Here is a 144,179-nt window from a genome sequence, read left to right as displayed (position 1 = left end):
TGCACATCATATTTCCAAAGTTTTCAAAATCATGTGCATTAAATCAAATAAACTCTGAACATATTCATGGCCACAGTCAGAATATGTGAAGGATTTACTTTGACTTAATACACATTTTTCCAACAAATTTTCTTAGAAAATCTTTCAAAGTGCATTCATTCACTCATATCATTGGCATCATGAAACCATTGGTTTTCTCATGATTTTCTTAAGAAATTGGCAGTCTTAAGAAATCGATTTCTCAAGAAACTCTAAGAGTTTTCCAAAATCGGCTTTCCCCAAGTCAAGTTTTTCACAGTTTTCCTTGGAAAATATTATTTTCTTAAGAGCTTCAAAGGAGTTTTTCAATATTTCTCCAAGATCAAAAAGCGATTTCCAAGTATTTCAAAGGTAAAATTCTCAGGATTTCAATTCCCAAGTTTCGAATTTCCTTCTCCAATGAGTTTTCCTATAAATTTTCCATCATTTTCCTAAGAAAACTCTCAGAGTCCAAGTTTTCCTAAGAAGTGTTTCCCTTTTCAAAGGTTCACCCTTTTCTCAAGAATCACTTCCATTTTCCCAGGATTTTCAACCATTCATGATTTTCCCACAACTTCATGAACTTTCCCGTGATTTCAAAAACCCTTTTTCACATGAGTTTTATTGAAAAAGTGACTTTCAGCTTTTTCCTGAGAAATTCTTTTCAACTCCAAATATTTTTCAAGCATACATCATGTTTTCCCAAGCTGCATCTTCCAAAATCTCATAGCACATGCCTGAATTCTCTGTGCATTTAGGATAGAACATAACTTTGATAATTTCGCTAAGTCAAGCACAATTTTGGTCCTTGGTTCGATTACCCCTGTTAAAGGCGGTAGGAACGGTCGAACCTCGTACCGACAGGTCGAGCCCCATCCCATGGATTTTCCCGCAATTTTCAAAACGGAGGCAAGTATTCTAAAACAATTTCCAAAATCCGGTCAAGTTTGAATCGCGAAAGCGTTTCCCTCTTTCTCTTCCGCAAGGAAGGGAAGACGGGGAAAAATTTCGCGACGATAACAGGTTTGGCGACCGTGATGGGACCTGTCCTTGTCTGACCTAAATTATGCTTGACTTAGTTTAATTATCAAAATTATGTTCACAAAATGTGAGCTCTTTTACTTTTAATATCATGTGAGCCTAGGAGCCTAGATTCTGACCTAGCTGACATTGATTGCATATAGCTTAGGCATGGTTTGGTAGGACCATATTGAGGAGGAATTTTCATGCTCACATAGACTTAGGTCTAAGTACAACTCTCCTCAATTTAGGATCTGAATGCAAACAATGTATGCTTCTTCAAAGATTTTCAATAGTCTATCTCTCTAGGACTTAGAGCCATCTATTTCTTGCATGTGATCATTTTTTTCAAAACTCCCTTACCTATCATTACCCGGTCTTCACGTTGCTGGGCTCTCTTCCAGAACCCTAGTTCGGGACAGAGCCTCACAACTGGGCCAACTATTTGGGTTAACACCCCCTACCACGTACCGCGGGCCACAGTCCGAAGTATATCGGTAGGCGCTCAAGGATGTTGGAAAACCTTACCTTAGAACCGGAGTTGAAATTCTATGCCACGTACCTCAGATTTCAGTTCCAGTATATCGGCATAACTGGATTGGACGAAGATGATCTGAACTTAGAGTTAGGATTAAGGTCCTACAGCTGTTTTCAAAATTGATGCATTTAGAGTCAGCCTTTTAGGGAATGATGAATGTGCATAAATGTTTATGCAGGATGTGATTGTATGTATGATTTTCTCCATTCTTTATATTTCCCAATGTTTTTTTAACTCATTAGGTCTTTTTCAAAATATCCTTATTTTCCACAAGATCTTTTTCTCAAACCCTGGATGATTTTTCTAAATATCTCATTTCTTCCAAAACTCCAGGCGATTTTACATTCTACCTTTCTACTGGATCTCGAATTTCTAGCTGCATTTTTATCCTGCCTGCAAAATTTTTCAAAATTTCTCACATTTTCCTAAGTCTCATTCTGAGTCTTTCTCTATTTTCAGTTCGATGGCATCCAGTCAAGTCGATCCTATCTTTCCTGAAGGTCACATCTCCTTCGAGGTGCGACAAGGTCGTCTTGAACATCGAGCCCTTAGCACCGGAACTTTCATTCCCCGGTGGTATTATTCCTGGCTAAAGAGCTTTTCCCGAATGTTCCCGGACCATTTGAGCGAGTGCGGATTAGAGCTGGCATCAGCAGTCGGAAAGCAGACCATCAATGGCAACCTAATCCATGCAATGGCGGAGCGATGGAATCCTCGGACGTGTACTTTCTGGTTCCCATGGGGAGAAATGACCGTTTTAATAGATGAATTTTCAGAAATCATGGGGTTGCCAGAACCAGCCGGTCAACCAGGAGACCCATTAGAGCATCAATTCCTTATCAATGTCAAGGGTTTGGACCCCTGAGACTTCTTAGCTCGTATGACAGGCCGCCGATCTTGGCCCCTGATCCAGTTAGAAGGAAATGAATATGTTGACCTACTTGAGTTGTACCGCCAGTACGGGACCTTCATGGAAGTCAGTTCGCTATCAATGACAGCTAAAGAAAGGATTCAAAATGCGATGGTTCTGTGCACTGTAGGATTATCCCTCTTCCCATATGGACAAAACTACATGGACATCAGAATAATCCAGCTTATGAGAAGATGGGGAAGTCGGCAAACCAATCACCTCTCTATAGCCATGGCAGCGCTCGCCTTCCTATATCGAGGTCTGACTCGATTCTCACTTGGAGAATCCATTTTAGTTGAAGGATGCATCTACGCACTTCAGTCCTGGTTTTTCCAACACGTTTCAGCCCGAGCAAGCTCTTTCAGATACAATGGTCAAGAACTCCTTCCAGTGGCGCAGTACCGGTCTATGATCAACAACATTCAAGAGGATGACGTAGTCTGGGACTATTTTGATCGGCAGCTGTCTCCTCCCCGATATACGTACGCTTATGGCAAGCGATTCAAGTTGCTGGGACCTTTCTTCTGCACTTATTACCGACCAGAGAGATGTGTTCGGCAGTTCTCTCAAAGGCAGCAGTACGTTGAAGCCCGCTTGTTATCAGGAGTTATGGCAGAGTTTGATCTCACTTCCGCACAATGGTCCGGAGCATATCATTCTGCCCGCTACAGCTGGGATTCTTTTGTTTCTCTTAAAATCTTTCCTGGTCCTAGAGTGTCTGTCGACTATCGTGAATGGTGGCAAATCGTCTGTCCTCCACCTCTTTGTCAAGATCAATAAAATCTTATTCTTCTCATTTTAATAAAATTCTCTTTCTTCCTATTGTGGTTTGACGACCTCGCCTAGGTAACAAGGCATACTTTTATTGTTTATTTCTCTTGCAAAAAGAATAACAACACAATTGTCGTGATTCTCGCGACGACTCAGTAATGGGATATCTTTTCCAAATTCTCTATCATATTTTCAGCAAATATTTCTTCCAAAAGCTAATTCCTTCATAATCTAATCAGGTCTTTGCCCTGCAGAGAGCATCCATATCATTTGATGGTTGAGACAAGATCAGGCAAACGAACCACGGCATCCCAGTACTCGTCAGCCTCGGAAGAAGAAATGGGTTCCCCTCGATCCGAGAAGAGTCAAGAGCAGCAGCAAGAAGATGACAGCATAGACCCTCAAATGTATGCCATGTTCAGAAAAATGATGAATAAAATGATGAATGAACAGCCCGGGACCAGCTCAGAAAGGGATCCATTTAGAGAAAAGTTCCATGGTCGCAGGAGTAAGAAGGCTCCCAAGAAGCGGATCCAGCCAGAGGAAATCTCAGATGAATCAGACTCCATTGAAGATACAGATGAAGAATATGAGGTGCCTCCGGCATTTCAGAAGCGTGGCCAAAGTAAAAGCCGCAGATCAAAGAGCAGAGATAAAGAAGAGCCTTTGCAAGCGCAGTTTAAAGAAATGGCCCGAGTTGTCAAGGATCTGCAAGTCCGCGACAAGGGCAAGAAAGTCTTCACCAGTGAGGACTTTTATGACGGCTTAGAAGGGGATGATGATCTGGAGAATCCCCCCCGTAAATTCATCAAGTTCGATGGTTCTGGCGACCCAAAAGCACACCTCACCACGTTCTTTGTTGAATGCTCTCGGTTCAAAAGGGATAACCGAGCATTGTTTCTATGCTTCCCCCGCAGCTTGGAAGGAGTTGCAGCCAAGTGGTATGCTGAGCATATCAACCCCATCGAGCTCAAGGAGTTCGATAAAGTTGTGAATCTCTTTATTGAACACTTCTTGTTCAACACAGAAGCGCTGCCTACACTGAGTCATCTCTGCAATTTAAGGCAGAATGAGAATGAAAAAGCACGGGACTTCATTCACAGATGGAGATCAGCCTGTAATAAGATGAGAGATCCTATCTTGGAAAGGCATGCATTGTCCCTAATCCTCAACAATTTTTCGCATCTGTTAACAGGATTGATCTCCATAGCACCATCCAGGACCTTCATTGAGTTGACTGAACGAGCCGAATGGCTCGAACTAAGTGTGGAAAATGGAGTCTATGAAGGCTTTACCTTTTCCAAGAACAACTCCCAAGGTGAGCAAAAAAAGAAAGCTCACTTCACTTATTCTGCCAGCAACAGCAACAAAGGCCAAAATCGATACAAAGGGCAGAAGAAAGATTACTGCTACGGCACAGGCAGTTCGAACAACAAGGATCAGAAAGCAAAGCCTGCTCCTCAGTACAGCAAGCCTCCTCAGCAGGATCAAGGGCCAAAACTGCGTGAGAAGACCAAATATGAAGGATGGAGCTACGACAGAAAGTTTACTCCTCTTGACCAATCACTCGAGGATGTGCTCGAGTACATGCTATCAAAAGAGATGGTTAAGTTGCCCAGATTGGCCGACCCCCCTGTGCTCATGGGGAAATGGAAAGATCAGTTCTGCAAGTTCCACAGGACAGTGGGGCACAACACCGAGAACTGCTTTGTTCTCAAAAACATCGTGCAAGATCTCATTGAAAAAAATCTTTTAGTGGAAGGAGAAGATGGATATTCTCAATCAGCCATTTCCTCCACACACCACAGCAGTAGTGTCGGCACAGCCATTCCTACCGCACGAGCACATCAAGCCGTGTTCTGCGCAAGATCTCCAGGTTCAGCATCAGGTGTCGGTGCTACGACAGGCAGCTCCAGCTTCTAAGAAGATGGACCTAATCTCAGCATTCGGCAAGATGAAAGTCTCTGAAGCGCCTGTAAAGTCAGACCCCAAGTCAAAGGGAACTCCTGATTTCTTCAAGCAAATTATCAAACCCAGGCAGGAGAATTCAAGTCAGAAGCCTCTGACCGCTTTATCCAATGTCTCCATCCTTGACTTGGCCAAGAATTCTAGCAAGCACCAGCAAGTACTGGATGATTTACTCAGGAAAATCAAGGTTAAACCCAGTACCACTCCTGAAGACATGGCACAGATTGTGAACTCCGCCATGACCAATGCACCAATCACCTTTTCGGATGAGGACCTTCCAAAGCCTCATTCCTTTCACAATAATGCTCTTTACATCGTCGTTCGAGTCAGAGGAATGACAGTACCGCATGTGCTGGTCGATGGAGGCAGTAGCCTCAATATTTGCCCTGAGATGACCGCAAAAGCGTTAGGGATCAAAGATGAAGAATATATTCCAGATCCCATCACTATCTATGGATTTGACAACCATGGTCAAACGGCAAAAGGGAAGATATTCCTGGAGGTGTTCATCAACTATTCAGTGCTTTTCCATGTGGTTAACGTACCACCCACCTACAACTTGATGCTCGGAAGGACGTGGATTCATAATGCTAATGCAGTGCCTTCCACCCTCCATCAATGTGTAAAATGGTCAAAAGGTGGAATGATAACCACGGTACTGGGAGAAGACCCAGAAGAAAGGCTCCCGCAGCCCATGATTCCCCGGCCATCATTCAATGCAGATATTCTCAGCATCAGGGAAAGTGAAGAGATCAGTCACGGAGAAAATCGAGAAATACTCCAGGCATCCTCAGAACTATCTCCGCACACAGTAGCCAAGACCCGATGGAAAGGTCCTCAATTCTTCAAGGTTGGAGGCCGAATCGACTACAGCACCATTAAGGATCACCCATTGTTTCCACAATTCATGAAGTCAAGAAAGGGATTTGAGTTACTCCTGAAGCATGGCTATCAACCCTTCAAGGGACTCGACAAGAACGAAGATGGCCGCATCGAGCCAATGATCCAGAAACATCGTCCCCACAGAGCAGGACTAGGGTTTGTCGGCGGAAGCTCGTCAAAGGAGACTGTTTTTGTCAAAGGGGCACAATGAAGACCATTTGTTATTTTCTTTCTATTATTTTCCAAATAAATGTCTCATTTTACCAATGTCATTGATCAATTCAATCAATAAAATTCCAAGTTTCTTTGTTTATCCGGATGTCATCTACTCCCTTTCTGTCTGTCTGTCTCATCATTTTATAATTCAATGCCATTTTATGCATGGTTCTCTTCAAATGATTGCTTGTCTTACTATAGGCCGATTTGTCTGAACCAGATTTCTTCTCCAAAATTTCAGAATGACTTCTCGGACAATCAAGAAGCTCGTTCTCAATCCCAAGGCCTTTCAGAAGTCGACAACAATTCACAAAATCAAAGCAAGCACCGGAAATGATAAGATTGCAAAGCAGTCACATGATTGTGCAGAATACGATCAGTCTCTTCAGGAATTACCAGAGTTCGCCGTTGTTCAGAAGCAAGATGAACCATCTCCACTAGTACAAGATCCAACTGAAGGTGTCAATATCGGTTCAGAGGAAGATCCCAAAATTCTCCAGATCGGAACCAGTCTGAGTCCAGAAGAAAAGAAAAGGCTTACAGATTTTCTCAAGCGGCATGAAGAAGTGCTCGCATAGACATATGAAGACATGCCAGGCTTAGACCCCAAATTAGTCGAACACCGTCTTGTCTTAAAGTCGGATGCTAAGCCAGTCAAGCAGAAGCTGAGAAAAATGGATCCCAGAATAGAACAAGTCAAAGAAGGACTTGAAGATTTGCTCAAAGCAGGATTTATCCGAGCTATTGACTACCCGGATTGGTTAGCCAATATCGTCGTTGTCCCAAAGAAAAATGGCAAAGTGAGGATTTGCATAGACTTCAGAGACCTCAATAAGGCAACTCCAAAGGATGACTATCCACTTCCAAGCATTGATCTTCTAGTCGATAGCACGGCAGGACATGCCATGTTCTCTTTCATGGACGGATATTCCGGCTACAATCAGATTAAGTTGGCCGCCCGCGACCAATCAAAAACTTCCTTTACTACGCCTTGGGGCACTTTCTGCTATACAGTTATGCCTTTTGGGCTCAAGAATGCTGGAGCAACGTATCAACGGGCAATGGCTATCATCTTTCACGATCAGATGCGCAAAATCATGGATGCGTATGTTGATGATATTCTCGTGAAATCTAAAGAGGAAGAAGATCACCTCGAAGCACTTGATCAAGTCTTTAAGAGACTCATTCTTTACAAGTTAAGGCTTAACCCGCAAAAGTGTGTCTTTGGAGTCGAATCAGGCAAACTGTTGGGTTTTCTGGTCAGCAAAAAGGGAATTGAAGTTGACCCAGCCAAAGCAAAGGCTATCATTGATATGCCACCCCCAAAGAATCTCAAAGAACTACGTAGCCTTCAAGGACGTATGCAGTCAATCCGGCGATTCATTTCCAATTTGGCGATGAGATGTGAGCCCTTCAACCACTTACTCAGAAAAGGAGTGAAGTTCGAATGGGGGCCAGAATGCCAGCAATCGTTCGATCGAATGTTATCATCGCAAAATTTTTTTCCTCTCCCTTGCGAGAGAGAAACGAATTTCGCGAGTCAAACTCGACCAAAGTTTTGAAATTGGTTTTAAAAATTACTCGCCTCCGTTTTGAAAATTTGCGGGAAAATTCCGTAGAATGGGATCCGCCTGTCGGTACGAGGTTCAACCGTTCCTGGTGCCTTTACCAGAGATAATTGAACCAAGGATCAATTATGTGCTTTAACTTGACTCAAATATCTAAATGATGCTCTATTTTTCCTAGAATGCACAAAGAATCAGGCTTGTGCTATGGAATTTTAAAAAAATGCAAGTTTGAAAAAAATATGATGTTTGCTTTGGAAAATTGAAATATGCTGGAAAAATGATTGGAAAAGTACTTGAAATTGGGATTCCTGGGAAAATCATTGAAGTTCATTGAAAATCAGAAATTTGCATTGGAAAGTGATTTCTCAGGAAAACTTGAACTTTGGAAAATCGATTTTGAAATTTGGAATTGCTTTTCTGAGAAAATGGATTTGAGAATTCTAAGAAAATCTAAGAAATTCATTGGAAAATGACTTTTGAAATGGAAAATAAATTCTCAGGAAAACTGGAAAATATGAGAAAATCGATTTCTGAAAACTTGGGATTTTGAAATTTGAGAATTTGAAAACATAGGAAAATCTTGATTTGAACTTGGGAAATGCCTTGAAATCTCATTTGAAAATTTGGAATTCTGAGAAAATCCAATCCTGAGAAACTTGGAAATTTTTGGGAAAACTGATTTATCTAAAATTGAAATTGGAAAATGAATTTGACAATAATGCAATTCGAATGATATGAATGAATGAATATGAGTTTAAAAGAGAATTTCAATTGAGGAATTGGAAAATCCTTTTAAAACTTTAAAAATGCAGGCATTTTGAAGTTAGCCTAAGTGTGTAGGCTGAATGTGGCTAATACGAAGATCATAAATCTTGGTTTTCTTCGTATTCTGACTATGGCCATAAAAGCTTGTGCACGTGCCATTCGTGTAAACCATAGTGGATTTGAAATAAATGCACATGAATCATACATTAAATATCGAAATTTGCATAAATTAAACTATATGCAATGCAGCCCTATTCTAAACAGAAAAGTAACTCTTATTCCAAATTATTACATTTGAAATTACATTGAATTGAAAAAAAAAAAATCTAAGTCTTCTTCTTGAATGTTCCTGCAAAACTAGAAAACAAGGTTAGCACAAAAATGTAGGTTATTCTGAATTTATCCGAAAATATGAGAAATTATCGGATATTATTCAGATATAAACCCAAATTCATACCCCCCTTTGATATAAACATAATAAATAATGAATAAATTTAGAAAATAAACTTGAAAATTCGAAATTGAGGTTCAAAATGACCAAAATACCCCTGATGACCTTGAAATCAGGGTTTTATGAAAGAATTTTTTTAAATTTTGGAATTTTGAAAATCAAATGAAATAAATCAAACATAATATGATAAAATATGATGATATGCATGAAATTTTGGAGAATTAGAAATTGAAATTTCGAAATTTAGGTCAAAATGACCAAAATACCCCTGATAACAAGACTATGGCCTTGAAACCAGGGTTTTCTGAAATAAATTTTGCAAAATTGAAAAATATGAAATGCAAATGAGATTAAAATTAACCCTAATATGATTCTACATGCTTATGTACATGATACAAACCCTAAAATGGCGAAAATGTCATAAAATATCAAATTTAACCTGATTTTCGCCTGATTTTCGCTTCTGAATTTAAAGATAAACTAACACATGGAGCAAATGAACTTGGAATTAAACCAAATTTGGCATGAACACCTAAAATAACCCTAAAAACAGAATGGAGCTCGAAAATCTAATTTTTTTTGTACTTTTAAATATGAAAATTCAAATAAAAACCCTAAATTTTATGATTTTTGCCTAAAATATTGATTCTAAAGGGGATTTAGGATATCAAACTTCCATAAAAATTTCCCAAATTTTATGGGATGACAGAAGACAGTAAGGCAAGTATTTTTTCCTTTTACACTTTCTGTTTTTGACCTATGGTCGGAGCTGTACCACTCCGGCAAATCGGATCGGAATCCGGCGACTCTAGTAAATGAAGAAAAAAGACAGGTTTCGGTAGAAAATGTGGTAAAAATGGCAGACAGATGGGAAAATGGCTGAAATTGTGGAAAAATGTCCCTGACAAACATAGGAAGATTTGATATTTTGACACTATTGGGATTCGGGTTACGGTTTGGAAAAGACCACACTGTTATCAGAGACCTAAATCTCTGGAATTTCTGGACATTGGAATCTGTTAGACAGAAAGAGAAAATCCGGGAAAAATAATGAAATAGATCCAAAAATTCCCAAATTTTGGGAAATGACAGGAAATCATGTTAGGAACAACTTTCATGTTGAAAGTTTTTGCAGACGGACTACAGATTTGGAGGAGTAGGTGCATTAAGATCTGTCTATATCCTGACAAAAGAAAATCGAGATTTTCCCAGGGGTCTGAGAAATCCGATTTTTTACAGAGGTCAAAACTGACTGGAAAACCCTCAAAATTTCCAGATCATTAGTAGATTTAATCATGAATCTACTGTGATTTTTGGAGGACGATTTGAATTTCCCATGAGGGTGGTGCCGGAGGTTCTTGTCTGCTAAAGCAGAAATTAGAAGTTCTGGAAATGGGAAATCCCAGTTTGGGATTTGATTGGTTTGAGAGGGTCCCAAAACTCAAATTGAATCAAATTTTCGACAGTAAAACAAAGACATGTAAACCTGGTTACTCTAAAATTTACAAAATTTTTAAATGCAGAAACTCACGTAAAATGATGCATGAACTTTGCACAAACTTGAAACTCTACAGATTCTAAATCAATCTATTAATAAGACTGTAAAATGAATAAATACATGATGAAATTTAGCTAAATGCAATTTTTTTTTAATTTAAAATTGTATAAAGCATAGAAATAAAAATTAAAATCATCATGAAGGGGCTTGACCTATTTTGATGTTGGCTCTCAAAACGAGAGAATACATCCAATAGATAGATGAATCTTATCGTTTTACTTAGCCTAAATACGTGAGATGAAACTACTATCATGTTTCTCAATTTAAGAATTATGAAAAAGCATTCACACACCACCAATTCAAAAAAAAATTTTATTTGATTCTATAGCATCCATAAAAAAATAAAATAAAATAAAGCTTCAAATCAATGGACGACAAAGATGAAGTGTATAGGGGTTTCACTAAGAACAAGGCGATATGAAATAAGGGGACGATGGGCTCACCTTGGAGGGTTCGACTACTACGAATGAAATTGAGACAGCACCGGTGGAAGGTAGTGGAGCTGAACTTGAAAGGGGTGCAAGGTAGGTGCGGGAGTGAGTATGTGTTGGTCGACCAACGAGATTACTCCAAGATGGTTGCTGCTGGACTCAACCGAAGATGGCTGCAAGTTGGACTCGAGATGCCGCCTAGGTTGATTGAAGGATGAAAGCTCAAAGGGGCGCCGGCTAGAAGGAGTTGAAGATGGTGTTGCCAAGAAGGCTGCCTTGCTACAAGGAGGCGTGGCTGGAGGTGTTGCTGGAGTGATAATGGTGCTGCAGCTGGAGATGACCGGAGGTGCTGGGCATGGAGCTTCAAAGAGGTGCTGCTGGCTGCAAGGAAGAAGATGGCTGAACCGTTCTAGTGGTGGCTGCAGCTTTTGTTCGATGGCTGGGCATCCAAGGAGGTGGCTGTAGAGAGGTTGGAAGGCTGCTGTGGCTGTAGCAGCCAAGGAGAGAAGAAGGGAGGTAAAGAGAGAGGATATGAGAGAGAATAGGAGAGAGGCGTGAGATGGGAGAGGAGCCGTAAGTGGCTTCCTTTTCTCTATTTTTCCTTTAACCAAACCCAACTTAGGTCTTTAATCAGCCTCAACTTAGGGTTTTTAGGGGTTAATGAAAAGAGAGGGAAAGAGTGTACGTGAATGGGCTGGAGAAGGGAAAGAAAGGAAGGGAAGGGAAGAAGAAAAGAAAGGGAAGAAGAAGAAAAAGAAAGAAAAGGGAAAAAGAAAGGAAAGAAAGAAAAGGAGGGAAAAAGGAAAAGGGAAAGAAAAAAATGAGAAAATGGAAAGTGGGGCTGGAGGCTTGGGTGACCACCTTGTGGGTCCCACCTCCTTTCTAAAAAAATAAAAATAAAAAAATAAATAAAAATCAATAAAAACAAAAATAAACAAAATAAAAAGAAGCATTTTTTTATATAAAATAGAAAAGTAAATGAATGGGCCATCTCAGAGCGGGTCCAAATTCCACATTTGAAATTCATTTTGACGATTAGAGGGGTAAAATAGTCTTTTTAGAAAGTTTCTAGACGAAATGAGCTATTTTTGGCAGTTTTTTAAACGAGCTTGGATTTTGAAGTTCAATACCCCGTTGCGAAGCAAATCCAGAGTAGAATTTAAAAATGTAATTTTGAAAGAAATCCATATTGTTTTTCTCGAGAAAATGCTTCCAACCGAAACGAGCTATTTTTGGCAGTTTTTGAAACAAGCTCGGATTTTGAAGTTCAATACCCCATTGCGAAGCAAATCCAGTGTAGAATTCAAAAAATTTGAGTTTGAAATAAATCCAGATTATTTTTCTTGAGAAAATATTTCCAAATTTAGACTCCTGGGGGTAAAAATGTTAATTTTGGAAACCAAGGGTTTGAAATTGATTTCTGAAAGTTTTTAAAACTCGATCTGGATTGAAATTTATAAAACTGGAGTTCTGGACTTCGAAAATGGAATGAAATGTGATGAAATGTTATGAAATGCTGAGAAATGATATGAAATGATGAGAAATGACATGAAATGCTATGCGAAATGCTAACTCTGAATGAAGAATTTTGGATGTCAGACCCCGATTGACACTTGTATCAGTTCAAAAAGTGTTAAAATTGATAAAATTTGCAAAAAAATGGTTGAAGAAATGATTTTCGAGCTCTGCCAAGCTAGAGTGACACTAGAAATTAGGGTTTGAGCTAGATTAAACTGAAATGAACTGGATTGAGTTGGGTTTTAGAGTTTTAGAACTCAAATGAACAGACCAGGCACTGACTCAACTGACCTTTCCGACTGAATTTTCAAGAAAAGCTGCCATTTTTAGAGAAATGGTACGGAATGATCACTAGAGTGAAGTGAATTACGAACCTGAACTGGGTTTGAGCTAGAACAAAGGTCAGTAATACTGATATGAACTAAAATCAAAGCTTGAACACTAGCTCAATTGACTGAACTCAGCTCAATTTCAGCTGAAAGAGCTAAAATGGACTAAAATGGGCTCCTAGACACTTGGAAATGGTTTTGAACTGAAACTGGAGCACTTAAACTCCTGGTGAGCTCAAGTTAGACTCTGAGGAACATGACTGACTGAGAATGACTGACTTAGAGACAATTGGCTTGGATTCAAGTGAGAAATGAGCTCATTTTTGAAGAAATGATCCCATTTTGGCAGGAATGGTCAGAAATGAAAATGGTCTGTTCATTGTGAGCTCAGATGAGCTTGAGATGACTGATATTCTAACTGTCTTGAACTGACCAATGAGCTTGGTTGACTCCGACTGACTGGGGTCCGGGATGACCTAGGGGTAAAATGGTAATTTTCCTAATAAAAATGGGTAAAATGGTGATTTTCTGAAACTGACTCGGGGTTTGACTCCTACACTGACCTGACAGGGTTGGCATTGCCTGAGGAGGATTGTTTGAGAATGAGTGAGGAAAATTTGGGGTGTTTACAGATGCCCCTCTTTGCTACTAAGCCGGCTTAAAGACGGGCTTAGTGGCAAAGAAAAACACACCAAATTTGGGCTATAAAAATGCCCCAGTTAGAAGGATCTGACTGGGTATGAAGAGATTAGCCTTGATGAAAATGGTAGATATGAAATGAATAATGAAGAAGAGAAATTTACTTCAAAGAAGTGAGATTCAGGTTTTTTTCCCTTAACCTGGATGGGACATGAAATACCTCGTGTAGAAACGAAGCTCAGGTTTAACCCTTAACCTGACCGGGAAATGAAATACCTCATCAAAATGAGGCTCATGTTTATACCCTTATCCTGATTGGGCAGAAAATGAAATACCTCATCAAAGGAGGCTCAGGTTTATACCCTTATCCTAATTGGGCAGAAAATAAAATACCTCATCAAAGGAGGCTCAGGTTTGTACCCTTATCCTGATTGGGCAGAAAATGAAATACCTCATCAAAGGAGGCTCAGGTTTGTACCCTTATCCTGATTGGGCAGAAAATGAAATACCTCATCAAAGGAGGCTCAGGTTTGTACCCTTATCCTGATTGGGCAGAAAAATGAAATACCTCATCAAAGGAGGATCAGGTTTGTACCCTTATCCTGATTGGGCAGAAAATGAAATACCTCATCAAAGGAGGCTCAGGTTTGTACCCTTATCCTGATTGGGTAGAAAATGAAATACCTCATCAAAGGAGGCTCAGGTTTGTACCCTTATCCTGATTGGGCAGAAAAATGAAATACCTCATCAAAGGAGGCTCAGGTTTGTACCCTTATCCTGATTGGGCAGAAAATGAAATACCTCATCAAAGGAGGCTCAGGTTTGTACCCTTATCCTGATTGGGCAGAAAATGAAATACCTCATCAAAGGAGGCTCAGGTTTATACCCTTAACCTGATTGGGAAGAAAATAAAATACCTCATCAAAGGAGGCTCAGGTTTGTACCCTTATCCTGATTGGGCAGAAAATGAAATACCTCATCAAAGGAGACTCAGGTTTGTACCCTTATCCTGATTGGGAAGAAAAATGAAATACCTCATCAAAGGAGGCTCAGGTTTGTACCCTTATCCTGATTAGGCAGAAAATGAAATACCTCATCAAAGGAGGCTCAGGTTTATACCCTTAACCTGATTGGGAAGAAAATAAAATACCTCATCAAAGGAGGCTCAGGTTTGTACCCTTATCCTGATTGGGCAGAAAATGAAATACCTCATCAAAGAAGGCACAGGTTTGTACCCTTATCCTGATTGGGAAGAAAAATGAAATACCTCATCAAAGGAGGCTCAGGTTTGTACCCTTATCCTGATTGGGAGGAAAAATGAAATACCTCATCAAAGGAGGCTCAGGTTTGTACCCTTATCCTGATTGGGAGGAAAAATGAATAGAATCCTCGAAGGAAGAAACCATGATGGAACCTTCGGATTTCCGCACAATGAATCCGATAGGGGTTTTGCAAAAGGATGAAATTGGGGTCCCTAAAGCTTGAAAAGGGGGTTTGATTTTGGGCGCCTCATTGCTGAGACTAAATAACTTTTGAAATTGGTGACCTTTTTCTGGAATTGGTGGCTTAACCTCAAGCCGAAATTGGACTGTCTATGGTGGGACAGTGGGGACACAGGGAAGTGTGCGAATCTGAGAGCCCATGCGCTCAGATTATACCAACAGAAGGGAAGGAATCTTGAAAACTCCCATTATCAAGTCCTTAAAAGGGATAAAAACTGATGTCGGGATGCGCCAAAGATGAACCTCAAGCTCTCGCTTCACACCAGGATAGCTAGAAAATATTGTCAAAATATTGAAAATTATTGTTGATTCGAAATAATTGAAAGTGATGCACATTGCTTTGAAAATATTCCCTCTTTTCTACCTGAAGTATTATCTCCGATTGGGCTTAACTTCGTAAAATCAAGATTCGAATTCAAATTGCTTGCAATTGGCTTTCTTTCAAGGAAGCTATCAATTTCCCTGATATGAGCAGAAAAGAGAGTATTCTTGATATTGTGAAAGCAATTTGTGAAAGAATATTGATAATAGAATTTCACAAAATTTAAAGAGGATTCTTTGGCAGATTTGGCAGTCTGATATCCTGGAATTCTTTCTCATGACGATCTTTCTGCCTACTATTTTTTTTTTGGCAGAATTAGAGCTCTCTTGGGTTTTTGGAGATTACATCATCCTTCATTTTGGAGATGTCTTGACTTTTCTCTCTCTCTCTTTTTTTTAGAAGGTTACGTCAAAAACTCCTTCATCTCAGAGATGCTCCGATCCTTCTTTTCTCTCAGGGATTATATTGACGGTTATTGGCTCTTTGGTTGGAAATCTCTTGATGATAGCAGAAATTAAATATCCTTTAGGGTTTGTCGGGAGGCCCATCGCAGTCGCCTTCATCTTGACGGTGCTCTGAGCTTTCCTTGGAAGGATCCGTCACAAACTCCGTCATCTTGGAGATGATTCAAATCTTCTTTGGCCCCGGGGGTCTACTCGCCTAATTTGCCTTCATCTTGACGACAGTTGAGAGATCCCTTTTGCAGATATTTAATTGCAGCTTTAGGTGATTGAGGAGATATAGGGATTGAATGGATTTTTCTGTATCACCAAGGATATTTTGACTGCTTTATTTTCCAAGAATGATCTTTAAAAATGTGCCATTGACTGCGATCAATACCGATCACTTATGGCTTTGCAACAACATTGAATTTCCTTTGCTGGCCATATCGAGGATTTATTCTTCATCCTTTTGGTCGGCTAATAGAAAGAATTTGAATTTTGAATCCTTTTTCACGAAAGCTTTGACCTTTCAGAAATAATACTGAAGGTATTCTGAGGTAATGTTTTTGTGCAATAACAATTTTGAAATCAACAAATATTTAATGACAAATTGGCAAGATTTTCTTGAAATCCTTTGTGGAAGCGAGTATTTGAAGCACAACGTAACACATCCATGACAAAAATTTCCTTCTCCTTTTCCCAAAGGAGAAGATTTAGACATTGGAAATAGAAATTACTCCTCTCTCCCTGAAGAGGAGGTGTTTGCAAAACGAACTTTCGAAGAGAAATTAAGCTTTCGTCAAAACTTCCTAACATTAGGCTTCTCTTATGGAAAGGGGGCCGGTAATGATGAGGTCGGTGAATTGGTCATGAAGGAACGAGTCCATCACACTCTCTCTGAAAAGAGGGTCCTTCATGATGAAATGGCCTAGTTTGAAATTGCGGTCACAAGGAAAGCGAGCTTCCGTCGAAGCTCTCCCTGAATTAAGGGTTCCTTGTATGAAATTGGAAATTTGTTTTGCAAACGGTTCACATAGACACGAGTCCCTTCAAACTCTCCCTGAAAAGGGGCTAGGTGAACAAAGGATAGCATGCGAAAAGAACGAGCTCCCTTAAACTCTCCCTGTACAAAGGGTCTCTCGCAAGAGGAAATGATTGGAATTGGTATGAAATTGGAATTTGAAAATTTTGAAATTTTGAAATTTGAAATTGGAAATTGGAAATTTGGAAATTGATATTTGGAAACTGGAAATTGATTGACTCGAAGGTCAAAATTGGTTGACCCAAAAGTCAAAATTGGAAATTTGGAATTTAAAAATTGAAAATTGGAAATTGGGAAATTGATTGACCCGAAGGTCGAAATTGAAAAATTTGGAAATTGATTGGCCCGAAGGTCGAAATTGGAAATTGAGTGACCCGAAGATCGAATTTGAAAATTGGTTGACCCGGAGGTCGAAATTGGAAATTTGGAAATTGGGTGGCTCGAGGGCCGAATTGGTAATTGAAATTTGAACTTTGATGAATGATCAACACAAAGACTGAACCCGAGAGGTTGACTGATACGACCCACCAGTGAGACACTAACACAAGTGCTCAATCTTGAAAGAACACCAGCATGAATACCGGGTTTTGAAAATATGTCAACATAGACATTGGATTTTAAAAATATATCAGTTCGAGCACTGGATTTTGGAAGTGTACCAGTTTGAGCACTGGATTTCAAAATTGTACCAGTTCAAGCACTGAGTTTTGAAAATATACCTTGTTTTTAATTTGAAATTTGAATTTTTAAAAGAGACCTATGCTCTTAAAGTATTTGGGAATTGTAACGAGAATGATTGTCGAGGTCTCAGGATTATCCCTTATCCTGAATGGGTAGCGAACTTGATGCAAATGCATGTCAATGAATGCAGATGTATGCAAATATGAAAATGATATAAATGAATGCACATGCGTGCAAAATGAGAGATTTATTTATCCTGCCTGCATACAGGATATTTGTAGATAAAAACAAAATTTTAAAAATGCCCCAGTATAACTGGGAAAGGAGAATTTAATCACTATTGAACAAAATTTGGAGGAATTACAAAGAATAAGACATGGTTTAAGTATAGAATTTTTTCAAATGCCGAGCATTGATGGGATCTGGTAATTCCACTCCGTCGGCATTTATGAGCTGATATGAATTACGAGGTAATGCCTCTTTGACAACATAGGGACCTTCCCAACTTGGTGACCACTTGCCACCTGGGCGGTGCTTGAGATAAGCCGTTGATCTGAGCACTAGATCATTGACTCGAAATTTTCTTTCAATGACTGATTTTGCATATTGTCTGGCTATCCTTTGACGATATGATTGAGCGTGCTCTGCTGCTCTGAGTCTTCTTTCATCTAGCAAATCAAGTTGTACTAGCCGTTGTTGCTGATACTGATCAAGAGGTAATTCGAGAAGTGATGCAAATTTCAGAGCAGGTTTCTGAACATGTAGAGGCAATACTACTTCGGTTCCGTAGACAAGTTCTGATGGAGTAGCATTAGTTGGAGTTCGAATGGTGGTTCGATACGCCCACAATGCATCATGAATCTTCTCATGCCAGTCACGGCCTGTTTCCAAAGTTCGCTCGAGGATTCGAATCAAAATCTTATTGGTGGCCTCTGCTTGGCCATTTCCTTGAGGATAATAAGGAGCGGAGAAATGATGATGAATTTTGAACTTCAAACAGAAAGTCCTCATTCTCTCATTCTTGAAATGACTGCCATTATCTGACACAATATCATGTGGTATGCCGAAACGACATAGGATATTCTTATGGATGAATGAGACCACATGCCGACCTTCTACTGTGCATAGAGTGACTGCTTCTACCCATTTAGTAAAATATTCTGTTGCAGCAAGAAAATATTTATGGCCATTTGAAGCAGAAGGAGTAATGGGACCAACAACATCAAAGGCCCACATAGAAAATGGCCATGGCGAGACGACAGATTGCAAATATGTCGCTGGCGCATGAATGGAAGGTGCATGCATCTGGCATTGAACACACTTTTTCACAAAACGATAACAATCTTGTTGCATAGTTCTCCAGTAATAACCTGCTCGGATAATTTGTTTGACAAGAGTTTGGTAGCCAACATGACCACCGCAGATACCTTCATGTGCTTCTTGCACAACTTCTTTGGCTTCTTTTTCGTCAAAACATCTGGAATATTCAGAGCTGAATCCACGACGATAAAGGACGTCAGCAAGAATAAAATATCGAGCAGACATGCGCTGAATTGCTCGCTGCTCTCTCTTTGATAATTCGGGAGGAAATTCGCCAGTTTTAATGAAATTCTTGATATCATGATACCAAGGCTTCTTCTTTTGCTCATCCTGGTTTATCTGCTCTACTGGGACGAAAGCGGGTTGATCAAGTCTGCCAATTTCAAATGAGCGACAAGATTCTCCACCCTTGAAAGACATGATGGATCCCAGATTGGCTAAGCTGTCTGCAATTTGATTGAAGTCTCTTTTGACATGGAAAAGCTGGAATTCTTCGAAATTGCTAACAAGAGCTGAGACGATCTTCTGATAAGGAAGTAACTTCTGATCCTTCACTTGCCATTCAGCTAAGACTTGATTGACGACGAGCAAAGAGTCGCCATAAGCATGCACTCTTTTGACATTGAAGTCTTGTAGAATTTTCAGACCTTGTATCAAAGCTTCATACTCGGCCATATTATGAGTGCACTGAAAATCTAATTTGAGAGAAAAGGGGATTATCTCCTTCTCAGGTGTGATCAACAGAATCTCGATTCCTATGCCTGCCATATTCTTGGAACCGTCAAAGAATAAATTCCAAATTGGGGATTGTTGAATATTGCAGATCCGCTCATCGGGGAAATCATCCTCGACTTCAACATCTTCTGCTAGAGGAAAATCTGCTAATTGATCTGCAATTGCTTGGCCCTTGATAGATTGCTGAGAGACATATTCCAAATCGTATTGCATCAATAAAACCTGCCATTTGGCAATCCGTCCACTGAGGAAGGGTTGCTCTAGAATGTACTTGAGAGGATTTAATTTGGATAGGATCTTGACTTCAGATGCCAACAGATAGTGTCTCAATTTCTGACACATCCAAACCAGAGCTAGACATGTCTTCTCTATCTGAGAGTATTTCTTTTCATAATCAATGAAGGTTTTGCTCACATAGTAAATGGCATGCTCTATCAGATTGCCTTCTTCGTATTGTGCCACGAATCCACCACAAGCCACTTGATTAACTGAAATGTATAGCAGTAGGGGTTTCCCTAATTCTGGCGGCTTTAACACAGGAGGATTGAGCAAATATTTCTTGATGCGTTCGAACGATTGCTGACACTCTGGTCCCCATTCGAATTTCACTCCTTTTCTGAGCAAATGATTGAAAGGCTCACATCTCATGGCCAAATTGGATATGAATCACCAAATTGATTGCATACGTCCCTGAAGGCTACGTAATTCTTTCAAATTAGTCGGGGGAGACATGTCAATGATAGCTTTGGCCTTAGCGGGATCAACTTCTATCCCCTTTTTGCTGACTAGAAAGCCTAACAATTTGCCAGATTCGACTTCAAAAATACATTTTTGTGGATTGAGTCTTAGCTTGTAAAGAATGAGCCGCTTGAAAACTTGATTAAGAGTTTCGATGTGATCTTCCTCTTCTTTGGATTTTACCAAAATATCATCGACATAGGCATCCATGATTTTGTGCATCTGATCATGGAAAATGACGGCCATAGCACGCTGATAAGTGGCTCCAGCATTCTTAAGCCCAAATGGCATGACTGTATAACAAAAAGTGCCCCAAGGAGTAGTGAAACATGTCTTGGACTGATCACGAGCGGCCAACTTGATCTGATTATATCCGGAATATCCATCCATAAAAGAGAACATAGCGTGACCTGCTGTGCTATCAATCAAAAGATCAATATTAGGAAGTGGATAATCATCCTTAGGAGTCGCTTTATTGAGATCTCTGAAGTCGATGCAAATTCGAATTTTTCTTGGGAACAACAACAATATTTGCTAGCCAATTTGGATAGTCAATGGTTCGAATGAACCCTGCTTTGAGTAGGTCTTCTAGACCTTCCTTAACTTGTTGTTCCACTCGAGGATCCATCTTTCTCAGTTTCTGCTTAACCGGCTTGACATTTGGTTTTAGGATGAGACGATGTTCAACCAATTTGGTATCTAGACCTGGCATGTCCTCATATGTCCACGCGAACACTTCTTCATGTTGCTTGAGAAAACGGGTGAGCCTTATTTTCTCTTCCGGGCTCAAACTGCTGCCAATCTTGAGAATTTTAGGATCGTCTTCTGATCCAATATTGATATCCTCAGTCGGATCCTGAACTAAGGATGATGGCTCATCTTGTTTCTGAATTGCTGCAAATTCTGGTAATTCTTGAAGAGCTGAATCAAATTCTGCAGGTTCTTCTGACTGCTTTGTAATCTGACTACATTCTGCTCTTATTTTAACCTGATGAATCACTGTTGGCTTTGAAAAGGCCTCTGGATTAAGAACGAGCTTCTTGATAGATTGGGAAGACATTCTGAAAATTGGAGAATAAATCGATTCAGGAAAATCTCCTATCATAAAACAAATTACTTTTGTTAAGAAAATAATTTGAAAGATAAAAGAGAAGAATAATGGCAAATTTTCAAAGATTTGATAACGAGAAGTAAAGAGACAAATGGCATCCAGATAGACAAAGGAAATTTGCAACTTTATTGAAAGATTGAATTGAGGACAATGATTGAAATGAAACGGGATATCATCCTAAATGTGAAAACAAAAGAATAGAAATGAAAGACAAGCAGATGCCCTTAGTGCGTCCCTTTGATAAAGATAGTGCCCTTCTGAGATCTTCTGCCACTAAAGCCCAATTCGGCTCTCTGAGGATAGTGCTGAGGAATTACTGGCTCGAGACGACCATTCCCATTTTTTCCCAGGCCTTGAAAAGGCTGATAACCATGCTTTACTAACAGATCAAATCCCTTTTTGGCCTTCATAAATTGGGAGAACAGTGGATGATCTTTGAATATACTATAGTCAATTCGTCCTCCAATCTTGAAAAACTGTGGGCCTCTCCATCGAGTCATGGCCACTGTATGTGCTGGTTGTTCAGTCGTCTGCAGTATTCCCGAATTTTCTTCAAAGCTGACCTCATCAATGCCCCTAATGCTAGGGATATCAGTAGTGAAAGTGGGCCTAGGAACCATAGGTTGTGCAAGCCTCTTCTCCGGATCCTCGCCCAAGACTGTTGTGATCATTCCACCTTTTGACCACTTGACACACTGATGCAAAGTAGACGGCACCGCGTTCGTGTTGTGAATCCACGGTCGTCCCAACAACAGATTATACGTTGGGGGTACATTGACCACATGAAAGAGGACAAAGTGGACCGAGTAGTCAATGAAAATTTCCAAGAAAATTTTCCCTTTAGCTGTCTGGCTATGATTATCAAACCCGTAGATGGTGATCGGGTCCGGGATATATTCCTCTTCTTTGATGCCCAAAGCTTTGGCTGTCATTTCTGGGCATATATTGAGGCTGCTGCCTCCATCTATCAGCACATGAGGAACAGTCATTCCTCTGGCTCGAATCACAACATACAAAGCGTTGTTGTGAAACACATGCGGCTTAGAAAGATCTTCATCTGAGAAAGTGATTGGAGCATTTGTCATGGCCTGATTGACTATCTGGGCCATGTCTTCAGGAGTTATGCTCGGTTTTACTTTGATTTTCCGCAACAGATCATTCAACACCTGCTGGTGTTTGGTGGAGGCTTGAGCTAAGTCCAAAATTGAGACATTGGATAATACAGTTATCGGTTGTGGTGTGGATGTCTCATTTTTCTCCGGGGCGGGCTTAATAAAGTGTTTGGGGAGCCGTGGCATTCTTTTAGCCACCTCAGGAGATACCCCAGCGGGTTTATCAGATACTTTCATTTTACCAAAAGCTGCAATGAGGTCCATCTTCTGAGCTTTGGACTGAGCCTGCTGCAGCACAAGGACCTGATGTTGGACTTGCATATCCCTTTTAGAGCATGGCCTAATATGCTCCTGCGGCTGAAAAGGCTGTTCAGAGACGACCGCCGTAGAATGATGGGGAAAGGGTTTCTTTAGAATATCCATATTTTCATCTTCGGCACCCTCTACCAGAAGATTCTTGTCGATGAGATCCTGAACAATATTCTTGAGAACGAAGCAGTTCTCAGTATTGTGCCCCACTGTTCTGTGAAATTTACAAAATTGATCTTTGAATTTCCCCATGGGAATAGGGGGATCAACCAACCTAGGCAGTTTGACCATCTCCTTGGTCAACATATACTCGAGCACAGTCTCGAGGGATTGGTCTAGTGGAGTGAATTTCCTGTCATAACTCCACCCTTCATGCTTTACTTTTTCTCGGGGCTTCGGTCCCTGTTCTAATTGAAGTGGCTTATTGAATTGAGGGACTGACTTGCCTTTTTTATCGTTCTTGTTGGAACTTCCTACCCCATAACAGAAATCTTTGTTCTGCCCCTTACGGTGTTTCCAATTATTATTTCTGACAGAATGAGTGAAGTGAGTCTTCTTCTTCTGCTCAGTTTGGCCGTTGTTCTTAGTAAAGGTGAAACCTTCATAGAAACCATTTTTCATACTCAACTCGAGCCATTCGGCTCGCTCTGTCAATTCAATGAATGTCCTTGATGGTGCAGTAGAGATGAGACCTCTTAGAGGCTGTGAGAAGTTACTCAGAATTAGGGACAAAGCATGTCCCTCTGATATGGGGTCCCTCATCTTGTTGCAAGTTGACCTCCATCGGTGGATAAAATCTCTGGCCTTCTCATTTTCTCTCTGTTTAAGGCCGCAAAGATGGCTGAGGGTGGGAAGTGCCTCAGCATTGAAGAAAAATCGCTCAATGAACATGTTTACCACTTTGTCAAATTCTTTCAACTCAATTGGATTTACATGCTCCGAGTACCATTTAGCTGCGGTTCCCTCCAGACTGCGAGGGAAACATAGGAAAAGTGCACGGTTGTCTCGCTTGAATCTGGAGCATTCAGCGAAGAACATGGCGAGATGAGCTTTAGGATCGCCAGAACCATCAAATTTGATAAACTTTCTGGGGAGATTCTCGAGATTGTCGTCCCCATCCAAACCATCATAGAAGTCTTCACTGGTGAAGACTTTCTTGCCCTTGTCGCGGGCCTGCAGGTCTCAAAGCATTCTGACCACATCTTTGAACTGCGGCTGGTCAGAGTCATTGACAGACTGCTCTTTGAATTTGTGGGCTGACCCCTGCCCCTGGGTAAACTTGCGGAATGCCTGATGGGTCTCAAACTCTTCATCTGAATCTTCCACTGATTCCTCTTCATCAGTTGCATCAACATGCTGGGCAGGCTTCTTGGATATCTTCAAGGCTTTCTTGACTGCCCGGCCTTTTGTCTTTTGCTTCACCTGTGCTTTCTCTGTACTGGCTTCAGCTTGTTCTGCCAGCATCTTAGTCATCATCTTCTTAAACATGGCATACATTTGAGGATCAATGTCATCCTCAACCTGTTGGACCTGATTTTTGCCTGAGCGCGGGGAATCCATTTCTTCGTCTGAAGCTGTCGAATATGCGATTCCCTCGACTGGTGCAGTCTTCTTCCCTGACCTTGTTTGAACCATTGACTGTCACGAATGCTCTCTGCATAGCAAAATTGATGGTTAGGCTTTTGAGAGAGATTTTGATTAGAAGAAAATATTCGCTGAGAATTTTGGTAGACAATTTGAAAGAATATCCCATTACTAGGGATTGAGTCGTCGCTGGGATTACGACAATTGCGTTGTCATTCCTTTGCAAAGAAAATAAACAACTAAAAATTAAGCCTTGTTACCTAGGCGAGGTCGTCAAACCAAAAATTGAAGAATTTGCAAGATTTGTATTTATTGAAAGAAAACATGATTGCATCAATAATAAACTTGAGAAAGAGGGGGCAGACAGACAATTTGCCACCACTCTTTATAACTAGCAGAGACACGAGGACCGGGAAAAAGCGGAAGAGTAACAAAAGAGTCTCGGCCATATCTGGCAGAATGGTATGCTCCGGACCACTGTGCTGATGTAAGGTCGAACTTTGGCATGACTCCTGATAGCAGCCGCATCTCTATGTGTTTTTGTCTCTGAGAAAACTGTCGAACACACCGCTCCGGATGATAGTAAGCACAGAAGAATGGACCAAGCAACTTGAATCTCTTGCCATATGCATAGGTGTATCTGGGAGGCGATAATTCTCGATCAAAATAGTCTCACACCACTTCTTCTTCCTGCAGATAGTCGATCAAGAATCGGTACTGCGCAACTGGAAGGAGCTCCTTGCCGTTGTATCTGAATGAACTAGCTCTGGTCAGTACATGCTGAAGGAACCAAGATTGAAGAGCATAAGTACATCCCTCGACTAAGATGGACTCTCTAAGTGTGAAGCGGGTCAGTCCTCTGTATAGAAAAGCAAGCGCGGCCATGGCTATCGAGAGACGGCTGGTCTGTCGACTTCCCCATCTTCTCAAAAGTTGAACTATTCTGACATCCACATAATTCTGTCCATCTGGAAAGAAAGCAAGTCCCACAGTACACAAAACCATCGCATGCTGAATTCTCTCTCGAGCTGTCCTGGACAACGAGCTGACTTCTGCGAATTCTCCATACTGTCGGTAGATCTCGATCAGACTCACGTACTCATTCCCATTTTCTTCAATCAGTGGCCAAGACTTGCGCCCTGTCATGCGAGCTATGGCATCTTTGGGGTCCAGACCCTTGACATTGATCAGAAACTGCTGCTCTAACGGATCTCCAGGCTGACCGGCTGGCTCAGGCAGTCCCATAATCTCTGAAAATTCATCCATCAGTAGTGTCATCTCGCCCCACGGGAACCAGAACGTGCAAGTGCGCGGATTCCACCGCTCTGCCAGTGCATGAATCAGATTGCCGTTGACTGTCAACTTTCCCACTGCAGATGCCAATTCCAACCCACAATCGCTCAAGTGGTCCGGAAACATACGAGAGAAAATTTTGAACCAGACATAGTACCACCGGGGAAAGAAGGGTCCGGTGCTAAGAGATCGATGCTCAGGAAGACTTTGTCGCACCTCATAGGAGATGTGACCCTCAGAAAAAATAGAATCGAGCTGGCTGGATGCCATTGGACTGAAAGACAAGAAGACTGGAATTAGACTTTGGAAAAATACAAGAAATTTGAAAATTGCAGGCAGGATAAAATGAAAGCTGGAAATTCGAAGTCCAGAGGAACGAAAGAATGGAAAATCTCCTAGAGTTTTGAAGAAAAGGTGGATGATTTGGAAAAATTGCCCAAGGTTTTTGAGAAAAAGGAGATATTTCATAAAAGATGAAAAATGAGGTATTTTGGAAAATTGTTCGGTATTTTGGAAAAACTGAAAAGTAAGGCAAAAATGAATATCATACATTCAATTACAAACAATTATGCACATACAGCAATCCCTAAGAAGCCAACTCTAAATGCATTGATTTTGAAAGAGCTTTAGGACCCTAATCCTGACTCTAGGCTCAGATCAACTGTGTCCAATCATGCTATGCCGATATACTCGAGCCGAGGCTCGATGTACGTGGCATAAAATTCATCTCCGGGTCTATGCTTGTGTTTTCCCAACATCCTTGAGCGCCTGCCGATATACGTTGGACTATGGCCCTTGGTACGTGGCAGGGGGGCGTTAGCCCAAATAAGTGGCCCAGTTGTGAGGCTCTGTCCCGAACTATGGTTCTGGAAGAGAGCCCAGCAACGTGAAGACCGGGTAGACATAGGTGGGGTGGTTTTTGAAATATGATCACATGCAGGCAAACAGAGGGCTCTAAGTCCTATGGTTTTGAAATTTTTTGAAGAAGCAAACATTGTTTTCATACAAGTCCTAGATTGAGGAGTGTTGTATTTCAGACCTAAGTCTAAGTGAGCATGCATAATTCTCCTCAATATGGTCCTATCAAACCATGCCTAGTCTACATGCAATCCATGTCAGCTGGGTTCAAGTCTAGGCTCCTAGGTTCACATGATATCAGAAATTAAAAGCTGACAGTTCAAAGAGCATGATTTTGATAATTGAGCTAAGTCAAAGCACATAATTGATCAGACGAAGACAGGTCCCATCACGGTCGCCAAACCTGTTATCATCGCAAAAATTTTTTCCTCTCCCTTGCGAGAGAGAAACGAATTTCGCGAGTCAAACTCGACCAAAGTTTTGAAATTGGTTTTAAAAATTACTCGCCTCCGTTTTGAAAATTTGCGGGAAAATTCCGTAGAATGGGATCCGCTTGTCGGTAAGAGGTTCAACCGTTCCTGGCGCCTTTACCAGGGGTAATTGAACCAAGGATCAATTATGTGCTTTAACTTGACTCAAATATCTAAATGATGCTCTATTTTTCCTAGAATGCACAAAGAATCAGGCTTGTGCTATGGAATTTTAAAAAAATGCAAGTTTGAAAAAAATATGATGTTTGCTTTGGAAAATTGAAATATGCTGGAAAAATGATTGGAAATGTACTTGAAATTGGGATTCTTGGGAAAATCATTGAAGTTCATTGAAAATCAGAAATTTGCATTGGAAAGTGATTTCTCAGGAAAACTTGAACTTTGGAAAATCGATTTTGAAATTTGGAATTGCTTTTCTGAGAAAATGGATTTGAGAATTCTAAGAAAATCTAAGAAATTCATTGGAAAATGACTTTTGAAATGGAAAATAAATTCTCAGGAAAACTGGAAAATATGAGAAAATCGATTTCTGAAAACTTGGGATTTTGAAATTTGAGAATTTGAAAACATAGGAAAATCTTGATTTGAACTTGGGAAATGCCTTGAAATCTCATTTGAAAATTTGGAATTCTTAGAAAATCCAATCCTGAGAAACTTGGAAATTTTTGGGAAAACTGATTTATCTAAAATTGAAATTGGAAAATGAATTTGAAAATAATGCAATTCGAATGATATGAATGAATGAATATGAGTTTAAAAGAGAATTTCAATTGAGGAATTGGAAAATCCTTTTAAAACTTTAAAAATGCAGTGCATTTTGAAGTTAGCCTAAGTGTGTAGGCTGAATGTGGCTAATACGAAGATCATAAATCTTGGTTTTCTTCGTATTCTGACTATGGCCATAAATACGAATCCCACCGAGTTTATAAACTCCATAAAAGCTTGTGCACGTGCCATTCGTGTAAACCATAGTGGATTTGAAATAAATGCACATGAATCATACATTAAATATCGAAATTTGCATAAATTAAACTATATGCAATGCAACCCTATTCTAAGCAGAAAAGTAACTCTTATTCCAAATTATTACATTTGAGATTACATTGAATTGAAATAAAAAAAAAATCTAAGTCTTCTTCTTGAATGTTCCTGCAAAACTAGAAAACAAGGTTAGCACAAAAATGTAGGTTATTCTGAATTTATCCGAAAATATGAGAAATTATCGGATATTATTCAGATATAAACCCAAATTCATACCCCCCTTTGATATAAACATAATAAATAATGAATAAATTTGGAAAATAAACTTGAAAATTCGAAATTGGGGTTCAAAATGACCAAAATACCCCTGATGACCTTGAAATCAGGGTTTTATGAAAGAATTTTTTTAAATTTTGGAATTTTGAAAATCAAATGAAATAAATCAAACATAATATGATAAAATATGATGATATGCATGAAATTTTGGAGAATTAGAAATTGAAATTTCGAAATTTAGGTCAAAATGACCAAAATACCCCTGATAACAAGACTATGGCCTTGAAACCAGGGTTTTCTGAAATAAATTTTGCAAAATTGAAAAATATGAAATGCAAATGAGATTAAAATTAACCCTAATATGATTCTACATGCTTATGTACATGATACAAACCCTAAAATGGCAAAAATATCATAAAATATCAAATTTAACCTGATTTTCGCCTGATTTTCGCTTCTGAATTTAAAGATAAACTAACACATGGAGCAAATGAACTTGGAATTAAACCAAATTTGGCATGAACACCTAAAATAACCCTAAAACAGAATGGAGCTCGAAAATCTAATTTTTTTTGTACTTTTAAATATGAAAATTCAAATAAAAACCCTAAATTTTATGATTTTTGCCTAAAATATTGATTCTAAAGGAGATTTAGGATATCAAACTTCCATAAAAATTTTCCAAATTTTATGGGATGACAGAGGACAGTAAGGCAAGTATTTTTTCCTTTTACACTTTCTGTTTTTGACCTATGGTAGGAGCTGTACCACTCCGGCAAATCGGATCGGAATCCGGCGACTCTAGTAAATGAAGGAAACAGACAGGTTTCGGTAGAAAATGTGGTAAAAATGGCAGACAGATGGGAAAATGGCTGAAATTGTGGAAAAATGTCCCTGACAAACATAGGAAGATTTGATATTTTGACACTATTGGGATTCGGGTTACGGTTTGGAAAAGACCACACTGTTATCAGAGACCTAAATCTCTGGAATTTCTGGACATTGGAATCTGTTAGACAGAAAGAGAAAATCCGGGAAAAATAATGAAACAGATCCAAAATATCCCAAATTTTGGGAAATGACAGGAAATCATGTTAGGAACAACTTTCATGTTGAAAGTTTTTGCAGACGGACTACAGATTTGGATGAGTAGGTGCATTAAGATCTGTCTATATCCTGACAAAAGAAAATCGAGATTTTCCCAGAGGTCTGAGAAATCCGATTTTTTACAGAGGTCAAAACTGACTGGAAAAACCTCAAAATTTCCAGATCATTAGTAGATTCAATCATGAATCTACTGTGATTTTTGGAGGACGATTTGAATTTCCCATGAGGGTGGTGCCGGAGGTTCTTGTCTGCTAAAGCAGAAATTAGAAGTTCTGGAAATGGGAAATCCCAGTTTGGGATTTGATTGGTTTGAGAGGGTCCCAAAACCCAAATTGAATCAAATTTTCGACAGTAAAACAAAGACATGTAAACCTGGTTACTCTAAAATTTACAAAATTTTTAAATGCAGAAACTCACGTAAAATGATGCATGAGCTTTGCACAAACTTGAAACTCTACAGATTCTAAATCAATCTATTAATAAGACTGTAAAATGAATAAATACATGATGAAATTTAGCTAAATGCAATTTTTTTTTAATTTAAAATTGTATAAAGCATAGAAATAAAAATTAAAATCATCATGAAGGGGCTTGACCTATTTTGATGTTGGCTCTCAAAACGAGAGAATCCATCCAATAGATAGATGAATCTTATCGTTTTACTTAGCCTAAATACGTGAGATGAAACTACTATCATGTTTCTCAATTTAAGAATTATGGAAAAGCATTCACACACCACCAATTCAAAAATTTTTTTTATTTGATTCCATAGCATCCATAAAAAAATAAAATAAAATAAAGCTTCAAATCAATGGACGACAAAGATGAAGTGTATAGGGGTTTCACTAAGAACAAGGATATATGAAATAAGGGGACGATGGGCTCACCTTGGAGGGTTCGACTACTACGAATGAAATTGAGACAGCACCGGTGGAAGGTAGTGGAGCTGAACTTGAAAGGAGTGCAAGGTAGGTGCTGGAGTGAGTATGTGTTGGTCGACCAACGAGATTACTCCAAGATGGTTGCTGCTGGACTCAACCGGAGATGGCTGCAAGTTGGACTCGAGATGTCGCCTAGGTTGATTGAAGGATGAAAGCTCAAAGGGGCGCCGGCTAGAAGGAGTTGAAGGTGGTGTTGCCAAGAAGGCTGCCTTGCTACAAGGAGGCGTGGCTGGAGGTGTTGCTGGAGTGATAATGGTGCTGCAGCTGGAGATGACCGGAGGTGCTGGGCATGGAGCTTCAAAGAGGTGCTGCTGGCTGCAAGGAAGAAGATGGCTGAACCGTTCTAGTGGTGGCTGCAGCTTTTGTTCGATGGCTGGGCATCCAAGGAGGTGGTTGTAGAGAGGTTGGAAGGCTGCTGTGGCTGTAGCAGCCAAGGAGAGAAGAAGGGAGGTAAAGAGAGAGAATATGAGAGAGAATAGGAGAAAGGCGTGAGATGGGAGAGGAGCCGTAAGTGGCTTCCTTTTCTCTCTTTTTCCTTTAACCAAACCCAACTTAGGTCTTTAATCAGCCTCAACTTAGGGTTTTTAGGGGTTAATGAAAAGAGAGGGAAAGAGTGTACGTGAATGGGCTGGAGAAGGGAAAGAAAGGAAGGGAAGGGAAGAAGAAAAGAAAGGGAAGAAGAAGAAAAAGAAAGAAAAGGGAAAAAGAAAGGAAAGGAGGGAAAAAGGAAAAGGGAAAGAAAAAAATGAGAAAATGGAAAGTGGGGCTGGAGGCTTGGGTGACCACCTTGTGGGTCCTACCTCCTCTCTAAAAAAATAAAAATAAAAAAATAAATAAAAATCAATAAAAACAAAAATAAACAAAATAAAAAGAAGCATTTTTTTATATAAAATAGAAAAGTAAATGAATGGGCCATCTCAGAGCGGGTCCAAATTCCACATTTGAAATTCATTTTGACGATTAGAGGGGTAAAATAGTCTTTTTAGAAAGTTTCTAGATGAAACGAGCTATTTTTGGCAGTTTTTTAAACGAGCTCGGATTTTGAAGTTCAATACCCCGTTGCGAAGCAAATCCAGAGTAGAATTTAAAAATGTAATTTTGAAAGAAATTCATATTGTTTTTCTCGAGAAAATGCTTCCAACCGAAACGAGCTATTTTTGGCAGTTTTTGAAACAAGCTCGGATTTTGAAGTTCAATACCCCATTGCGAAGCAAATCCAGTGTAGAATTCAAAAAATTTGAGTTTGAAATAAATCCAGATTATTTTTCTTGAGAAAATATTTCCAAATTTAGACTCCTGGGGGTAAAAATGTCAATTTTGGAAACTCAGGGTTTGAAATTGATTTCTGAAAGTTTTTAAAACTCGATCTGGATTAAAATTTATAAAACTGGAGTTCTGGACTTCGAAAATGGAATGAAATGCTGAGAAATGATATGAAATGCTGAGAAATGATATGAAATGATGAGAAATGACATGAAATGCTATGCGAAATGCTAACTCTGAATGAAGAATTTTGGATGTCAGACCCCGATTGACACTTGTATCAGTTCAAAAAGTGTTAAAATTGACAAAATTTGCAAAAAAATGGTTGAAGAAATGATTTTCAAGCTCTGCCAAGCTAGAGTGACACTAGAAATTAGGGTTTGAGCTAGATTAAACTGAAATGAACTGGATTGAGCTGGGTTTTAGAGTTTTAGAACTCAAATGAACAGACCAGGCACTGACTCAACTGACCTTTCCGACTGAATTTTCAAGAAAAGCTGCCATTTTTAGAGAAATGGTACGGAATGATCACTAGAGTGAAGTGAATTACGAACCTGAACTGGGTTTGAGCTAGAACAAAGGTCAGTAATACTGATATGAACTAAAATCAAAGCTTGAACACTAGCTCAATTGACTGAACTCAGCTCAATTTCAGCTGAAAGAGCTAAAATGGACTAAAATGGGCTCCTAGACACTTGGAAATGGTTTTGAACTGAAACTGGAGCACTTGAACTGCTGGTGAGCTCAAGTTAGACTCTGGGGAACATGACTGACTGAGAATGACTGACTTAGAGACAATTGGCTTGGATTCAAGTGAGAAATGAGCTCATTTTTGAAGAAATGATCCCATTTTGGCAGGAATGGTCAGAAATGAAAATGGTCTGTTCATTGTGAGCTCAGATGAGCTTGAGATGACTGATATTCTAACTGTCTTGAACTGACCAATGAGCTTGGTTGACTTCGACTGACTGGGGTCCGGGATGACCTAGGGGTAAAATGGTAATTTTCCTAATAAAAATGGGTAAAATGGTGATTTTATGAAACTGACTCGGGGTTTGACTCCTACACTGACCTGACAGGGTTGGCATTGCCTGAGGAGGATTGTTTGAGAATGAGTGAGAAAAATTTGGGGTGTTTACATCGAATCAAGAAGTATCTTCTTAATCCTCCCATTCTGAAGTCGCCAGAATTGGGAAAACCTCTTTTATTATACATCTCAGTTAATCAAGTCGCATGCGGTGGATTCTTGGCGCAATACAAAGAAGGCAGCCTGATAGAACACGCCATTTATTACGTGAGTAAGACTTTCATAGATTATGAAAAGAGATACTCTCAAATAGAGAAGACCTGCCTAGCTCTGGTATGGATGTGTCAGAAGCTAAGACACTACATGTTGGCATCAGAGGTCAAAATCCTGTCTAAACTCAATCCCCTCAAATACATCTTAGAGCAGCCTTTCCTCAGCGGACGAGTCGCAAAATGACAAGTCTTACTAATGCAGTATGACTTAGAATATGTCTCGCATCAATCAATCAAAGGCCAAGCAATTGCAGATCAATTGGTGGATTTTCCTCTGGCCGAAGAAGTGAAAGCCGAAGATGACTTCCCTGATGAGCAAATTTGCAATATCCAGCAATTTCCAGTCTGGAATTTATCTTTCGATGGTTCTAAGAATATGGCGGGAATATGCATCGGAATCCTATTAATCACTCCAGAAAAAGAGATGATTTTGTTTTCTCTCAAGTTAGATTTTCAATGTACCCACAATATGGCTGAATATGAAGCTCTGATTCAAGGTCTAAGGATTCTATTAGACTTCAATGTCAAGAGAGTACATGCCTACTGTGACTCATTACTTATTGTCAATCAAGTTCGAGCCGAATGGCAGGTCAAAGATCAGAAGTTATTTCCCTATCAGAAAATTGTTTCAGCGCTTGTCCGCAATTTTGAAGAATTTCAGTTATTCCACATCAAGAGAGATTTCAATCAAGTGGCCGATAGCCTAGCCAGTTTAGGCTCCATTATGACATTCAGAAATGGAGAATCTTGTCGCTCTTTTGAAATTGGCAGACTTGACCAACCTGCTTTCATTCTAGCGGAACAGGTAAACCAGGCTGAGCAAAGGAAGAAGCCTTGGTATTACAATATCAAAACTTTCATAGAAACTGGTGAATTTCCTCCAGAACTCTCAAAGAAAGAGCAACGAGCAATCCAGCGTATGTCTACTCGATACTTCATTTTGGCCAATGTCCTCTATCATCGTGGATTCAGTTCAGAGTATTCCAGATGTTTAGATGAAGACGAAGCCAAAGAAGTCGTGCGAGAAGCACACTAAGGCATTTGTGGCGGCCACGTCGGCTACCAAACCCTTGTCAAGCAAATCATAAGAGCAGGGTACTACTGGAAGACTATGCAACAAGACTGTTATCATTATGTGAAGAAGTGTGTACAATGTCAGATACACGCACCTTCTATCCATGCGGCAGCAACATATTTACAATCCGTTGTTTCTCCATGGCTGTTCTCCATGTGGGCCTTCGATGTCGTAGGTCCCATCACTCCTTCAGCTTCAAATGGCCACAAATACTTCCTTGCCGAAACAAAATATTTCACCAAGTGGGTAGAAGCCATCAGTCTCCGCACAGTAGAAGGCCGACACGTGGTCTCTTTTATTCACAAGAACATCCTTTGTCGTTTCGGCATCCCACATGACATTGTGTCAGACAATGGCAGTCATTTCAAGAATGAAAAGATGAAGACATTCTGCTCAAAATTCAAGATCTATCACAATTTTCCGCTCCATATCATCCTCAAGGGAATGGTCAGGCAGAGGCCACCAACAAGATTTTAATTCGTATCTTGGAGCGAACTGTGGAAACAGGCCGTAACTGGCATGAGAAGATCCACGATGCACTATGGGCCTATCGAACCACCATTCGTACACCAACGAATGCTACCCCATCAGAACTGGTCTATGGGACAGAAGTAGTATTGCCGCTACATGTTCAGAAGCCCGCTTTGAAATTTGCTTCACTTCTGCAATTACCTCTTGATCAATACCAGCAGCAGCAACTAGTGCAGCTAGACTTACTCGACGAGAGAAGGCTAAAAGCAGCAGAGCATGCTCAATCCTATCGCCAGAGAGTAGCCAGGCAATATGCTAAATCTATCATCGAAAGAAGATTCAAAGTCAATGATTTAGTACTTCGATCCACAGCTTATCTCAAGCATCGTCCCGGCGGCAAATGGTCGCCAAATTGGGAAGGTCCCTATGTTGTCAAAGAAGCATTACCCCGCAACTCATATCGGCTCATCAATGCCGATGGGGTAGAATTGCCAGATCCTATTAATGCTCGACACTTGAAAAAGTTTTATACTTGAAACATTTATTCTCCTCTTGTAATCCTTCCTATTTTCTTCAAATAATGATCAAACTTTCTTTCTCAGTTACACTGGGGCATTTTTAAAATTTTGCTCTGTATGTAGGCAGGATAAACAAATTCCTCATTTCACACACTTGTGCATTCATGTGCATCAATTCATATTCAGTTGCATCCAACTGCATTAACAACAATCTGGTCAGTATTGGGATTTCAACAAATAGTCCCATCATAATTCCTAATGATTCAAAATGGAAAGATCATCGCCAATACTGAACCAAAACCCAGCGCTCGAACTGGTATTATCTCAAAATTCAGTGTTCAAACTGGCACTTTTTCAAGATCCAACTTTTTGGAAAACTGAGTTTCGACTCGGGCTTTTATTCAAAACATCTTCCTTTGTTGATCCGAGTTCTGACTCGTGATCTCATTATTCATTATTCGAGCTCAGACCCGAGCTCTTTATTTTCTTTACTGATCCGGGTTCCGACTCGAGATCTCTCTATTCATTCGAGCTCTAACTCGAGCTCTTCATTTTTTTCATTTGTTGATCCGGGTTCCGACTCGAGATCTCTTTATTCATTCAAGCTCAGATTTGAGCTCTTCATTTTCTCTGTTGATCCGAGTTCTGACTCGTGATCTCATTACTTTATTCGAGCTCTAACTCGAGCTCTTCATTTTTTTCATTTGTTGATCCGGGTTCCGACTCGAGATCTCTTTATTCATTCGAGCTCAGACTCGAGCTCTTCATTTTCTTTTGTTGATCTGGGTTCCGACTCGTGATCTCTCTACATCACTCGAGCTCTGATTTGAGCTCTTTATTTTTTTTCCTTGTTGATCCGGGTTCCGACTCGAGATCTCTTTACTCGAGCCTTGACTCAAGCTCTTCATTTTCTTTATTGATCCGGGTTCCGACTCGAGATCTCTCTATTCATTCGAGCTCTGATTCGAGCTCTTCATTTTCTTTTGTTAATCCGGGTTCCGACTCAAGATCTCTTTATTCAGTCAAGCTCAGATTCGAGCTTGTCATTTCTCTGTTGATCAGGGTTCCGACTCGTGATCTCATTACATCATTCGAGCTCTTCATTTTCTTTTGTTGATCCGGGTTCCGACTCGTGATCTCTGTATTTTATTCGAATTCTGACTCGAACTCATCATTCTCCTTTGTTGAGCCTCAGGGTCTGTCAATTGCTCAAATTTGATATTTTGCTCTCCAAATTCCAATTTAAATCTTCAAATCAGGCAATTCTCCAATTTCGACCTCTGGGTCACTCAATTTCCAATTCTCAATCTCAATTTCCAAACAACAACAACAACAACTACGCCTTCATCCCAAAACAATTGGGGTCAGCGATATGAACCAAAAAAGAAATTCATTTTGGGTCTTCCACATGAATCCTTTTCCTCCAATCATTTCTATCCAACGCCATGTCCTCGGTGAGGTTCAAAGCATTCATATCCTTTCCTATCATCTCCATCCAAGTCTTCCTAGGCCTACCCCGACCTCTTCTAACTAATATATTTTCCCATTTCTCCAACCTTCTAACTGGAGCATCATTAGGCCTTCGCCGAATATGTCCAAACCACCGTAAACGATTCTCTCGCATCTTATTTTCAATGGGTGCAACACCTACCTTCTTACGTATCTCTTCATTCCGAATCTTATCTTTTATTGTATTTCCACACATCCATCTAAGCATCCGCATCTCAGCTACACTCATTTTTTGAATATGATGTCTCTTGGCAGCCCAACATTCCGTACCATATAGTAAAGCGGGTCTAATAGTCGTCCTATAAAACTTTCCCTTCAACCGCAATGGCATTCTACGATCGCACAGCACTCCAGTAGCACTTTTCCATTTCATCCACCCAACCTTTATCCTATGATTTACATCTCTATCAATTTCTCCATACTTTTGAATGATGGATCCCAAATATTTGAAATAATCATTCACCGGTATATCTTGCTCACCAAGCTTCACTACACTCCCATCACTACTTCGTTGCTTACTAAACCGACATTCCATATATTCAGTCTTACTCTTACTCAACTTAAAACCTCTAGCTTCCAATGTCTGTCTCCATAATTCTAACTTAGCATTAACCCCAGCTCTATACTCATCAATCAAAACAATATCATCAGCAAACAACATACACCACGGTACATTTTCTTGAATTGATCTCGTAAGCTCATCCATCACTATTGCAAATAGGAAAGGGCTTAAAGCAGATCCTTGATGTAACCCAACCGTTATCGAGAAATTGGTTGTGACCCCTCCACAAGTGCGGACATTGGTTACTACTCCTTCATACATATCTTTAATTATACTCATGTACTTGAGAGAAACACCTTTCTTCATCATTGTCCACCAGAGAACATCCCTAGGTACTCTATCGTATGCCTTCTCTAAATCAATAAAAACCATATGCAAATCTTTGTTCCTCTCTCTATATCTTTCAATAAGTTGTCTAAGAAGATGTATAGCTTCCATAGTTGATCTTCCAGGCATAAAACCAAATTGATTCTCCGATATCATGACAACCTTCCTCAACCTAGACTCAATCACCCTCTCCCAAAGTTTCATAGTATGACTCATGAGTTTTATACCACGATAGTTTGTGCAATCTTGTATATCACCCTTATTCTTATATAAAGGCACCAAAGTACTCTTCCTCCACTCATTAGGCATCTTATTTGTTCGCCAAATCAAGTTAAAAAGATTTGTCAACCATTATAAACCTTTCTCTCCCAAGCATTTCCAAGCCTCGATAGGTATACCATCTGGGCCAACTGCCCTTCTTGATTTCATTTTCTTCAAAGCCTCTGCAATTTCTTTCTTTTGAATCTTGCGCATGAAGTCACGATTTATCTCATGAAAAGGAATGGAGAAGTCTCCAAGATCTTGAGCATGACTATCATTAAATAGCTTATCAAAATAATCTTTCCATCTCTCCTTAATCTCCTCATCTTTGACTAAAACCCTTTGCGTTTCATCTTTGATACATCTAACCATACCCAAATCCTTCGATTTTCTATCTCTCATCTTTGCAAGCCTATAAATATCCTTCTCGCCTTCTTTGGTATCCAACTTGTCATAAACCTCCTTATATACCTTAGCCCTCGCGTTTCGAACAATTTTTTTAGCTTCCTTCTTTGCTATCATATACTTCTCCAAATTCTCATTATCACGACTCTTACTTAGATTTCTATAACACTCTCTTTTAACCTTAATAGCTAATTTGACATCCTCGTTCCACCATGATGTATCCTTACCTAGTGGTGCACCGCCTTTAGACTCACCCAATACCTCCTTAGCTACTTTTCTCATACCACCCGCTATCTTATTCCACATTGATTCTGAATCCTCCTCGAGACACCAATCAACTTCCTTAACTACATGCTCTACAAACATTCCTTGTTTAGCTCCTTTCAGTGCCCACCACTTAATTCTAGGATCTATCCTATGTCTATCCCTTTTGCGGCATTGTCTAATTCTAAGATCTAAAATTAAGACTCTATGTTGTGTAGCTACACTTTCTCCTGGTATAACCTTACAATCGATGCAACAACCCCTATCTCTCTTTCTAAGTAGGAAAAAATCTATCTGACTCGTATTAACCCCACTTTTAAATGTTACTAGGTGAGACTCCCTCTTCCTAAACCAAGTGTTTGCTAAGATCATATCATAGGACAAACAAAAATCTAAAATCCTTTCTCCACTTTCATTTCTTTCTCCTATACCATAGCCTCCATGGATATTCTCAAATCCATCCCTACTAATGCCTACATGTCCATTAAGGTCACCGCCGATGAAAAGCTTTTCTCCATAAGATGTCTCTTGTACTACTCCATCTAAATCTTCCCAAAATTGATGCTTAATGGAATTATCTAAACCTACTTGAGGTGCATAAACACTAATAATATTAATAATATCCGTACCTAATACTAATTTAATAAGTAAAATTCTATCACCCTTCCTACGGACCTCAACTACATTATCTATAAACTGACGACTCATAACAATCCCTACTCCATTCCTATTCCTATTTATTCCTGTATACCAAATCTTATATCCCCAAGGTTCTATCACTTTAGCTTTCTCACCTACCCATTTGGTCTCTTGAAGACATAAAATATCAATCTTTCTCCTACACATAACATCTACTAACTCTACCAACTTACCAGTTAAAGACCCTATGTTCCAAGTGGCTAACCTAATTTTATGGTCTTGGACTAACTTCTTTACCCCCACCCGTCCAACAAAGTGAGGGAACCCTTGCCTATTTGACACCACACCCGGGCGCCGGTGTGACGCGTCGCTTCTGGGCGACGACCTAGCAACCCTTGCACATTTATCACTGCCTCCGGGCCTAGAGAGTACAGCGCGTCGCTCAGTAGGGAACGCCCCAACGAAATTCTCATATTGGTTCATTTTCATAGGATATGACAAAGTTTTTATGCTGGCTGTCACAGGCCTACCGCAACCCTCCTCCTTTATCCGGGCTTGGGACCGGCAGTGTATAACTACACAGGCTTAACTACCTGCTCTACAAACTCAATCTCAATTTCCAATTTTCAATTTTCGACCTTCGGGTCAATCAATTTCCAATTTTGACCTTTAGGTCAATCAATTCTCAATTTCGACCTTCGGGTCACACAATTTCGACCTTTCGGTCAACCAATTCTCAATTTCGACCTTTTTGGTCAAATCAATTCTCAATTTCGACCGTCAGGTCATCCAAATTTGTGACCTTCGGGTCATTCAATTTCCAGCAACCAATTTTCCAATTTCCAATTTCCAATTTCGACCTTTGGGTCAATCAATATCAATATCCAATTTCAATCATTTTCTCTTGCGAGAGACCCTTTTAGGGAGAGTTCGAGGGAGCACGTTCTTTTCGCATGCTATCCAAATCGTTCACTTAGCCCCTTTTTAGGGAGAGTTTGAAGGGACTCGCGTCTTTGTGAACCGTTTGCAAAACAATTTCCAATTTCACACGAGGAACCCTTTTTAAGGGAGAGGCTCGACGGAGACTCGTTTTTCTTGTGACCCCCCAATTTCATACTAGGCCATCTTCGTCATGAAGAACCTCCCCTTGCTGGGAGAGTGTGATGGACTCGTTCCTTTCATGACCCAATTTTCAGACCTCACTATTATCGGCCCCCTTTCCATAAGAGAAGCCTAATATTAGGGAGCTTTGACGAAAGCTCAATTTCTCTTCGAAAGTTCATTTTGCAAACACCTCCTCTTCAGGGAAGAGAGGAGTATTTCCCAATTCTCATTCAGGTAAGGGCTAAGCCTGAGTCTCTCTTTTTGGGGAAAAAGAGAGGAGAATTTTCGTCACGAATGTGTTGAGCCGGATTTCAAATACTCACTTTCACTAGGGATTTCAAGAAAATTTTGTCAAATTATCAATCAAATTATTTATTGATTTCAGAATCTTTATTGCACTAATCTCTATCTCAATTTACCTTCAGCATCACTTCCAAAAGAGTGAAGCTTTTGCGAAAAGAGATTCAAAACTCAAATTCTTTCTATTGGCCAACCAAAAGGATGAAGGATAAATCCTCAATATGGCCAGAAAAGAAGATTCAATGTTATTGAAAAGCCGTAGATGATCGATATTGATCGCAGTCAATGGCGCATCTTTGAAGGCTATTCTTGTAAGGACGAGGCAGTGGAAATATCCTGAGTGCTAGAAAAGAGAGAATTCACCCAAACCCTGTCTCCTCAGAATCACCTAAGCTGCAATTAAATATCCGCAAAAGGGATCTCTCACCTGTCGTCAAGATGAAGGCGAATTAGGCGAGTAGACCCCCGGGGCCAAAGAAGATTCGAAACATCTCCAAGATGACGGAGTTTGTGACAGATCCTTCCAGGGAAGGTCCAAAGCACTGTCAAGATGAAAGCAGATGCGATGAACCCCTCGACAATCTCTAAAAGGTATTTAATTTCAGCTAAAGATCTTCCAGCCAATGAGCCAATATCATCAAAATAACCCATAAACCAATATCATCAAAGGAGGATCGAAACATCTCCAAGTTGAAAGAGTTTGTGACGTACCCTTTTCCCTAAAAGAGAGAAAGAGAGGAAAAAGAAAGAGAGAAAAAGTCAGAACATCTCCAAAATGAAGGAGAATATAGCCAAAACACCAAAGAGCCAAAAGAGTGCAGAAAGATTATCAAGAGAGAAGCTCTCAGGATATCAAACTGCCAGATCTATCAAGAATCCTCTTTAATCTTGTGAAATTCTATTATCAATACTCTTTCATCAATTGCTTTCATAATATCTAATTCTCTTTCCTGCTCATATCAAGAAAATTGATAACTTCCTTGAAGAAGGTCAATTGCGAGCAATTTGGATTTCAAATCTCGATTCTACGAAGTGAACCTTGCTTGGGGGTAATGCTTTGGGTAGAAGAGAAAGAACATCTTTGCAAAAATATGCAACATTTTCAAAAATTTTGAATCAACAGTAAGATTTCCAACATTTTGACAATATTTTCTAGCTATCCTGATGTGAAGTGAGAGCTTGATGTCCGCCTTTGATACATCCAGACACCAAGTTTAAATCCCTCTTAAGGACTTGATTCCTTCCCTTCTTTGATAGCATGAACTCTCAGAATTGCGCACTTTCCTGTGTCCCCACTGTCCCACCATAGACAGTCCCATTTCGGTTCGAGGTCGAACCACCAATCATTTCCCGCAAAAGGCAATTTCAAAAGCTGATTTTAGTCTCAGCAATGAGACGCCCAAAATCAATCACTTTTCAAGCTTTAGGGACCCCATTTTCCTTCTTTTTGCAAAAACCCTATTGGATTTATTGTGCAAAATCCAAAGGTTCCATCATGGTCTCTTCCTTCGAGGATTCCATTCATTTTCCGCCCGATCAGGATAAGGGTATAAACCTGAGCCTCCATCGACGAGGTATTCCATTTTCTGCCCGATCAGGATAAGGGTACAAACCTGAGCCTCAATCAAAGAGGTATTTCATTTTCTGCCCGATCAGGATAAGGGTATAAACCTGAGCCTCCATCGACGAGGTATTCCATTTTTCGCCCGATCAGGATAAGGGTACAAACCTGAGCTTCAATCAAAGAGGTATTCCATTTTCCGCCCGATCAGGATAAGGGTACAAACCTGAGCCTCAATCAAAGAGGTATTTCATTTGCCGCCCGATCAGGATAAGGGTATAAACCTGAGCCTCCATCGACGAGGTATTCCATTTTCCGCCCGATCAGGATAAGGGTACAAACCTGAGCCTCAATCAAAGAGGTATTTCATTTTCCGCCTGATCAGGATAAGGGTATAAACCTGAGCCTTCATCAACGAGGTATTCCATTTTCCGCCCAATCAGGATAAGGGTACAAACCTGAGCCTCCATCGACGAGGTATTCCATTTTCCGCCCGATCAGGATAAGGGTACAAACCTGGGCCTCAATCAAAGAGGTATTCCATTTTCCGCCCGATCAGGATAAGGGTACAAACCTGAGCCTCAATCAAAGAGGTATTTCATTTGCCGCCCGATCAGGATAAGGGTACAAACCTGAGCCTCAATCAAAGAGGTATTTCATTTTCCGCCCGATCAGGTTAAGGGTACAAACCTAAGTCTCATGTTATGAGATATTCCGTCCCCAATCAGGTTAAGGGCCAAACCTGAGCTTCGTTCCATACAAGATATTTCTGTCCCATCCAGGTTAAGAGCATAAAACTTGAATTTCGCTCTCACAGAGTGAGTCTTTTCTCTCCATTCTTCGCTTCATATCTACCATCTTCCTCGGGCTAATTTCTTCACACCCAGTCAGATCCTTCTAACTGGGGCATTTTTTTATGTGTAGCCCACATTTGGTGTGTTTTTCTTTGCCACTAAGCTCGGCCATGAGCCGGCTTAGTAGCAAAGAGGGGCATCTGTAAACACCCCAAATTTTCACTCACCTCCCCGACAGTTCCACCAAGCATCATCATCCAGCCTCTGAAATCGCTGGAGGGCAAAATGGTCATTTTTTGAGCCCGAACCTTGCAAAAGTCCAAATTTCATCTGAAACTCTCAAAATTTCTCTAATTTTAACTCAGATGTTCAAAAATTTATTCCTGACAGGAGACAGACAGCTCCAAGTTTTGGTTCAAGATTGCATTTCATAAGACATGACATTGCATATCATTGCATGAGCATTTCAAATCACTGCACTGCACAGCATGTCATTTTGAGGTCCAGAACTATTGATTTCAAAATTTTCAATCCAGATTAGAATTTCAACTCTTTTCAAAATTGATTTCAAAACCCTGGGTCTTCAAAATTATCAATTCTTCCCATTTTACCCCTAGGACTCTGAATTTCAAAATATTTTCTCAGGAAAACGATCTGGATAGTTTTCAATATGAATTTCAGCCACTTCACCTCAGATTTTGCCCTTTTGACAATTTCAAATATCTTCCTTTTACGAAATTGCCCTACAGGGGCCAACTCTTTCCAAAAATTCCTGTTTTACCAATTAGTCCAGATTTTATGAAAATTCCAAAAAGAAGTTGTTTTATCCTTATTTCAGTAAAGAAGCAATGTGGGACCCACACTGAGGTGGTGTCACACAAGCTTTTCTTTTGAAAATTTGAATTTTGAAAAACCCAAAAATATAGGAGCCTTGTCCCCTGGATTGGTGCCACTTGTCTTTTCTCTCTCCTCCCATTTCCATGCCAAGTGTCAGTGTGGGGCTACCCTAAGAAGCCGCCACATGTCATCCCATTTATCTGCCATGTGTCACCCTATCCATCCTGCGCCATGTGTCATTCCAAGAGTACCAGGAGATGCTAAGTGTCATAGGTTGTCCTGTCTAGAAAAAGTGGAGCTTGTCTCCTCTGAGGTGGCGCCACTTGAAGTGTGTCTCCTGCAGGGGACACGTGTCCACCTCTCCCTCCTTCTAGAAAAGTAGCCTGACACATGTCTCTCCCTACTTTTCTCAGAAAAGTAGGAGACACGTGTCACTCCTAGATTCCTCCAGAAAAGGTAGGCTTGTCTCCTCTGAGGTGGCGCCATTTGGAGTGTGTCTCCTGCAGAGGACACATGTCAATCTCTCATTTTTTCAAAAAAAGCAAATGCCATGTGTCATCCTCTACTCTTTTCAGAAAAAGCAGGTGACATGTGTCATTCTCTGCTCTTCTCAGAAAAAGTAGATGCCATGTGTCATTTCCTGCACTCTTCAGAAAAGCTAGAATTCAAATATTCAAATCTCCTCATAGGTGGTGCAGATCCTGAACTTCACCTTTTCCATGTTGTCTGAGATGGCGCCACATGGCTTGGCCCTCCTTCTCTCCCCTCTGCCATGTGTCATTCTCTGCTTCTTTCAGAAAAAGCAGGTGACACATGTCTCCTTCTACCTCCTTCAGAAAAAGTAGAGGACACATGTCTTCTCCCTACTTTTCTCAGAAAACTAGGAGACACATGTCACTCCTGGCTTTCTTCAGAAAAAGCAAACCATTCAAAAATTTAAACAAGGCCTAGGTGGCGCAAATCCTGAGCTCTGATTTTTCCAGATGGCCTATGAGGGCGCCACATGTCCCTTGCCTATCCCTCCTGCCACATGGCATTGTAGGAGCCACCCTAAGGTGGCGCCACATGTCCACCCCCCATTCCTCCAGGGCCAACCTCCATTTAAAATTCAAATCCCCCATGAGGTGGCGCCATCTGAAGAACCTCCTCCAGCAGGCTGACACTTGTCAGGTATGGAACCATCCCGGACTGCCACATGTCCAGATCTCCTTTCATCAGAAAAAAGTAGAATTCAAACTCCTCTGAGGTGGCGCCTTCTGAGCCCACTGCTCTGTTCTTCTGACATGTGTCAAACACCTTTTGAGGTGGCACCATTCCAGAACTCCCATTTGGCTTCATTTTCATTTTTTATTTTATTTTTAATAAGAGCAGCCCACCATGAGGTGGCGCCACCTGAGGACTCCCTACAAAAGGTGATTTTGAAATTCAAACTCCAAGAGAGCACCCTCTGAGGTGGCGCCATCTGGGAGCTTCCTGCAGAGAAAATCAAGCAAACCAAATTTTGAAAAATTTCAAATCCTGCTGAGGTGTCTCACCCACAAAATTCTCATTTTTATTTTCTCAAAAATCAAAATAGCACCCCTGAGATGGCGCCACATGGAGGGCTCAGATTGAGCCTGTTTGAAATTCGAATTTTTTTCAGAAAGTTTATAAAAACAAGGCTCCACGCCCAGCAGAGGGGAGACCATTTTTTTTGAGAGAAGACCATCTTTTGAGAACTCTTGTTGGACTTGAAAATTCGACATAGCCTTCTTGAGAATCCGATTTTTGCACTTTGGAATTCACGCCCCCTTTGGCTCAGTGAAGAAGGCACGGTGGATCGATCTTGGTGAATCACTTGAAGCCCAAAGCGAAGGAGGAACGAAGCTCGTGATAGCTGTCCCTTTCAAGAGCTTCAACACTGCCTAACGAAGCAAGGTGCACCTCTTTTCCTTTTGATTTGATTTCATAATTCGATTCGAGAGTCGTTTTAAGAAAGAGCTCATCCGAGAGATGGATTAAGCTATTCTCATGAAACGACATATATAAAAATACATGATTATGCTTCCTTGATGATTTTTAGCATTCATGCATTTAGCTAGGCTTACTTCGCATTTTATTTCATTAATTTAGCACGTTTTATGAATTAATTAGAATTAATTTAGCATTTATTTCAATTTTGCTCATTTTCAGTAGTTCTCTGTTTTTGTCAGTCAGTCCACACGTCATTTCATGGATTTATTTTTTATTAAAAATCTCAAAAAAATCACGGAATGCGCCCTTAGGTGTCTCTAAAATTGTGCCAAAAATTCGGAAGCATTTGAATTTGTTTACTAGGGTAAACATTCAAAATGGCAAGTCGGGTTTTGTTACCCGGAAGGCGTTTTGAAAATCATTTGCCGATTTGTAAAATCGATATCTCTCTCATGGGATATCCGATTTTCGATCCGAAAGATGTTCTGAACTCGGGCGAATGTCTAGTTTTTAACCTGAGTTTTTCAGATTTTTATGATTTTTTTTTATATCTGACACAAATCCGAGAGTTCGGGACACGTGTCAGAGCCTGATTTAGGCCTCTGAGATCTTGGATCGACTTAGGGCTATGGTTTCTCTTTGTGTATTGCTCTAAATCCAAAACTGTAAACAGTGAAAGTTATGTCCGAGGTGTCTTCTGTTTGCATCTGAAATCCTGTGATTTTTAGAACAGTGTTGATACCTGCTTCAGATTTTTCTTGTCAGTCCTCTGTTTGGTCATATTGGTCTGTTCTGTCAATTTAGGAACACAAAGTTATATTTTTATCCATGTTTATGTTAATCAAATGCCAACATCATGAACATGAAAGTTGTTCATGTAGATGTCTTGAGTAGCTCTGATTACTTTCATAAATTTCCATGGTTGTTTTATATTTTTTTAGCATTTTACATCAGATTAGGGTGATTTTTACCTCTGTCAGAACTAAATCTCTGTTATTGAACTCACCATGGCTCAAATCCCGAGGCTGTAAAAACCAAACATGTTCCATTTCGGGTCCTTTAACAGTCTGCAAAATATCAGAAGTTTTCATGGTGTAAATCTTGCATTATCATATTAAGCATTGCATTTGGTTCGGATCCATAGGCAAAATCCACCATTTTAGGACTTTCTTTAAAGTTTAGCATTTAAATCATATCATTTCGTGATTTTTAGCATTATAGGCTGTTTATCAAAGTAAGTAGATGATTCATACCGAATTTGGTGCAATTTGGAATCCATTTGAGGTTCGGATTAGCCATAATACCGAAACAGGGTCCCGCAGGACCCAGATCCAAGCGAAAAACAAGCGAAATTCGTTATTTTAGATAAATTTCAAAATGTCAAATTCTGATTTTACAGTCCTAATGTGTTTAGCAGCATGTCATCATGTCTCTTACTGCATTTCATCATCATTTGATTCAATTTGAATTTCGAAATCTCAATTTTACCAAGTTTTCCTTCAAAAAAACCCTGATTTTAAAGGTGTAACTTTAATTTTAGGGGTATTTTGGTCATTTTGACCCTAATTCCGAATTTCAAACTGTTTTCCACTGAATTCCCTGCATTTACATCATTTTAAATATCAAGGAAGCATGAGAATATGGTTTATATCCAATTAAATCCAATAATTTCATAATATTATTGGAAAATCTTGGAAAAACCCACATATTTGAGCTAACCCTATTTCAAGTTTGGCAGAGACATTCAAAAGAAGGAGCTGAAGTCTGCAAATTCCATTCATTTCATTTACTTAGTGATGTAATAATGTAAATTTTGGAATAAGATTTTAATTTTCTGCTTAGACTAGGATGCATATCATATAGTTTAAATTTATGCAATATCCTGCTTATATGTTTCATGCATTGTTATTCCAAAGCACTATGGATGCTCACGAATGGCACGTACACCAACTCTTAGGGAGTTGATGAACTCGATGGAATCCATATTTACGGCCCTAGTTGGAATATGGACGAGACCCAGATCCATCATCTTTCTACTAGTCACATTGAGCCTACACTCTTAGGCTATCTTAAAATGCACATCATATTTCCAAAGTTTTCAAAATCATGTGCATTAAATCAAATAAACTCTGAACATATTCATGGCCACAGTCAGAATATGTGAAGGATTTACTTTGACTTAATACACATTTTTCCAACAAATTTTCTTAGAAAATCTTTCAAAGTGCATTCATTCACTCATATCATTGGCATCATGAAACCATTGGTTTTCTCATGATTTTCTTAAGAAAGTGGCAGTCTTAAGAAATCGATTTCTCAAGAAACTCTAAGAGTTTTCCAAAATCGGCTTTCCCCAAGTCAAGTTTTTCACAGTTTTCCTTGGAAAATGTTATTTTCTTAAGAGCTTCAAAGGAGTTTTTCAATATTTCTCCAAGATCAAAAAGCGATTTCCAAGTATTTCAAAGGTAAAATTCTCAGGATTTCAATTCCCAAGTTTCAAATTTCTTTCTCCAATGAGTTTTCTTATAAATTTCCCATCATTTTCCTAAGAAAACTCTCAGAGTCCAAGTTTTCCTAAGAAGTGTTTCCCTTTTCAAAGGTTCACCCTTTTCTCAAGAATCACTTCCATTTTCCCAGGATTTTCAACCATTCATGATTTTCCCACAACTTCATGAACTTTCCCGTGATTTCAAAAACCCTTTTTCACATGAGTTTTCCTGAGAAAGTGACTTTCAGCTTTTCCTGAGAAATTCTTTTCAACTCCAAATATTTTCCAAGCATACATCATGTTTTCCCAAGCTGCATCTTCCAAAATCTCATAGCACATGCCTGAATTCTCTGTGCATTTAGGATAAAACATAACTTTGATAATTTCGCTAAGTCAAGCACAATTTTGGTCCTTGGTTCGATAACCCCTGTTAAAGGCGGCAGGAACGGTCGAACCTCGTACCAACAGGTCGAGCCCCATCCCATGGATTTTCCCGCAATTTTCAAAACAGAGGCGAGTATTCTAAAACAATTTTCAAAATCCGGTCAAGTTTGAATCGCGAAAGCGTTTCCCTCTTTCTCTTCCGCAAGGAAGGGAAGACGGAGAAAAATTTCGTGACGATAACAGCTTCTCATACGTCCAAGGTAGGACCAAGGAAGAATGCATTTAAGAGAAATGCTAGAAAGAAACCAACTGGGGATAAGTCATCCCAAGACAAGCAATCAAACTCTGCTTCCATAAAGTGCTTCTTTTGCAAGAAGAAGGGACACATAAAGGCAGATTGCATAAAGTACAAGAAGTGGTTGGAAAAGAGAGGTAATTTGTCATTTATTTCTCATGAATGTAATTTATTACAAATTCCTGAAAATAGCTGGTGGATTGATTCTGGTGCTACTGTTCATATTTCCAATTGTCTACAACTGTTCCTGAGCAGAAGGGAACCAACAATGCATGAGAAAAGCATCTATTCGGGAAACAAGATGCGTTCACATGTGAAGGGTGTTGGAACCTGTAGGATTACTCTGGATACAGGCATAATTGTAGATCTTCATGATATCTTTTATATTCCATCGTATAGTAGAAACTTAATTTCAATTTCAAAGTTGGATAAATTTGGATATTGTTTTAAGTTTGAAAATTCCAAATTATTCATATTCAAAAATTTAATTGAAATTGGTTCTGCATCAGTTTATGATAGTTTATATAGATTGAATGTGAAGATCCAAACTCAGGAGTCTTTGACTTCTGAATACGCATTAGTTGGAAATAAACGTAGCATGATGAATGATAAATCTTACATGCTTTGGCATCGAAGGTTGGGTCATATCTCTGAAAAGAGAATAAAGAGACTGGTAAATGAAGGGATCTTGCAATCTCTAGATTTTACTAACAATGACTCATGTGTTGATTGCATAAAGGCTAAGCATACAAACACATATAAAGAAGGTGCCAAACGCAGTAGTGAGATATTAGAAATAGTCCATACGGATGTATGTGGACCATTTTCCCCCTGTTACACAGGCGAAAAATATTTCGTCACCTTTATTGATGACTATTCTCGGTATATGTATCTCTACTTGATTTTTGAAAAATCTGGTGTTTTTCAGATGTTTAAGGAATTTAAGAAAGAAGTAGAGAAACAAACTGATAAGGTTATTAAAATAGTCAGGTCTGATAGAGGTGGCAAATATTATGGTAGATTTACTGAGATAGGGCAAAGGGAAGGACCATTAGCGCGATTTCTTAAAGAGGAAGGCATAGTGCCTCAATATACCATGTCTGGTAGTGCCTATCAGAATGGTGTAGCTGAAAGGAGAAATCGTACGCTTAAAGAAATGGTCAGGGCTATGTTGAATTATTCAACACTTCCCATAAAGTTGTGGGGTGAAGTCTTAAGGACAGCTGTGCATATTTTGAATAAGGTTCCTACGAAATTTGTGCCTAAAACTATTTACGAGCTGTGGACAGGTAAGGAAACCATCACGGTCTTATATGCACATATGGGGATGTCCTGCAGAGGCTAAACTGTATAACCCCCACATTAAAGCCTTTGATCCAAGAACAACCAGTGGATATTTCATTGGTTATCCAGAAAGATCAAAAGGGTACAGGTTTTATTGCCCATCTCACTCACCACAGATTGTTGAAACGGATAAGGCTAAATTCCTAGAAGATGGTTCAGTAGGATTAAGTGCACTTCAAAGCATTGGTTTTGAGGAAATACAGGATCCAGTTTTATCACCTGTTAAGGAAAACATTGAAAGATACCACATTGTTATTCCTAATGATGGTGTGGTTGATCATTCAATTGTTAATGCACAAATCCAAAGTGAACCTATTGTGGACAATGCGGAAGAGCACAAACAGGATGATCAGGTTTCATCTGAGCCTGAGGAACGACCTGTTTGGAGATCCACAAGGATTAGGAGATCTGTCCTACATCCTGATTATGTGGTGTACCTTCAGGAGCCTGGTAATTTCATAGATATGGATGATGACCCGTTGACTTTTATGGAAGCTGTTGAAAGCAAATAATCTTTACACTGAATTGAAGCCATGAAAGAAGAGTTAGACTCTATGGCTAAAAATCAAGTGTGGGATCTTGTCACGTTACCTAAAGGAGTAAAGCCCGTAGGGTGTAAATGGGTCTTTAAGACCAAGAAAGACTCCAAAGGTAACATAGAGAGACATAAAGCAAGATTGGTTGCTAAAGGATTCACCCAGATGGAGGGCATTGACTATAATGCGATATTTTCTCCTGTCTCAACTAAGGAGTCAATGAGGATTATTCTGGCCCTCGTAGCTCATTATGACTTAGAGCTACATCAGATGGATGTGAAAACAGCGTTCCTCAACGGGGATCTGAATGAAGAGGTATACATGGAACAACCTCTTGGTTTCTCTGAAAATGATCGTTTGGTTTGTAAGCTTAACAAATCAATATATGGACTTAAACAGGCCTCCCGATAGTGGTATATTAAATTTTCCCAAGTCATTGTGACTTTCGGGTTTACAGAAAACATTATTGATCAATGTATATACCTTAAGGAAAGTGGGAGTAAGTTCATTATATTGATGTTGTATGTGGATGACATTTTACTTGCAACCAACGATATAAAGTTGCTTTCAGAGATAAAACAGTTTCTTGCATCACATTTTGATATGAAAGATATGGGTGAGACTGCTTACGTTCTTGGCATTGAGATTCGTCGAGACCGAGCAAAAGGTTTTCTAGGCCTCTCCGAAAGATCCTATATAGAAAAGGTGTTAAAGTGATATGGGATGGAGAATTGTTCTCCTACTTCTACACCCATATCAAAAGGTGACAAGCTCAGCCTAAATGATTGTCCACAGAACGATATTGACAAAGCACAGATGAGTGCTTATCCATATGCATCAGTTGTTGGCAGCTTGCAGTATGCGCATACATGTTCTCGTCCAGATATTTCTTTTGCAGTAAGGGTACTTGGCAGATTTCAGTCTAATCCAGGTTTACCCCATTGGAAGGCTGCCAAGAAAGTCTTGCGGTACTTTCAAGGGACAAAAGACTATATGTTAACGTATCATAAAGTTGATCACCTCGAGGTCATTGGCTACTCAGATGCGGATTTAGGAGGATGCCTTGATAGTAGAAAGTCTACTACTGGGTACGTCTTCTTACTTGCTGAGGGAGCGATCTCTTGGAGGAGTGAAAAGCAGACGACCACTGCTGCCCACACCATGGAGGCAGAATTCATTGTATTGTACGAGACTACTTCACAGGCTATATGGTTAAAAAACTTCATATCACAGTTAAAGGTGGTCGATTCCATTGGGAATCCACTGAAGGTCTACTGTGATAATGAAGCTACGGTGTCCTTTTCAAACAACAACAAAAGTACTACGTCATGCAAGCATATGGAATTGAAGTATTTTGTTGTTAAAGAAAGGACGGAGAATCATTTAGTGCATATTGTTAATATTGGTACCAAAGAGATGATCGTTGATCCTCTTACTAAAGGGCTAGCACCGGGATTATATTCCGAACATGTAATGAGGATGGGATTGTTAAACTCTTTTGACATATGCACATAAATAAAGTGATCACTTTCAGTTTTTTGATTCACATTATGGTTGTTGTTAATCTCCTAAGGATTAGAGATTCAACTAAGGACCTTTAGAATAGAATATAAAGGCCATTCTATTCATCAAGTTATTCCCATAAGGTTTTCTGGTTAAAGGGTTTATCGTCGGAGCAAGTGGGAGAATGTTGGGATTAACCACCACGTTGGTGGTGGTTACCCACGATGTGGGTAACGCTTCCCCACATGAAGTGTTCCTTCTGTTAAACCTGAAATCAGAGGGAACAGTTACTCAACCGTTCCCATTTCGTGGCTTATAAAAGGGTTTCATGAGCAACCCTTTCCATGAGCAAAAATACAGAAATTTGAGGAGGGAAGAGGTCGACTCACCGTCTGCATAAGGAGGCCTGCGCTTGTGGTGGCTGCAGACAGGCTGAGTTGAAGAACCCCTTTCTCCGGCAACTTCCTCCGCCCTCCATCAAATGGCAGCATCAGGTACGAAGGCTCTGTTTTTCTTTTGTCTTTGCAGGGCCACCGCCATACAGGGAGGTCGATCTGTGGTCTCGCCGGAAAACCTCCAATCTCCCAACAGATAACTGATTCCAGGTGGTTTCATGAGAAGGTTTATAAGTTATAACACTTAATTTTGATGAACATGCTAAGCCTATGATTAAGTTGGAAAGTGAAACCATTTCACTGCAATCCTATTTATGGTCTTCCATGGAAGATGAAGAAAATGAGAGTGCTCAAGGTCTTGAACTAGTGAGTGATAATATAGACCATGGAATGTTGTTGACCCAGATTATCCACTATAAAATGACTGTCCATCAAGGGAGATGTGCAAAGAAATGCTGTCATGATTTTAAACCCTCCCAAAGTTTATACTAGGGAAAATGGGTAGAAGGTAGTATATATATATGTAGAGAGAGGTCCCCAAATTTAGTATTGATTTTTTTCCTATCAAAAGTTTAGGTCACAAGGACAACGTGTGTGTGTATAATTTATTTGTAGTCTCAAATCTGGCCTAGAGGGACTGGACTGCCTGTGGGCCACAAGCTGGCCGACCTAGCCCAGCCAGTTAAATGGACGGGCCAACTAGCCTATTGATAGACTGCAGCCTGGTAAAACCTAGAATGCCAAAACGGCAAGCTGTAAGTCTGGTTGAGGTCAGGTTAAATCGAAAAAACCTATCCAAAACCAACCTAGATCTAAACAAATGAGTCAATTTTTCAATAAATCCTTGTATTTTACAAGTTCGTTTTTTATATGATGCAACAGTATATCGACTAATAAAAAGTAAGTAATTCACCAGAAATGACAGAAATAATTGTGATCTATAGAGAGGAAGTATACTTGACATACTACATGAATAATGTGTTTAAATGTAACATAAATCAACAATAAGTAAATTTTTCTAAATAACAACTATGAAAGAAGACTATGTGAACAAGTAATTGGATATATTTTTTTTGGCTGAAATAAGTATCTATTTCCAGACACTGCCACCTGGACTTTGGTACTTGGAAAACCAATATCATCATAAATTGGCATTCTGGACCAGGCCTTGCAATAGAAAAAAGGCGAAAGGAACTATCTGAAGGAATTCTGCAAAATTAGGAAAAACTGAAAAAACTATAAAACAAAAGCCATTTAGTTTCATTTACCTCGAAACCTTTGACAGTATGGTTCATCATAGGATTTATCATGTTTCACACTGATTATGTTGCATATCTCATAAATCAAAATCTGATAGTATCATAATGTGCAATACGATGTAAATCTTTTAATCATGATGTCAACTCTGGTCTCTTCTTATTTTTCATTTCTTTGCTTCCATTTAGGTCAATGATCTTTTCCAGTCCCTCGTGTGTATATGTGTCCATGTAGAGAAATTTATTTTCTCTGTGTTGGCGTGTCCTTAATGGATCAATCAACTATCAGTTGTATACTTGTATGGTATATCTCCAGTGTACCTTCACATGTATGATACGTGTGCCTGTGCATGTTTTCATGAGAATGTGTGTGGAGTGTACATATTTCAAATTTCTTGACCTTTACATAAAATATTCATTACGAACTAAGATGATATTTCTATATGTTTGATATATCAATTAAAAATAGATTCCATCATATTATCTTTTCTTTCGATCAGATTTTAAATGATATTTAGTGTTGTATTTCAACATCTGAGAACTGCATTCCTTAATTTTGCTGTATGATTGGGATAGTGAACTTCAAGCTTGGTATCTGGATTTGTAATACTTTTAAACTTTCTCTCTCTTTCAGCAAAGAAACTGTTGGACAGTATGAAAGCCACTCTGCCTTCAGTCTTCCTGGATTATATAGAGTTGTTAATGGCATTGATGTTTTTTATCCCAAGTTCAATATTGTATCTCCTGGCTGTCAAGTGAGCATTTATTTTCCATATTTGGAAAAGCGTAAGAGGCTAACTGCACTGCATGCATCAATTCAAAAGATGCTATTTAGTTCAGAACAAAATGATGAATGCATGTAAGTTCTCTGCAACTTTCTGTCATAGTCCTGTTTTTGAACTGCGTTTTCCTTTTTTATTGACATAATTGCGCTATTTTTACTCGGCATATGAAGTATGTTCTGGTAGTGATGCATCTCGAATTTTCATACTGACCCAAAGGCTTTAGCCTTCTCATCATGGACGAAACATAGATTGTGCTCTATTCACGGGAGAAGGGATTCATCTTTGATATATCTTTTCCTAGGATATGGTTTCTGTATATTATGAACAGTCTCCTCATCACTTGATAATATAAGCTAATGACTACTTAAATGATGTCACTAACAAGGACTCCCTGAAGCTGTATTGATGGAGATCCTTTAGATTTTGCTGGTGGCATTCACGACCAGTTCACACTTACTGTTCCCCTATTTATTTGTTAATTTATATCTTGATTTCTTCGACTCAGTGGTTGGTTGAGAGATCAGTCAAAACCAATCATCTTTTCCATGGCAAGGCATGACCGAGTGAAGAACATCACAGGATTGGTGGAGTGGTATGGCAAGCATGCGAAATTAAGGGAGCTTACTAACCCTGTTGTTGCTGGTTACCAAGCACTGGAGAAGTCTAATAACAGAGAAGAAATGGAAGAGATTGAGAAGATGCATCAGCTTATAGAAAGGTATAAATTGAATGTCCAGCTGCGCGGGATATGCTCCCAATTAAACGGGCTCGCAATGGTGAACTGTACCGTTATATAGCTGGTACAAGGGGTGCTTTTGTACAGGTAATCTTTCAGTCATGTGAAGCTTTCTGAGAAACTTTTTGTGTATTTTAACCTTCCTATAGTAATCCTTCTCAGCCTGCCTTCTATGAAGCATTTGAGCTGACTGTTGTGGAGGCCATGACATGTGGCTTGCCAACTTTTGCTACTTGTCACGGAGGGCCTGCTGAGATTATAGAACATGGGAAATTGGGTTTCATGTGGATCCCTATCATCCTGATGATGCTACTGAACTCATGGCCAACTTCTTCGAACAGTGTAGGATAAATCCTGCATACTGAGAGGAAATATCTGCAGGAGGATTGGAACGCATCCATGAAAGGTTTCTCTATTGTTACTCCTGTTTTTAAGGTTTCTGCTGGTTTTGTCCCCTGGTATTGTTGACATTTGCAATTCGATTATTTGATCTACTTGTGAATTGCTTCAGTGATCACCTTCCTATCTGTTTCTTCATTGATATTGGCCTTCCCAAGTGTTTATACTATAATTAGTATTGTACCATGTGTTCCCAATGGAGGATACGCTTTTCTGGATCTTCAGTCTGTTTATAGGTCTCCGTTGTGCAGATCTACGATTGCATAATCTTTCACTTTGTTTTTTTCCCTGCCAGCAACCTTCTTTTTATTTCTTATCAGCCTTAGACTCTTCAGAATATATTTTATGTGTAATTTTTCAGGTATACATGGAAGAATTACTCTGAGAGATTGATGACATTGGCTGGGGTTTATGGATTTTTGAAGCATGTATGCTATCTTGAAAGGCGTGAAACGAGGAGGTACCTTGAGATGTTCTACGTCCTAAATTTTCGTGAGCTTGTAAGTTCGTTAACAATCTCAGTTCTCTCATCATGCCATACAAGTAGAGACTAAATACCTGTTTCCAAATCTTTCAGTATGTCAAGCAAGTAAAGACTATATGCAGCTTTCCACATGGCCGAAGTAGTGTGCATCATACATGTTTTATTGTTCCTTTATTTATAGGAAACGTTACGAACAAACTCTTGTTTATCTTGTGAAAAAGACGTGTAATACCCAACCAGGTGGCTTCGAACCGTATGGTTGGGTAGGTATAAAGAGGTGGGACCCCCTCTTCCATTAAATGAGTAGCGAGAGAGAGCGAGAGGGACAGGGAGAGGGAGGACATCTCTTTAATTAAGAGGAAAAACCACCTTCTCTTCTACGATTTTGGTATTGAGAGAGAGAGAGAGAGGTAACTCTTATTAAAAAGGAGAAGTAATGAGACCCATGACTCTACTCTCTTTTTGCCAATTTTGTTGTTAGAGAGAGAGAGTTTAAGGAAAAGAAGGAAAGAAGAGGATTGCCTGACCCCAATACAACCTAATCGGATATTGCATATTTGGATTTATAGTCAGATGGGAAAAGGTAGTAATAATTATCAAATCTGGATCCAACTGCTGGCTAAACAGAGTTGCTTTTATATATGTACCAACGGGGGCTTTGCTTGTCTGGTAGGAGCAGCTAGTGCACGTGGCCTTCTGTTGGGTCGTTCTTGGTTCAAAACCCAATGGTATAGTTGTATAACTGGTAGGGGTCTGCCTAACCCAGCTTGCCTTTAAAATAAAAAGGAGATGCTTTTAGGTGTATTGAGAGTTGGATTATGTATCAGATTAAGAATCAATTTTGATTCAGATTCATACTCGAATGCAAGACTACATAACGTATCACAATCCTGTTATTGATTGGATGCTATTTTTTCTACCGAATCTAACTAAATGATTTGATATTTGTTCTGATATCTGACTCGAATACAAGTCGGTTCTTTCCTTTAAAAAAAAAAAAAAAGGCAACCACCACAATTGCCAACGGCAATGAAGGAGCATCGTCAAGGAAGAGAAAGGAGAAAGGACAAGGAGGCGCCTTGTCAAGGAAGAAAAAGGAGCAAGGACAAGAAGTTGCCTCGTCCCTGTCACCCTCATTGAGGAGGCGCATAGGGGGCATTTCCTTTGTCCTCACCATCGACAACCAGTAGGTGGACGATGGCTGAAAATCAAGACCGGCAACCACGAGGGTTGTCAGCTCAGTACAAAAAAAAAAAAGAAAAGAAAAGAGAGAAGGGAGGGGGACAAGAGGAGTCATCCCTGTCCTTACAACCCCTTTTCAAGGAAAGAGAGAGAGTCGCCTCACTCGCCATCCACAACCATAGTTGCCGATGATACTGTGTGGGAAAAAGAGAGAGACTCGACCCTCTGTTAAAAAAAGATCTCATAGGTTTTGGGTTCTTAAGGGACTGACACGGTCCACGTAGCGTAGCAGACCGAGTGGGCCAGACCACTTGGTCTAGGTGCGAATCAGACCAAGCCAGATCGGTATTACTCAGACCAACTAGGTTTGGGCGTGCTCCAAACTGAGCTAGAGCATATTGACCAATCGATTCGGTTTGGATGTGACCCAAACCGAGTGATGTAATATATATATATATATACTTACTAGACTGACTCAGTTCAAATCGAGTCGGTCATGTTTGTAGAAATAAATAAAAATAAAAATAATGAAATATATATATATATATATATATATATATGTGTAGATATACATACAGGTGTAGACTGTAGATTGAGCATGTCATACGAATTAGATTTAGGTTTGGACCTGAATCAAATTAGATCTTGTTTATTTAAGTTTGATCCAAAAGAGACTTGAATTCAGTTGTGTTCAATTTAAACCCAAGCTTATTTCATCGTTGACACTATACTTGTACCAAACTCGTTATGAACAAGGTTTGAATCAATCATACCAGATCTAGGATCTGCAACTCAACCAAAAGATCTAGTCAACTAAATATGGATGAGCAGGAGAATGAATCTGGGTTAAAGTTCCATGATCCCAGGGATAAGCTCATGATGTTGATTCTTACTGGGAAAGTGTATAATTACATTCATAAGCTCTTGATGTTTTGGTGTAAATGGTGCTGTTTCGACGGGCACCTCTCAAAATCCGATTAGAATGCGTTAAACGTTCTAGCTCAATGATTTTGGTCACACCACTTTTGCTCAAGCCCCTAGTATTTTAGGGATAATTATCTGGGTTGTGGTTCATTATGGTCCTAGCTAGCCCACACCAAAGGTTTGTTTTGCGTTGTGCATTAGATTAGGGATGTCAGAATATCAGGTTGCGTTTGGAATTATGATCATCGGATAATTGTTTAATTGGGTGTGGTAGCATTTTATATCAGATTTAGCTAAATGGGTCAGATTCGGTTTTAGATCTCTAAATTGGAATATATATTTGGATTCTGTAATGTCTTTTCAATAGAATAGCTAGACAGTTGTTAGCTTTCATTTAATCATGCTTAACCTAATATAGTGCTGGCAGTTTTTTTTGAAAGCCAAGCTGGGCTTAGGCGGGCCCCTACCAAAACAATAGCCACTCCATGTGGCAGAGGGATTCGATCCTGGGCCTTTAGTTTGACACAGGACCCTCTTACCACATGGGATATCACCCTGGTGGTATCAAAGGAGTAGAGTTGTTTCACATATCTGTTCATTTTTTTTTTTGAATTTATAACCCTAAAAAATTGCACCCAGCACAAAGGCCTTATCGTGCTGGATCAGCCTGTCATACCTACGGTCGTCGTGCTGGCAGCGTAAAACTTACCCGTGCCCGCGGGACTTATGTTAAGCGTTGGCTTGCGCAGAGGGGCGATGCCCATCATGGGAATCGAACCTTGACTGCCAGTCTATTCTAGCAACAAGCTCCACCTCACTAGGCCAACCCACTTGGGGGCATACATGGGCGAACCTGAGGCAGGTAAATGGAAAATTTCAAAGATTGGTTATGATTCGAATCTATCCGTATCCATTTGACGGTTCCACGCTAAAGAGGAAAACCGTACCAAACCCGGCGATGATCCGACCGTATAGACAATGGAATATACAGAGGAAGCGGTGTAGCGGACTATCGTACCGAACGGACCAATGGAACACCGACACGACGCGTAGTTTTGGCGCTACGGTCTCAGAGATTTTACACCTCTCTCTCTCTCTTGGCATTTCTTGCTGTTCCCGTAAGTCATAGCTACGGAGGGAAAGACTCGCGCGTACGGTTCGCGCCCAATCATTGTCGTGGATCATCCTCCTTTCTCTAATTTCTCCCTTTTATCCCCAGAAATCCGGATTTCACTTTGTCTTTATCTCTAGAACGGTTGAAATATCTTCTTCTTCTTGTTTTTTCCTTCTGTTTTGCTCATCATTTTCTGGAATTCGAACTTGGGTTTTGGTTGGGTCGATCTCAGAGAGGCTCGTTTTGGATGGCGACTCGAACGTCGGATTTGGTCTGCAGCGTTCAACCCAATCACAGATTCGACGAGGAAACGCTGCTTCGGTACGCGCAGGAGCACGTCCCTGGCTTCCCTCCTCCGCCTGCCACCTTGACCGTGTCCCAGGTGAGCTTCTTCTTCTCTTTCTAATTTCTCGTTTGTTCGTTCGTTCGATCGGTTTAGGAAACGTGTTTGCTTTCTTTTTTCTTTTCTTTCCCCATTTAAGAGGTCTTTGGATTTAGGGAATTCGGTAGAATTGGAATCTGTTTCGATCAAGTACTTCTTTGTGACTGGAAAATCGGCCAAAAGATTTAGTAGAATTCAAGGGAATTGGTTTCACGTTTCCTGGACCGTTAAATTCGTCATATCCACCCATGCACTTACTTTCGATGGTTGCATTTGTAGTGTTATGATTCGAGCCAATCTGAGTCCAAATCAAAATCCAACCCACATGTGAAGTAGCTCTTGCCATTCTTGTTTGGCTTTTACTAGATGCTAATTTTTGTTTGTCCATTCTTTTGTATGTTGTGTTTGGCATAATTAACGTAGACCCTTTATTTTTTTCTTTTGCAGTTTGGACATGGGCAATCCAATCCCACGTTCCTATTGGAAGTTTCATCTGGGATCTCTATCAAACGCTATGTCCTGAGGAAAAAGCCTCTAGGAAAGTTATTACAATCTGCTCATGCTGTAGAGAGGGAATTTCAGGTAGGCTGGAATTTAAGTTTTTGCTCAGTTTTAAATGCTGATTTTTGTGGCAAGTCGCAATATATTGATTTCAAGGATGTTCTGTACTGTTGATCAAACGATTGTTTTCATATTTTTGGTTGCCTTTACGGTCACTTGATATTATTATGTTTGAAAAGCATTGCATTTGATGGTAGTATTAAGTTTTATTTATGTTTCTTTGGTTTCATTTTAAATGAAAAGGAGGTTGTGATGAACTGTTATTGCTGATGTTTGAGAAGCTTAAACAAAGATGAACCATATATAGGACGGAGGTGTTTGTAACTTTCTCATTTGATTGAGCCACTCCTATGTCCAAACCACCTAGGTCATACCTGTTAAAATATTATCCTTAAATGTTAATATATATATATATATATATTTCTCTTCCTAAAATACCTTAAAGGGTATTCTTGTAATTTTCCATTTTACGCATATTCCAATTGGAATATGCATTGTAATTTTCTTTTTATTTTTTCTTGTTTTTTGTTTTTTTATTTTTTATTTTCGTACCATATTGGGGGCCTCCCAATAGAGATGTTGGGAGCTCCCAACGGTCACAAATGTGACCGTTGGGGGCTCTCCAACGTCTCCTTTGGGAGCCCCCAATGTGGTCCCTTTGTGAGTGTATAAATAGGGGTGTTCCTCCCTTGTATTTCTTAAGCTTGAGAGACTCAAGCATTTGCTCTTTTCTATAAAATACATGCCTTAGTGCATGTTTGCTATTTTTACGCGTTTGTGCGTATTTTGTTCAAGTGTTGTGTGAGTGCATTCGTGCACATCTTTTATAAAGTGTTTGTGCTTGTATGCGTATTGTCTCTTTGTAGACAATTTTACATGGTATCAAAGCAAGGTTGGTGATAGAGGATCGTGGGATTTCTTGTTTTTCGGATGCCTCGAAAAGCGTGCAATTGGTGTTTTTTGAAGATTGAAGTGGTGGATCTTGCTTCTCCAATATTTTAGAAGAATCTTGTGCAAGAAAAGCCTAAAGATTTTATCTTGGTACGATTTTCTCCCTCCACCTTTACTCTCTAGTGGGCGAAAAAGAGTCCTCCTTTGCTCTCGGCTTTAAACTAAATGGCTCCAACTATCATATTTGGGCCGAAAACATGGAGGCCCACATAAAAGGGAAGAGTTTGTGGGGATATGTGCAAGGCACAATCCCGGAACTCGAACCAAAGATTACTATTGTTAAAGATGGAGAAATCAACGTTCTTGAGGGAGATGAAAGAACCAAAGCGCTTGAAGATTACTCCAAGAAATATGACGAATGGGAAATCAAGAATTTTAAGATTCTTTCTTGTTTTTTTTCGTCGGTTGAAACCAAGATTAATGCCAATATTATCAAGTTCAAGAAATCTTCGGAAGCTTGACATTATCTTGAAAAAATGTATACCTCAAGAGACCTATCACACAAATACTACCTCCAAAAGAAAGCTCTTACTCTTCAACAAGGCGACATGACTATTAGAGAATATTTCGCCGACCTTTCTTCTATTTGGAATGAGCTTGCTATGCTCGAGCCTAAATGGAGTGGAGAAGCAATTGAACTTCGTCACCAGCAACTTGAATAAGATCGGTTCTTCAACTTCTTGAATGGGCTAAAGCCTGAATTTGAGCAAATAAGGTCATCTCTTTTATCATCTTTTACTCCTCCCTCTCTTGGAGATGTTCTCACCAAGTTAAGTGGTGAAGAAACCCGTATGGGTTTAAGTAAACAAGGATCAAATGTTCTTGCCGTTCCTTGTAATTATGAAGAAAAGGATGGGGTCAATGTCGTATCTAGACCTGGCAACAATGTAAAAACCTATCATCCTCCTCATTTTAAACCACAAAATCAAGGTGAAAATATTGGGCAAAGAGGGAAAAAAGACTATAGCAAAATTATTTGTCATTTCTGTAAAGAATCCGGGCATATCAAGCCCATATGTCCCAAATGGAAGAAGCTTCTTGCCATGGGCACCACCAGTACACCGCAGAAGGAGGAGGCATCTTCAAGTGGACCTCTCTCTCTAAGTCAAATAGTAGAAGCTCTTTCACCTCTCCTCAAGGGAGCTACATCAGGTGCTGCCGTGTTTACCTCTTCTCCCCCAGGTAAAGTCTTTTGGCTTTTGGACTCCGGTGCATCCTTTCATATGTTCCTAAACATATATTCTCTCTCTGATTATTCAAAAAATATTTCTCCATCTTTTGTTTCCACTGCGGATGGAACCTCACTTGAAATTAAAGGCATAGGTGATTTTGAAACTCAAGATTTTTTTATTCCAAAAATTAGATTTATACCTAAGCTAAACTTAAATCTTCTCTCTATTTCTCAACTCTCGTACTATGGTTGCGATATTAAATTCTCTTTTGATAAATGTTTAGTACAGGATCGCCGGTCTGAGAAATTGATTGGGGAAGGCTTTAGAAAAGGAGACTTATACTATATGGACTCTCTTCAAGTTCCAATTTTTTTTGTAATGTTGCCCGACACAAAGATGTAAATGTGTGGCACAAAAGACTTGGTCATCCTAATATCACCAAGTTGTCTTACTTACATTTTGCAAAAGATCTCTGTAAAAGTTCATTTTCTTGTAAAGAATGTATTCTCGGAAAAAATGCGAAGTTTGCCTTTTGAGCAAAGAACTATGTTCTCTTCTAAACCTTTCAAAATTGTTCATTCAGATGTTTGGGGACCCGCACCAGTTGTTTCAAAATGAGGCTTTTCTTATTATGTAATTTTTGTGGATGATTTCTCCAGATATTCATGGATTTATTTTCTTAAGTATAAGCATGAAATTTTTTCGTGTTTTAAAACTTTTCATATAATAATCAAGAATCAATTCAACTCTAACATAAAAATATTTAGAAGTGATTCTGGAGGAGAATATCTCTCCAATCAATTTAAGGAATATCTTAAGAATAGTGGTATTGTTCACCAAAGGTCCTGTCCTAAAACCTCTCAACAAAATGGGTTGGCTGAAAGGAAACATAGCCACATCATCGAGACCACTGGGACCCTTCTTATATCTCAAAATATTTCTAAAAACTTTTGGGCCGAAGTAGCTCTTGCTTCTGTGTATCTTATAAATCGCTTACCATCTAGGAATTTGGGAAAGATATCTCCCTTTGAAGTATTACATAAGATAGAACCTGATTATAATAGGTTACGTGTCTTTGATTGTAAGTGTTTTATACTTACAGATAAAAATGACAAGCTCTCTCCCAAGGCTATTTCTTGCGCCTTTCTTGGATATTCTCAAACTCAAAAAGGGTTTCGTTGTTATGACCTTAGAAATTATAAGTTATATATCTCAAGAAATGTGACATTCTTAGAAAACGAAAGCGGTTTTGAAAATGATCTCTAAACAAGAAAATGTTGATTATTCTTTTTTATTTGACTTATTATCTAACAATGATGATATATCTAGTGATGATGATGTATCATCAAAACATAAGGAAAATGGGGTTGATGATGGTGAATATAACCCACCCAATATCCAAGACGGTAGAATTTCAAGTGGCCCTATAACCTATTTTCGTAAAAATCAAGATACCTTCAGAAGTGCTATTGATCAATATAGTGAGTCTGTTCCCACTATTGACCACAGAAGATCCGAAAGGAATAGGAGACCTCCAACTCGTTTCGTTTCTTTTGATTCGTTTTCACCCAGATATAGGGCTTGCCTTAGCGCTATTCATTCTTACTTTGAACCAAGAAATTTTGAAGAAGCTAAAAAATGTATAGAATGGCAAGAAGCTATGCAAAATGAATTCAATGCTCTTAGGAAAGCTAAGACATGGGAATTCCAAACTCTACCTATAGGAAAGAAAACTATAGGTTGTCGTTGGGTTTTTAAGGTTAAAACTAAGAGCGATGGATCTCTGGAGAGGTACAAAGCTCGCTTAGTCGCAAAAGGGTATGGACAAAAATATGATATTGATTATGAAGAAACTTTTGTTCCTGTAGCCCGAATGGTTACAGTTAGATGTCTTATCACTATTGTATCTATTGAAAATTGGAACATCTTTCAAATGGATGTGAAAAATGCCTTTTTGAATGGTGATCTTAATAAAGAAGTTTATATGGATGCCCCACCAGGCATGCAGATTTTTAAAGATAAAGTTCTTCGCCTTCGAAAAACTCCCTATGGTTTGAAACAGGCTCCCAAGGCGTGTTATGATAGATTTACTAATGTAATGCTGGAAAATGAATTTTTCTCTTGTTATTACTGATACTGCTTTGTTTACTAGAAAATCTGATGCAGAGATTGTGATATTATTACTGTATGTTGATGATATGTTAATTACTGGTGATGATGTTCAAGGAGTCAAGGGTATTAAGTCCGTCTTGACTTCGAAATTTGAGATGTCAAATTTAGGATTTCTGACATACTTTCTGGGAATTGAAGTTGCTTATTCTCGACGTGGTTATTTCTTATCTCAGTCTAAACTTGTTTGTGAGATTATTGACATGTCAGGAATTTCTGATGACAAAGTCTGCGACACTCCTGAAGTCGTGGGATCAAAAATGAAAATTGATGATGGAATTCCTCTGACCGACCCTACTCCTTACAGGAAATTGGTAGGCTCGTTGATGTATCTTAGCATCACTCGGCCTGATCTGTCTCATGCTATTAACATAGCCAGTCAGTTCCAGCATGCTCCCACAAGTGTTCATATGAGTGTTGTTCTTCGCATCATCAGATATCTAAAGGGAACAATAAATAAGAGAGTATTTTTATCCTCTTCTTCTGAATTAAAGTTAATTGCTTATACTGACTCAGATTGGGGAGGTGACCCTAATAACCGTCACTCCACCACTGGCTTTTGTGTCTTTCTAGGTGAGTCACTGATTTCTTGGTGATGTAAAAAGCAACACAAGGTTTCTCTATGATCCATCGAAGCCAAATATAGAGCCATGGCATTCACTACCATGGAAATTGTATGGATTCGTCGTCTTCTGGAAGATATGAGAGTGTTGATCAGAGAACCAACAAAGCTATGCTGCGACAACAAAATTGCAATTTATATTGACAAGAATCATACCTTTCATGAGCGAACAAAGCATATAGAGATGGACTGCCATTATGTTAGGGAAGAATACTTGAAGAAGGTCATTGATCTTCCGTACGTGACGTCTGAGTATCAATTAGCGGACTTCTTCACTAAGACTCTTTACTCCCCAGATTTAATTTCCTCCTTGACAAACTTGCGGTTATCGCACCGTAAGTTTGAGGGGGGGGTGTTAAAATATTATCCTTAAATGTACATATATATATATATGTATCTCTCTCTCTCTCTCTATATATATATATATATATTTCTCTTCCTAAAATACCCTAAAGGGTATTCTTGTAATTTGCCATTTTACGCATATTCCAATTGGAATATGCATTGTAATTTTCTTTTTATTTTTTCTAGTTTTTTATTTTCGTACCATATTGGGGGCCTCCCAATAGAGACATTGGGAGCCCCCAACGATCACAAATGTGACCGTTGGGGGCTCTCCAACATCTCCTTTGGGAGCCCCCAATGTGGTCTCTTTGTGAGTGTATAAATAGGGGTGTTCCCCCCTTATATTTGTTTAACTTGAGAGACTCAAGCATTTGTTCTTTTCTATAAAATACATGCCTTAGTGCATGTTTGCTACTTTTACGCGTTTGTGTGTATTTTGTTCAAGTGTTGTGTGAGTGCATTCGTGCACATCTTTTATAAAGTATTTGTGCTTGTATGCGTATTGTCTCTTTGTAGACAATTTTACAAGACCTACTTTGAAATTTGTAACACCCAAAAATCTCAAAATTGTAACTTTTTAAGAAAAAATTGAAAGCTTTGTAATGAATCCTTTTTCAGAGTTTAAAATGGTAGTTTAACAGAAAATGGTGCTTGAAATGATAAGTCAACGGACCTTGGGCATATTACAGGCGAACTTTCCTTTACACAATAGATTTGCATTTCCGTATGGGCATTGAAACCACAGATTCAAAACAAGGTTTTTGATAATTAAAGTTTATACAAAAGAAGAATTTCAAAAGAAACCCTTATGCAAAATTACAAAACATGCTCAGGAACAAAACATCATAGAAAGAGTGAGATCTTGATATCATCACGTCATTGTACCATTGCCTGCCGTACCGACCTAATCATCACTTGTACCTCATAAAACGGGTCAGACTTATAAAAATCTGGTAGGTGCATAGATAACAAAATTCAGAACAATACTAACATATGCGTTATTCTTTTTTTGATGTGCAGTTCAAAATAAGTAAAATGAGAATGATAATCTTGTTTTGATATTAACTGTCCTAAGGGTACGCATAGGAGAAACGTAGAAACAACTGAGATTTGTTATTTTATGTATTTTGATACCTCAGACAACTAATTGAGTCCGTTCCTAAGGGAACGATCAGTGACTGAGAGAAAATTTGTCAGAAGCATTCACGGCAAGGGATGCATATAACATCTGCAGAAGTTCATGGGATCTACCACTTAGGATAATTTTTGAAAGCTCTGTCCCCTAACTTCGATGACTGGGGACACTAAGTTCAATTGCTACTCGAGAAGCGTAGTTGTTAACAATCTATCCATTAGAGTTTTTGTACCATCCCATCATCTCCCTTGACGGAACCAAAGAGACGAATGAGTATGTCAGGTTCTATTTTAACTGACGACCCATTCTCTATGCTCTTGTCTTTCAAACCAACTCCAGCATCTTGCCTCTGAAGTCGATCATCACCATTTATCTGATTTCCCTTTCTTATCATTGTGCATTTGCACACTACGAGGTTACTATAAACCTCTCATCCAATCATCGTAGTACTAACATGCCATGCATGTCTGATAGTACCACTACGATGAGAGGGATATCGGTTTCTCAAAAAGAAACCCAGACATCATTTATAAATTTTTCAAGTTCCATACTTTATGCCGAAAAATATCTGAGTCATTTCGGATATCAAAACGAAAGATCGAACGTACTTTCCACTTAGGGCTACATAGTCGAAGCCTTTTCGATACATAGGTTTGAAAGAAAGACTCAGTTGCGAATATGCAAACGCCAAAAGTTTGTTTTGCTTTTCGAGATAGTGAATAATACGAGCTTGAAATCTTGCATGTGAAATCCTTTTTTTTAAAAATAAAGACTGGGCAAGTATGCGCAAATCTGCGTTTTTAAATGCAAACGTAATACAAGGTAGGTTGAAGTACGCAAAACTGCGTACTTTACAAAGTTATATATATATATGTATATATAATACATATATATCAAAGCATAAGCCTGTGCACATTAGAGCGCGAAGAAAAAGTTAATGACATAAAGCAAGATTCGATGTGTGAAACTACACATCGAGCTAAATAAACTGCGTAAGTGATGCACGATGTACGAAACCATACATCGACTAAAAAATTGCATAAGCAATACCCGATGCACAAAATGGTATATCAGCCAAATAAATTGCGTAAGCAATGCACGATGTACGAAATCGTACATCGGCCAAATAAATTGCGTAAGCGGTGCACGATGTACGAAACCGTATATCAGCCAAATAAATTGTGTAAGCAGCACTTCCTGTGCACATAACATCATGATGGTAAAGTAAATAACATAATTTTAAATGGACAAAAATATGCAAAACTGCGTCCTTGAGTTAAAAGCATATATATATATATAGTTAGAAGTATTCCGTCATTTGCTCTCTTATGCAACTTTTTTCTATATCAACGATGGTCGGACTCGTTGACTATTCCGAGCATAGGTTTTCATGGGCTTGTGCCTCGATAAACGTGTATCATCCGTTGCGCTAAAACATATTTTATCGTGCTGCGACAAAGAACGATGTTATAAAACCATTTTCTGGTGAGAAGAGGTGATCATCACGTCGTCAAGGTTGAACACGAACCCGACTTAGGACGACTAAACCGAGTCAGGCTTAAAGCGGGTAACTCGTGTGACTCGGCTAACGAAATAACTGAGTTGGCTTAGATTTGTTCGCAACTCGGTGCACGGCTTGGCAAGGAGTTACCCAAGATGTGTACGTTTTGGAAAAAGACTGGAGCTCGGTACAAATGAGCCGAGTCAAGCTCGATTTCAAGGAAACCGAGTTTTGACTCGGTTTACGTGGAATGAGATCCACGACCAAGCCGGCTCGGTCAAACCGAGTCGGTCTTGTAACAAAAAAGGGACAGGGGGGGGGGGGTCGACCCTTGGTCCACCCGGTGACAGGAAGCCGAGAGGGGAGCAGCAAGGGGGCTCGCTTGCCTCTCTCGTCTAGCAGGAAACGTCGACGAAGAAGAGGAACAAAAGGGACTGCTGCCACCAGCCACTGCTGCCACCAGCCAACGAGGAGAGGAGGCGGAGGAGAGCTATGCGCTCTACCTCTGCTTGAACAAAACAGGAAGGCGAAGAGGGTGTCTGACACCCTCTCTCCCTTGATGAGCCAGAGCCAGCATTGTTGGTGGCTCTGGTTCTTCAAGAAAAAGCGGGGGCAGTGAAAGAGCAGCAATTGTTCGGCTGCTACTGCCTTCGAAAAACAGAGGGAGAGGCGGCATCAACAGGGAGCAGAGAAGAAGAGGGCGAGGCGCAGGTGGGTGGTGCCTGACCATAACCGAAGAGGAAGAGACAGAGGACAGCCCTCTTCCTCTGTTTGGCAGGAAAGAGAGAGAGATCTGCCAGGAGAGGTTGCCACCCAACGACGAATAGCCAAAGGCGCTGAGGAGCTACTGCAGGCCAGAAGCTCATGGCGTGCTACCTTGCTGGGGAAGCCGCTGGATGCATGGCGCAGGTGGCAAGCCTGAGGGCCTAACCCGGCCTGAGCAGAGAGAGAGAGAGAGAGAGAGAGAGAGAGAGAGAGAGAGAGAGAGAGAGAGAGAGAGAGAGAGAGAGAGAGATTCGTACCTGAGGGGGGGGGGGCTGTGTGGACCCAAATCCAAAACATTTTTTTTTCACGAGTCTTACAAAATTGGTTCACATGGGTTGGCTCAAACTATCTAGGTTGACCTCGACCCATTATGTCGTGAGTCCGGATAAGGTCAGAGCTATGTCTGACGGTAATCCGCCGTATTAACATTCATCCATGTGATGAATGGCATCCAAAAAACCATTGGTTGGACACAGCATCTCCTAGATGGGTCCCACATTTTATTTAGAGCTATTGATGCTCTAGATGAATGGCATCTAGAGTTTGCAAAATGAATGGCTGAAAGCATAGTTCAGCCATGGTATTTGAGATGCCTCTCATCGCATGGATGAATGGCATCAGGGTGACCTCTGACAGATTATCAGGTCAGAGGTGCCTCCGTCAGAGGTAGCTCTGAGCTGATACACACTCTTATGTCGGAAGACTAGGGCTGTCAACGGTTCTGGTTTGTTTCGGATACCCGATCTGATCTGGTTTCATATTTTCAGGTCTGGCAAAAAAGTAGAGATCCATATAAATTATTACCAGATATGGGAACAAATTTTCAAACCCGACCGGATTCGGGTCCGGGTATGGTCAGCATGTGAGAGCCTCGGGTCGGGTACCCGACCTGGTAAAAGTATATTTTGGTTTTAATGATCGGGTTGGGTACCCGACCCATGCCCTATTGAATGCCAAGATGTATCCTTACCTTTAAAGACAGAAGGTGCTGAGAATGGAACTCCGACCTCTTGCATATCAGTTGAAGGCTTCCCCACTATAATACCACCTAACGTTGGTGTAACGTAATAAATAAAAGCTGTAAAAACCCAACATCAAACCTTGACCCGACCCGACTCTGATCCAACCCGGTGTTAAGATTATACTGGGTATTGGATTTTGAAAATTAAATCTGGTTGGGTATGGGATCTCTGATATTTAACCCGAACCCGAACCCGAACCCGAACCCGAACCCCCTATATATTACATTGTCGGATCTGGAAAATGGAAATGGGGCGGGTACATGCCCTGTTGACAGCCCTATGGAAGGCCCAAGTACCCATGCCGATGTTGGTGGGTACGGGTCTCTCTCTCTCTATATATATATATATATTATCATACCCTGTTACCCCATACCCATTTCTTTTAGAAATTCCTGTCTCATACCCTGTACCTGCCTCCATACCTATGTGACGTAGGGTATTCTTATGGTTTCAATCTAGTTGTATTAGCCCTGAGCTTCATTAAACCTGCACAGTTGGATCATGTTCATAGCGGACCAATACTTATAATGAACCTGATAACTTTGAACCATATCTATTATTGTGGACCCAACTGTGTTGGGCCTTAGTTTGCTACATCTAACTTCATGCTTTTTGTATGCCATCAATGTTGACCAAGGGAATTGCGAGTACTTGAGATCATTTCTCCCTGTTCACTGGATGAGGTGGCTGATCTGGAAGAATATAATTTGCCAACTGTCGGTTGCTAACTGGCCCATGATCTCTTTTAATGTGTTTCTTGATGTAATCGAGTTGTTGGAAGTTCTTGCTACTTTTATTTCTTTTATGGAATCTATCGTCACTGGTTTACTGTTTATATTCTTCTGTTTCTTTGGCAGTAGCCATATCATTCATTTATTTTTACATATTTGCCAAGCATTGTATGGGAAAATAGCAGTCTATATGAATGTAGAAGTTATACACACATGGACATCTTAAAAAACTAGGAATGGTAATAATATTATAAATGTAATTCAGTCTTTTTAGGAAGTTGAAAACATATACCTATTTGTGAAAGCAGCATTTCACACATTAGAGGTGAGGATGCCATCATTCACTGCTGGTCAGTTTCTTTTTAAAAACGTTACTTTGAAAGTAATGCTGTTGTAAATGAACAGAAATGATGATGGGCATGATATGACCACTTATTTTTATGTGCTGTCTAGATGTATGATCAGTTTGTTTTCTGGTTGATATGTCTGTGGCGTATTTGAGGTCATTTTCCTGCTAAATTTGCATCAATTTATTGTAGGGTGGTTGCCATTAGATGGATCAGTGAAGAGTGCACTGCTCATGAATCTGTGTCACATTGATACAACTGCATATACGGGGATATGACCATTTTTATGAAGTTTTCAATATGACTAGTATGTAAAGGGACATGATACGGGGGCCAAAATGGAGTATTCGTGTGACATAACCATGAGTAGTTAAAGAATTTGTTGTAGTAAAGGTGTAGTAGGTGGTATCAACTCACCTGAATCTTGTGCAGATATAGAGTGGGCCAAAGAGTTATCAGGATCTTCATAAAACAAGACGTGAAACTTCTCTCTTCTTAAAATTTGGAGGTGCTCTATTTCAAGCCTACAGATCTGTGTCTTTGCTATTTATCTGTTGCTTTATGTGTCATCCTGGTGCTCTTTTGGCAAAAGTTGCAAATGGTGTTTCACTATGAAATTCTTACTAAATATCGTTTCTCTTCTGTTCCTGCCTTCTAGATCATGCATGTATTGCACAGTGCATATATTTTTATAAGGTGAAAGTTTCTTCCTTTTTCAGGTTCTCAGGTCTCTAGGTGTTCATACCCGTATTCCAGTTCCCCAAGTTTTTTGCTTGTGCACTGATGTGAATCTTATTGGAACCTCTTTCTACATCATGGAGTATTTGGAAGGACGCATATTTTTGGATCCTAAGCTTCCGGTATAGTATGATACTCTGTAATCTTCAATACTCAAACTGATATTTCGTTATGTATATTGTTTTACTTCTTTCTTTCCCTTATTATAACTAGGGAATGAGTCCAGGCAGAAGGAAATCAATATATAGTGCAACTATCAAAGCGTTAGCTTCTTTGCATAGAGTTGATGTTACTGCCATTGGGATGGGCGGCTATGGGCGCAAAGATAACTATTGCATGCGACAAGTGAGTCTGTTAATTATAGTTAATTGTTTATCATTCCAGCTACTGATCTGCATGTTGAATCTTCACTTGGGCATCGTGTGTACTTCATGGCTTGCAACTAAACTTGCCCATCTTATGTGTGTTCTTGTTGAAAGACAGTTTGGAGAAATTTAGCACCATATGTGACCTTAAGTCATCATGGATCTCTCAATATGAAAATAAATTCTGTTAGCCTTTGCTTAGGATGTATCATATGACATTAATCAGTCATCTTAAACCATAGTCATATATCACTGGTATTTTAAAAAAAATGGCTTCATAAATCTTTTTTTTTTTGAAAAATGATTTAAAATGTAAAATATCATGACATTTTCAAAATTAAAATTTTATGGGTATTATTGCAATATTATCACAGTAATATCATGATATTTTCAATCGCTTTTACTTTTATGTTTCTTTTCAACATTTTAAATATGCTTTTTTTTCTTCTTTTATAGTTTTTATATTTCAAAATTTTTATGACTTATTTATATTTCTACAAAATCTTTATTATCTAAACATATTTTTTTCTTCTGGGTTTAGTGGATAACTTGTGGGGCCTCATGGTTTCTCATTGTGGATCCCACTAACCCTCTTGACATTGACCACTTCAACTATGGCTACCCTGAAATATTTAGAACTTCATCATTCAGATAGCTGTTAAATGGAAAATATGGAAGACACGCTGAAGTAAGCTAAAGCGGAAATTATAGTATCAAATTAGGAGTTTAACGAAGAATGACTTATTGTAATTGCACTTTTCCATAACAGGACAGGCAAAACAATATGCTATTTATTCACTTTCTGTTTGTAGGTTGAAAGATGGTCCAAACAGTATCTTGCTTCAACTGGAAATGATAAGCCCGAGCGGAATCCTAAGATGATGGATCTGATTGACTGGCTAAGGCAGCACATTCCTGATGAAGATTCTAAAGCTTTTGACTCTTGTCTTGTTCATGGTGATTTTCGGATTGATAATCTGCTTTTCCATCCTGTTGAGGTAATATTTGTGGTTGTGTTTTTTTTTGAAAGATGAAGGAAATTGAACATCTAAACTGTTTGATAGTTTTCAATATAGTTTTCGGGAACATCTATCCCCTAGGCCTTTCCTGTGACTGCTTGGCAGATGAGTTTATCTATATGTTGTACTTTATCCTCTATCCTTGTTTTTTATTAAATATTGTTTTGTATTTCATCAAGTTGTAAGTTTTTCCACTGAAAGACTGTGCATTATAAGGTATCGTTTAGTACTTTTGTTGCCTGTGACTATAGACTGGGATGCTTAGTCTCCTCTTCCACGATTTTGGACCTGTTTGGGCATTTTTTTATGTTATTAGTTTTTCAGTGTCCTCCAAGGTTTATGAAAATGAGGCTCTCCTTAATTTGTACAAGGATGGATGAAGAGGGACTAAACAGAAGCATAAGTATGTGTGTTGATGATTCTTTCTTTAAGAGAAGAAAGGGGACACAAAATGCATGGGCTTCAACACTGTAGAATAAGGTTTTTGTGTAAGCAGAAGGAAGGGAAAATTAGGGAAGCTAAACAAAATAAAGTTCTTTGTTCTCATTCCTTGGTCAAACATTTATACCAATGTAAATAACATGAGCAAGGAATATGGACTAACTAAGCATGGCCAAGGAATGGTTTCAAGCAGATTTTTGGACCAATCTTGCAAAACTCACATAGGCTTTTGTTATTTTTTAAACTGGAGGCGGATTTCAAGAGTTGGGTGAATAGGTGGGTGGGCTTTTGGAAATTCCATGGGGAGCTCTCACCTTGTTTTCTTTAATTTGCATGACAAGACAACATAATTTATTGCATTGTCTATAATGATTTCATTGTTTGTTTGTATTTCAACAACTGTCACCTAGATGCACCCCCTTGCCCCCTTGCAAGGCTTTTTCAGGTGAGTATAAGTGACTAGAACTGATAAAGGTTGCACTTCTTTGCTAGGAGGTGTTGTCTTTATGTTTCAGCCTCTTCCTTTGCTGAGGTATCGGCAACAAAAGTTTGCATAAATGATGTTGGCATTGTTTTTTGCAACATTTGTCCTTGGAGTGGCTATTTTTTGTAGCTTTTTAAGCCAAAACTATGGCTTGAGAAAAAAAAGGGCTAAAAAAACTAGGTTTTCTGGCTCCCTTTATTTTATCTTTTTTTTTCCATAGTGCTTGTTGGAGAACAGTTGGGCCTCTGGCTTTTGTAGCCTCTCTTGCTGAAGAAAGGAGATATATGCGTAGATCTAGAGATTGACAGATAGATCTCCTGACCAAGGTTGTAAGTATCGTATTGTTACTCGTATCGGTCGGGCCCAAATTAAGACCATATCGTATTGTATCGTAAAATATCATAAATTTTTAATAAAAAAGTTTTCAAAAAATCCAAAAAAATCAAGAATTAGAAAAAATTAGAATTTAAAAAAAAATCATATCACATAAAACAATGATGAACTGTACAAAATACATCCATAAAATCACATGTGAAACATTTATGTCTCTATGAGCTGCATAAGACATCATCAAACATCAACTAATATAGAATCATAGATAATATTGCATGCATATCTCACAAGAAAAATGCAAAATATTAAATATTTTGCAATTAAAAACATGTCACAAGACTCATACTTTCATATTACATAAACAAAAATATTATGGCAATAGTTGCACTCGATTTTCAATCGGTTTTCACTCATTACTTGAGAGTCTCATTGCCATGACGGATCATCAGATGCCATCTTTGTTGGAGGAGTATAGAGTTTGATTTCTACCTTGATATAAATCTCTAATTTTTGCATATCCAACTTCGCTGGAAGTTGGCGGGGCTTGTAGGGGTGAAGTGCCACCCGAGGCAAAATTTTTTGGACGGTAGCTTTGTAATTTTACTCATAATAAAGATTTTTTACCTTAATCTACTTTCTTAAGTGAAAAAATGGTGGAAATGCATTTTTACTTTAGCAAACCGTAAAATCCCTCTCCCTTGTGCACGAATCGGCTTCCAAATCGGTCTCACGAGTCCTAGGGTGCGTGGATACTTGTCTAATGGCTTGTACACAAATGAGGGAGTCAGCCCTCAAGAGGTCTTTAAAACCTAAAACTGAAAAATTACGATTTGGTAATTTTTAAGAGTGCTGACCCTCTATCATACCATACCTGTATCGCACGATACAGTATGGTACAATACAAGAATGTATCGTACAATACATACAATACATCTACGATATGCACTCGTATCATGATACGAGTGCATATCGTATTGATATTCTAAATGAAATGAAATGGGGATCTTCGAAACACGAGCTTAGATTAACAAGGGCAAGTGTCAAGAATGACACTAAAGCATAACCCTTAAAAAAGGTATAACTGGAAACAAAATAAAAATAAAAATGTATTCTTTATTGATATGAAAAACCAATTGCTTAAGAAGCATTGGAATTGAAATACAAGAGGGGCTGCACCCCTTTATATACACAACTGAAAGAAGACTCAATAGAGCTGTTGAGCTCTATTGCTAGTCAAGTCTGGACAGGACTTGACTAGCAACAGTCATTCTAGTTCAAACTGAACTAGATGACATAAAGACAAAAAATAAAAATAAAGGAAAAAAATTACAGAAAAGAAAGAAATGAAAAATGTATTTATATATATATAATAATATAATATTATTATATATACATATGTATACAGTTTTACATTTTAACACTCCCCCTCAAACTTACGGTACAATGAGCGAAAGTTTGTCTAAGAGAAAGTGAAATCGGGGAGCAGCGAGAGGCTTTGCAAAGAAGTCTGCTAACTGATATTCTGAAGTGACATATGGCAGATCAATTATCCCGTGTAGATATTCCTCTCTGACGTAGTGACAATCCATTTCGATGTGTTTGGTGCGTTCGTGGAATGTTCTGTTACTGGCAATGTAGATCGCACTTTTGTTGTCACAACACATTTGTGAAGCCTTTGTTGCTTCAGCTCCCATGTCAGCAAGCAGTCGTCGGAGCCAAACTACTTCCATGGTCGTGGTTGCCATGGCTCTGTATTCAGCTTCGGTGGATGAGAGAGATACCTTCTGCTGCTTTTTACACCTCCACGAGATCAATGATTCCCCTAAAAAGACACAAAAGCCAGTGGTTGAGTGTCTGTTATTGTGATCACCTCCCCAATCAACATCAGTATATGCAATTAAATCAAGAGAAGAGGAGGAAGATAAGAAAAGTCCTCGTGAAAGAGAGGACTTGATGTATCTGATAATACGCATGACTGCTTCCATATGAACAGAAGTAGGAGCATGTTGAAATTGACTTGCTGTATGAACAACATGTGCTATATCTGGTCTGGTAATGGATAGATAGGAAAGTGCCCCGACAAGCTGTCTGTAAGGAGTAGGGTCTGCAAGAAGTTCTCCATCATCAATCTTCATTTTAACATTAACAACTTCTGGAGTGTCAACTTTCTTATCATCAGTAATACCAGACCTGAAAACAATATCAAAAACAAATTTAGTCTGAGATAATAAATATCTTCTAGGAGAATAAGCAACTTCAATGCCTAAAAAATATCTCATCAAGCCCAAATCAATCATTTCAAAATGAGATTTTAGAAGTGTTTTGATTGTTTCAACTCCTTGTTTATCGCTTCCGGTGATGATCATATCATCCACATAGAGAAGAAGCACAATGATCCCTGCATCAAAATTCTTAATAAACAAAGCAGTGTCAGTTAAACAGAATTGAAAACCAATATCAATCATAACACGACTAAACCTATCATACCAAGCTTTTGGTGCTTGTTTAAGTCCATAAAGAGTTTTTTCTAAGCGAAGGACTTTACCCTTAGGAATACTTAGACCAGGAGGGGGTTCCATGTATACTTCTTCAACTAGCTTTCCATTTAAAAAAGCATTTTTGACATCCATTTGAAAAATAGACCATTTTTTGATAGAAGCTAAGGCAATTAAGGTTCGGACAGTAGTCATACGAGCCACCGAAGCAAAGGTTTCTTCATAATCAATCCCATATTCTTGGGCATAACCTTTGGCTACTAAACGGACTTTATATCTTTCAAGAGTACCATCACTCTTGGTTTTAATTTTATAAACCCATCGACATCCTATAGTTTTCTTCCCTGAAGGAAGATCTTGAATATTCCATGTAGAAGCCTTTTCAAGTGCATCTAATTCAGCTTTTATGGCTTCTATCCATTTGATATCATTTTTTGCTTGAAAATATGTGGATGGTTCTTCATATGAGTGAATTAATGCAATAACTGCCCTATATGTGGGTGAGAAAGACTCGTATGATACAAACTTTCCTGGAGGCCTCGAGATTCGGGATGATTGTCTAGTTGGAATGTTAGAATATTTTTCAAGTGCACATGGAGGATTAAACTCTTGTCGCCTGGAATATTGAATACTAGTATCTCTATGAACTTCTTCATTTTCAACATTAAGATCAATAATTCTTTGATCATCATCAAAGTTACAATCAAGGTCATATTCATCAGATGTTGATATTAGATCTAGCAAAAAGAAGTACTCAGTGACGTCTTTTAATTTTCTAAAATCAAAGAAGCTCTCCTTTTCAAGAAAGGAAACATTTCTAGACACATATAGTTTATTATTTTTGAAGTCAAAACATCTATAACCTTTCTGGTTTTCAGCATATCCTAAAAAGGCACAGGGAATCGCACGAGGGGAAAGTTTATCATTTTTGTCAGTAAATATGAAACATTTGCACCCAAATATTCTTAGTCTAGAGTAGTCTGGAGAAATGTTCATAAGTTTTTCAATGGGAGTGATATTTTGTAACGAAGAAGATGGCATCCTATTAATGAGATAGGTGGCAGTTAAGGCAGCTTCTGCCCAAAAGTCTTTCGGGACTTGATTTGCTATTAATAAAGTCCTAGTGGTTTCTATAATATGACGATGTTTTTGTTCTGTCAGTCCATTTTGTTGAGGTGTATAAGGACAAGATCTTTGATGTGTGATGCCATGCAATTTAAGATAATTTTGAAAATCTGTGGATAAAAACTCTCCCCCTGAATCTGTGCGAAAAATAGTAATATCATTTTGAAACTTGTTTTTAACCATATTATGAAAAGTTTGAAAGTATGAAAATACTTCAGACTTATGTTTGAGAAAGTACATCCACGTATGTCGGGAGAAATCATCGACAAAAATAACATAGTAAACAAATCCTTCTTTAGAAATTACTGGTGCAGGACCCCAAACATCCGAGTGTATTAATTCAAGTGGTCTTGAAGAGAAAAAGGTTCTGTTCTGAAATGGTAATCTTTTCATTTTGCCGAGAATACAATCTTTACAATCAAATGATTCAGAGTTACAAAATTTCTCTAGATTTGGAAAATGTTGGATTTTGGCTATATGTGGGTGACCAAGTCTCTTATGCCACAGTTCCAACTCTATTTTTTGAATATTATAACAAAAAGCTTTCTTCGGCATTTTCAAAAAATCCATGTAATAGAGTCCTCCTTCTCTATGGCCTTCCCCAATCAGCTTGCCTGACTGGCGATCCTGTACCCAACAACCATGAGAAGAAAAAGAAATATTACACCCATAATCAGAAATTTGAGATACAGATAAAAGATTTAAATTTAATTTGGGAACATGTCTAATTTCTGGAATAATTTTTTTTTTGTTTTATAATTTTTTTCAAAATTTCCTATTCCTTCTATTTCAAGAGAAGTCCCATCAGCAGTAAAGACCTTTGACACACTTGTTTTATTTTTAACACATTTGGATAGACTTTGATTATTTGGAGTCATATGAAAAGATGCACCAGAGTCAAGAAGCTAAGAAATTTTACCTAGATCAGAAAAAGATGAGGCTGCTGTGCCGGTTGAAGCTTCAGATGAGGAAGAGGCACCTTTGATGAGAGGCTCAAGAATCTCCATTAGTTGGGCCAGGGAAACTGGTGCATCCTGATCTTTAGGCTCCGATCCAGCAATTGCAACTCTTTTTTCTCTCAGCTCCTTAAGTTTGGGACATTGTGGCCTGTAGTGTCCCGGTTCATGACAGTGATGACAAATAACTTTCTTCTTATCATAGTCATCATTTTGTCGGTTAAAGTGAGGAGGCCTATATGATCGAACATGATTCCCTGGTCTAGACACGGCTAAAACGGAATCATCTTCAATTTTTAAAGAACCTTTCCGGAGACGATTTTCTTCCATTGTTAACTCTTCAATAGTTTCAACAATAGAAGAAATTTTTCCCCGGTGAAGTAGGGCCGATTTAGTGGTTTCAAATTCCGGCCTTAATTCAGTGATAAACTGGTAAAAATGTTCAACATCGAGTTGTTTCTGACGAAGCTCGATGTCTTCGGCACAATGCCACTTTGGTTCTAAAAGGGAAAGTTCTTCCCAAAGTTCAGACAACCCATTGTAATATTCACGAATAGTTTTGTCTCCTTGTGTCATCATTCGAACTTTTTCTTGGAGGTTGCACACGTGTGCAATATCTTTAAGGGAATACATATTCTTAAGGTATTCCCATGCCTTATCGGCATGATCAAATTTGGCAAGACTTGAGCATTTTTTAATGTCAATGCTATTGATAAGCCATGACATTATCTTCGCATGAGATATTCTCCATTCTTTCCATTTCTTCTCGTATGAGGCAATAGCCTTGATTTTCTCTTCTTCCGATAGAGGGACCTCTTTATCTTCCTCCTTTTTAGTAAGAGATAGCTTAGGTTCCGAATCGGAACCATCCACAATCCCCCATAAGCCTTTTCCCCATATATGGTGCTTCATGATTGAAGCCCATGTTACATAGTTCGTATCACTTAGTTTCATAGGCATGATGGTGACTTTATCATTGTCATCCATCGATTACAAGGAGATAAAGAATAGGGATAGAAGAGAAATAAGAAGGAAAATGAAAAAGAAAGAAGAAAAAAAACAATACAACAAGATGTGAAATCTTCTCTAATGAAGTGATAAAACACTTCTCTCCAAGTGGCGAACACTTTTGCAAACGGGCACGGAAACCGAGGCAGCTTTTCCTCAAGATTTAGTACTTCCGCAGCTCTGATACCATGAAATGAAATGGGGATCTTCGAAACACGAGCTTAGATTAACAAGGGCAAGTGTCAAGAATGACACTAAAGCATAACCCTTAAAAAGGGTATAACTGGAAACAAAATAAAAATAAAAATGTATTCTTTATTGATATGAAAAACCAATTGCTTAAGAAGCATTGGAATTGAAATACAAGAGGGGCTGCACCCCTTTATATACACAACTGAAAGAAGACTCAATAGAGCTGTTGGACACAGTCCAACAGCTCTATTTAGAGCTGTTGGAATGTGTCGGTCCAACAGCTCTATTAAGAGCTGTTGGACTGTGTCAGTCCAACAACTCTATTGCTAGTCAAGTTTGGACAGGACTTGACTAGCAAGAGTCATTCCAGTTCAAACTGAACTAGATGACATAAAGACAAAAAATAAAAATAAAGGAAAAAAATTACAGAAAAGAAAGAAATGAAAAATATATTTATATATATATATATAATATTATTATATATACATATGGTGCTTTATATATACTTGTCTAATGGCTTGTACACAAATGAGGGAGTCAGCCATCAAGAGGTCTTTAAAGCCTAAAACTGAAAAATTACGATTTGGTAATTTTTAAGAGTGCTGACCCTCTATCATACCATACCTGTATCACACGATACAGTATGGTACAATACAAGAATGTATCGTACAATACATACAATACATCTACGATATGCACTCGTATCATGATACGAGTGCATATCGTATCGATATTCTAAATAGTAACGATCGTATGATACGGTACGATACATACAACATTGCTCCTGACCATGTGTCTGGCATTGAAGCTATTTCAAAGACCCCATGCTGCCTTAAGGCATGCCTTCTTGTAGGCTTTTAAGGTGTGAAAGATTAATTTATGATCTAGTATGTGGAGATTGGAGAAGAAGATCTAGGTCCAATTTATCCCATGATCTAGAAAAGGGATGAAAGGGGTAAGGCTTGCTTTAACCACCACCGTAGAGTGGTAGATGGCGAAGGGCAGTAGGAATTTATAGGGATAACAGGATTTGCAAGAAGATCCCTGAAGCTAAAACCAAATGCAAGAGGCCTTAGAAAATTAAAGGACAATGTATTGTCAAGCTTGCTGCAGCAGTTATGGTTATGAGTGATCATGAAACAGCCAGAGAATGAGGTAAAGGATTAAGATGTGAAAGGAGGGGAGAGACAGTGAGTGTAATGTGAGAGGAACAATGGGAGATGAAGGAGGAAGTAGGAAAAAAACCGTAGTTTGTGACTTTGTCAAATAAGGAGTCTGTCCCTAAGAAAGTTATATATTAAAATATTGGATTGTTCTTTAACTGGTGTGTGTGTGTGTGCGTGTGTGTGAAACCCTTTTTATCCCACCTCTGTTAGACACAGAAGAAGAACTAGTTCAATTGATAAATATAGAATACCTCCAATAAAATGTAACACCTCAGTTTTTTTTTCTTATATGTAATCTCCAGTGGCGAATGTCTTGGATATTGACATGCTGCCCTCATGGTTTTGCAGGATCAAGTAATTGGCGTTCTAGATTGGGAACTATCAACCCTTGGTAATCAGATGTGTGATGTTGCAACCAGTTGCCTGGTACTTTATATGCCCATGATAAATGCTATCATTTTAGAGTTACCATAATGAAAATTTGACATTCTTTGGATGAAATCTGTTTTACCCATTATCCAGTGTCCTTTTATATCCACTGTCTTTGTCCTTGATTTCAAGTAAACATTTAGTGTTATGCTTTACTCTCATATTTATCTTGTAAAATAATTGCCATTTTTTAAAAACTTAATGCAAATATATGATAGTTATATCTGCAGAATTTCAATTTGAATCATTTGTTCCGTTGAATTTATGATAAGAAAGAGGATCTGAAAATGCTATGCAGTTTCATCAAACAAATGTAGACTGTGGGGTTTGACTTTTGATCGTCGGCCATGCTTTTTTGGCTGCCACTTAAAATTAACAGTAAATTTATGTGTTTACCCGTATTGGACATTTTATCGGCCTAGCCAACTTGGTGAGACAAAAACTGTTTTTTGTTATTTATGATAAACTAGCTTGCTGAATACAACAGAAGAGCAGAAGAATGGCTGAACAGTAGCTAAGCTAAAATAAATGGCAGTAATGAGAATGTCATTCATAATGAGGTTTATAACAAAGAAAAGTTGAGGTGATTTTAGTAATCATGTTATCCGTATGTACTTGAATTGAAGGATTGAAAATCTTGTGCACACACGCTTATGCACGCTCGTTCACATATAAGTGCATTCTTCCTTCTCTTGCTTATTGGCTTCTTCACTGAACTGTATGTAGTTCATTGAATTCCATTTTGAAACTATTGATGGCCTCTTTAACCTTGTGGGGTGGGTTTTCTGTAAAGGCACATATTTGTGCCTTCATATACAGATTTCCACAAAATTTTTATGAAGCACTCTCCTCCTTTACCTCTTTACTGTGCACTTTTTTTATCTGGAATTGTAATGTTTACCAACTACTTTGATTATATATAGATTGTAGAGGATGATCTGCCATAAATTATATATGATACTAGGAGTCTTTGATTGAATTATCAATTTTAGGCAATTCTGATGCTGATTATTCAGTTGGGAAAAATATTGATGTTCCTTGTGCTTAACTCTAATGGTGTGGATGAAAGTGATGCAAGAGTTCATGCCATTTGATTGTTCTCCTGGCAGCCCTACATTATTGACATAAAACTAGAGGATGCGACACCTGGATTTGAATATGGTGGCGCTCCAGAAGGAATTCCATCATTGGCTGAATACCTTGGAGAGTACTGCATTGAAGCTGTAAGCACAATATACAATGTCTTAGTAAAGACTTTTTCTGATGTATAGATAGCCTTTATCCAAGATATTATGCTGACAGCATCCCAGAAAATATTCTGATGTACTATTTATTGAACATCAGGGAAAGCCATGGCCTGCTAGGAACTGGAAGTTTTATGTTGCTTTTTCCTTGTTTCGTGGTGCATCTATTTATGCAGGGGTGTTTCATCGATGGGTTATGGTAAGCATTGGTTTTCATATGATGACAAATTTTGTACTGATATATAACTTTTCAATTAAATTGTTGCTCAAAGATATACACAATTCAAGAGACTGCAAAAATACAGGGTCATGCTTCTGGAGGAACACGTGCCCAGCATACAGGCAAGTTGGCCAATATTGTGATAGATGCGGCTTGGTCATACATCAATCAACAATCAGTGCTTCCTGCTCAGCCACCCATAGGTAATCCAAGCATTTGGTCCTGATTCTAAAAAGTCTGAATTGTAATATGGTGGAGAACTATCAAGCTGTAAACCACATATTAAATCTTTCTGTCTTGCTTGCCTTTATATGATATATTTTTGTTGGTTTGATGGTTCAAGTCGGTTGGCACTTTATGTAAATGCTCTTGTGATGTAATTTTTGCTATGGTAAATATAAATTGTGAATGGATATTCATACAACAACAAATCAACAACAACAACTACGCCTTCATCCCAAAACAATTGGGGTCAGCGATATGAACCAAAAAAGAAATTCATTTTGGGTCTTCCACATGAATCCTTTTCCTCCAATCATTTCTATCCAATGCCATGTCCTCGGTGAGGTTCAAAGCATTCATATCCTTTCCTATCATCTCCATCCAAGTCTTCCTAGGCCTACCCCGACCTCTTTTAACTAATATATTTTCCCATTTCTCCAACCTTCTAACTGGAGCATCATTAGGCCTTCGCCGAATATGTCCAAACCACCGTAAACGATTCTCTCGCATCTTATTTTCAATGGGTGCAACACCTACCTTCTTACGTATCTCCTCGTTCCGAACCTTATCTTTTATTGTATTTCCACACATCCATCTAAGCATCCGCATCTCAGCTATACTCATTTTTTGAATATGATGTCTCTTGGCAGCCCAACATTCCGTACCATATAGTAAAGCGGGTCTAATAGTCATCCTATAAAACTTTTCCTTCAACCGCAATGGCATTCTACGATCGCACAACACTCCAATTACACTTTTCCATTTCATCCACCCAACCTTTATCCTATGATTTACATCTCCATCAATTTCTCCATACTTTTGAATGATGGATCCCAAATATTTGAAATAATCATTCACCGGTATTTTTTGCTCACCAAGCTTCACTACACTCCCATCACTACTTCGTTGCTTACTAAACCAACATTCCATATATTCAGTCTTACTCTTACTCAACTTAAAACCTCTAGCTTCCAATGTCTGTCTCCATAATTCTAACTTAGCATTAACCCCAGCTCTAGACTCATCAATCAAAACAATATCATCAGCAAACAACATACACCACGGTACATTTTCTTGAATTGATCTCGTAAGCTCATCCATCACTATCGCAAATAGGAAAGGGCTTAAAGTAGATCCTTGATGTAACCCAACCGTTATCGGAAAATTGGTTGTCACCCCTCCACAAGTGCAGACATTGGTTACTACTCCTTCATACATATCTTTAATTATACTAATGTACTTGAGAGAAACACCTTTCTTCATCATTGTCCACCAGAGAACGTCCCTAGGTACTCTATCGTATGCCTTCTCTAAATCAATAAAAACCATATGCAAATCTTTGTTCCTCTCTCTATATCTTTCAATAAGTTGTCTAAGAAGATGTATAGCTTCCATAGTTGATCTTCCAGGCATAAAACCAAATTGATTCTCCGATATCATGACAACTTTCCTCAACCTAGACTCAATCACCCTCTCCCAAAGTTTCATAGTATGACTCATGAGTTTTATACCACGATAGTTTGTGCAATCTTGTATATCACCCTTATTCTTATATAAAGGCACCAAAGTACTCTTCCTCCACTCATTAGGCATCTTATTTGTTCGCCAAATCAAGTTAAAAAGATTTGCCAACCATTCTAAACCTTTCTCTTCCAAGCATTTCCAAGCCTCGATAGGTATATTCATATGCATGATAATTTTTCAATAACTGGATAAATTGAGTAAGCTTTTCTGTTTGTGACTCACAGTCAAAAGTGCACTTTCTTGGTTGATGACACACAAAGTTGCTGCCCTTAATCATCTGCATGTCAGTAACAAGGTTACCTGCATACCTTGGCAGAGTTTGAACAACTTGTGTTGGCCACTGGGTGCTATAATGTGCAGGCAACTTAGTCAGTGAATGATGTGGACATAAGGATCTTTGATCCTTTACTCACGACATGACTTCATGTATTTTATTGATCAACCATATATAAATGTGGCTGCTTAGTTTTACCTTCAATGGACAGTGTAATACAACCCAAAAAAGTTGCCTTGTGAATACATTTGGGATTGAGCTTAAATTATATGAAGGCTTTGTCTTGTGTTGAGCTGACAATTGGCAATATGGTTTCTAAGTATGATGTGATGTAAGACTGGACTCATTATGTTTAGGGACTGTGTGGAATACATTCACTGACTCACATTTGATGTCCTCTTATCGTCCATTAGTGTCTGTATCAGATTTTTTTTTCTGAGTAAATTTCTTGCGAGTATTTGAGAATGATTGTTCTTTTGGTGAAAAGTTTGAGACTGGGTTGCAATCCTTCTAGAGAGTTCACACAAGGATGACTGATTCAGATCACCTTTTCCTTTGGGGCATCCAGATCACCACTCATACTTTATTAGGATCTCACTTACATTTGGTTTATTATCTGGAAAATTTTGCATGATTGTGCTGGCAATGTAATTAGCATTATATACGTTGAAGAAGGTAGGGAATTATGCCCTAGCAGAAAAACCCAAATTTTGACAACGTAAAGGGTCCCCATTTTCTGGAATGCATCTGATTATTATCTGAGTTGCACTACAATTTTAAAATGTTAAATATGCTTGAAAATTCTAATTAACATCTGGATAATAGCCAAAATTCCCAATAAAAACCTAGTTCAATTTTGGCTTTGGTGTCAAATTAGGTTAGGAATTAGTGTTTTTAAAAACCAGCTTTTGTCATTACCTAGTCTGGGGATATGGCCAGAATTCATGTCCATTTTTTAATATTGAACTACATATGTCTACCAAGCGGAAATATGACATTACCTCATAGCATTAGATATTATAATCTGCTTTGTTTATGCTCTGACGGTTCATCCTTTAATATTTCAGGTTGTGAATCTCAAAATGGTTATTCTCTGTTGAATAAAATGGAAAAAGGAGCTCATATTGTTGCAAGAGAAACTAGGAGATTTGTTCTGAGTGAAAAGGTTCAAGAATTACGGAAGCGGTTGGTTAAATTTATGGAGAATTACATATACCCAATGGAGTCTGAATTTGAAAGACAAGCTCAATCTAGTGCTCGTTGGACAATTCACCCAGAGGAAGAGAAACTAAAGGAACTAGCAAAAAGTATGGGCTTGTGGAACTTGTGGATTCCTGTAAGCATTTTGACATCTGGATCCCATAAATTATTCATTGTCCAATGTTGGATTCTATACCTGGAGCAACTTGACTTTCCTATGGATGTGCTGTATTATGTTTATACGAAATTGATTCTGGTAGTTGCTTTTTATGGTGCAAACATGCAGGTAGATAGTGCTGAGAGGGCAAGGGAGCTACTTTCCAATGTAAAAGCCCTTGATTCTGCTGGTAATGAAAACAAATTGCTATTGGGTGCAGGACTTTCAAACCTTGAATATGGTTATCTGTGTGAAATTATGGGGCGTTCAGTGTGGGCTCCCCAAATTTTTAATTGCAGTGCACCTGATACTGGGAATATGGAGGTAAACCGAATCTTTTATCTCAAGACAGATGCATGCGTTTCATGTATTTGATACATGTTCATGGGGTTAACTTTATTTGGTTGTTTACTACTATGTCAGAGTGTTATTTAATTATTACTACATGGTGTTGTCTTTGTTGATCCTGTCAGGCATTTACCATGGTTTTTGGTTCTGTTTGTCCATGATGTCTTGTATTGATTACTTTGCTACTCAATTGTCATAGGATTTTTTTTTCTGTGATAGTCGGTATGTATCTTGTTCACCAATTTCTTTAGTAGTTTCTGTTAAGATTAATGTATCATTTTGTTATATAAGTATATATATACATATATATATATATTGTTTAATATATATTATAATAATATATAACATATATAATAATATATTATATATATTATAATAATATATATAATAGATATGTTGGGGGTCAAGTCAAACTAGCTTTGACTTGCTCACAATGGCTAGAATTCTAGCCATTGGGAGCTCTCTCATTCTTTAATGAGAGATGACTTCCTCTCTCTCATTTACTTCTCTCCTTCTCTTCTCCTTTGCTTTGCACTATTCTTTCTCTCTTTCTCCTCTATAAATTGGTGTGTGTATGTGTGGGTTGAGAGAGTGATGGGTAGTATTAGGTTTGTGTGTTATTTTTTAGTGTATTTTGAAGTGAGGTCTTCATGTAATTTTCTTTTTGTATTTTTAATGTCCATTATAAATAGAGTTATTCATTCACCAATGTAATTTTCCTTTTGTATTTTTAATGTCCATTATGAATAGAGTTACTCATTCACATTTTCATGTGTGTCTTTTTAGCTCTTAAGTTTGTGTCCAAATGTATAATATTTTGATTCTTGGAGTTCATCATGTAGTGCATTGGAATCCATACCATTTCGTGACATGGTATCAGAGCTAGGCATCGGGGTTTTGAAAAAAAATCGTATTAATGAATGAAATGGATTCAAGGATTTCACAGTATGTATCTTTGGCTTTTCAAATTTCATATATATGCTAAGTATTTTTTTTTAAAAGGAGTCGTGTTAAAAATAAATAATTTTGAAGTATGTAGAAATTATTGTGTTTTGTTATATAAAATATATAGATATGTGTAGTGAAAAATTATATTTTGCAAAAATATGTGAGCTTTTGCACACTCATTTTATTGAATGAAATTCATTGTGTGCCTTATGATGTGTATCCCCTTTGTGGGATTTGTGAGTGTGTTTTTTATAACACCTTTGTTGTTATCCACTCAAGTTGAATATTGGTGGACTTAGTTTGTGATTGAATACTTTTGTTGTTATCCGCTCAAGTTGAATATGTGGTTTCTTAAAATATTATGTGTTTTGCAAAATACTAAAATTCATATTTGAATGTCTTTTAACGTATGTATGGACTATCTTTGAAAATTTTAATATATTGTGATGTGATCAAGCATGAATTTTTATTGTGATCTATTTCTAAGGAGGTCTTTCTATCACCATTTGAATATATTATTTCATATATGTTTGAGCGATATTGCTCTATTAATTTAGATTATTTTCAAATGACGTGTTGGATTAAGGCCTTTTTTAGGTATATGCCTCAATAAGTCTTTATTGAATGGCATAAACATGACTTGTTATAATATAATAAATGTGTTTATCTTAGTGGTTTCTCTCTTGCGTATTGATATTTTATATCATGCTTCTTGAAAAGTGTTACATTGTGAGAAAAATATCTTGTTTGATGTGATCATATATATATATATATATAGCTCTTTGGGAATTTTCATATGTTTGTTTTCAATTGCCTCATAGTAGACTTGTGATTTAGCTCTAACTTCTTACCTGTCTCTTTAACTTAGTTGTCAAAGGCGGCGCAGGTCTGGGCAGTAGGGCCCTATATTGCCGCCTAAGCTTTTTTAAAGCCTAGGCTTTTTTTTTGAAGATTTTTTTTAAGACATATCATTTGTTTTCTTCTTTGAGGAGGAGAAGAAGAAGAAAGAGAAGACATGTTATTTGTCTATTGCTTGTATTATGTCTATTATTGAGAAAAATAAAAAGAAGACATTATTTGGTGTAACGACGTCGTTCCTCGGCAACGACGCCAAAAATTTGGTGTAAGTTTTTATGAAATAGATTTTGAAAGATATTTTTGATAAAATTAAATTGTGTAAACAAGACACCAAATCTTAAAATTCCGGTTCATACTAGCGGTGAAGTTCAGGTCGAACACAAGGAACGTGTTTAAAAGCTTTTGTACCCCACACAATGACAAATCTTTATTGCCTTGAGAAAAGAAACAAATCAAATGTTCTATCCTATTATAGAGGGCTCAAGCAAAAATAAAAATTATTACAACCCTACTTAAATCAAATGGCATGTAGCCCTAAAAAAAATAAAAATAAAGAAAAGCAAAAATCTGCAGGGCTCTGTTCCTTCGCGGTCTAGCTTCCTTTCTCTTCACATGGGCACAACCCTCATGAGATCAATCCCTATGCCCACGTAGATTCACCTATAAAACACGAAACACAAAACAAAAATGCAAAAATGCACACACCCGATTTCTAAAATAATGACTGTTAGTTACAAAAAAAAAAGCAAATTAATTACAGCTATAACAACTATTAAAATATCTAACTAACTAACTATGTAACAAAACAAAAGATTCTAACTAACTAACTACAAAAGAAAGTAAAATGATCTAACTAATTAACTATGAAATATTAAATTAACGATTTAGCTACAAAAGAAGTTAAAACAATCTAACTATAAGGCAACATGAAAATCTAATTTAACGACAATGAAGGATTAAACTAATGAAACTATCAAAAATCTAAAATAGACTAAATAACGTTGACAACATGATTATCGTTGACAGCGTGAAACGTTCACACACGAGTGTGCGGGAACTGCGTGATCAAATAACAACCGTGATCTAAAGATCACGATGGAACGTGATACAACAGAGCTGGATTCCGATGTTGATTTGCTAAAAAAAATCCAGCATAAAAAAAATTAAAACAGCATGCTTGCGTTGGTTTCTTCAGACCGAGATTTATCGAACTGATCGAAAATTAGAAACTTCAGATCTATGTCAAAAAGCGTGATCTGAAGATTACACTGATCTGTGTGATTTAAAAATCACGTTAATCAACGTTATCAAAATAGTCTGATCAAATCGGTTCGATGGCAGATCAAACAAAAAATAAATAAATTTTCTTTTATGCACGAATCTGCAAATCGACGCTGGTTGGATCGGTTGCAGGCTAGAATACGTGATTTACAAATCACACAAGTAGGCATAATTTGATGTTCACGTCGATCAGAAAAGACAAGAATTGCGTGATCTGAAGATCACGCAGATCTATGTTTCTTGCTGCGACCTGATCAAGATTGTGTGAACATGCTGGTTCACGCATGCTTTAGGCCCCGCACATGTCCAAACAGATCTGCGAGAGGATGTTAGTCACGCAGGTCCGTTTGATGGCCGTTTAATGACTTCATGCTGGGCGTGTTCTAAAAAAAATGGTAAACAACTAAAACAACTAAAACATACGAAAATAACGATGGACTAATTAGGTATTGCAGAAATTTAAATTCTATCCAATGCTATATGCAACTAAGATGCAGAAAAATAAGTTACGCTAAAATAAAAATTGATTTATGCATTCAACAAACTGAAATAAATCTAAACTAAATGTAAAACAAATAAAGAAATGGGGGAGAAGAAGCGTACCTCGCAGCCGCTTCCGACGGAAGGGTTGAGGAGAGAAGTGGTTGTTCCCCGAGGTCACACGCACGCTCCGATGAACGGGTAAGGATGCTGACGATAGACGAGAAAGGAGTAAAGATGAAATAAAGAACGGAGAAGAGAAGAAACAAGGGAGAAACCGGTGGTGGAGAGAGAGGAGAGGGAAAGAGAAGAGAGAGGGGTTGGCGTTTTTCCCAAGGGGAAACGCCGACCCTCTCTTGATTACTACTATTTATATTAGTAATCTAGGTTAAAAAAATATATTTTCTAAAACTCTGCCTAAGTTTTATAAAATTCCTAAAACTACATCTATAAAAACGTTTTTTCAAAAGAACGAATATTAAAACAAAATAACTTTTTCAAAAACTACTCAGGTGAAATTCATTTTGTGCATTTTTTTCTCTTTTTCTGAATTTGAGTAATGCCCTGGAAAAGTTGATAACCACGAGTGTTTATTCTATTTTTGCGATTAATCATGCACATAAACGTATATCTAATATGCATAAAATTATGCATGATCAAGAACGAGGAAGAAATTCTACTTACGGAGGGTGAGAAAACTAAGGCCCTAGCTACTTATGAGAAAAAGTGGAAGGAATGGAGGATGAGACATGCCAAGATCATGTCTTGGCTTAATAAATAGTGTGGATATTAAGAAATACTCAAGTCTTGCTAAGTTTGAGCATGCGGACAAAGCATATGAATACCTCAAAAATATGTATTCCCTGAAGGATATTGCACATGTGTGAAATTTGCAAGATAAAATTTGGACCATGATCCAAGGGGTTAGAAGTATTAGAGAATAGTACACTGATTTGTTCAAACTTTGGGAAGAAATGGCCTTCTGGAGCCAAGATGACATTGTGCCAAAGATATAGAACTCCACCAATAACAAATGGATGCGGAACATTTCTACCAATTTGTGAATAGTTTAAGACCGGAATTTGAGTCTACAAAATCGACCCTCCTTCATAGAGGAAAGGTTTCCTCTATTGTAGACACGAAGGACTATGAAGAATGAAGATGACTTGGTACTAGCCGTATCTAGGCTAAGAAACTATTTAGGTACCTACAAACCACCTCATTATGGAAAACAAAGCAATGAACATTATGAAAGCCAAGGCAATGAGTATGAGAAGGAAAAAATTATTTGTAATTATTGTCATGAACCAGAGGCTTTGAAGAAAATGAAATTAAGAAGGGCAGTTGGCCCAGATGGTATTCCTATCGAGGCTTGGAAATGCTTGGGAGAGAAAGGTTTAGAATGGTTGACAAATCTTTTTAACAAGATTTGGCGGACAAATAAGATGCCTAATGAGTGGAGAAAGAGTATTTTGGTGCATTTATATAAGAATAAGGGTGATATACAAGATTGCACAAACTATCGTGGTATAAAACTCATGAGTCATACTATGAAACTTTGGGAGAGGGTGATTGAGTCTAGGTTGAGGAAGGTTGTCATGATATCGGAGAATCAATTTGGTTTTATGCTTGGAAGATCAACTATGGAAGCTATACATCTTCTTAGACAACTTATTGAGAAAAATAGAGAGAGGAACAAAGATTTGCATATGGTTTTTATTGATTTGGAGAACGCATACGATAGAGTACCTAGGGACGTTCTCTGGTGGACAATGATGAAGAAAGGTGTTTCTCTCAAGTACATTAGTATAATTAAAGATATGTATGAAGGAGTAGTAACCAATGTCCGCATTTGTGGAGGGGTGACAACCAATTTTCCGATAACGGTTGGGTTACATCAAGGATCTGCTTTAAGCCCTTTCCTATTTGCGATAGTGATGGATGAGCTTACGAGATCAATTCAAGAAAATGTACCGTGGTGTATGTTGTTTGCTGATGATATTGTTTTGATTGATGAGTCTAGAGCTGGGGTTAATGCTAAGTTAGAATTATGGAGACAGACATTGGAAGCTAGAGGTTTTAAGTTGAGTAAGAGTAAGACTGAATATATGGAATGTCGATTTAGTAAGCAATGAAGTAGTGATGGGAGTGTAGTGAAGCTTGGTGAGCAAGAAATACCGGTGAATGATTATTTCAAATATTTGGGATCCATCATTCAAAAGTATGGAGAAATTGATGGAGATGTAAATCATAGGATAAAGGTTGGGTGGATGAAATGGAAAAGTGTAATTGGAGTGTTGTGCGATCGTAGAATGCCATTGCGGTTGAAGGAAAAGTTTTATAGGATGACTATTAGACCCGCTTTACTATATGGTACGGAATGTTGGGCTGCCAAGAGACATCATATTCAAAAAATGAGTATAGCTGAGATGCGGATGCTTAGATGGATGTGTGGAAATACAATAAAAGATAAGGTTCGGAACGAGGAGATACGTAAGAAGGTAGGTGTTGCACCCATTGAAAATAAGATGCGAGAGAATCGTTTACGGTGGTTTGGACATATTCGGCGAAGGCCTAATGATGCTCCAGTTAGAAGGTTGGAGAAATGGGAAAATATATTAGTTAAAAGAGGTCGGGGTAGGCCTAGGAAGACTTGGATGGAGATGATAGGAAAGGATATGAATGCTTTGAACCTCACCGAGGACATGGCATTGGATAGAAATGATTGGAGGAAAAGGATTCATGTGGAAGACCCAAAATGAATTTCTTTTTTGGTTCATATCGCTGACCCCAATTGTTTTGGGATGAAGGCGTAGTTGTTGTTGTTGTTGTATTGTCATGAACCAGGTCACATCAAAACATATTGTCCTAAGCTAAAAAGGACATATGAGAAGGTTGCCTCGGTTGGCCCTCCACAAAAGTCAAATGATATTAGTACCACACAAGATTTATCTATTGGAAACATGTTCTTGACTCAACTAGTGGGGACTCTTCAATCTCTCCTCAAAAGAGCGTCTTCATCAACTGGAGCAGTTATTTCATCCTTCTTCGATCTCGGTAAATCTCCTTGGTTTCTTGAGTCAGGTACCTCATTTCATATGACATCAAATGGTGATAGTTTATCTGAATGTCATAACTTAAGTGTGTCAAATGTTTTTATTGCCGATGAAACATCTTTTGAGATAAAAGAAATAGAAATTTCGAAAGTATTTTTCAAAATTCAAAAAGTTAGATATATTCCTAAATTAAATTTAAACTTCTTGTTCGTTTCTCAAATATTTGACCATGGATGTAATATTTCCTTCTCTTCTGATGATTGTTTAGTGTATGATCGTCAGTCAAGGAAACTGATTGGGGAAGGCCATAGAGGAGTCCGGTATTACATAGATTTTTTGGAAATACCCAAGAGTACATTTTGTTGTAATGTTCAGAAATTAGATTTAGATTAATACACTTTGATGTAATATTCAAAAATTAGATTTGGATTTATGACATAAAAGACTTGGTCTTCCTAATGTATCCAAAATTTTGAAAACTTTATTTGTGAAGATTGTATTCTTGGCAATGGAGAGATTATCATTTCAAGAAAAAACTTTTGTTTCTTCTGGACCACTTGAGTTAATATATTCGGATGCATGAGACCTAACGACTATGATATCTAAAGGTAGATTTGCTTATTATGTAATTTTTGTTGACGATTTTTCTAGGCATACTTAGATCTATTTCCTTAAACATAAATATGAAGTTTTCTTTTATTTCTAAATATTTCACAATTTGGTCAAAAATAAATTTAAAAATAACATTTCTATCTTTCATACTTATACAGGGTAAAAAATTTTATCAAAAGAATTTAAAGATTATCTAAACCTACATGACATCACACATCAAAGATCTTGTTCTTACACTCTAGAGCAAAATGGTTTGGCCGAAAGGAAGCATAGGCATATTATAGAAACAACAATAACTTTGCATATAGCAAACCAAGTACCAAAAGATTTTTGGGTTGAAGCTACTTTGACTATTGTTTATCTCATCAACAAAATGCCATCCTCTTTGCAAAATGCGTTACCAGTTGAAAAACTTTTTAAATTAATCCTTGATTATTCTAGATTAAGAGTTTTTGGGTGAAAATGTTCTGTCTTTACTAACAAGAATGATAAATTTTTTTCCCGTGCTATCCTTTGTATGTTTTTGGGTTATGTAAATAACCAAAAAGGCTATATGTGCTTTGATTTTAAAAATAGAAAACTATATGTTTCAAGAAATTTGTTCGTTCTTAGAAAGGGAAAGATTCTTTGACTTTGAAAAATCTAAGGAAATAACTAAGTATTCCTTTTTGTTGGATTTAATTCCAAAATATGATGTTGTGATTTTGATCTTGATGAAGGTCATGAGCTTAGAAATGATATGGTGAATGAAGAACAATCTCATAATGATGAGATTAGAGAAGAGCAATCCTGTAAGGACCAAAATTGCATACAATACTCTAGGCATCGGGATCCTAAACGTCCATGTGTACTAGAAAGATATTATGATATTAAAATCAGTCAGAAATACAAACTAGGTCATCTAGAATCTCAAAACCCCTGGGAAATTTGTGTCTTATGACTCTTTTTTACTGAAGTACAAGCTTACATTGCATTAATATATTCCTATATAGAACCCTCGACCTATGCTCAAGCAAAAGAACACTCTGAATGGGTAGACACTATGTGGGTAGAGCTAGAAGCTTTAGAAAAAACCAATACTTGGACTATTTAAGACATTCCCCAAGAAAAGAAATTTATAGGTTGTAAATGAGTGTATAAGGTGAAAACCAAGAGTGCTAATACTCTTGAAAAATACAAAGTCAGTTAGTTGCCAAGGGATACTCCCAAGAATATGGCATATACTATGAAGAAACCTTTGCCCCAATTGCTAGGGTGATAATAATTAGGACCTTAGTAGCCCTAGCCTCTGTTAGGAGATGGCCTATATATCAGATGGACGTTAAGAATGCATTTCTTAATTGAAACCTAGTTGAATAAGTTTGTATGAAAGCGCCATCTAGTGTAACTATTCTTAAAGGAAAAGATCTTTTCTTGGACAAATCCCTTTATGGTCTTAAACAAGCACCAAAAGCTTGTTTGACTGACACAACATTGTTTGTTAAGATTTCTGATGCAGATATTATTCTTCTTCTACTCTGGACGACATGATCATCACCAAAGGAGACAAACACGGAGTTGAAAACATTAAGAAACTCCTCAAGAAACATTTTGAAATGACTGATTTGGGTTTTTTTTAAATATTTTTTAGGAATTGAAATTGCTTATTCTCCTAGAGATTATCTATTGTCTCTGTCTAAATTTGCTCTTGATATTGCTTTCATGTCTGAAATCACATATGACAAGAAGACTGACACTTTTGAGGTTGTCAATGCTAATATGATAATTGATGATGGAGAACCACTTAAAAATCCAACTCCTTACAGACAACTTATCAAAGTTGTCTATTGTCTCTGTCTAAATTTTTAGGAATTGAAATTGCTTATTCTCCTAGAGATTATCTATTGTCTCTGTCTAAATTTGCTCTTGATATTACTTTCATGACTGAAATCACATATGACAAGAACACTGACACTTTTGAGGTTGTCAATGCTAAGATGATAATTGATGATGGAGAACCACTTAAAAATCCAGCTCCTTACAGACAACTTATCAAAGCACTTTGTTATGTTTCAATTACGGGACTTAATATAGCACATGTTCACACAATCAATCAATATCAGCATGCTCCCACTTCTGTTCACATGGAAGTTGTTTTGTAGATTATTAGATATATTAAGACTTCTATTTATTAAAGTTTTTTCTTGTCTGCTTCTTCCACATTAGATTTAATTGCTTATACTGATGCTGACTAAGGAGGTGATTCGAATAACAGACACTTAACTACAAGTTTTTATGTCTTTTTAAGTGAATCGTTGATTTCATAGCGATGCAAGAAGCAACAAAAAGTCTCTCTCAATTTCTCTTTGACTGAAGCTGAATACCAAGCCATGGCTATCACAATTATGAAAGTGGTCTTACTCATAAGATTGCTGGCCAATATGGGAATTCAAATAAAGGTGCCTCATGAATGTGTTGGGACAACAAAAGTTCCATCTCCATTGCCAGTAATCGAACCTTTCATGAATGCACCAAATATATTGAGATAGACTGTCACTATGTACGAGAGGAGTATCTAAATGACATTATCGATTTTTCCTATTTTACATCAAAGTACTAGTTGGTAGATTTCTTTATCAAACCTCTCGCTGATCCTAGATATCACTTTCTTTTAAGAAAACTTTTGGTCATCCAGCCGTAAGTTTGAGGGGCAGTATTAAATTGTATATATATATATAATATATATGTATATTTATATGTATACATACCAATGTATGTATATGTATTATATGCATATATACATATGTGAATATGCCTCTTTGTGGGCTTGTGAGTGAATTTCATAGTGGGTTATCTTTTTGGTGATTTGTCTACATTTATATAAACTTGGTGGACTTTGTTGGTGATATTAAAAGACTTCCATAACACCCGCTCCTGTGTCAACCGGGGTCCGACAAGACCGGCACCGTGTATATGTTACATAGGTTGGAGCTAGTCCAACGGCTAGTCAACTTGAGTTGACCAAGCTAAAAAACAAAAAGTAAAATAAAAATTTATTATAATTTTTTTTATATATAATATATGTATAGATACATATATATATATATATACGTATACAAATATATATATATATATACGTATACAAATATATACTTAGGTATATGTATATATAGATACATACATATATATATATATATATATATATATATATATATATATATTATGTACACATTATACATATGCACATTTTTACACTCTCCCTCAAACTTACTGTATAATGACCGAGAGTTTGCCTAAAGGGAAGTGAAACCTAGGAGTTGAGAGAAGCTTGGTGAAAAATTTGTACTCTGATGTAACACAAGGCAAATCAATATTGCCATGTAGATACTCCTCATCCCTAGTGAAAATCTATTTTGATATGTTTGGTGCGCTCGTGAAACGAATGGTTGCTAGCAATGTAAATCACACTTTTGTTGTCACAACACATTTTTGAAGCTCCTGTTACTTGAATTCCCATATCTGCCAACAATCTCCTTAGCCAGACCACTTCCATCGTGGTAGTAGCTATAACTCGATATTTAGCTTTCGTTGACGACAAAGTGACCTATTGCTTCTTGCACCTTCACGAAATCAATGATTCACCTAAAAATGCATAGAAGCCCATGGTTGAGTGCCTGTTATTGGGATCACCTCTCCAATCAACATCAGTATAAGCAAACAAATATAAATGTAGATGAAGACAAGAAGAGGCCTCTAGAAAAGAAAGTTTTAATACATCTAATAATTTGTAGGATAGCTCTCATGTGAACAGAAGTGAGAGCATGTTGAACTTGACTAGTTGTGTGTACGTGTGTTGTATCAGGTCTAGTAATAGAAAAGTACGAGAGTGCTCCAATAAGCTATCTATAGGGAGTTGGATCTTCAGGAGGTTCTCCATCATCAATTCTCATCTTGATATTTACAACTACTGGAGCATCTACTCTCTTATCATCTGTGATTCCATACCTGAAAAAAATAATTTAGACTGAGACAACAAATACCCTTTAGGAGAATAAGCAACTTAAATCCCTAAAAAGTATATTAAGAAACCCAAATCAATCATTTCAAAATTGTTTTTGAGCAATTTTTTAATATTTTCAACTCCCTATCTGTCTCCTCTGGTGATGATCATGTCGTCCACATATAAGAGGAGGACAAGAATATCTGCTAGGTGTGTCAACATGTCGGGTTTGGTTCGAACCTAGGTGGAATCAGACTTGGACCAAATTTTCGGGTATGGTATCGGGTTCGGACTCGGGTCTACTGTAAGAGAAACCATACCCGGACCCGATAAGAACTACATGAACCAGACTCGGACCATACCCGGTAAAATAATATTTTTTTATCATTTTTACATTGAAAATTTATGGGTCTTAATCAGAACTCGGGTCTGGTATAAAATTTCACAAACTATACCCAGGTCCATGTATTAATCGGGCCTTCGGGTCCGAACCCAGGTCTTAATTGAGTCTTCTCATTTGTCACCATACCCAGACCCTATAGGGTTTGGTCCGAGTAAACCCGACCTGTTGATACCCCTAATACCTGCATTAGTTTTCTTAACAAATAAAGTTGTGTCCGCCAAATAAAATCTAAAGCCAATATCAAGCATAACTTTACTAAATCTATCATACCACGTTTTTGGTGCTTATTTTAGACCATAAAGTACCTTATTTAAACGAAGAACATTTTCCTTAAGAATATTCTGTAATGAAGTATGCGGAAAAATAGAGAATGCTAAAAGCATTCACAATGACCAACAATGGACCAATACATAAGAGAGATAATAGCCAAGTCCACTATGGGACAACATAAAAAAGCCTTGAGAAAGGCACAAACTAAAAATAAATAATCTTTATTGAAAGAGAGAGCTCTAGAGCTTGTAGAATACAAAGGGGTTCACCCCTATTTATACACCCACAATGGGTCTCAAAAGAAGAGCCAAAAGGGGGCTCCCATAGAGTTGTTGGGAGCCCCAACGACTCTATGTGGGCCCCCTTTTTGGGTTGGGTTTTGAGACAAAAATAAAAAGGGAAAAAATAAAAGAAAAAAACGAAAATGAAAATAAAAGAAAAAAAGAAATAGTTGTTTACTAAAACAACTATGTGAAAAGTTGATAATACCCCTATCGGGTATTATATATATATATATATATATATATAGTTACATATATTTTAACATATTCACACTAGGAGGTGTCTCCATGTATACTTCAACTAAATTTCTATTAAGAAAAGCATTATTGATATCCATTTGGTATATAGGCCAACTTTTAAAGGAGGTTACAACTACTAATGTCCTAATGGTGGTCATCCTAACGACAAGAGCAAAGGTTTTCCATAATCTATACTAGATTCTTGGGAATAACCCTTAGCAACTAATCTGACTTTATACCTCTCTAGAGCCCCATCAGTCTTTGTTTTTACCTTGTGTACCCACCTACAACTTATAAGTTTAATGTTTTGTAGAATGTCTTGAAGTGTCCAAGTGTTGGCTTTCTATAAGGCATCTAACTCTACCCTCATGGCTTCTTCCCACTCGGAAAGTCCCTTGACTTGAGCATATGTTGAAGGTTCTACATATGAATGAATTAGTGCAATACATGCCTTATGCTTGGAAGAAAAGCAGTCATAAGACACAAATTTTTCTGGTGGTTTGGAAGTTCTAGATGATCTTTTTTATTGCACTCCATGTTGATTTTCAATATTAGAATATTTGCCAAGTCCACGTGAAGGTTTAGGGACACTACATCTAGAATACTGCAAGTAATTTTTGTCACCATGAGATTGCTCTTCACTAATCACATCATTTATAACTACATTATCATTATTAAGATCAAACTCACAATTACAATCATCAACATTATGCTTTAAAGCAAAGTCAAGTAGAAAAGAGTACTTGGTTACTTATATTTTTTACTATAAAAAAGTTTTTCTTTTCTAAAAAAGTCACATTTCTTGAAATATATAATTTTTCATTTTTAGGATTGTTAAAAGCAATATTCACATACTTGAGGTGGTCATACATAATTTAGAACAATTACGTATGCCTACGTGTAATATTACTAATCACCTATTTAAATAGGTGATTAGGGTTAATGAAACACGACCTCTCTTTCTCTCCCTCTCTTTTCTTTCTCTCTCTTTTCTTTTCTTCTTCTGTTCACGTTAGGTTCACCAATCTGGTAATGTCAACATGGTATCAAAGCAGGTCTCCCTTCTGGGATGACGCTGCTGCTGCCGTTGCTCGTGGATGTTGTTGGTCATGAAGGGTGAAAAAGAAGTGGGTGATCGGCTCGTGAAAAAATTCTGATTGTGGATCCTGATAAGGTTGTTGGTCGTGAAAGGTGAAGAAGAAGTGGGAGATCGTGGATCGTGATCAGGTTGCTGCTTAGTGAAATGGGGCCTTGGCTGCTTAGCGTGATCAAGCTGCTGCCAGTCGTGAAGGGTGAAGTAGAAGTGGGTGTCGCTGATCATCGTGATCGGCTCGTGGATTGAAAAAAAAAGATATTTCTTTTCAGGGGCCTTGGCTGCTTAACGTGATCAGGCTGCTGCCAATCGTGAAGGGTGAAGTAGAAGTGGGTGTCGCTGATCATCGTGATCTGCTCGTGGATTAAAAAAAAATGGTTTTTTTTATTGCGTCTGATCATTGTGACGCATAATGAGAAGCACGCAGATCTGAAGACTGCGATTGGATCTGAATGGTGTTGTCTTGATATTGTTTTTATCATTGTTGAATGTCTGCGATCAGGTCATTACCGTTGAAATTAAATGGTAAGGATCTCAGCCTTGAAGTTGGTAGTCTTGCTGAACATTCCAGTCGTGAGGTTGATAGTCTCTCCTTAATTTTTTTATTTATTCTGTGGTTATGGAGATGATCTGATCACTATTCAGATCTAGAAGCAAACTGCGCAGGAGTCTCTTTGTTGAGCAGCAATATCTGGGTTGTGGTTTTTTTTTAGCTGTTCTTAGTGAGCAAGTTTTTTATTATCATGGCTGTCACATGCTCAAGATAATGACCAAAAAGCAAAGGTAGTCGGTGAATATAAAGCCTTTGTGAATCCATTTTCGTATGGATCTTCAGTTAAACTAGATGATACTAATTATGCACGGTGGTCTCGCACCTTCATGATGTCGGTTTTTGGTCATCGAAAAAAACATATTCTGTTGGAATTGGAGCCTACTGAAAGAACCAAAAAATATGTCACCTGGGATGAAGACAATGACATTGTGATGTCATGGATAATGAATAGTGTACAACCTCATATAGCTAATGGACTGATTTATTATACCTCAGCTAAACAAATGTGGGATAATCTTCATGATATATATTCTCATGAAACCAATGTGAGTCATATTCTACAAGTTGAGCAGGAAATTTACCAGTTGCAGTAAGGAGAACAGACTTTAGCCCAATACTATGCCTCTGTTAAATCTGCCTTTGAGAGGCTAAATACACACATACCCTTATGCTGCACCAAACCGAAGACCCATCAGGAGCAGACTATGGTTGCCCGGTTCCTTACTGGGTTATCATCTGATTTTTCTTTTGCCAAAGTTCAAATGCTAACCGGGTCTGATGTTCCTACTCTTGCAGAAGCCTACAATCGTCTGAGTAGGCTTGCCATCACTCTTCCTCAGGCCCAATCAGAATCACAGGCATCATCTCTAGCTATCCCCTCAGGTCGTGGAAGAGGTACTTTCTTGAATTTTCGAGGTAGAGGTCGCGGTCGCAGTATAGGAGGAAGAGGAAGGCTTCAATGTACATATTGTGGTAAACTCGGACATCTTGAATATAGGTGCTAGGATAAGACTGGTCGACCTCCTATTCCATCGTCCAAACCAAATGTGTCCAAGGCTCAAGTTGCTAAACTCAAGGCAGAGACTACCACTACATCCTCCAGCGATGCAGTTATCCTCAATCGTGCAGAGTACGATGAATTGTTGTCTCACCGACTTCCTAGTTCGAGTGCTCCTATGCCTGTTGCTGATGTTGCATGCTCTACAGGTGATAGCCCGAGTTATCAAGGTAGTAGATGGATTATAGATTCAGGTGCCTCTAGACACCTACGTGGGACTCCCTATAATTTTTCAAAGTTACATCCTATTGCTGAGCCTCACAATGTTATACTTGCGGATGGGAGATATTCTCCTGTTATAGGCCAAGGAAACATCTCTATATCCCCCACACTTTAATTGACTAATGTCCTTCATGCTCCTTTATTTCCTCAGAATTTACTGTCTGTCAGTCGTATTGCTAAGGAGCATAACTGTAGGGTGATATTTGATTCTGTGTGTTGTATTTTTCAGGACTTGCTGACGGGGAAGAGGATTGGTGGGGGCCATGAGGGTGGTATCTATTATCTACATCAGCCAGTTGGATCTATGAATTCTGTGTCCGAGCCATCTTCCAGTTCCTATCAGTGGCATCTCCGTCTTGGTCATGTTCCTTTGCCAAAGCTTTGTAGACTTATTCCTCAGATTTCTTCGTCTGACTCATTCCAGTGTGACGCATGTCAATTAGGCAAACATCACAAAAGCTCCTTTCCATCTAGTCAGAGTCCATCGAGTCAAGGATTGTTTGAGATTTTGCATGCTGATGTATGGGAACCTAGTAGATCTCAGTGTCGTTATTACTTAGTTATTGTTGATGATTTTTCTAGATTGTCATGGGTTTTCTTAATAAAAGAAAGGTCAAAAGTTGCCTCCATTCTTATGTCTTTTGTCATTGAAATAAAGACTCAGTTTCATTCTCTTGTCAAGATTATCCGTACTGATAATGCTCTTGAGTTCAAGTCAAATGAATTATTACAATTTTATCGAAATTGGGGCGGATGGCATCCGCCCCCAAACCACTTGTGCTCATACATCCCAGCAAAATGGAGTTGCTGAGAGAAAACATAGACATCTTCTAGATGTTGCTCACACCCTTATGTTGTAATCAAATATGCCACCATCATACTGGGGGATGCCATTCTTACTTCTTGCTATCTTATTAATCGTATGCCTTCCTCATCATTGGAAGAGCAAATTCCTTTTCAAATTCTCTATCCTAATGCTCCACTTTTCCCGATTTCTCCCAAGGTGTTTGGATGTGTCTCCTTTGTTCATAAACTTGGACCTAACCGTGATAAATTATCTGCCCAAGCCATCAAGTGTGTCTTCATTGGATATCCAAAGAATAAAAAAGGATACCGGTGTTATGATCTCATCTCCCGTCGAGCGTATGTTAGTGCTGATGTATCCTTCTTTGAATCTATTCCTTACTTTTCTACTATTGCATCTAGACTACATGTTGAACAAGGTGATGTCATGCCTCTTCCAGTTCCTCTCGTTCTCTTGGAGTCGTTTTCACCGACAAAGAATGGGGGAGTTCTCACCTATTCTCAGACTCCCATATTTGCTCGGTATCATAATCCTTCGTTGGTGTATACTCGCAGATCACCACCTGAATCAGATCCTACATCACTGCCTTCTTCATAAGTAAGTTCGCCTGAAAATATTGAGATGTCTAATGTTGAGGATGACAAACCTATAGCCCTCAGGAAAGGTACAAGACAATGCACATTACATCTTATTTCCAAGTTTGTTACTAAAGCAAGGCTTGGGGTCCGCATGAAGAATTTTATCTCTGCTTTATCTGCCACATCTGTTCCACTTAATCATCATCAGGCGTTGTTAGACCCTAAGTGGAAGCAAGCAATGCAGGTTGAGATGGATGCCTTGCTCTCATGCGACACATGGGACTTGAAAGTTCCACCTACTGATGCAGATATCGTCGGATGTAAGTGGGTCTACACTATTAAATATAACTCGGATGGCTCCATTAAAAGATACAAAGCCCGATTGGTGGCAAAAGGGTATACTCAAACATATGAAGTTGATTTTTTTGAGACTTTTTCCCCAGTCGCCTGTCTTGGGACTATTCGTTTGGTCATATTTGTCGTTGTTCATTATAGGTGGAGTTTATGCCAGTTAGATATGAAAAACGCCTTCTTGTATGGGGATCTGTCTGAAACTGTGTACATGCAGCAACCTCTCGGGTTTGAGGTTCAGGGGGAGTGTAGCAAGGTGTGCAAACTAAAGAAGGCTATATATGGCCTAAAACAGAGCCCCTGTGCATGGTTTCAGAAGTTATTTGAAATTATGTCTGCATTTGGCTTTAATAGGTTAGCATCAGATCATTCCTTGTTTATCAAGAAAACTTCCGCTGGTATTGTGGTTATGGTTGTGTATGTGGATGATATTATTCTTACAAGGAGCAGTGAAAAGGACATCTCAGACACTAAAATTCATCTTCAGAAGCACTTTGTCACAAAAGATCTCGGTCCTCTTAGATACTTCTTGGGCATAGAGGTGGCTAGAAACAGTGAGGGGTTAGTTTTATCAGAGAGAAAGTATGTACTTGACCTACTGCAGGAAACATGGATGTTAGGTGTCAAACCAGCCAATATACCAATGGATCCTAAACTTCATATGTATGATGAACAAGCAGAACCAATTGACAGTAGTAGTTTTAGATCCCTAGTTGGTAAACTTTTATATGTTACTGTAACAAGGCCAGATATCTCCTTGGTTGTGAGCAAAATAACCAATTCATGGACAGACCAACCCGAGTGCACTGGAGCTATGATGATTCTTAGGTATTTGAAATCCTCTCCTGGAAAGGGATTGCTATATAAACAAAGCTTGCAGGGGCCATTGATGATAGAAAGTCCATCACAGGGTTCTGTGTGTTCGTAGGAGGGAACTTAATTACTTGGAGAAGTAAAAAACAAACTGTGGTAGCTCGTTCGAGTGCTGAATCAGAATATAGAGCTATGGCTCAAACAGTTGCTGAAATGATGTGGGTTAGGTCCATTCTAAAAGATCTACAAGTGATGATTTCATCACCAATGTTGATGATGTGTGATAATAAAGCAGCTACCCATGTAGCCAACAATCCAGTTTTTCATGAGAGAACAAAATACATTGAGGTTGATTGCCACTATATACATGACTTAGTGCAATTGGGGCATATTTCTACTAGTCATGTGACTTCTGAGGACCAAGTTGCAGATGTCTTCACCAAGCCTATTGCAAGTGCAGGTTTTTCAAGATGTTGCAGCAAGCTGAGCATGATAGATATATATGCTGCAGCTTGAGGGGGACTGTTAAAAGCAATATTCACATACTTGAGGTGGTCATACGTAATTTAGAACAATTATGTATGCCTACGTGTAATATTACTTACGAGATCAATTCAAGAAAATGTGTCATGGTGTATGTTGTTTGTTGATGATATTGTTTTGATTGATGAGTCTAGAGCTGGGGTTAATGCTAAGTTAGAATTATGGAGACAGACATTGGAAGCAAGAGGTTTTAAGTTGAGTAAGAGTAAGACATAATATATGGAATGTCAGTTTAGTAAGCAACGAAGTAGTGATGGGAGTGTAGTGAAGCTTGGTGAGCAAGAAATACCGGTGGATGATTGTTTCAAATATTTGGGATCTATCATTCAAAAGTATGGAGAAATCGACGGAGATGTAAATCATAGGATAAAGGTTGGGTGGATGAAATGGAAAAGTGCAACTGGAGTGTTGTGCGATCGCAGAATGTCATTGTGGTTGAAGGAAAAGTTTTATAGGACGACTATTAGGCCCGCTTTACTATATGGTATGGAATGTTGGGCTGCCAAGAGACATCATATTCAAAAAATGAGTATAGCTGAGATGCGTATGCTTAGATGGATGTATGGAAATACAATAAAAGATAAGATTCGGAACGAGGAGATACGTAAGAAGGTAGGCGTTGCATCTATTGAAAATAAGATGAGAGAGAATCGTTTACGGTGGTTTGGACATATTCGGCGAAGGTCTAATGATGCTCCAGTTAGAAGGATGGAGAAATGAGAAAATATATTAGTTAAAAGAGGTCGGGGTAGGCCTAGGAAGACTTGGATGGAGATGATAAGAAAGGATATGAATGCTTTGAACCTCACCGAGGACATGGCATTGGATAGAAATGATTGGAGGAGAAGGATTCATGTGGAAGACCCAGAATGATTTTCTTTTTTGGTTCATATCGCCGACCCCAATTGTTTTGGGATGAAGGCGTAGTAGTAGTTGTTGTTGTTGTTGTACATGTAATATTACTAATCACCTATTTAAATAGGTGATTAGGGTTAATGAAACACGACCTCTCTCTCTCTCTCTCCCTCTCTCTTTTCTTTTCTTCTTCTGTTCACGTTAGGTTCACCAATCTGGTAACGTCAACAAGGATCATAACACCTATAACCTTTTTGGTTATCTGCATATCTAAAAAAGGTACAAGAAATAACCTTAGGTAAAAACTTATCATTTTTGTTGGTTAAAACAAAACATTTGCAAAAAAAATTTTTTCAATCTAGAATAATTAGGAGTGAGTTAAAAAAATTTCAACAGGAAAGATATTTTGTGATGATGAAGATGTCATTTTATATATAAGATGCATAACAGTTAATGTGGCTTCTCCTAAAAAAAACCTTTGGTACATGACTGACAATAAGTAAAGTTTTTGTAGTTTCTACAATGTGCTTATGTTTTCTTTCAGATAAGCCATTTTGTTGTGGTGTGTATAGGCAAGATATTTGATGTGTAATGCCATGTAAGTTGAGATATTCTTTAAATTCTTTTGATAAAAATTTTCTCCCTAAATTGGTATGAAAAGTAGAAATGTTATTGTGAAACTTATTTTTGTCTAAGTTATGGAAGTTTTGAAAATGCAAGAAAACTACAAATTTATTTTTTAAGGAAGTAGATCCAAGTATATCTATAGAAGCCATCCAAAAAATCACATAATATGCATATCCACCTTTTGACATAATTGTTGTTGGGCCCCAAACATCCGAATGAACCAACTCAAGTGGTCTAGTAGAAATAAAAGTTCTTTTTATAACAAGGTAATTATTTCATCTTGCGAAGAGTAAACTTATCAATGCTAATTTTTTTTTTCAAGTTTGAAAAATATGAAACTTTGGATACATTTGGATGTTCTAATCTTCTATGCCATAAGTCAAAATCTAATTTTTGAACATTACAACAAAATGTATTCTTGGGCATCTTTAAAAAGTCCATGTAGTAGGGGCCTCCTTCTCTATGGCCTTACCCAATAAGTTTTCCTAACTGGCGATCCTGCACCCAACAACCATTCGATGAGAAGGGGATATTACAACCATGGTCCGATATTTGTGAAACAAGGTGATTCAACCATAGATACTTTCTTTTCCTCCCTTCTTCTTAGCTTAGGACACAAAAGTTTAATATGTCCCAGTTCATGACAATAATGACAAATATTTTTTTTTTGTCATACTCGTTGCCTTGTCTCCAATGAAGTGGTTTGTATCTACGAGTGTAGGTATCTGGCCTAGATACGGCCAAAACAGATTCTTCATCGTTCTTGAGTGAATGTTTCTTCAACCTATTCTCCTCCATACTTATCTCTTCTATAGTATCAACAATAGATTGGACTTTTTTTCTATGTAAAAGAGCCGATTTAGTGGATTCGAATTCGGGTTTTAGTCCATTTACGAATTGCTAAAAATGCTCCATATCAATTTGTTTTTATTAGAGCTAAATGTCTTAAAGGCAATGCCACTTTGGTTAAAGAAGAGTCAACTCTTCCCAAAGTTGCTCATTGAAGTATTCCTTAATGCTTTTGTTACCTTGGGTCATAGTTTGAACCTTGTCTTGTAAATTGCATGCATGTGCAATATCCTTAAGAGAATACATATTTTTGAGGTATTCTCAAGCATTATTAGCATGCTCAAATTTTACAAGACTAGAGCATTTTTAATATCAACACTATTAATGAGCCAAGACGTTATCTTGGTATGTTTCATTCTCCACTCTTTGCACTTTTTCTCATATTCGGATATGACCTTAGTTTTTTCCTCATCCAAAAAAGGAACTTCTTTCTCTTTCTCTTTCTCTACCTTTGTAAGGATTAGTTTAGGTTCTGGGTTGGATCCATGCACTAATCTCCACAATCCTTTTTCCAAAATATGGTGCTTCATAATTAAAGACCACATTACATAGTTGATATCATTAAGTTTAATGGGCATGATGGTGACACTTTCTTTGTCATTCATTCTTACCTATGTCACAGGGATTCGGCCAACAGGGTGCCCCACCGGCATCGACGCGATTTGGGTGTGGTCAAGCCAACACACTCAGGGTCATAAATGTCCAAATCTAGACTCGAAAAAAAAAACGATGAAAGGGGGCTAGGCGGGAGATTAGGGCAAAAAAATTTACCCCCCCCCCCCCCGACACCTCCCCTTCTCCTCTGAGTCCTCTCCTACTCCTCCGGCGACTGCACATTCCAGGTATCTCTCATTCAATCTCTCTCTCTAGGTTTTGTGCAAGTCGACAACCTAGCCCTGTAGGCTGGGTTCTACGCCGACAAACCCAGCCCAACAGGCTGGGTTTTGCTTGCTATCGAACCCAGCCCAGCAGGCTGGGTTCTACACTGACAAACCCAGCCCACCATGCTGGGTTCTGCTCGTTGTCGAACTTAGCTCTGTAGGGCTGGGTTCTACGCTGACAAACCCAGCCCAGTTGAGTTCTGCTCGCTGTCGAGACCCAACCCATGATGAATTGATGATATGATAATTGTTTTTTATTTCATTAGTGTTACTGTTAAAAATTTTATATATATATATATATATATATATATATATATATATATATATATATATATATATATATATATACCCTCCCTCACCCCACACCCGCACCTATGTGACATAGATTCTTATAAAGAGAGAGAGAGAGAGAGAGAGAGAGAGAGAGAGAGAGAGAGCACTAGTACCACACCACAAACTTTGGGTAGGATCCATGATCACACAAACCAAAGAATCAAACAAATCTTCTAGAGAGCATACACAATCACACGAACACTTGAAACGTTAATCACCAATTTACAAGCACATCCAAGCGGTGATACCATGTAAGGAAATGGGTCTTCAAATGCAAACAAAAATGTCCACCAATAGGTACCAAATGGACAAGCATAAAAGTGGGCCACAAAGAGCACACTCACAAAACCCACAATGGAAACATACAAAGAAGACTCTCAATATAAAAAATATTATTTTATTGATGTTCAAGTATGCTAGAAGCATTAAGAACAATCAGGGATTTCACCCTTATTTATACAACAAATGAGAGACCCAAATGGCCGTTGGAGCTAGTCCAACAGCTAGACTACATGTATACATACCTAAGTAAAGTATGTACATGTATACATATATACATATATATATATATATATAATAAACTTTTTGTAATTATTTTTTCCTTTTCTTTTTGTTTTTTAGCTTGGTCAACTCAAGTTGACTAGCCGTTGGAGCTAGTCCGACGGCTAGAAATCTGCACTTAGCCTGGATTGTACATTTTCTGTTCATTATTATTTATGACAATTTGTTTTGACAGTCATTGACTTTTGGCTTTTATCATTTTGCTCAATCTTCATTAGCATGGACATGTGATTAAAGAGCGTGTTCAGTGTTATCCTGCATCCTCTACAAATGACGTCTTAGAATAGTTCATGTTCCATTTACAATTTTTTTTTATGGAGGTGGTACCTGTTACAGGTGCTGCTACGATATGGAAATTTGGAACAACAAAGGGAGTGGCTTGTTCCTTTGCTAAATGGAAAGATTCGCTCTGCATTTGCTATGACAGAACCAGATGTTGCATCTTCTGATGCAACCAACATCGAGTGTTCAATTACAAGGTATGCATGAACTTTCACAGTTTGCACATTCTCCATAATAATTGCAAACTTGGTGGTCCCCATGTAGTTGGGATAAGGCTTGATGATGATGATGAATTGCAAAGTTGATGGTCAAATTCAGGGTTAAAGTTATGATTAGTATTCATGTGAAAAAATTCAAATCAGGATTAATGCTAATGATATTTCTATTAATGATAATTATGATTTAAATCTATCATAATCTGTATATGTTAGTTTCAGGTTAGGGCCGGTTCAAGTACTTATTGTATAAAACTGTTTGAGTCGGGTGTGAAACGGGTTTGTCTTGAAAATTGTTTGGGTACATATTGGGTCGGTTCAGGTATAGTTTACAAGAACCATGAGTTGGGTATAAAAGCGGGTTGGGCCCAATTGGGTTTTATATTTTTCATATCGAATAACTGACTGGTTTTTAAAGTGGTCTAGATTTCAGATCAGACTCAAACGGGTATGTCTTGGATCGGGTCCAATCAGTTTGATTTGGGTATACCTGACCCAGTTACACCCTTATACACACACAGCACCACATCTTCATATTTGAATATCTGAGAACGACAATTATGACAGTATGCCAAGTTCATGCCTTTTGGAATTAGTTGTTTCAAATGACAAACTTTAAAACAGGAAGAAGGGTAATGAAAAAGATGCTTTCATTGACCCAGCCATATGTATCTGAGATCAAACAAAATGCAAGGCTTATGGAGTTGAAATTTGGTGCAGGCAAGGGGATTATTATGTTATCAATGGCAGGAAATGGTGGACAAGTGGAGCAATGGATCCTAGATGTAGCGTTTTGATTGTCATGGTGAGAATTGTTTTGTTGGTGGCCTTTTCTTAAATTGTTAGGATCTTGGTAGTCAAGGTGTTGTGGTCACTGCTTCTGGGTGAGCACTTAGGCAACCCCACTTAGATGATCTCTTATGGTTTTGTGGTGGTATGTGTATTACTAAAAAGAAAAAGGAGGGGATCAATCCTGCGCCTCTCTCTCTCTCTCTCAAAATATACAATCCCCATTCCCTGTTCTTTTCTGCAAAACGACCTTTGCCCAACCTGGGTTCCTAAGCAATGGCCAGATGTCAAATAGGTGCCTGCCACCTGCCACATTCGGCTAATGCATTTAAAATGCAGTTCATTTTGGAAAGAACGGTTGTATCTTTTATTCGTATGTTTGTTATTAACTTGAATAATCATCTTGCAGGGGAAAACAGACAAAACTGCTGCAAAACATAAGCAGCAGTCTATGATTTTGGTCAATGTGAAAACCTCTGGTGTTCACATAAAGCGACCATTAACAGTTTTTGGTTTTGATGATGCACCTCATGGACATTCAGAAGTTTCCTTTGAAAATGTGTGCGTACCAGTTTCAAATATACTACTTGGAGAAGGTCGTGGTTTTGAGATTGCCCAGGTAAAATGTTCAAATCATTTCAAGTTGTAGACTGGCCTCCTTTATTGCTCCTGTCCTTGCAGGGTAGGCTTGGCCCTGGACGATTACACCATTGTATGAGATTGGTTGGTGCTGCAGAACGTGGGATGCAGATAATGGTGGAAAGAGCCCTTAGAAGAAAAGTTTTTGGGAAGATGATTGCTGAGCAAGGTTCATTTTTATCTGATCTTGCAAAGGTGTGTTTAATATTACACATTGATGTTAGTCAGTACCTTAAGTGAAAATGTCGATATTAAGGCGTAATGGCTTCAACTGAGACTAGTGATTATATCATTATGTGGTAACTCGAGATACACAGAGTCTACAATTGCAGACTTGGACTTTCAATGTGAAGGGTTATTGGGGAGTCCATGCATGCAAGTTTATGTGATTGGATCCAACCTGCTTGTAAATTTGACAGTGCCGAATTGAGCTGGAGAGGACAAGACTTTTGGTGCTTGAAGCAGCTAACCAACTTGACGTTCATGGGAACAAGAAAGCCAGAGGGATCCTAGCAATGGCCAAGGTAAAAATAATGCTTCACTTTTGACACTCCCAAATTTAACATGGCGTTGAAAACTGATTCTTGTGTTTGGCAGGCTGCTGCTCCGACGATGGCATTGCAAATTCTTGACATGGCAATTCAAGTTCATGGGGCTGCAGGTGTATCATCTGATACTGTCCTAGCACATCTGTGGGCTACTGCTCGGACTTTGAGGATTGCTGATGGCCCAGATGAGGTACATCTCGGAACAATAGCCAAGTTGGAAGTGCAGAGAGCAAAGCTGTAGAATTTGGTGCTCTTATTGGTCATAGAAGTGTATGGTCGCCTTGACAGACACGATTGTCAAAACTCGGTTTATTTATTAGGAGATGCTTTTGGTTGGCATGCAATATGAAATAAATATGCAAATAAAAAGAATTAAAAATGACAATGTAATTATTTTAGGCAATCTTGCCGTTTCCTATGGATTTTAGCCGTTTTCTATGCAAATAAAAAGAATTAAAAAAAATAACTTATTGAGAGATATAGGGAGAGGAACAAAGAATTGCGTATGGTTTTTATTGATTTGGAGAAGGCATACGATAGAGTACCTAGGGATGTTCTCTGGTGGTCAATGATGAAGAAATGTGTTTCTCTCAAGTACATTAGTATAATTAAAGATATGTACGACGAAGTAGTAACCAGCACTTGTGGAGGGGTGACAACCAATTTTTCTATAACGGTTGGGTTACATCAATGATCTACATTAAGCCCTTTCCTATTTGCTATAGTGATGCTTACGAGATCAATTCAAGAAAATGTGTTGTGGTGTATGTTGTTTGTTGATGATATTGTTTTGATTGATGAGACTAGAGATGGGGTTAATGCTAAGTTAGAATTATGAAGACAAACATTGGAAGCCAAAGGTTTTAAGTTGAGTAAGAGTAAAACAGAATATACGGAATGTCGATTTAGTAAGCAACTAAGTAGTGATGAGAGTGTAGTGAAACTTGGTGAGCAAAAAATAGCGGTGGATGATTGTTTCAAATATTTGGGATCTATCATTCAAAAGAATGAAGAAATTGATGGAGATGTAAATCATAGGATAAAGGTTGGGTGGATGAAATGAAAAAGTGCAACTGGAGTGTTGTGCGATCGTAGAATGCCATTGCGGTTGAAGAAAAAGTTTTATAGGATGACAATTAAGCCCGCTTTACTATATGGTACGGAATGTTGGGCAGTCAAGAGACATCATATTCAAAAAATGAGTGTAGCTGAGATGCGTATGCTTAGATGGATGTGTGAAAATACAATAAAAGATATGATTTAAAACGGGATGATACGTAAGAAGGTAGGCGTTGCATCCATTGAAAATAAGATGAGAGAGAATCGTTTGCGGTGGTTTGGACATATTCGGCGAAGGCCTAATGATGCTCCAGTTAGAAGGATGGAGAAATGGGATAATATATTAATTAAAAGAGGTCGGGGTAGGCCTAAGAAGACTTGATGAAGATGATAAGAAAGGATATGAATGCTTTGAACCTCACTGAGGACATGGCATTGGATAGAAATGATTGGAGGAGAAGGATTCATGTGGAAGACCCGAAATGATTTTCTTTTTTGGTTCATATCGCCGACCCCATTTTTTTGGGATGAAGGCGTAGTTGTTGTAATCTTGCCGTTTCCTTGTCACACTATTTTTTTTTTTTGGTTTATCATCCGAAGAACTGCATCTGGGCTCTAAGACCTGGTTGTGCTGGCTCAGTCTGCCATACCTACGGTAGTCGGTCCTGAGGCGTAAAACTCTGAGACGAGGACTCTTACCCCCGGAGCCTATACTGGACGTCATCTTGCCCAAGGAAGCGACACTCACAGGAATTGAACCTCAACACTAATTTCTTCATTGCATAATGTTTTCTAGGAAAAAATGATTTATTATTAGACGTATGCACAAAGCCTATGATAGGCCAATGCCGCCAATCACATTAATAGGGGTGCAAACGGGTTAGATGCAAATTCCAGATCTTAATAATGTGCAGCAAGTCTAAATTCAAATCTCTATTAGAATTAGATGTAATAGAATTTAATCTAGACGTGAATTTTAAATTATAATATTGGATCAAATAAAAGAAAAGTTGAAAACAATGATTTTTCATGTAAAAGGTATAAATGCTTTGGTTTTGATTTAGATTTGGCTGTACAAATTTGAATTGAAATCCAAAACCCAAAAGTCTCATCATCTAAGTCCGATTTGGATCCAAGGATCCAGGTCAGATCCTTCTTATTGGGATCCAGGACCCGTATTTAATGGCACTAATCAAACTATGATCTACGTCCGTTGGCATGACGTGGACGAATCCATACCAAGGTAAGAAACAACCAAACCAGCTCCATATATATATATATATATATATATATGCGCGACATAGACCAGGCAAGCTGGGGTTAGTCGGACCCTAACAGTTATACAATGATACCCTTGGGATTTGAACTTGCAACGTCCCAACAAAAGGTGACTTGTACTAGCTGCTCTTACCAGACTAGTGGAGCCCCCCGTTGGTGATGAACACATAATTTTAAGACACTATTACGCCCGATCAAACTGTCACTAATGATGGTTTTGAATCGGACAGGCTATGACACGTTGACACGACTTGGGCACGTATGGCCATTATTTTGATATTTGTATTAGGCTTTCATGTTTCAAATGAATAATTCTTATTAAAATATAATAAAATTCATTTGAAAATGAAAGGGTGCTGATCCAATGGTCCAGTGGCGGAGTTAGGATTTTAAATTAGGCTAGGCACAAATGCATTGTAAAAAATTAAAAATTTCTATGGCAATAAACTATACTAACAAGTGCAAAGAAATAAGATTGAAACCATATAAAGTATAGTTTACTTTTTACTTTGTTTTTGTATGTAAAAGGCTAATGCATGATCTTTTCATAGGTTTTGGGTTAGCTTGTCATCTTGGTGTTCTGTCAGCTCTTCCTACAATTGGCATTGAAAAAAATGTGAGTTCTAACTTATGTAATGTTTGCATTTTTAGATAGTGTGTTTCCTTACCTTGTTCACTTGGTCGACTTCTTTTCTAAAATGTGTCATGTGCAGACCAAGAAGCACAATTATCAGGATGCTGTAAACTTTATAGTGCCTATTAATTGTTGCTCAAACTCAATGAATCATATGTATAGGAATTTTTTCTTTTTCAAGTTTTTTTTAATGCAAATCCATCTAAATGTTAACGAGAAATGTGGACATGCGAAAGTGACAACGCATCATGTTGTCTTAGTGTGAAAATGTAAAATGTAAAGTGTAATATATATATATATATATATATTATATTACTATTATATATATTTTTTCTTTTCTTATTTTTTGCTTTTTTATATATCTAGTTCCATTTTAACTAGATATATAATCTAGTCAAGTTCTTTGTTGACTGGGTTCTAGCCGTTGGACTAGCTACAATAATAGCCTAGAGTCCAACGACTCTTTTTGGGAGAGCTCTCCTTAAAGTAAAAATTGCTATGGCAATAAACTATACTTTTGTTATAATAAGATTTAAATAAGTGAGAATCTGCATACCTTCTAAAAGTAGGCCATGCTTGTTTGCACCGTCAACTAGCCGACTAGAGGGGCGCAGGAGTGAAACTGCGCTGGATAGAGAGATTAGGGTTGAGAAAAAAGATGGTTAAAGAGAGAGTCCGACCCATTACCTTTTTGGTGTTTCGTGCAGGTGCCTTTCAAAAAATTTTATCAACTAAAAGAAATTTAATATCAGAATCCTAAATAGGGATGGCAGTGGGGTGGGGCGGGGGACAAGGTCTCCACCCCCGCCCCGCCTCAAGATTAGAACCTCCATCTCGGCACAGGGATGGATTTTAACCTCCACCCCCTCCTCCTTCATCCCCGTTTCATGTCCTCCATCCCCGGTTCAAACGGGGATGAGGCGAGGCGGGGCTATTGTGGGGAAAAGTGGTAGGGATCGGGGCGGGGCGGAGAAAAGTGTACATTCATCCCCGAACGGGGATGGATTTTAACCTTCGTCCCCGCCTCCATCCCCGTTTCATACCCTTCATCACTGGTCCAAACGGGGCAAGGCGGGGCGGGGGCCGCTTTCCCCCGCTCCACTGCCATCCCTAATCCTAAATCCTAAGGACTTGTTATCCAAAACTTTTATGAGTTGCAACCTCGTGTCACAGCCTCAGCCGTGCAGGTGTCCTTGTGACATAGAAGCAAAAAGAACGAGGCAACAACTTTTGATGTTGATGATGATGACTCTGAAAAGCTAATTGCAGTTTTGGCGTCCGCCTATTGATGTAAATGGTTCGGATTTGGATTAGAACAGTACCACATTTGACTAAGGATGGATGCATAGTGGCAAATATCGCTAGAAATTGTTTGAAAGTTAAAAACGGCAATTTCTTGCAAAATTTTCAAAATATCGCAAGATTTATGAAAAAAACATAAATACCATGATTTAAATGCAATATTTACGTTTTAAACGGCTATTTATCATAAAAAGAATCATGTATTTTTATTTTTAAATAATTTTTATTAATATTTTCTTATAATTTTTTTATACTTTTAAATTTATTCTTTTAATGCCGAGATTTTGACAAAAAAAAAACGCAAGATTTATGAAAAAAATTCAATTTCTCGCGAGTTTTTAAAAAACGAGATTTTGCCCATGGAAACGTTTATCACTATGGATGGATGTTGGTTAAACGGATTGAAATTTGGATGGTGATAAGCTTGTACCAAATCCGCTTTCTTCTTGTAAATGTAAATGAATTGGGATGTTCTTCAAGTTCCAATATACTAATAGCAAAAAAGATCAAACCCATATTTGTATCTGATTATAATTGGATATTGTTTTAGCTTACCAAACGCAACTACAACTAAATGGAATCCACTCGGTCGGATGTGAGATAAAATCCAATTCATTAAAACGGGTTTGGATCGGCCCGTTGACAGCCACTGTGTGTGAGGTTCACACTGCACACCAACGTGAAGTCTTAACCTGACTTAAACTCAATGCCCTAGCCCTTCCAATTCCATCGATTGGTGAGTAGGCAGAGCTCTTCTGATGGCACGGCGCGGCGGCCTCGCCTCCCTCCTCCTCTTGAAGGCCCTCCCTTCCTCTCCCTCTTCTTCCGCTCCTTCCCTCTCTCGATTCCGACCCTTTGTCTCCGCCTTCCATCATTCTCAGGGCCAGAATCCGGCCGTCCATTTCCTCAACCTCTTCTCCAGGCCCAAGACCACGTCCTCCTCCTCTGGTGGGTACTCGCCGTTGAACGATCCCTGCCCGAATTGGAGCAACAGGCCTCCCAAGGAGACCATTCTTCTTGATGGCTGCGACTACGAGCACTGGCTCATCGTCATGGAGTTCCCTGAGAACCCCAAGCCCTCTGAGGATGAGATGATCGCCGCCTACGTCAAAACCCTAGCTTCCGTAGTCGGAAGGTATTGAGTTTCTTGCCTTTCTCCTCTATTAGGTTTCTTTGGATTCAGAAGGAATTGGGTTTGAATCTTTGGGTCGAACAGCGAGGAGGAGGCGAAGAAGAAGATCTACTCGGTTTGCACGTCGACGTATACTGGATTCGGCGCGTTGATCTCTGAAGAGCTCTCGTACAAAGTGAAAGGTTCGTTTTTTCCGTTTCCTGAAAGTTCATCGAGTCACCAGTTTTGATTCTTGGTGTTATTTCCCTCTTTTGGTTGATTTTCTAGGATACCCACATTTTAGAATTTGAATTTCTTAGTAAATTTTGGAGTTATGAAACCTTTCCTGAATATTCAGCGAGTCACCAATTTTGATTCCTGGTGTTATTTCCCTCTTTTGGTTGAATTTCTAAGGTACCCACATTTTAGAGTTTGAATTTCTTAGTAAATTTTGGACTTATGAAAGCTTTCCTAAATATTCAGCGAGTCACCAATATTGATTCCTGATGTTATTTCTCGATTTTGGTTGAATTTCTATGATACCCACATTTTATAATTTGAATATCTTTGTAGATTTTCGGAGTTGGGAACGCGGTAATTGCTCAGTGCTTCTCTTCTTTTTCTTGGTTTTCCTATGGTTTTTGTACCACTTCTATTTTCTGCTATATTTTGATTTTTGTTTGAACTTCTAAATATCCACATTTTGTAATTTGAATTTATTTACGGGGTTTTAAGTTTCGATGATTTTGTTTCAGGATTACCGGGAGTTCTGTGGGTGTTGCCGGATTCTTATCTCGACGTGCCCAACAAAGACTATGGAGGTGCTCTCTCTCTCTCATGCACATGATCTTTATAATTTATTAAATTTTCTGAACAGTCTCCAGCAAAATTTACTACAGGGGACCTCTTTATTGATGGGAAGGTTATCCATAGACCACAATATAGATACAATGAGAGGCAGACTAGAACTAGACCGCGCCCTAGATATGATAGGCGAAGAGAAACCATGCAGGTTGAGAGAAGGGAATCAATGCGAAGGGATGAGCCACCACCACCAATAGAAAACAGGAATCCAATGCCAGTGGATGGAAGACACCCATTTGTGGGGCAACATGGAGAGTATGCACCTCAGAGTCATGGACAGACAAGGACGGAGGGTATGGAGAATTTGGAGCGAGAGTATCGGAACCCTGTACAGGGAGGGAGGTTTTGAGCTTATTCTATTGTGCCTTGAGTTGGTCTTCTAGTACTAGTTCCAGCAGATTCAATTTAGGTGCATTACCACTGGAGCTGGACCCTCCTTGTAAGTTTATTTCTGTAGTGATGAAACTGTATCAACTTTGATAAGCCACATTGCAGAAATGACAGCCAAATGGACTTCCATTAATATATATAAGGTTGTTGGTTTGAGTACAGCTTTTCATCAAAGCATGTTGCCTTGTAGTTTACTTGTCTTTGAGAAGTCTTTTAATTCATGATCTTTTGGCAGTTTTTATCTATACCAACTTCTCATTTTGCGCATCCTGGATATTACCATCAGTATGTACCTTTAGCAACAATTAAGAATTTGTTGTACAAAAAAGAAATAATTGCATAAAAAACAAAGTCTTCTGAATTCATCATCCACGGTTTTGATGTATTACACTCGATCAACCATTGCCAGGTTCAGAATTTTTTGCATTACAAGTAATTTTTGCATCATAAACAAAGCTTTATAAATTAAACTCTCATCATCCATAATTTTTTATTGGTTTGATTGTAGCCACCGTATGCAGGTTGCAGTGGTTCTTCTCCAAATGTTGTCTAAAGTGAAGAATAACTTGACTTTCCGAATCTTCTTTGTCTTATAATCGTCACAGCCATTACAAGGGACACCTTTTTTATCCATCAAGTAATGATTTAGTCAATTACTTTTGTTATACACTCAGTCTATCATGGTGTACTTAATCTCAAATGGCTGCCATGTCAACAATTCAAGATACCTTTCCGGCAGGCTTCTTGTGCAAATATTTGACAGTCGGGAAGGCCTTGCATGTGACAAATAGGTTTTCACGTCTGCCATGCGGCTTTCCCAAAAAGGAAAAAAATGGCTGCATTCATATCTGCCACTGTATACTTTGAACATCTATCTGCCTCTCATATTTCTGCAGCCTACCTTGGTCTTCTTACTCTCAGATTGGCTGAATTTGTGTGTTAATGCTTCTGTTTGAATGCCTTCCTCCCATATTCCTTAAGCCTGCCATGGTCTCATTACTCTAAAACGATTGTATTTGTGGCTGACATACCTAGTGTGTACTTTGAATACCTTTGTTGTGTGTACATGCGCATGTGCATGCAAGTGGATGCATGAACACGTGAATGTGCATGTGTATGAACTATGAATTGATTTTTCATACTTTATCGTAAAAGGTATCACAGTTTTTAGCCTTTCCTGAATTTTTCCATTCTGCTTTTCAATTTCCAAGTTGAACCTGAATAGAAAGGGATCTACTTATTCCATCACTGTGAATACTAAGTTTAGTAGACCAGTTCCTTTTCAAAGGAGCATAGACCATGGGAATCACAAGCTGTTGATTTATCATATATTGATGTTACAGTTCCATATATTCATTACAAATCAAGTTGCATTCATTTTCATATCCCTTATGTTGATCATGGAGTAGGTTTCTCAAAATTTTCATTTGATTCTGTTGAAGTATGCAATGTGGCATTAGGAAGATCCTCATGCCCGGTGTAATTTTTCGTCATTGACATAAGTGACCTTTGGTGTATGAACACATATCGTGCATTGAGAGTTTGGGGAAATTAAAATATCATTGAGATCAGTGATATGTAGGCCTGGTATATATGGTAGTTTTTGGACAAAACTGCTGTGACTTTTTGTTTCTCAGGTTACATGTTATGTTTAACTGTTCATTAGTGCTACTTGTTTGATAGGGGTATATGAGCCATGCAGTTGAATCGCTGGTGGTTAAACCTGCCTTGGTCTCATTATTCTCAAACGATTGTATTTGTGGCTGATATACCTAAAAAAAAAAATTGTGTCGAATAAAGTATATAATTAGACTTTCATGTGCTAGAACTTTAGCTTTGCGAAACAATCAATTTATTGATATTGGCAGACCAAAAAGATTCTTTCAATGCCTCATTTCTGGGTCCAATAAAATTCATAGGTATAGGGAGCCTCAAAAATGCCCATCGGTAGCTAGCCAAAGAGACCAAGAGATTATAACTGTCTCAAGGTGTTTAAAGAGTTATACCTGCTCTCAAGGTTTGTGGTTTATGCTACATTCTATATGTGTCTATTGGGCAATTTTTTTAACCCCTAAAGGGTTATCCAGAAATTCTTGAATAAATTCTGCGGTACAAGTGAGATACACACATCTCAAACAATGTTCTATATCATGCCTTTCTTAGTAGAGTTCTTTATCATACTCTATATTGTTACTTTACATGCATTACTCTCTTAACTTTCATTTTTTAGCGTTAGTGCATTATACAATAATATATGTATGCTCACCAACTACATTTAACATGTAATAAAAAAATACATGTCATGTTTCTAGGAATAACAACCTTTCATAAAGTAAACTCATCATGTCACGACACTTATAATGCTCCTCCTAAGGTATAAGCATGATATTCTTAGAATAAATTATATTACGAGAATTTGAGAACTCTACACTTATTTCTTAAATCCAAAATTTTTGCAACATTTTACATGTATCTATAACATGATTATCTCCACACAGGGTACATTTATAATGTAAATCATTTTATAAGTTAAGAAACATGTAATATGTGTCAACATCTTTTAAGCATCATAATTAACATAAAAAATATAGATTCCTAACCATACTACTTAGTTGTTATACTTAAAACAAGAAAACACTAGCATATTTATAATACATGAAATCATAATGTAAGATGCTTAAATTAACCAACATATATTTTATTTAACTAAGAAAGAATTTGTAAATGTTCACTTACCTAGAACACTTAAATTTTAAACCTTAGTCTTTTAACGAATTCTGATATGAAATAGATAGAAAATTCTAAAATATCTTTTAGGGTCTCATCTTATATAGAATTACAAAAATACCTCTAAGCTTTTATGCAAGACTGTGATTCTTTATTTTCAGAGTTTGTCATCCTGTCCCCAACCAATAGATCCTTCTCAAGAAGAGAAATCTAAGGATCCACGAATCACCCGAATTCAGTGTTGGGGTAAAGTGTTATGCTTGTTCTACTAATTGTGCATAACAAGGGCAAAATAGTATTTTCGCTTTTGACCCTTCTTAGACTTATGGATCTTAACTCAAGCTCATCTAAGTCCAGTCTCACCAAACCTAGCCCACACTCATTCTAGTCCAGGTTTAGCCCTTTCTGGATGTTGGGGTTTTGGATCCAGTTCCAATCCTATTCTGATGTAGACCTTCTTAGTTTTTAAACAGAGATTTAACTGGATCTTAAATCTAATACAATCGATTCAAACCTTGGCCACACTGAGTTTTGTACAAATGTGATACCAATGATGAAGTGAGTTTTGGTTCGAACCAAACCCAAACAGGATCCAATTAGTTTTTGATCTAGCGTATGAAGACAAGGTCCGATATGAGTTTGGATCCAATCTGATCCGATTCATGTTGAAAAACTGAGATATTCCTATATATATATATATATATATCTTTATATTATTATTATTATTTATATTATTATTATTTTTTAAGTTTGACTGACCCAATCCAGACCGAGTCTGTTTGTTTCTAACAGACCCAACTCGGTCTGGGGTACCCAGATCTAGTTGGTCTGATACAAACTTATGCTGACTCAGTATGGGTTGCGCGCGCCCAAACCGAGTTAACTGCCCGACTAGGTTCAGTTTGACCTCTGAACCGAGCCGTTTAGTTGGATTATTCCAACTCAGTTTGGGACACGCCCAGACTGAGTTTGGTCTATTTCTGACTGACCAGACTCAGTCTGGGCAGCGCCCAGTCCGAATCTATCTGGCAGACTCGGTCTGATGCACACCTCAAACCTAGTCGATGGTCTAAGTTTTTTATTTTTCAAACCCAACTCGATACCAGACCAGGTTGGCCTGATAACCGAGTCGGTACAGAGAAATTCATTCTCTATCCTGCGTCTACCAACAACACCCGACTCGGTCAGCCGTGTTCAAACCGAGCTGGTTCAGTTCGGGTTTGAGATAGAGTAAAACTCTCTGTCTCTCCCTCTCTTATTGTGGCATCACCGCCGGCAACTAACATTAGTTGCCGGCGGTGATCCTCCCTTTATAAATTTTTTTGAAAGGCAAACTGGGTTTAGGCATATGCCTACCAGTTGTACAATGATACCATTGTGGTTCGACTTGCAACGTCCTGCAATCACTGCTCCTTCCAAACTGGTTGGGTTGGAGGCAGGCCCTTACCAGTTATATCATTAGCCTACTTAATCGGCGCCGCCGGCAACCACCATGATTGCCCGTGCCCTCTTGCTGTACGAAAAAAAACATGAGAAAAGAGAAAGGTATACCTTTCACTCAAAAGTGTCTCTCTCTTCCTCCTCCTTCCTCTCTTTTCCCTTGCTCAACTTTCTTCTCTCTCTCGGTCCCTCTGTCTTTCTCTCACACAACAAAATGATCAGAGAGAGAGAGACTACTCATGGCTTTTATAAGGCATGGGTGGGAACGTTTTCCTACCCCCACTTACCCTCCTCTTTAAGAGGAGTTACCTCCCTCTCCCCGCTACTAAATCGTGGGAGTGAGGTGGGTTTTCTCTCTTAATTAGAGAAAGAAAGTGGGGCTCCTCCCTTTTCCCACTACCCATTTAATGGGAGAAGAAGTCCCACCTCATTACACCTACCGAACCACCTGGCAATATATAGGAAGACTTAAAGACATGTTTGCTTTGGTCACATGTAAGACGAGCAAATCACAACTGAGAATCCAAAAGATAAGACTGTTGGTCACAACTCGTGAACAAACTTTTTTGTATTTAAGATAAAAGCATTCTAAGTGAGAATTACAATCACAACTTGCACTTTCGTGTGTTTCAAACTTATGAGCAATTTACAAACACAGGAAGATGACAAAATTTAAGATTAACATGGCATTGCAAACTCATCCAAATCATATATTAATTTCCCCCATGAGATGATCTAATTTTAGATTGCCGCTCTTCAAAGAAGTGAGATCCATGTCGGTCCTTGTTTGCCGATTGTCTAGGATGTGACCCAGCCAAAAGTGTCAAAAGTTCTGGTCCAATCAGTAGAAGTCAATGTTGTTCAAGCATTCCTTCATAACAAAGTTGAAGAAAGAGATGACAAAATACCCTAGGATGGTGGATGCCCATATACACAAGTAGAATCATTAAAACTGTGAATCCCAGTCACCAACTCAAGTAGAGCATTGGCCTTGCAGAAACATAAAGTTGAAAAGGATGTCATTGCCATGAAGTACTTGGCCATATGAACTTAATCATAGAAACTGAAGATGCCTTAGGCAGGACTACGGATCGCAGTGGACCGGGGGAAAATGGGGCCCCGCCCCGTTTGGACCGGGGATGAAGGTTAAAATTCATCTCCGTGCGAGGATGGACTTACGCTTTTCCCCGCCACGCCCCGTCCCTATCCCGATCCCCCCCTTGCCCCATCCCCAATCCTTCTAAGGGATAACAATAGCCCAAGGGAAAACGGGGTCCCACCCCGCCTTGCCCCCGTTTGGACCAGGGATGGAGGACATGAAATGGGGATGGAGGCAGGGTGAAGGTTCAAATCCATCCCCATTCGGATTTTGAGACAGGGCGGGAGTGGAGACCTTGTCCCCCGCCCCCACCCCCGCCCCCGCTCCGGTCCGTTGCCATCCCTAGGCAGGAGTGCTAATTGGAGAGAAATGTAGAAATAACGAACTCAAATAATTGGTAGGAAATCCATGGCAACAAAAACCCTCATAAGAATTGTACTAAAACAAAGCTCAGGCAGAAGTGACACTTCATCGGGTTGTTTTCGAGGGAAAAATGAGAACTTGTAAGCACTAAAATCCTCAAAAAAGAATACACATTCATATATTGCCCATGGTAGAATGACTACAATCCATTTTCATCCCCAAATTTAACTGTTGAGGTATTTCTCATGGCTACAACAATCCCCTTTCATCCTCGAATTCAACTGTTGAGGCAAAATCATCACCTTTGTTGGGTTTTAATGAAAATTTTGCATCACTTCTTATCACGATGCAATTTCGTACTCTCATTGCTGATGTCATATGAAGTACACCAACCCACTTTGCGTGCCTGAAATCTATGGTAACTGCAAAACTGAAAGTTTGGTCCTTTTTGTGACAAACTTTCCCTTTTAACTCTGATTGCAACAAAATTGTGAGTCTATTGTCCATGCTAGAATAACTACAACAATCCACTTTCATCTTCAGATTCAACTGTTTAAACAACATCATCATGGTCGGGTTTTGATGAAATTTTGCTCCACTTTCGATCATGATGAAATTTTATATTCTCGATGCTGATGTTGTATGTAGTTGATTGACACATTTCAGGCTCCAAATACTGGTCAAAACTGCAAAACCTGAAGTTTTATATGTTGTGATGAACTTTCATTTTTCACTCTAATTGCAAAGAAATTATGCATGTTTGTTGTCCATGGTAGAGTCACTGCAACAATCCATTTTTACTCTCAAATTCAATTGTCACCTGAGTTGGGTTTTGACAAAAATTTCACCACTTCCGATCGCAATGAAATTTTTTATTCTTCTTGTTGTTGTCATATGGAGTACATTTACCCATTTCAGGCTAAAAAAACTGATCAAGATTGGAAAATCTTGAGTTCTACCTGGTGGGTCTGATAAGGTTTACCATTTGCTAAGTATGATAGTTGATTTGTAGCCAATCTCATTTGTGCTTGATTCCATATTTTTGCCAAAAAAAAGAAAAGAAAAGAAAACTCAAATGAGGAAAGAAATTCTTAATATAAGTTGGGTTGGCCAAGGTTATAGCTCTACATAAAAAGGAATTGGGAAAAAAGACTCATAAAACCTCTTTCATGTAGTTGTGATAAGGTTTGATGATGAAAATAATCAAAACTTAAATTTTAATTTCTCTTATGATGAGAAATGAGATTCATATTTTAATTGTATTTGGGAACGGGAAGGTCAGGTTAGAGACCCTCAATAAGCCACATTTCTATTGCTAGTGATGGTAGCAGTATAAAATGCAAAATATAGACTTCACATTGCAAGTTAGAAATTTCTTGCATCTTTTAACAATGATTATGTAAACTGTTCGGATTGGGAACGTGACCAATACCATATTCAACTAATCGGTTGATGACTAAATTGATTCAAATTCAGATGGTGAGATGTGCATACTAGATCTGCTTTTTTATGTGTAAATGGATTCGGATATCGATCAAATTTAGAAAAACAAAGCCATATCCACATCCAATTATAATTGAATATAATTTTGGCTTACAAAATGCAAGTTAACCAAATCCAAATCAAATTCGGTTGGATATCAGACATCTGATTCATTGACATCCTGATGTAAATCGAAAGGGCTCGATTTATGAGAAAATCTACCAATTACGATTATCTCTATAGTATATCTAGAAAAAGCTTAAAAATAGAAAATAATTAAAAGTAATAAAATAACTGAAAACTTAACAAAGAAGTAATTGAGATTCTCATATCAGCTCTAAACTCCTCTTCTACACAGCTTCCTCATTTATAAATAGATGAAATTTTCTATTTTTTAATTCAAGTAGACTTCCTGATATGATAATCCTCTAAAGGATGAAACGTATCCTTCTGAATATTAGATACAATACATAATTCAATATCTTAAGTTCATATGACAACAACAACAAGAAGCTGATCAAATTTGTTGCCCATGATAGAGTCACTACAACAATCCATTTTTCTCCTCAAATTCAATTGTCACCTGAGTTGGGTTTTGACGAAAATTTCACCACTTCCGATAGCAATGAAATTTTTTATGCTTATTGTTGTTGTCATATGGAGTACATTTACCCATTTCAGGCTCAAAAAACTGATCAAGATTGGAAAATCTTAAGTTCTATCGTGTTGTGATGAACTTTCTCTTTAGCTCCAATTGCAAAGAAATTATGGTTGTTTATTGCTCATGGTAGAATGATTACAACAATCCACTAATATCCTCAAATTCCAACTGTTGAGGCAAAATTGTCACCTTGATTGGGATGCAAGGACCCCATGTAATGATTTGGGCTGTCACGGAATGCAAAAAGTGAAAAACATGGTGGTCCAAAACATGCATGGTAAATGAGCTGAACGAACTGAACAGAGTGTTGAAGCTTTCGCTCATTTATTGTGTCGAGACAGCTGAGTTTGAACTCATAAAAAGCCTAAAAGTTGAAAACAATAGACTTTGGACCTTATACCTGCTAAGCCAACTCAAACTAGATCATTTACAAAATAAATAATTGTTTCAATCTTGTAAGCAATAGAACTTATTGCTTACAGGTCAAATATTTCAACCATCTTCATTTTATAATAACATTGATTGTTCATACTCGAGCTTGTCGAGCCTAATTCACGGCTCTTTACGAGCCGAGCCATGAGTGGCTCATCTCGTTTCCCAGCCTTATTCGGTGTAAAACACACATGCCTTCTTTTACATGCTTACTATTAAAGAAGCAAGCTTGTAAGCATATCTGGCAAATACCCGACGAAGATGGATAGCACTGTAGAAACTACGAAGGATAAGTCACATATACCCCACTAAAATGACAGAGTGACCAAAATACATGCAGTCCCAAGTTTTTCGAAAAAATAGAACTTTAACCATTTTAGAGTACACATGGTTCTTATTATTACGTGTGACAAAAAGATGCAACAACAGAGAAGGGACTATCCTATTACAATACAAGAGGCTTATTCACCCAGCGAATTCTGCAGCCCTGGGAATGAAGCATGTGGATGAGATCAACAGGTAGCAGGTACTTCAAAGCTTCCAACAACTTAATCTTCTTCACACTGTCAGAGGCTTTCAATACAAGTTTAAACCCATCCAGCGACACATGGGTCAGGTGCACCATCTTCACATCTTGTAAGCATTTGAGCTTCCTAAAGAGTGTATACAGCCCTCGATCAGATATTCGACAGTACGATATATTTATCTGAATAAATACAGAGAAACAGGTAGAATTCAGGTAAGGTGAAAACTGAAAAGCATTACTGACAAGTACAATGTTCTTGCAGATTCACTGTTCTAGTGCTGTCTAAGGTGATAAAGTATTTATAAACTTGTTTATTGTCAACTTAATAGATAAGGAAAGAGATATCAAACAGACCTGCCTCAGGTTTAGAGAGCACTGAGCTAAGGCCCAGATGCCCAAATCGTTGATGGCATAGCATCGCTTGATATCCAACTGCTCCAGACTAGTGCACCCATGCGCCATTGCAGCCATACCCAAGCATGTCACCTTTGTCAGTCCCCTCATTTCAAGCTCCCAGAGTTGTTCTAGATTGCCAATATATTTCATTCCCATGTCTGTAATCTCTGTGCAGTAGCAGATGTTGATCCTCTTGAGTTTCCTCAAGCCAGTTGCCAATGCCGCTAAACCATCATCACCAATTCCCACACACCTGACAAAAAATGCAAAGATAACAACCATGAGGTTTCTGATATCCACAATGAGTGGAGGTCGCATAATTGTGTAGTGGATATCCTATTCAAATTTACCTATAAAGATCGAGTTCTCGCAGCTCCTTGCAGTTTGAACCAATATAGGTGATCCCTTTATTGGAAATATTGATGCAGAGCCCCAGTTTTAGAATCTGTAGTTCTGTGCATTTAGAAGTATGCATGAGCCCTGCATCATCTACGTTACAGTCGGTGAGGTCAAGTTCATGGAGTAAGGAGCACTCTGTTCCAATTCTCTCTAGACCCTTCTCTGTGAACAAACTGCAGGACTCCATCTTAAGGCACTTTAGGTGTTTACAGGAAGAGGCAATGGCAACAAGAGCAGCATCCGTGAGTTGGTGGCAGCAAGTGATGTCCAGCACTCTCAATTCCTTACAGTTTTTAGCAAGACTAGTAATTCCTTCATCTGTTACACCAGAGCATTTGCTCAACCCTATCTCATTGAGACCCCGACAGTTCCTGCTTACGATTTCGAGTGTTGCTGGGAATAGCTCACAGGCATCCAATCTAATTGTCATCAGATTCTTGAGGTAGCTTATCTTTCCCAACAATGAAACTGTGAACTCCTGCATCATTGATTAGTTAAGACATTTCAGTGTTTGTTTTCTTTAGGATGCTTCAAACAACCATTAAAAAACACAAATAAGTATACATTGAGCATATATTTAATTGTCCACTGAAGAGATACGTTGAGACTAAACCACCATATTGGGGTTATATGGCCCATGGATGATTAGGACATCCACAATCAGCTGATGTCTCAACTACATGGTGGCGGTGTCCAGTAAAATTTTAGTACATATAGCTCAACCAAAGACGCCCTACCAATCCATTAGTTAACAAAAAGCTGCGAGCCCATTTTAGCTAAGCAGATTCCAGAATCAAAATATTGTATTCACAAGTAGCACCCACTTTCAACTAGTTACGAGGAAAAAGCAGTTCTTAGGCAACATCCAAGGATGCCCTTTCTTTGGTTCCTCGAGTATGGATTCCATGAAATGTGATTTCCCAAGCAAATAACAGAACAGAATTATGGAATACATGAAATGTGATTTCCCGAGCTATACAAATATAAACTTAAATTTGTTACCAGTGCTGATTGCAAGGTTAATCAAACAGATTATTTATACAGTAATTAAGAAAAAATAGCCAAGATAAAAAGCCTTAATCTTGTTGTAAGTCCTTACAGTAAGGCAGTATGCAGCACCAAGTTCCTGCAATTTCTCGTTCCCTTTCAGCAAAGAAATCACGCCTGAAGAACTGATGTTTACGCACCTTGACACATCAATCTTCTGAAATTAGCCAAGAAGAAAAGAGTGAATAAATCAAGCATATAGTTGTCCACACTTCCATTTCTAAATAAAGAAACACCATGAAGTTCCAAATTTCAAACTAGTAGAGACCATAAAGTCACAAACAACAGTACCATCCGCCAAAATGCATGGGAAAAACATAAAACTGATCATTTTTCTTTTTGGTGGTTGATTTACCTGAAGAGAAGAACTTCGATTCTTGAGGCATTCTAGGCCATCATCATCCACCATCATGCAACCTACCATGGTTAACACCTCCAATTTCTTCATACAAGCGATAGAACGAATACCTTTCTTCGTCACCTTCATAAGACCAAAAGATCAATCTTTTTGTATCTCGTTTCTCAAACCAATTGATGAATAACATTGCTAGAAGGAAACTGAAAGGGGCACCTACCGAAAGATAGGAAACGTCGAGAACTCTGAGATCTTGGCATTTGGTGGCGACGAGTTCAATACCCAGATCAGTGATCTCCATACACCACTTGAGATTCAGCGAGCGTAATTTACTGCACCCAACTGCAATCCTCACCAATCCGATATCGGTAATATTCAGACATTTCACCAATGTCACGCTCCTAAGATTGGGTGCGAGTGACAAGGCAGCTGCCTCCATATCGCCCAACCTGCAGCAGTAAGAGAGATCGATCCCTTCCAAATTCGGGCATCTCTTCACAAGAACCTCCAGCCCTCTGTGATCGATTGTGGTCACCCTGCTCAGATTAATAAATCTCAGGCGATCGCTGCACACACACGAGAGGATCTCGTTCGTTAGCCGTGGACAGACGGAGAGATCCAGATGTTCCAAACCAGAGTAGATCTTGACAGTTCTGGGTAATATCTCCGGCCGCAAGATCCTGATGGTCTTTCTCGATATGGTTTCGATCTTGAGAAACTCCTTGCAGACCACTCTCCATGACTTCCGGTCTTCGAATTTCTCGAGGACTTTGAGGAGAAGGTCGTCCCACAAGACCGAGAGAATGGTGGGTGGCTGAGAAAACTCTAATCTCTTGGTCATCGAAATCAAGATGGTATAAAAAAACAGGCCGAATCTTCAGAGTCAGAGAGAGCCGGTTTCTGAGATTGGCAAGACAAACCAGATCGAGATATTCTAGAGAGAGAAAAACTGGCTCTTTGTCAAGGCCAAAACCTAACCAGGACACTAGGAAGCGATTGTTTCATCAGGTGGGTACCGATGAAAACGAGCAAAAACCCCATTTTGAGGAGTTTTAGAAACAGAAAGCGGTTCTTCAGATTGATGTTGAGCAAAAACAAAAAACCAAACTGGGTTTTCTCTCTCTCTCTCGAGAGAGAGAAACTCGTTCTTATCAAATGGGTGCTAAAGAAACAATAACAGTCCTTTCTTTGAGAGAGACAGATTTCAGATAGGTAGGACAGGAAAAGAAAAGAAATCCAGGACATGAAATCAGAGAGAGCAAATCAAGAGGAAAACAGTACTCTTCAGGTGGGCACGAACAAAAAGAAGGGGAAAGGCAAACCGTCCGGGCCGCTGCGGTTAGAGGCATCAACCAACGATGCCCTCTCTTCTCTGATCAACCTCTCGACGATGACTTTCATTCTTGGCTCTCTCTCTCTCTCCTCTTCTCACACTGAGAACCTCTAATCCGGCACGATAGTACCAGAAACCACAACCAAAACCATCGAAACGAAACAAAGCAGAAAGGGAGAAACAAACAAAAAATATATATATATAAATGATTCCGGAAACCAGGCTCGACCTTCTCGGAAAACTACCTTCACCGGTTCTCCCTCCCTCTCTGTACCCCTTTCTCTCTCTAGAAGACCACTCGACAGTGAGGTGAGAGGTGGGGGGGGAGAGAGGTCGTGGTCCTTTTCTTTCGGTCGCCACCCGTAAAATGACTATAATGGTTAACGAGGAAGCAAGGAAATGGTAAAGCACGGATGTACTATCCTTGGTGGCTTCCGTTGTTACTTCGATATCAGAAAAAAAAAAAGGAAAAAAAAAACTGTGGGGCCCACTACGCCTCTTCCTTCCGTTCTTTATTTCGACATTTATCTCTCTCTCTCTCTCTCTCTCTCTATATATATATATATATATATATATAAAAAGCTTTGTCACTTTCCCTCTCTAAGGCTACACGTATGCAAACGTACTCCACAAGTACAGGCCGTCCACAAGCTGTCCCGCACCAAAGAAAAAACTGTGATCCGTACGCCCCCACAACCGCCTCCATCCTCCAGCTGCGCGGCGCGGAGCCGGCTCACAAGCCGAGCTCACAAGCCGAGCTCAGTCGAGACCCCGGCGTGGTTGGTCCATAGTCAGGTTGGACTATGGTTCCTATTCGCATCTGTCTTTCTCTTACACACCTGACCCCTCTTTTTTCCAAAGTTTGCTGCTTAAACCAATGTTGTCAGTATCGGTGCGAATTGACCGATTCTTATCGTGTCGGCAGAAAATTGACACATACTAACCTGAATTGGTTATTTTTAATAAATATAAAAATACTTAAAATTTAATTTTTATTATTATTTTAATGTTTTTAACATGTGTCACATTTTGATTGACATGAATTATTTTTTAATTAATTTTTAGCCTATTCAAAACGATTCACTTGAGAATCGGTATCGGCCAATTCACCTGAATCGTTGGCCAAACTTCTAGGAAAGCAAACTTCCCTATCTATCTAGAAGCTTCCAATAACTACATTCCCCTGCAATGATAAAAGTTAAGAAGGAAAAATAGTGTCAGCCAATTTTCTCACGATCGTTTTTTTTTATTTTATTCTTTTGACAAAACATCAGCATAAATAAATCAAAAACAAAATTATGTAAAATTATATATATATATATATATATATATATATATATATATTCTTTCTCGAGATATAACCACTATAAATGCAAATATCATAAAGATTTTCATTAAAAAGATAAAATAACAAAATTTTGAAACTATCAAAATATTTTGGCTATCAAAATATTACATTGTTTTTTCACAATATTTGCAAAATATCACCAATATTTGCAACTACGTTCTCCCATGTTTTTTTTTTTTGTAAAAAATGAACTCATTTTCAGTCAACACTCGTTCATACTCGCACCCTCCTGGAAAGAAAGTATGCATGATTTGTTTCAAGGGCATGACTTTCATAAAAAAGGCACTTCCATCACCAATAAGTACCTACTCTTTTTTTTTATAGGCAAGCTGGGGTTAGGCAGACCGCACCAGTTACACAACATATCATTTAGGTTTTGAACTTGCAACGTCCTGGTGACTTGTACTAACAGCGCCTACCAAACAAGCGGAGCCCCCTGTTGATAATAATTGCCCACTCTTGAAACAAATGAGGCCCCAAAGAGCTTTGCATAAAAATACAGAATCAAATTGATCAATGGCATCTTTCAAATATTTTTTTTTTACAGAGAAAACTAGCTAGAGAGCTGAACTTGTAAAACGCTTGGTGAGATTAGCAATCTCACCCATAGTTTACAACTACAAAACCCACCGGTCTGTGGGTTTGGGCCCGGCCCATTTACTAACGGGTTCGGGTTTGAAGAGAAACTCATGGCTCAGCCCATTGGCCCAATGGGCCAATGCAAAATGGGTCAGATCTTGCTCAGCCCAACCCAAACTCATTTATTTTCATGATACCACAAGAAAACCTAATTCTTAATTAGTACAACTAATTAGGTAAATAGTAATAATTAACAAATAACCATGTAATAGTTAATTTTAAAATTTTTACATTATAATTTTTTTTAATAAATAATTCAAGCCCATCGGCCCCCGTACCTAATGGGCCGGGCCTAAAATCATGGCCCAAACCCGGCCCATTGCTGGTTGGGTCGGTTTAGACCATCGGCAGGGGAGTAGCTAGGATTCATGTGAGGGAGGAGCAAACAGGGGTGTAGCAAAAAAAAATGGTGTGATAGTCTGGGTTCAGGGGCAGCGCCTCCGATTTTTTTTTTTGAGATAAAATAAAAAATAGCTACAATTATTAATAAAAATCTATTTCATATGGACAAATCAAACTATTTGTTGCAGTTAGGGTTGGGCTACAAAAATGAATAAAAATCTATTTCATAAAATACAACCCCCCCCAGCTCCGCCCTTGCCCATCGGCCGCCGGGCCCATTGCTCACCCCTAAACAAGGGTAATCAACAGTGTTGTGAGAGGCGTACGCCTCACAGGCGAGGCGCAGGCTCAAGGTACTGAGGCGCACCCTTAGTACCTGAAGCGTTCTGGAATTGCTTTGAATACATAATTATCTAAAATAATTTCAAATATAACACTGTTTGGATTGCCCTCACTATGATTTCAGCTAAATGTTTGATGCAAGTTTCAATAGCATTAATAGCTTCCGATTAATTGCGTGGTGGTAAACCACTAAAAATCTTGCATTAGTATAACTAACTTAAATTTACATATACCTCTATATAAGTAAGAGATGTGCCCAAAAGTGCATTGCTGAAAAACTATAGTTTCATGATAGTTCTAGGCATTTGATATGTCCAAGAAAAAAATATTTATATGCATCACTAAATTTTTTTTTGTTTAGGCCGTTTTTTATGGAAACAAATTCAAGGTTATAATTTAAAAAAATTGGGAGCTATTTATTTTTCAAGTCCTTCAAAAACCTTATATTTACTAAATCAACCATCAAACAAACTCATATATGTATATAACAAACTCATATATGTATATTTATATTAAAAAACCATTTACCAATGCTATTTTATTAATATTATATATTTTATTATTTTGATCATGAAGCTTACGCTTCATAACATGCTCAACGCTTCGCTTGGCCTCATCGCATTTAACAACTTGGTAATCAGGTGCTTAAAGCACAACCCCAGGTGATTTGCACCCGATCCTCTCTCGTATAATTTAGTTGGGTACACTCAACTTTTAATGATATGGAGAATTGCCAACCACCAACTTTTAAGTACTCTAAAAAAGAAAGACCAACTTTTAAGAGAATCCGTCATACCAAATTTCATGCGTTATGCGTGGAGCATGAGCATCACCCTCATCATGGTTTGTTTTAAAATTACAACTGACGCCATCCATTCTAATGAATCATGCACACTGTTTTGGGTAGGAATGGCAGTGGACCTGGAGAAAACGGGGCTCTGCCCGACCTCACCATGTTTGGAACGGAGATGAAAGACATGAAACAGAGATGGAGGTGGGGATGGAGGCAGGAATGGACTTACACTTTTCTTGCACCACCCCGTTTTGGTCTCCAATCCTTGCCTTGTCCCTCCTTGTCCCGTCCCCACTCCTTCTTTAAGGATGGTGTTGGCCGGAAGAGAAACGAAGCCCAGCACCGCCTCACCCTATTTAAATCAAAGATGGAAGACATGAAATGGAGATGGAGGTTAAAATCAAAACCCGTGCAAGAATAGAGGAGGAGATAGAGGGTAGGATTTTTTGACGTGGTCAGGGTGGAGACCTTGTCCCTCGCCCCCGCCCAAGTCCACTGCCATCCCTAGTTTTGGGTAAACTTTACGCAACGTTATATTAAATCATAAGGTCACAATGTGATAAATATTTGGTACTAATTAAGGTATGAAAATATTGAGTAGAAATGCTCACAAGGGCTTCACTCATCTGGTGAATATCACCAAGTTAACTAGATGTCACAAGTTTGAAACCTTTAAGTCACATCCCTTGCCAAGAGGTGAAATTTGGGTGTACTCCGAGATGGGGGGAGATCTCAAGGGTTTTACCAATCGACCAGCCAACGTGCGGTGGGTGATGGTTTTTCCTTGGATTATTGAAACAAAAGAATCGAGTAGAAATCTCATATATATATATATATAGAGAGAGAGATTTGAACCTCACCGAGGACATGACATTGGATAAAAATGATGGGAGGAGAAAGATTCATGTGGAGGACCCAAAATGATTTTTTTTGGGTTCATATCGCGGACCCCAATTGTTTGGGATGAAGGAGTTGTTGTTGTTATATATATATATATATATATATTTTTGAAAAAGAGAGACTAATGGGTACTTGCTAAATGAAATATGCTATATGAAGGACGGTAAATGAGTTTTTTATTTTTAAATTCTGACCGTACAGATGTGATCTATGTATTTGATTTTTTAAGAATCAGCTCTTTTAAGTATTCAAGGTGGGTTTTTATAACGTTCTAAAAAAACAACAGTCCAAAATCTTTATAAATCGTGGAGAGTCAGAAGTACAAAAATGATAAAAAAACTAAAAATATTATGGTTTTTTTATTAAAGTGTTCCTTACCCACTAGGGCAGCAAACATTAACCCTAAAATAGATTTTGAATCATATGATTGTGGTAAGTAAGCAGGTTTTGTAAGAAATCTATATATCAATGGCCCACAACGTACCAAAACTTGTGACTCAAAATCATATTATTACATTGAAAAAGTATTATTTAAGATCTGATCCTTAGTGAAAAACTATGCACCTATGATTTCATTTCTTAAAAAAAAAAAAAAAAACTAGAACTTATGATTTCAGCTCAATGACTGTGCCTTCATTATTACCAAATTTTTACCCTGGCATTACATATGAGAGAGAGGGGGGTAATAAATAACATCAAATCTTTGATAGTGCTGTTATCTTTTGAGCCTTAAAATATTTTCTCCAAATTTCCATCGACAAGAAGGTGCTATCGATAACCAAAGAGGGGCGGAAAATAGCTACTGGCAAGTGATTTTGACTAAGGAGTATGGACCCAATTACAAGGACGACAATGACATGATAAAATATTTAACAATTAATAAAATGCCTAGTGAATATCTGATAAAAATAGAACAATTCCAAGTAGTATTCGGTACAAGTACGGGTGTCAATGTGTCTGGTTTACCCGGACCCGACCCGGACCATATGATATGACGGCTCAGTACCACAATCAATCTCCTAAAAAAAAATTTTAGCCGAAGCATTTACACAATGAGGATTAATTTCTTTTCCACGAAGGATGGAGACCTGATTCCGCTGGACTATACCTGTCAATCTATGGTTGCTTCTCCAATAGCCTAAAATCATAGTGCATCCCTCACTCCTAACAAGTCACCTTGCTTCGGATTAGTGTGCAAGGGGCTAACGGCTACAAGCCCTTCCACTACACCTAGGGTGTCAACAGGTCAGGTTTGGTTTGGACCCCGGTGAAACCAGACCCGGTTTCGGTCTCGATTTTTTTAGTATGGTATCAGGTCTGGACTGAGTCTAATCGGACCCACCATAAGAGAAACCATACCCAGACCCAATAATAACTATATTAACCAGACCTGGGCTATACTTGGTAAAATAACATTTTGTGTCATTCTTACAATGAAAAACTGTGGGTTTTAATCAGAACACGGGTCGAGCGTGGGTCTGGTATAAATGTCACAAAGTATACTCAGATCCATATGTTAATCGGATCTTCGGGAACTCGGGTCATAATCTGATCTTATTTATCACCATATCCGAACCCTATAGGGTTTTTGTTAACCCCTTGGGGCCCAACGAGGTTTAATTTAACAACAATATCTACAAGGTCAAATGAAGCCTTCTTTTTTATTTTTATTTTTAAGCAACATAAAAGTATTTCAATAAGCTAAAGCTAGCCGCTTTCAACGCTTCTCAAGCCCGAGCCGTTCACACGCTGGCTCGGCTCGCCTTCGATACGGCCATCGCTGCTAGTGCTAGGCCCTTAACCGTGGTTAGTTGATTAACTGAAGGTTGGGTCCGTCCTCGGCCGTTCATCCGCCTAACTGTCCTCTTGCGTCCGTACGAGAAAGTGGGGCCCAGTCCGGTTGGCGCGTAGTGGGCAAAGGAAGCGATTAGGGAGGCTGCATGTGCGCGGTGGGACCTCTTTTCTCGTCCTTAGGTACGGGCGGTACTCGGGGACGGACTCTTCTGGCGTAGGCTGGACGTCTGACGGAAGCAACAAAGACACCCCCACCGTTCGGATCTCGACACGTGGCGGTTCTGCCCAATCAGGTCGGAGTGCTCATTTCATCCGACGGTTTAGATTTGTCTGAGATTGATGGGTCTTTGTGGGTGATGACAGGTGACTGATTTGGATCGAGTTAGACCCAGATCCAATTGCCCATTGTTGATCTACATTCTAGGGCACCATGAGATTAAAAGTGGATAATGTTGTTTTCTATGCTTAATGTTTTTTTATTTTGGGTGACCAAAAAACTGAAAATCAGGTTTGTGTCACCCAAACAACCTTTTAAGGCTGGTTTTTGGCAAAACCAAGTTAACAAAAAAACCTGATTTTAAGCAAAAAATGGATTTCTCAAACCTAGGTTTTGCCCCCTTGTCATCCAAACAAAGCCATAGGTGACTTCCTGATATGATAATCCTCTAAAAGATGAAACGTATCTTAATATCATAAAATCTAAATATTAGATAGAATACATAATTCAATATCTATTACAAATGATCTAAATATAAAAGATTCAAATGATAAAAAGTCTAAAATATAAATTTGATCCAAATGAATCATTATGAACCTGAGTCTTCTGCTCCTCTCCTGCATCACATCCCTAACAATGAAGAGGAAGATTTAAGCACTCAAGGGCCAAGGTTGGTCTCTCTACTAAAAAACATGTGTTTAATCAATTACTTGGTGTGGAACTCTATTGGGGCAAGGGGTAAGCTCATAGACTATTATGCTGTCAGGATAGTGATCGTAAGTACCGTCGGTGTCGGCGAAACTAGCGGCAGGTGATTTTTTCGTGTAAATAATAATAATAATAATAAACCCCTTGGGACGGGGCATGTTCTATGCCAAAAAACAATTAAGGGTGGGGACCTGATTCCTTTATTTAATGACTCATAGTGCATTTCATTTTGATGTAACATGGCTTTCTGTCGCAGACACTGTGATGTCGAGCCATCATCCACTCACTCATCTGCCATGAGTTTGATCATTTCATTTAAAAACTTCAAATATAGTCTTGTTAAAGCCAAGTTGGCTTTTATTTTTATTTTATGTGTTAGTTTAATGTGAACCACCAACTTTTAAGTATTTTATATAAAAAAAGACACTTTTAAGAGAATCTATCGTATGAGCATCACCCTCATCATGCTTTGTTTTAAAATTACAACTGACGTCATCCATTCTAATGAGTCATGCACACTGTTCTGTTTTGGGTAAACTTTATGTATTAAATCATAAGGTCACAATGCGGTAAATATTTGGTACTAATGAAGGTATGAAAATATTGAGTAGAAATGCCTACAAGGGGCTTCACTCATCTGGTAGGATGGACTCATGAATGTCACGCAAGTTAACTGGATGTCATAAGTTCGAAACCCATAAGTGACATCCATTGCCAGGAGGTTGAATCTGGGTGTACTCCTCGATGGGAGGGAGACCTCAAGGGCCAGCCAATGTGCAGTCGGTGATGGGCTTTTTTCCTTGGTTTATCCAAACAAAAAAAAATCAAGTAGAAATCTCAATGCCATTAATTACATCATGGTCAGTATAGAAATGCATTCATTTCTACTTTCATTTTCTTCCAGAGGTCCACAAGATCAAAAAATGAAAACTCCCAACGTCACAAATAATAAAAAAGAAGTGCATGCACCACCAGCTATACAACCATACCATTGGGATTTGAACTTGCAACTTCACAACACAAGGTGACAACCATACCATTGGGGTTTGAACTTGCAGCGTCCCATCACAAGGTTGCGTGCACTAACTGCTCCAACCAGACAAGGGGAGCTCCCTTTGGCGACAAGATGGGTGGCTCGTATCGACAAAAATTAAAATTGGCAAAATCTGGGCATGCAAAAAACTCAGCAGATTTTGAATTTTTTCATATATAATTCTTGCATTTTTTCGGCAAAATCTCGGGAATAAAAATAAATTAAAAATATAAAAAAATACTTTTTTTATAAAAAAATATAAATAAAACAAATTTAAAAATAAAAATCTTGGGGGTTTTCATGATAAATATCTTTTAAAAATATGAATATCATGATATTTGTCACGGTTTGAAAATCTCGAAAGAAATTATCGTTTTAAACTTTCAGGCAATTTCTCACTATATATCGGCAATTTTTTATATAAATCTTGTGATATTTGTCACAGAGGGGTGGCTGTCAAGCGGATCATTGCATGCGGCATGCAGTGACGTTGCATATAATGTGAATACAAAACAAACAAACGAGGGTGGGATGATGATAGTAAGCGAGCCTGAACAAGTGGATCATTTATAACCAAACCTTGGATAACCTCGTTATGGAGACCAAGTTTTTCCCAATACTGGAATCCAGTTTTCCCAAGGGAAACACACAAAATCCATTGCAAATTCAACAGGCAAGGCAAACAAGGGAATGCCACTGAAAATCCATAATTTGTTGGACGTTTCAGTGGATATCCATGGTTCTTTTTCATCGGGGTAGAGTTTAGATGATAATGAAGTTTCTAGATTCATCAGAGCTTCTGGCATTGAGGTAAAATTGTGAAAGTTCGAGAACTCTGGTGGCTAAGATGAAAACGCTGCCGTATATGAATAATTGTTGAATTAACGTTGGTGGGCATCCACAATAAAGTACTGATGGAGCATGACGATTACGGGTGCAAACCGTTCGCATTTCCAATCAGAAAATATATTTGGTCAGTTGATCCAGAACAGCCAAAGTTTGCAAAACCACATCCTGAATCCTAACAGTTCGCACCCCTAATGATGATGCCTTTATCAGACCCGGACCAAACCCAGTTTTCAAAAGTCAAGATCCATACTACCACAGAACCGAACAAAGATCCGATGCTATACCATACCACTCGAGGCTTGACTCGTGAAGCATACTAGGCACATACCAAGGGGAATGCATTTATGCAATTACGGGTCGGGCTTGGGCTTGGATTTAATTTGGCGCATGACCTATAGGGCTTAGGCCCAGCATAGCCTTGATCGTCACCTTTCGTCGTCTTACCAATTATCCCATCCAGGAAACTAGCTCGGACCGGCTCCATCCTAAATGCCGATCCAACTTTTTTTTTAGGCAAAAGGATTCACACTCATCACTTGAAGTCTACATGGATCACTTGAAGGTCACATTGACACCCATCCAACCACTTGACCTGCCTTAGTTTTTACGTGTGATTTATAAACCACATCTAAATGAGCCCACCTGAGCCAAAAACACCCATCGTTTGTGCTCGGCTCCCTTTCACTACACCAGCTGCTTGTAGCTTCGCTCACCGTGGCTTGCTTGAAATAAGGTTCAAATGAGCTGACCCAAGCCACAGCTTGGGCTCTCAACTCCTCGGCTCCGATTGCAAGACCATCAATGGTGGCAATTAATGTGCATCTCTTGGTCTATTTTCTCGGTTATTGAAAACGAAAGTCTAAGGGGGTTGGGCCAGGGCTGCTTATTATGGGGACGAGTCTAGGTGAGTCAGGCTGGGGCCTTGGCAGCCCGATTGATGAGCATTCTGGGTGGGGCTGGGCTCCATTGAAATTATATTTTGTCGTAACCCGGCATGCCACATGTCACGGTCAAGTTTTCGGGTATCCGCCAGTTGGGACAGGCCACGCGACCCAGCCCATTGCAGGCCAAGTAGCCAACAGCCCATCGGGTACCGGGCCCGTCGCCCACCCTTAACCATGATCATAGATTTTTCACTCAAAACATCATGGGCATGAAAACCACAAGTAGATCTCTCAACAAGGCAGGAGACCCGTAGGTGGGTCTGAGTTGCAAGTGGAGCAACTCATAGGCTGTCGGTATATAGGATTTAAGTGGACCCGTTTTAGATTCGTTTTTATCCATACATGGACTACCTTACCTACTCGTTAAATATCTGTCTTGGTATCATTAAGTTTAGGTAAAGAGTAAACGAATGCTTTTCAGGAATAATAGGCTGACCACTGATAAAATCTAGAAATGCAGCCAGAAATTTTGGCGCTGACACTTGTTCAATCACAAGAATTCTCTTTTTCTAATTAAAACAGAAAAGATCTAAGACAACTTGAAGAAAAGAATTTCCCATTGCTATGTTGTCATAACCAATGTTGTGAGAATCGGTTTCTAAACCCAACCGCATTTCAAAACGATTTAGAGAATTGGTCCATTCAAAACTGAATCGAATCGGCTCTTTAAAAATTTTGATTTTTTTTTTAAATTTTCAAAAAATCATAAACAAAGAAAAAAGAAATAGGAAATTGTATGGAAAAAATAATAATAGACTAAATGATGACATATATGGTCCAATCAAAATTTAAATTATGTATTTCAATATTATAATTATTATAAAAACCAAAAATAAGAAAGACCAATTCAGCACCACCGTGGTGGTTACCCATGTGGTCTCTGGGGGTCCTCTGTGAAGCTGAAGGCCCAGGATCGAATCCTGCTGGCACATGGAGGTTGTCGTTGCTTTATCACAGTTGGGGGACGTAAGGCTGGGTGACCATGTCCTCAACTCGGAGTTTTACCTCATAGGAAGAGGGGCCCATTAAGTGATCTGGTTCTTGGTGAGGGTTTTCTTTCATCGTAAAAAAAAAAAGACCAATTCAGTCATTTTTTTTCTAGAGGAACCGATTCGATTCGAATCATTCGACCGTTTCGTGCTGAGTGAATTCGATTCATACAACGTTGGTCATAACCCAGCACTCCAAATATGGGGCTCCAGTTTACAAACATAACGAGTATTTCCTTTCATAATTAAGCAGAAATGTCAGGTCCATGCAATCTAGAAGAAATTGCTGCCTCTTGAAGTGGAATTAGGTGGCTGAATTCTAAAATGCAATACAATGTTTGATACCTATACGTCGCAATACAGCATTTGGTGGCTGAACTTTAAAATGCAACAAGATCAGGGACAGGTATAAAACCGGTCCCAGTCCAATCCATGGACAGCCAACACTTTCAGGCATGAATGGTGGGCCTTAGACAGCTTGCCATATAAACTTAAAGCAGGCCAGGCTGTAATGATCCAAGGCCTCTTACTAACTTGGCCAAGTTGTGTTCTGCCAAAGCCTGACCGACCATGCGGGTTGATTCTTGAATTTTCTCAAGATCTGTGATTGTAAATCACAGTCACAACACTTTTTCAAAGTTAAAAACATGAGAAAAGTACAAGTTGTGATTTTGATTGCCAGCTAAGGTTGCTTAATCTTGGGAAAGTTGGTCACAATATTTACCTTGTGACCATTAATCACAGCTCCTACTTTCCCCACTGTAATCTCTCATCCCCATCTGTGACCAAAGCAAACTGGGCACAAATTTTGGACCCAGTCTTGGGGACATCTGTGTCCTCATGCATACCTAAATTTGCAAAGACAGGCAACGTTTTGGACAGAAATAAAGCAGGCCCATTAGGCCCATAATGCCAAACAATATAGGCACAGGACAGGTCCATGAATTAAATGAGCATAAATGGATTATGGACGTCCTGGCAATATGCAGGTGGACAGTTGGCCCCCCTAGTAGTTATGACAACTTGGATTTTTTCTTATTTCATTTAGTTGGGAAAATTTCTTCTAGAGGCAGATTCAAAACCACCACATACTCCCTAGCTGAAAAGATTTTACTTCATAAAGTAAGCGTTTTTATTTTACTATTTTTTGTGGATCATTTTTTTGTGTTTTATTGCTTATTAATGTATATTAATGTGCATACGCATGCATGTGTCAATCTAACTGAAATTATATATTTTTGGATACTAGAAGAAAACTACTACACTCCTTCATGAGTTCATTGGTGTGAAAACTCCAGGTCTCCCTTGTCCACCAGAGAGTGCACCCAACTTCAGCCTCATAAGAAGTGACACACACCCATGGGTTTTGAACTTGCATCATCCCTTCAGCTTGCTAATATTCACAAGTCCCCTCTAAAATTATATCGTAGTAAATAATGCATTTACCAACGGGGGCTCCGCTTGTCTGGCAAGAAGAGCAGTTAGTGTTCGTCACCTTGTGTTGGAAAGTTGCAAGTTCGAATCCCAATGGTATGATATAGTTGTATAATTGGTAGGGGTCTGCCTATCCCAAGCTTTCTCTGTCAAAAAAATAATAATGCATTTGGAAAATAAGCAACAACATCTATTTGCTGCCAATTGCAGGAATGAAGGTTATCACTCTGAACTATCTTTGGACTTTGACTCCAAAAAAAAAAAAAAAACTAATTTTGTACAACTGGCAGCAGGACATGGGGGAAAACTTTTGGCCCTTTTTTCTTTTCTTTGTTCTATTTTTCATCTTGTTATCACTCCAAGGACAACTTAAAATTAGTTATTTTTTTTTTAAAAGAAAAATGTCTATCTATGTCACAAAGACACGAGGATACAACATCACATGAAAGCAGGTTCAACTCTAAGCTCGAAAATATTTTCAAAAACAGGACATGAGGACACAGTTTTTTTAGTTTTTAATCAACAAAAAAACTATTTTCATATTTTATTAATATCTGAAATGCATTTAACTAAAATATTATTAAAAAGTACTATAAAATTATTTAAAATTCTAAAAATTAATGACCGTATGAATCTGTGTTCGAATCAGTGCGTCATAGCCGGTCCCTGTCACCAGGGACATGTGGCCAAAATGGCACGTCCCTTTGACACCGATGTCTACACGATCAATCAGATATAATATGAACTTACAAAAATGTCTTGGTGCTACCAAAACACTAGCATGTAATGTTGAAATTTGGTTGGACTGATAGAAGTTGGTAACCTCCATTACTAGCCAAGCATCAAGACTCTCAACCGAGTGGAGTGGATGCTCACAAGGGCTCTGCAAACGTGGTTAGGATCAGCTTA

The 144,179-nt window shown here is 38.6% G+C and overlaps 4 protein-coding genes across 7 annotated transcripts; 3 read left to right on the top strand and 1 right to left on the bottom strand.

Annotated features, from left to right (window-relative positions):
• Positions 1-55,101: 55,101 nt before the first annotated feature.
• LOC149844244 (sucrose synthase-like) lies at positions 55,102-56,245 on the top strand. The gene is made up of 4 exons (XM_090001060.1): positions 55,102-55,274; positions 55,442-55,634; positions 55,728-55,750; positions 56,053-56,245. Exons 1-4 carry the CDS (start codon positions 55,102-55,104, stop codon positions 56,243-56,245), a joined length of 582 nt encoding a protein of 193 aa, XP_089857186.1.
• Positions 56,246-59,392: 3,147 nt separating this feature from the next.
• IBR3 (acyl-CoA dehydrogenase-like protein) lies at positions 59,393-112,467 on the top strand. Of its 3 annotated transcripts, XM_090000447.1 has the most exons (18): positions 59,418-59,536; positions 59,628-59,777; positions 60,225-60,359; positions 71,818-71,958; positions 72,050-72,181; positions 73,014-73,199; positions 81,769-81,846; positions 82,959-83,072; positions 83,194-83,292; positions 83,399-83,516; positions 86,401-86,669; positions 86,820-87,014; positions 109,904-110,046; positions 110,785-110,869; positions 111,263-111,472; positions 111,535-111,687; positions 111,912-112,016; positions 112,090-112,467. In XM_090000447.1, exons 2-18 carry the CDS (start codon positions 59,643-59,645, stop codon positions 112,279-112,281), a joined length of 2,490 nt encoding a protein of 829 aa, XP_089856573.1. In that variant the 5' UTR covers positions 59,418-59,536; positions 59,628-59,642; the 3' UTR covers positions 112,282-112,467. The 3 variants fall into 3 exon arrangements, with proteins under 3 accessions (XP_089856571.1, XP_089856573.1, XP_089856574.1); XM_090000445.1 differs by having other exon boundaries at positions 59,393-59,777; XM_090000448.1 differs by lacking the exons at positions 59,418-59,536; positions 59,628-59,777; positions 60,225-60,359 and adding an exon at positions 71,534-71,606.
• A 4,574-nt stretch (positions 112,468-117,041) lies between these two features.
• On the top strand, positions 117,042-118,899 carry MORF3 (plastid developmental protein DAG). The gene is made up of 4 exons (XM_090000437.1): positions 117,042-117,448; positions 117,530-117,627; positions 118,180-118,245; positions 118,324-118,899. Exons 1-4 carry the CDS (start codon positions 117,072-117,074, stop codon positions 118,635-118,637), a joined length of 855 nt encoding a protein of 284 aa, XP_089856563.1. The 5' UTR covers positions 117,042-117,071; the 3' UTR covers positions 118,638-118,899.
• An 8,330-nt stretch (positions 118,900-127,229) lies between these two features.
• LOC149844241 (F-box/LRR-repeat protein 3-like) lies at positions 127,230-131,289 on the bottom strand. Of its 2 annotated transcripts, none has more exons than XM_090000435.1 (6): positions 129,826-131,289; positions 129,606-129,731; positions 129,303-129,407; positions 128,155-128,681; positions 127,763-128,057; positions 127,230-127,588 (listed from the first exon to the last, which is right to left on the bottom strand). In XM_090000435.1, exons 1-6 carry the CDS (start codon positions 130,444-130,446, stop codon positions 127,328-127,330), a joined length of 1,935 nt encoding a protein of 644 aa, XP_089856561.1. In that variant the 5' UTR covers positions 130,447-131,289; the 3' UTR covers positions 127,230-127,327. The 2 variants fall into 2 exon arrangements, with proteins under 2 accessions (XP_089856561.1, XP_089856562.1); XM_090000436.1 differs by having other exon boundaries at positions 127,230-127,535; positions 129,826-131,285.
• Between the last annotated feature and the right edge of the window lie 12,890 nt (positions 131,290-144,179).

Source organism: Nuphar pumila, chromosome 3 (assembly GCF_984573655.1).
Source record: "Nuphar pumila chromosome 3, dmNupPumi1.hap1.1, whole genome shotgun sequence".
Classification (NCBI taxonomy): Eukaryota; Viridiplantae; Streptophyta; class Magnoliopsida; order Nymphaeales; family Nymphaeaceae; genus Nuphar; species Nuphar pumila.
The sequence above is the reverse complement of the archived record's forward strand: the minus strand, read 5'-3'. Positions and strand labels throughout refer to the sequence as shown.

What these genes read in the sequence shown, in the direction of transcription:
- LOC149844244 (XM_090001060.1), top strand. Translation starts at nt 55,102, where the DNA reads ATGGCAAGGCATGACCGAGTGAAGAACATCACAGGATTGGTGGAGTGG. An exon ending in ATGCATCAGCTTATAGAAAG is followed by an intron (nt 55,275 to 55,441) that starts GTATAAATTGAA and finishes ACCTTCCTATAG; the next exon opens with TAATCCTTCTCAGCCTGCCT. An exon ending in GGCCAACTTCTTCGAACAGT is followed by an intron (nt 55,635 to 55,727) that starts GTAGGATAAATC and finishes CCTGTTTTTAAG; the next exon opens with GTTTCTGCTGGTTTTGTCCC.
- IBR3 (XM_090000445.1), top strand. Translation starts at nt 59,643, where the DNA reads ATGGCGACTCGAACGTCGGATTTGGTCTGCAGCGTTCAACCCAATCAC. An exon ending in TCCTGCTCAGCCACCCATAG is followed by an intron (nt 83,517 to 86,400) that starts GTAATCCAAGCA and finishes TTAATATTTCAG; the next exon opens with GTTGTGAATCTCAAAATGGT. An exon ending in ATCGAGTGTTCAATTACAAG is followed by an intron (nt 110,047 to 110,784) that starts GTATGCATGAAC and finishes AATTTGGTGCAG; the next exon opens with GCAAGGGGATTATTATGTTA.
- MORF3 (XM_090000437.1), top strand. Translation starts at nt 117,072, where the DNA reads ATGGCACGGCGCGGCGGCCTCGCCTCCCTCCTCCTCTTGAAGGCCCTC. An exon ending in CTAGCTTCCGTAGTCGGAAG is followed by an intron (nt 117,449 to 117,529) that starts GTATTGAGTTTC and finishes TGGGTCGAACAG; the next exon opens with CGAGGAGGAGGCGAAGAAGA. An exon ending in GCTCTCGTACAAAGTGAAAG is followed by an intron (nt 117,628 to 118,179) that starts GTTCGTTTTTTC and finishes ATTTTGTTTCAG; the next exon opens with GATTACCGGGAGTTCTGTGG.
- LOC149844241 (XM_090000435.1), bottom strand. Translation starts at nt 130,446, where the DNA reads ATGACCAAGAGATTAGAGTTTTCTCAGCCACCCACCATTCTCTCGGTC. An exon ending in CGAGAACTCGATCTTTATAG is followed by an intron (nt 128,058 to 128,154) that starts GTAAATTTGAAT and finishes ATTTTTTGTCAG; the next exon opens with GTGTGTGGGAATTGGTGATG. An exon ending in GCTCTCTAAACCTGAGGCAG is followed by an intron (nt 127,589 to 127,762) that starts GTCTGTTTGATA and finishes GTATTTATTCAG; the next exon opens with ATAAATATATCGTACTGTCG.